Source organism: Leptodactylus fuscus, chromosome 7, assembly GCF_031893055.1.
Source record: "Leptodactylus fuscus isolate aLepFus1 chromosome 7, aLepFus1.hap2, whole genome shotgun sequence".
In the NCBI taxonomy this organism is placed as follows: domain Eukaryota; kingdom Metazoa; phylum Chordata; class Amphibia; order Anura; family Leptodactylidae; genus Leptodactylus; species Leptodactylus fuscus.
The window spans coordinates 42720033-42864211 of NC_134271.1; the positions used below are offsets into that span (position 1 = coordinate 42720033).

General features: G+C 39.6%; 1 protein-coding gene across 2 annotated transcripts; it reads left to right on the plus strand.

Moving 5' to 3' along the window:
• The first annotated feature begins 5764 nt into the window (after positions 1 to 5764).
• On the plus strand, positions 5765 to 107414 carry TOX3 (TOX high mobility group box family member 3). Of its 2 annotated transcripts, XM_075281798.1 has the most exons (8): positions 5765 to 6467; positions 76829 to 76894; positions 78590 to 78619; positions 83417 to 83668; positions 100205 to 100474; positions 101715 to 101942; positions 103978 to 104058; positions 106350 to 107414. In XM_075281798.1, exons 1-8 carry the CDS (start codon positions 6369 to 6371, stop codon positions 107097 to 107099), a joined length of 1776 nt encoding a protein of 591 aa, XP_075137899.1. In that variant the 5' UTR covers positions 5765 to 6368; the 3' UTR covers positions 107100 to 107414. The 2 variants fall into 2 exon arrangements, with proteins under 2 accessions (XP_075137899.1, XP_075137900.1); XM_075281799.1 differs by lacking the exon at positions 78590 to 78619.
• Positions 107415 to 144179: the final 36765 nt, after the last annotated feature.

Sequence of the window (144179 nt, forward strand, 5' to 3'; positions counted from 1 at the left end):
GTCGGCACCCATAGAAATCAATGGGATCAAAGGGTCAAACTTAGCTCTACCCACTTCTAAATTGACTCCACCCATTTCTAGCCATTTCTCTTTGTGCTCCCCACACAATAACCATAATATTATATGCCTCCACATTATAATGTTCTCCTCAAATTGACCCCACAGTATTAAGTCTCTCTCCTGGTGCATCCACAATTTAATGTCACCTTCCAGCTTCCCCAGTTTAAACTGGGGGCAACTAGAGGAGGACATTAAACTGGGGCAGCTGGAGGGGAACATTAAACTAGGGCAACTGGAGGGGGACATTAAACCATGGGGTAAGCTGGAGGGGGACATTAAACTGGGGGCAACTAAAAGGGGACATTAACGTCCAACTCATCTGCCCCCACTGTTTAATACCCCCTCTATCTGTCCCCAAAATTTTAATGTTCTCCTTTATATGCCCCCAAAGTTTAATGTTCCTTTTTATATCACCCCTCATATGCCCCACCAGTTTAATGTCCCGCTTCATCTGCTAATGTTTAACATAAAAAAACACTTATACTCACCTCTCCTCGCTCCCCTGCCACTCTATCTCAGGTCTCTTGTTCTGCAGTGTTGAGGGAGCTGTAGGTACGATGTGAGTGATGTCATCACATCACGCTTACAGCTCCTGAAGTCAGAGCATGCAGGGTTGCGTCTAGAATGGGGTTGCTGCAGGCAGGTTCATGGCCTTGGTGTACTCTGTAGTTACTATAAGTAGGTCTTTCTTACAGCAACTCCATTCTAGCTGTCTCACTACTGGCTTGACTAGAATGGAGTTACTGCAGGTGGCAGTGCCCTGAGACCTCCTCCAGAACCTCAACTCACACATAAGTAATACCACAGGAACCCTACACACAAAGTCAATACCCCAGACACATGCAACAGCCCCCCAGAGACTGAACCCCACAAGACCCTGCCCCCATTAAGTCTAAGTAGACCCCTATTCCTCTATTCCTTTAGATGCTATCAGAACCATAATGGACCTCTGCATGCCCCCCTTTATATGCCAGAGGCACACCAAGGACACATGCCCCCATATTTAGATGCCAATGACACCCCAGGGACCCGTATCTCCACCCCTTTAGTTGCCAGACACACACCAGGGACCCCTGCCCCCTATCCATGCCAGCAGAATCCCCCTTAGATGCCAACAGCACCCCAAGCACTTATGTATCCCTAAATGCCAGAAGCACCCCTACCCCCCTTAGATGTCAGCAGCATGCCACTGGACCCCTCCCCCCCCCATGCCAGCAGCACCGCAAGGAGCCCTACCACCCTTTAAATGCCAGTAGCTCCCCAAAGATGCATGCCCCTATATTTAGATGTCAATGGCAGCCCTTGGCCCCTGCCCCTTAGATGCCAGCAGCATCTCAAGGACCCCTGCCCTTTTTAGATGCTAGAAGAACCCCAAGGAATCCTGCACTTCTTCAGATGCCAGCAGCACCCCGTGGACCCCCTGCCCTTCTTAGATGCCAGCAGCGTAACAAAGACCCTTGCCTTCCTTCAGATGTCAGCAGTACCCCAAAGACCCCTGTCCTCCTTCAGATGCCAACAGCACCCCACGACCCCTGCCCCCCTTAGATGCCAACAGCATAACAAAGATGCCTGCCCCCCATTAGATTCCAGAAGTACCCCAAAGACCTCTGCTCTCCTTCAGATGCCAGTAGCACCCTGTCTCCCTCGATGCCAATGGTACTCCAGGAACTCCTATATCACCTAAAACTTCAATACAATTCCCCAGACTCTCCAGGATACAATCCCATGTAAAACATCACTCTCTTTTCAGCCCTTCAACATGCAGTCCCATGCTAAACAATCCTATCTTTTCCCTTCCATCGTGCATTCCCATAAAACACCTCACTGTTTTCTGTTCTTCCTCCATAGAACGCAGTGCTTTGATGGAAAAGACCCCACCCTTCTCAGAGAGGTCTTACTCCTTCCTGTGACATCATATCTACCCGGAGCAGCTCCATTCTAGACACTACTGAGCAGGCAAGGATACAGTGGTGAAGAAGGGACTGTTTAGTCCTGCTTCACTACTGTATTCAACTCATCTGTGTCCTCTCCTGATGAAGATGAGTTGAATCCGGGCCATACCTCCCGCTGTCAGGGACTGCAGGACACGACCCTGAATCCAGGACTGTCCGACAGAATCCAGGACGGTTGGGAGGTATGCTTTACTAGTTCTGATCATGTGCTGTTCATTGTGCACATGACTTCTGGTGTTAGCCACACCTACCATAAGCGTGATGCCATCACAGATTAAAGCAGCATTTGTCTAAACTTTATTAACTGCCAGAGCAGCCAGGAAGAGGTGGGCACTTGGTTCACAGCAGGGATTAGAGGCATCAGAAGCAGCAAGGTAGACAAGCACATTTCTAATTTTTATTTATTTTTATCAATTCTAGCCTCTCCATCACAGGTATTCTTCTGTGAGTGCTCAGATGTTTTATGAACAGTGATGGGCTGGCAGCATGGTCGATGCACGAGGAGAGTGAACATGTGCAAAAGTTGTGAATGCTTTAACATTAGCATTATGCAAGGCAAACTGCATGCTTTAAAAAGTATATGTAGGTTTCAAAAACCAAAGGACACATGGAACAAACCAATTCAGTTCAGTTAAGACAAGGTCATTGTAGTACAGGAAGGAAACTAGCAAACTACAACCTTGGCTCATGCACCAGTTTGTGGGCTGAGTATACTTCTATAGAGAAGGATCAGCAGGGATTGGCTGGGGACACTATTACTAGTACACCTGCTGAACTTTAAAGGGGCTCTATAATAACTAATCACATACTGGCATAGCCTCTAGAAAGGCTATTTCACACATACCTTTTATATGTAAATTGCCTCAGTAGATTTTGTATAAGTCCGTTTTTTATTCATATGCTAATTAGCTTCTCTGTGCACCCCGGAAGTCTCTTCGTCCACTGTCTTCTGCATATACAGCACAGGCTGCTGCTGACTCCTCCTCCCTGCTCTCATACACAACAGACAGCAAGGAGAGGATTGCTGGCTGACAACTTCCTGTGCACGGAGGAGGCTAATTAGCATATAAATAAAAATTAACTTATTCAAACACTACTCAGGCAAGTTAAATACAAAAGGTGCATGTAAAATAGCCTTTCTAAAGGCTATACAAGGATGCGATTAGTTAAAAATGACTTTTGCCAATGATATAGCCCCTTTACGAAATTGCACTTGTCAAGACATGCAGCTTATAGGCGCCACAGGAGAAGGAAGTAAAGTAGGAAGGATTTGCTACATGGTGGGGCGGGATACTGGCAGTAGTGAACTACAAGTGTTACAAGATATCAACAGGTATCAGAAAACAGACCCTGTTGTGGGACTCACCATAATAATAACAGGAGAGACACTGGATCAGTGCAATGAGCATGACTACATTAGGAAGAACTAGAAAGCTGAGACCAATGGGAATCCCGGGAAGTGTTGAATCAAGAGAGGCAGGAGATTAGTCAGGTGGTATGATGTTTTTACATGAAAGTATTTTCTGGTCTGCAACTGATGTAAAAAACGATGGGAAACATTAACTGTAGCAAGTATTGGTCATTACATTGTTCCAATAAACCAGAGTCATCTGAACACACCAAACAGTGGTGTAAATACCAGAGAAGCAGCTGTAGTGGCTTCCACAAGGCACGGGATATTAGGGGACCCGGCGGGCCCCTGATACTTTTTCTTTTTAATAGGTCATAACCTGCTGGAGTAACCCCAGCAGCTAATGGGCCCTAGTTAGTTACCAACCCTCGCTCCTGCTCATGGCCGCCTTGGAAGCGGAGGCGGCTGTAAGCAGGAGCTGGAATTGGTAAGTGAGGTCGCGGGCCTCAAACACTGTCATTTCAAATGCTGGAGTATAATGATCAGAGGGTCAGGGGAGGTGAGGGAACACTAAAAAATACTGTTACTCATCTCTCCTGCGCTCCGGCAGTCTCCAGTCTTTGATGACGTCTCAAAGGTGACATGGGACAGGCCAGTTTCATTATAATTTTCGGCGCCAGCCTGGCTCATGTGACATCTGTACCAACATTGAAGAGGGCCAAAAGTATCAGGGAGTGAGCCTGAGCCCAGGAGAGGTAAATAACACTGTGTTTTGTGTTTGTATACTCCCCTGAGTTTCCAATCATGGGGCATAATACTGTATACAGGGGCCACTATGGAGCATAATACTGTGTGTGCAGAGGCCACTATGGAGCATAATACTTTGTGAGCAGGGACCATTATGTGGTATAATAGTGTGTGCAGGGGCCGCTATGGGACATTATACTGTCTGGAGGCCACTTTTGGGACATTATAGTGTGTATAAATGGGGGGTTATACAGTGGCGGGCTCCAAGTGAAAAGTTTGCTGGGGAGCAAAGTCTTTGCTAGTTACACCACTGACACCAAACCTGTATGCACAGTGCCTGTATAAACTGCAGAAAATCGATTTGCAGCTGAAAACACTCTATGTATATACTATCCTCAAATGTCACAATATTAGCAGTGTCATCTTGTACTAGCAGTGGCATAACTTGAATATAATTCATATATCCCTACTGGTTCCCCAAAAGGAGCGCATCTTTTCTGCTTTTTATTTCTTCCATATTGACACTGAATTATTAAGACGCTGGAGTCCGTGTGTTTTCTGCTCGGTTTCTGCACGAAAAAAGCTGAGAGAAAAGTACTGTTTGTAGCGCCTTTCTCTCCCCATTTTTCATGCGGAGAGGGGAATGGAGCGATCCAAACGTAGATGTGAACCAGGCCTTAATAAATCTCTCTCATTTTATTATTAAAATATTTGCAACAACAGAAAAAAATTATATATATATATATATATATATATATATATATATATATATATATATATTAATATAATAATGTGCATAAAAGAAAATGCTGTAAATTGTGAAAAATTGTAATCTTGTTCTAGCGCATGCATGATAGATTAGAAAAATGAAAAAATAAGCCTAAACAAAATACAATGGTTACAGAAAATTATTAAATTATGGAAAATAGTAACCCTATTTGGGGATGATATTGGTGCACTGAACACTTACAGTTCTACCACCATATGTATCTATTACTGTATATTGCAGAAAGTGTGTTGTGCATTCTCCCTTTAATTACCTGAACTCCCTTGTGTTCAGTATGTGGCAATACTGTATATTCCTGTAAATGCTTCATATTGTAGATTATACTACATATATACTGTATTTCTGGTGACACATCCACTGTAACAAACACTCCACTATAAAATAAGTCACAATGTGAAGGCTTATTGCAGCCTAAAGCATCATTGTCTGTTCACCCTGTGAACTGTATTAGAAACCACATACAGAATCCACTGTAGTGAATATAGACGATGCATTCCAGGGACTATATAGCAGTGCACTATAGTTGAATATAGACAAGATGCATTCCAGGGACTATATAGCAATGCACTATAGTTGAATATACAGTAGATAAGATGCATTCCAGGGACTATATAGCAATGCAAGGATCCTGACAAGCAGCACATAGCAGCACAGTGTAGAGGTGCAGTCCCAGCATTACACCTATGGCAGCCTGCTGTATCCCAGCATCCCTGATACAACAGTAGGTGCCTCCTTGCATCAGTATGTCCACACTATGTACACAGTAGCAGCTGCACTCAGTGGGAGTGGTGGAGGGAGGAGGGAGCCAGCTCCTGCTTGTCATTGCCTATTACTATTCATTTCTCCCAGGGAGCCCTGCCAGCAGCAGCTCCTGTCTCTCCACCACTTCTAACTCCACTCTGCAACCGTTGGCTGCAAAGACTTTTTGTTTTGTTCTTCAATAACCCCCCACTCCACCCCCTCCCTTTCTTTTAAGCAGGCAGAGAGGTCATTTCATAGAAACTCATGTCCCCATCATTGCACAAACCCTTATTTCTGGAATAAAGTCCTCTGGATCTGTTTGGAGTTTACTTTGTTCTCTATTATTATTATGGTCTGACAGTGATCTCTGCTTTGGGCGGTGCTTTATTTTTTTTGCATTGTTTTGGGTGCTTGTCCTGCTTATGATCAGCTTGTGCTGTGGGATCTTGTGATCCCAATAACCCAACGCGTGGCTCCTTTGTGTATAGCAGCTGCTGTGCATCAATGCATAGGCAAGTCCTATGGTGTGGCTAACAGCCCCGAACCTCTCTACTACAAGAAGACCCTCCAGAACTCCTATCTTCTGCTCCTCTTCCCGAGACCTTAACCCTCTTCTCTGCAACTTGTATTTTCCCTGCACCTGAGGACTCCCAGAAGCTTGTGAATGCAGCTGAGACATTACTACTACTCTGACTAGGACTGTCTAAAACTGCAACTTGACTACTTAAACATGGATGTAAGGTTTTACCCTGCAGCTGCTGGCAATGCCCTGACTGGAGAGTCATCCAATCTGGACTTTTCTCAGTGTTTAGACTACTACAGTTACAAGGTGACTATTCTTTATTATTTAATATCATCCATATGTTTGTAAATAGTTACTATGTATCCCTTCCATCTTTGATTGTAAGCTCTTGTGTCTCATGTTCTCGATCCTGCAGAGAAATGTCAGGTTAGAGAAGCTTTGTAGGATGATGTGTCTTAAATCCCTCCTGGTATCAGTGATGTGTCATTAATGAGAGCTTCCTATAGTCACATTAGACATCTAATTACTAAATGATGGGACTAGATTGAGCTGCCCATGTGCTAATTATGTGCAAGGCGTTCAGTCTTTGTACTGGGAACTTTCTTCTCTTTTTTCCCCCCTTTTACCATCCACCCATGGTGTCTACATGAGATGTATCCTAGCTCAATCCTTTGTCATAATGTTGCAGTGTTTTGACAACAGTATATTTGATGTGAATGGATAGACACAGTGAGGAATGTGTGACTTGTACTGTGTGCATATCCTGCCTCTTGTGCTATTGTTAGGGGAATAAATTACTGGTTCATGTTATATCAGGATTATAATCTGCTCCTTTGCTTTAATCACTTTTCATAACAAATGACAGCTGGCAGGGACTGGAGAGAATTAGAACTACATTATCTTATTATTCAAGTCTAATGGATTTTTCTAGGGGGTGTAAGTTGCGATTGTGTTGCTGTACTGTTGTAAACGTGTATGTGGATTTGGCTACTAGGGCCACTTAATGATTTTCTATATACTGTCATGTGTCGGTATATATGCCCTAGTATTCTGATGCAGAAGTTGACCTGCTCAAAAAGTTTAGCTATTAACTGTGACAGGGTACGCACCAGAATAGGGAACCAATGCTACTATGGGCATCAGCGTTATGGCATACAGGGTATATTACATAGAGTAGTGATGACCTAAAGCACTATCCATGTGACTGACTTCCTACTTACAAGTAAAAGTTTTTGTATCTTGCACAAACTCATCCCCTGTGGATTATATAAGTGAAATATGACCCTTCCGGGGCAGGTATATTCATTTTAATGGTGTCAACATTGAAAAGGAAAACTCATGCTCAGGTTATTTTGTTCTTTTTTTCACCGAAGTGCCATAAAGAGGGACAGAGTAGAAATGTCTGAATTACCTGTCAGACCTAGAGAATAATCAATTGTGGATTTTTGTAAAATTCTTTTTGGACTAAAAAGTTACCATAGTCTTAAATCACTTACGACATTACAGTACATAGAGTGGCGCTATTCTAAACTTCCGTAGAGTTTCATCTATACTAATATCATCTTTATTTAGTTCAAAGTATTAGTTTTGGGCAAAAGATAGAAAACCTGAAGTTAAGGATATTAACACTGGTGTCTACAGTACTAAGGTCAAAGGGGCAACTTCTACCTAGGGTATGCTATCCTTGTTCTTACTGAGGGGTCATTTGCCTTAATAGGAAACGGAACCTTCTGCCAAATATATGGGTTTTCAGGAAATTGTAAATGTAAGCAGCACTGGTTATAATGGACTGATGGTAATATTATGTTATTGCTACAATATATATATATATATATATATATATATATATATATATATATATATATTCCACAAATACACCCTATATAACAAAAACAGGATCTAATAGCTGAAAAAGTGTAACATAGTAATTACATACATATATATATTTTTTTTATAAGACCCCTGAAATGACAGTCTGAAGTGCCTTTTAGATTCAATTGTGTCTTATCCAGTTAATGTCATGCTAGATAATGCTTTTCCCATTTTACCAGAACGCACGCCCCCATTTTATACCATGTCCAATGAAATTGAAATTTTCTCCACTCTCTGCCTAATAGGAATGGCCCCCTACTGAGGGGCATTATTTTAAGATAATTCTTTGAAAATTCAATGAGCACATTTGTCTTTGGGGATGCGGGCTGTGTATCAAACACAACTGAGTGATAGGGATTGATGTCATTTCACATAGAATAGGAATCCTTCAATAAGCTAATTCTTGAAGCGGGTATGCATTAAGCAGACATACAGTGATGTACAAGCGAAATTTCAGAAATGTGCATGTGTGATGTCTTATTTGTTCTATTTTTACTTGGAAAGTAACATGACAATGAACAGTGAAGTAGGAAGTTACACCTGTTGTGTCTGTGCATTATATTTGTTGTTTTTATTACTATTATGGTGTATGCTACTGATGTCTTTTACAACACCTTCTAGTATGCCTTAGAAACAAATGACGTAGAGTTAAAAGCTGAGTTAGGCCCTGTGCACACAACATTATTTTTCATCCTTTCTTTTTAGGATAGCACACTGACCACTTAAATTTTTTGCCCCCATAGACATGACAATATTTCTGTCCGTTTTGCAGTCTGGCCTTATTTATTCAAGTGTGTGATTCCGTGGAACACACAAATGGTACATAGATGGCATCCATATGACGTCCAAAAACTACCTGAAATAGTGTGGTTTTTGCAGTGGAATTCAGAGGGTAACCACAGTGAGTTGGCTGTAACTTTCATCTTTTGCATTGCGAAGGATTGAAGCCACAGTGGAAACCTACCACATAAACTGACATCCTGAAGCTTAAATCTCACCACAGGTCAGTTTGTGCTGCAGGTTTTTTTTTGTGCATAGCATGGATGAGAGTTGTTCAAATTGTATCCACTTTGCTGCTACTGTATATTGCAGTGGATTAGTCACCAATAAGTCTCCGGCAGCTAATCTCCTTTGAGTATGTCCCATGTGGAACCAGCCATAATGTTGTTGGATATAAAGACTCCTGAATACTTTCACATTATGGATACACGTTGTAGGCCTCAAGCCTGCAATAGTCCGATGGACTATGCATTCTACCATAGGACATTTTTTTAAAGATTGACTATTCTTACACCAGTCTTAGTTCATTCCCCAACAGGTTCCAGATGCGTCAGAACTACTAAGAGATGTGCCTGATCACACACCTACTCCATTAAGATACTGACACAGCCTCCATTTATCAGCCTCCATTTATCTGCCATTTATGTGCCTTAGTGGACCAAAAATGTGGCACGTTGAAGCACATATTTGGCCACTTTCTAGGTCTAGAAGTCATAGTAAATTTGGGCCAGTCTATTGAAATGCATGTAGTACCTACAGGTCTGTAATACAGAGCCATACACCCATTTTCATGCAGTTATCAGAAACAAATTTTGACCCAATAATAACATAATCATAAAATCTTTATTATAAGAGGTTAGCTTGGGGCTATATTACCCAATATTTTTTAGGAGGCATTTTTATCTTATCTTTCAGATACAGTGCCACATATATGTACAGGTTGTGTCTGATATTACAAGCTCAGATCTGTTGAAGTGAACACAGCTAAACTGTTAACTACATTAAAGGGATTTTCTCAGCCAATAATATTGATTGGTGTGAACTCTTCACTGGTTACCAAGCACACTTTGTACATTGTATAGTGGCTGTGCTTGGTATTGCAGCTAAACCCCATTAATTAGAATGGGATTGACCTAAAGGACAGCCATGTGAACAATGAACATGATGGCACTGGCCTAAGAGAAAGTGAAGCCCACCAAATTGTCCATTCCCACACAGTTTGTATTTGAAGGTCTGTCCAGGGTTAGGGTCTGTTAGGAATGCTAGTGACCAATAATTTGCCTAAATCTTTGTGCCTTGTATTGTCACCCCATACAAACAGTACAACAGTATGGAGACAGCCAATTATATGTAGATAATAATACTCATATCTCTTTCAAATAACGTGTCCTACTTAAAGTGGAATGGGAATGTGTAAAATCTTATTTCCTCTGGAGATCTTATGTGCCAAACCTTGGGTTACTTGTCTGGTTATGACTCTGGATCACATGATCAAAAAACCAGCACTTGTGACCCCTAGTCAATTTCAGCCCTCTCACATGTTCACTGGTAGTTATAGGGGATGCCTTTACAGTTATAATTAAGTTATGCATATTACTAACTTTGAACATGGGAGAGAAGTCATATCCACTTGGGGTTTGTTGCTTGTACTGATCGTGTGACCCTATGTTGTAACCAGCACGTAAACATGAAGTCAAGCACATAAAGAACCTTGGAAAAGCAAGGTTTTTACACATTCTCTGGACAATCCCTTAAATGTCAGTCTGAAAATAGGGTAGCCATTATTACTGCAATTTTGCTTTTTCCAAACTGTGGTAAAGTAAATCATGTGATCATGCTCGACTTCCTCGGGAAATTGAAACCAATCAATGATAAAATTGAGAAAAAACACATTTTGTACATTTATTGCAAATTTGAGGTACATGAGAATAAAAAGTCCAAAGACAGTGTTATGTATACACCTGAGAAAGAGGTAGACTGGCTGTCCCGTTACCTTGACGGGGTCTCTTATCTTTAGGTAGGTTTGTTGTCCCATTACCTTGACCAAGTTTCCTATTGCTAGGCATGTTGGCTGTCCTATTACCTTGACTGACTTCCCTATCTTTAGGTTGGTTTGCTGTCCCATTATATTGACCAAGTCTCCTATCTTTAGATTCCCAGTGCATTGCTGATGTGTACAGTGATTGTGTTGCTAATTGCTGCAGTGATCAAAGCTAAAGGTCTTTTGTCAGGACTGCAGCCAGCAAGGCATGGCAGGGCTACAGGTTGATCAGAAATCCTATAGTGAATGAGATTAAGGCCGACTTCTGTCATCGCACCCCATAGGCATCCTGTAGACAAGAGCCAGAATTTAATTGTATAAAGGCGAGATAGATATCTAAATCTGACATGTGTCAAGTGTTAGCTGGTATTTATGCATGTATACAGATGGGTTTCATATGAACTCATATGTTGGGTGAATTAAAGGATTAGGATCAAAATTTTTCTTTCTAAATTAAAGTGACCAATAATAGTGTCAAACAATAAGAGGCCTGCATGTTACCAAGAAAGTTTGGTTTATCTTTGTGGATCCTATTCTAGTATATTGCGGAATGATAAATATTAGCAATATTTTAATACATACTTATTATTGGCTTCACATCAGCTGAAGCCTGAGTTCTTCTCAATGACAAGGTTTGTATTCCCTTCTGCCTTCCATGCTTATTAATGGAGTTGCAAAACTGCAACTCCCAGCATGCCAGGAGTTGGAGTTATGACGAAACCAGAGTATTGCACTTTGTAGATCACTTCAATAAAGTGGAGATCAGATAAGTTTACTATTTCTTTGTCTACTGGTTGTTCTGTGCCCGTTCTGTCCAATGTCTTTTTAGACCAGTTCAATATTTGGTTGTATCCAAGTGTAAATTCAACATAATTCACTTGAAGTAATAATTGTTATGCTAACCATGAACAGTAGGACATTTTAACAAAAATTCACACTGTAATATAAGAAAAAAGTATATTATAACACTAAATACATTTGACCATGCTACAGATTTGGTGCTGCATCACTGATGTAGTAAAATGGGTCATCGTCATCTTCATCATCATTTCCTTTGCAAAAGATAAATTAGATCCTCCGTGGAGGGAAAAGGTGAAATGTCAGTGTATTACGTGATATGATATATGCCCCGTGAAATCGTCTGATAGTACTCTCTCACATTAAGACCAAATGTGTGTATTTTTTTTCTACTGACTAGTAAGGAATCTAATGAAAGCGCCTTCCTTAGGCGACTCCCTGAAATGCTGACCATAGCACTTGTGGTAATTATTGGCCTGCAGAGCTGACTCATCACTTTGCTGATGTTGGCAAAGTTGTGACTTTGTATCAAATCGACTTTTATAAAGACTTCATCTTATAACCTGTTTCTATAGCACTGAAAATATTTTAAAAGGAACCATCCTTGGGCAGATCTATAGGTGACCTGGTAATGCTAAATCATACTTGCATTTACACCCAGGATCCCCGTGAAGCCTCTTACATCTATTACAATATATATATATATATATATATATATATATATATATATATTCATTCATTCAGCATATGTCTATATGTAATTATAACCCACCATCTATGGGCACTTTCAGAAGCCATATAGTGGTCGTGTCTGTTCAGAGTTTACTGTTCTAATGCTCATTACAAATAATTTATTGAGTTTTATATGTGTTTCCCTGTTTTCTTTTTTTGTGACGCCTCTTGTGTGAGGGAACGTGCGTGTAGGTGGGCATTGGTGAAGGGTACAGGCTAACAGTATGAACAGTATACAATTTTAATTTGTTCATGTTACTTAGATATAGTGCTGCCGAAATGAGGGCAGGACAAGGCTCAAGGGGTCACTAAATGCAAAAGAAAATAATCAAACTTTGTAAAGTCATACATCACTTTAAAGGGCAATGACCCGTCCTTAGGATAGGTCAGCAATACCCGATGAGTGAGGATCTGACACCCGGATTGATTCATTTGGAGAAGCATGGTAGCTGAAACTATACAGTGGACTTGGCCAGAAGAGAGTGGCTTCATCCTGAGTGCTGCACCATGATGGGAGCTAGTATACAGTGGACAGAGCTAACCTGCTTTAACCTAGCTCTGCCATGGTATTGTAAAGTTCCGGAGCCGGATTCCATCCCCCTACCAATCTGATATTAATCCTATATCCTAAGGACAGGTCATTAATATGAGAATCCAATGGTCCGTAAACATAAAGTTAGGTAGAATTAATGTATCATGAATACAAGAACTTCAGATTTAAGGAAAAGTTCTCTATACTGGAAAGACATTGAATGGATGACTATGGCAGCTCAGCCATAAAATACTTGTGGTTAAAAACCACAATATAGTTACAAGTAATAATTTGACTATTAAAATTATTTGTGGCCATGTGCTTTGGTGTTGCATTGAACACCTTGACGTTTATTTAAGTTGGATCTAAATGTTGTTGGCGCAGATGTGTAAAGTGCAGTGAACGTTCACTTTAATTCTAACAGCTAGAACAAATACTGAGCCATGTCTGCAGGATCGACTTGCTTTATGCTACTGAATAAATGATTTCACAAGTTACAAAACTCTTTTATTGCCTTTGGTTTAAATGAACGCGCTGCCATTATTTCTGGGAAAATCAAGTGATCACAAAGTCTGTAATACACCGGGTAGAAATAAATTAAAGTCTAAAGTAGATTTTGCCTAAGATAGACAGACCTACTAGGCCTAATGCACAAAGATTAGTACATGGAGGTGTTGACCATCATAACCAATAAGATTCCCAGTTTCTCCATAAAAGGAAGGATCTGATTGGTTGCCAAGGTCAACAATTTTTGGCTAAATATTTAGTCTGCACTGGTTGTCATAGACCAGACATTATGTGTATAGCTTGTCAGTATGGAAAATAAATGTTTAGCGAATCACCTCCAGGCCTTGGACAATTCACAATAATTGATGTATTTAAGTGATAATTAAAGTGTATGAATAATGAATATGTCAAGACTAGCCAGGAGCCATCCCTAGTCCCTAGTAGTACTGTGCTTTGTCATCAAAGGTCAAATAAAACCTTGTGTACACAATGCGCCATAACACGTGTAAAATCTTGTAGACTATAGAAATATTATTTTTGTCCTCGACAAAAAATGTATAGCAATATACTGTACCTTTTCTTTGATTTGTAGAAAAGCATCAGGCAGACATGAAGGCCGTTTTCTTGTAGCTTAGTGGCTTAATCCTAGAGCACAGTGCGAGGATCCATCAATCGAACAATTTGCAGTAGATAAAACTGAGTTAATTATAGACAAGGCAGAAAAGGGAGCTGCCGCCGAGGATGAAAACATTGAAATAGCTTTAGTCATGTTTTACTTAAATTGAAGGGGATCATGAAGGCAGTGTTAAAAATTATATTAAGTAATTGCATGAATAACAACTCCCCAATGCAGTGTATTATCCGAATTGTGGTGGGAACCCATCGTAACCTGCTGAGTTGTGAGGGATGTAAAACCTGTGGATACCTTAGATGTGGGGGAAAAAAATGTTTTGCATGTGTCAGTGGATCCTAAAAAAAAAAGTTTTGTCTAAATTTGAGGATGCAATCTTCATTTCTACATTCATGTTAAAACTCCTTAAAGGGATTCTATTATTAGAATCCCATATTTCACAAATACCACGTTGGAATAGCATTTAGAAAAGCTATTCTCCTACCTTTAGAATCCTTCTCCGCGCCGCTATTAGGTAGATAGTCCCCGTTTTCTTCATTATGCTAATGAGTTTTATCGCAGCACTAGGGGCATGCCCTGTGCTGCTTGAAAACTCTCCAGCGTGGCCTCCATCTTCTACTAGCATGCCTCTCCGCTGTGTTCTCTGCAATGTCTTGTTCCGGTTCTGGTGTCTTCGGGATCTAAATCCCAGACATGCGCAGTTTGCTCTGCCATCGGGTTTCAGGCAGAGCCAACTGCGCATGTCTGTGCGGCCATGTTCTTGTGGCCGCTTACACAAGTGTACTGTGCATGATTGGTGTGTTATGGTGGGACAACTTTTTAAACACAACACCATGCTTCACTCTCTGCTATATTGTCCCTTGTATATTTGTATTTGCTTACAAAAGTAGTTACTGCTCTCAGGTATCGATCAATTGCCTATCTGCCACTGTTCTTTGGTACGCACCCAAGCACACAAATAATGCATGCTCTGATGTACATGCAATTCTTCTATTTTTTGCAGTCAATGGTATTTTTACAGTACCCTGATAAGTATAGTTACATTAAACACATCTATAAATCAATCAAAACATGATAAAAGTTATATTTTGTAAGAAGTAAACACAATGAAAGGTACACACAGTACATGACATAGTAATAGGTAATGTACGTAAATGTACTGTACAGTGCAAGCAAAGCAGCCTGTAAGCCTAGAGCACTTATAGCATGTGCAGTAAAATAAATGCCGCCACCGCTCTGAGGTCCCACACTTGTAAATCCATTAGTGTTCTATGCCACAAATATCAGCTCTGTGTTCAGATATTCACTTGCAGGAGACTTAACTGAGTGCATCAATCTTTTCTGTTCAGAAATAAACTCGATTCCTGTCCCCTTAATAGAGCATTTCATTTAGATGAAGCCAATTCAAAGTATTACTTATGATCCATTTAGTTGACCTTGAGTGCACTGAAATAAGTCTGTGTTCCTTTGTTAAGAAACATGTTGGCTTGCTTCAGTACAAAACTGCTAATCCAAAATGACATTTCTATAAATCCCAAAGTATCCTTACTGGTAAAAGAGAAGATTGGATGTTCTTTTTACTTTGTTCTAAACCTATGGAGCTACTTGTATTTGAATTGGTGAAACTGTTTAAATAGCAATAAGAGTTAACTGAAACTACTGTCCTGGCTGCAGGGAAATTAAAATCCTTTGTGGTTACCCCACACATCCACGATATAGTCCTAGAAGTAATCTAATCTACAGCTCATGAAGATTATGGCATAAGAAGGTAGGGTGCTCTTAAATTCTGGGAGAAGCAGCATCACTTGAATGTGGCTGTACTTGGCTACTGGCACTCCCACTAAAAATAGTGGGAGTACTCGGCCTGTTGCTCCATCAGGACAAGGAAACCAGACCCCATTCTCAGGACTAGTGTGAGACTGAGCAGATAAACTCCCCTTATCACAAAAGTTCTTCCCTATCCTATCAATAGGGAATAATTTTGAAAGTTGGTACAACCCCTTCAAGCCACATTTAACTTGTGATACACATATCTAGAAATGTCTAGCCCGGAGAACAGGTAAGGGCGTGATTATATATTAGGGAACAAGTGAACAGTCAATTTTTAAGGTTATTTGTTGGACAGAAGCACAATAAATACCAACCAGATTGTAGGTTTGGTATGACCGCCAACTTTATATTGATGCCCCTAGGGAACAAAGACTAGCCACAAAATTACAACACAGTTCGCTGAAAAATTTTAAGAGCTATCTCAGATAGAAAGGTGTTATGACACACAGTGCATCCCAGCTTGTCGTATGTAGGGCTGTATAGCCAGGTACTAGCCAGTGTACCCATGTTGATCTCTTATCACCAGTCAAAACATGTATATCGCACATGTGAGCATCAATATTGGACCATGAAGCAGTAGAAGAAAGTGTATATCCAGGTACATGTGCGTTACTTGCCTTTGGAAGATATGGCACCACAATACACAAAGAGAGGAAAGTCTTCCTATAAAGGCAATCTCCTGCTAAGAACTCTTGGGTCCTGGTTATTATGTGGGTGCTTCTTATGTAACATACCACCCACCATACCAAAACATTTTTTGCAGATCAGCCACACATGCCAAAAATTAATTGAGAACAGTTTAAGGAAAATAACAAATTGTTCAATATGTGATCAATAAACGAAGAAATTCCATAGATTACAAGCTCAACCCATATAGACATCACCATATAGAGAACCTAAAACATTTTCTTCTAATGTCTTGGTTTCATGTACCTAATGACACCTTCAAGCATATTGGGGAGTCCATGCCTCTAGTGGGCAATATTTTGGCAATATTAGGGGTGTATACAATCTCAGACAGATGGGCTTCCCCATAATGACTTGCAAACAGCCCTCAAGACAGAGGATAGCCAATCATGATAGACTATGAGAAATGATCCTTTAGAGTGGGGAGAATCTTAGTAGATCATTTTGATGTTTGTTACCACCAAGTACTATCTGTTTAATCATAGCCATGTTTCTGCGACTTTGACATTACTAAGGCTGTGTTTGCTTTGGAGCGTTAGAAGGGGTTAGGTAGAGTGCTTTGAGATCTTGGAGTCTCATACACAACCTTTTTAATTCCACTTCAGTTTTGAACCCAAAAGGAGCCTCCATAGCACAGTACATGTGATTTGTGACTTATTGTGCATGTTCTGTCTAGTAATGGTCATATTTCATAATGAAGAATAGGATTTAATGCGCTTTCCCTGTCTAGATATGTTACATGTTTTGGGGCAGAGGAAGGATTCCCAGTATTTTGCCGCCTGCCAATAAGGAGTAGCACAGTACCTGCCGATAAGAATCCTCACAGTACAATTAGCTTTGTTCTTACTGTACACATTAGATGTATACTCTGAGAGGGAATCAAAGGAACAACAAGAGGCATCATAAGAAGTATTGTATGTGACCTTGAAAGGACACAGAAATACTTTTAGGCTTCATGCATATGACCTTGTACTTTGTCAATGTGTTAGCCATGTTTTTCAATGGCTAGCACACTGACCCATTATTTTCTATGGCTTCATACATGTGCTTGTGTATTATCATGGGGCTGTGAGCTCAGGGCAAAATGTAGGATAGATCCTATACCTGTTTAGTTTTGGGAATCGGGCTCACTAAAGGTAAAGAACGGGTCTGAGGAGGCACAGTTGGCGTACAAGTATCTTCCATGTACCATTTTAACCAAGGACCTGGCCCATGCGCACATTTATTTGCTTAGTTATACATTGGCAATTAGTTATACATTGGCAAAGTCATGCCTTTAAATGATATGGTTAGTTTCAAAAGTGATGCCTTAATATTAAACTAAAATGATAAGGACATTATTTAATCCTACTTCTCAAAAACGGAAAGAGATTGTCCCTTATCATTAATAGTTTTCTGTATGTAGACCATCTGTATTTACTATAGGGAGACTTTTCCATTTATTTATTGAGCTATAGAAGGTTACAGATGGAAAATCTATTACCAGATGCAATTTTATAACTTTATCTTTTCATTAGGAAGTTGTAAATTGTGATTGCACTTAATGGACCAACTAGAGATTACTGCATTGATATTGTAATGTGCATAACGCTTATATTGTGTCACTGGTGTACTTACACTAGCATCTCTTTCAACATTTGCTATTAGATATGCATTCATCTATAGACTCTGTAAAGTGCAATTCATCTGATGAGTCTTAAGGGCTTGTTCACATGGGGGCCGGTGGGCGGATTTTGGCACCGGACAGGCAGTTGAAAAAAAGTTCTGCTCACAAGACTGCTACCTGTCCTCAATTATCTCTAGTTCAAAGAGCGTACCATTTGCAGATATATTGTTATATAGCTAATTGTAGTAGCCAAATGTTACCTTCTAAAGGCACGTCAGCTAAATTTTTTTCTTCCATTTGAAAATGGGCCTGCCTGTAGTGTGAAGTTATGGAATAACATACTGACAGCTTTATTGTAAAGTTATATGCTTCCTTCTGAAGCACTGACCTTCTCTGTGTACCTCTGATGCACACAGTGTTGTTTATAGGAACAAAGGCCAAACTATCAATGCATGACTCCAATAGACCTACATTGAGAGAGCTGTCAGTAGGTTATTTAATAGCATTACATTACTAATAGGCTCTTTTTCAAAAGAGTATAAACAAAATGTTAACTAGAGTGATTCTTATAGGGTTGACCGGGACGTTTGAGCTCCACTTCCTCTTCTCAGGCCAGTGGCATCAAGTCCATTGGTCACACGACCATGCTGCAGTACTAAGCACAACTACTATACGTGGTACAGCTCTATGATTGCTAAGTAGTGTAGAGGTCACAGCAATTCGTATTATAGTCCCAGGAAACTCCTTTAACCCTTAAGTACTATCATGGTGTCTATCATACACCACTACTAGAGATGAACGAATATGCTCAATTGAATACCTGTGCAGCATGGCTCCCGACGCAGGGAAGGTGGGAGGGGCAGTAAAATTGTGTTCACCTGGAAGTTTTTATACACCGGGAGCTATGCGGAGCAGGTATTTGATTGAGCATATTCGCTCATCTCTGACCACTACCATAGACATATCATTATGATAGAAATCAAGTGAGTGGCATTGTTACTGAAATAACAAAAAACCCTCTTATTTTATTTAACTATATATATATATATATATATATATATATATATATATATTTATATATATAACCCCCCCCCCACCAGTTTTAAGAGTAAGTGGTACTGCTCCCTGCCCTGTCATTTTCTGACTTTATATACCTGACCTACAGTGTGTGTGTGTATATATATATATATATATATATATATATATATATATTTATTTTTTGTGAGTTTGAGTTTCATCCACATTTCCCTACTGCTAGTAATACAGAAATCTATATCCGTATAAAAGTATCAACACTCTTCGGCCTGCTCAGTAACAATGTAATCTTTTCTTTTCATTCACATAAACTAATTAAAAGCAATTAATCTTTGTGTGCACATAACACATCAGCCATTCACATCTGACAGATGATGGAGTATGAGATTTACTTGCAAAGCTTTAGATAAATATGGAATAAGAAAAAAAGACTCCTCCTTTTCGGAAGAAATTCTCATCAAAGAAATGTTTTCTGAAAGTGAAGTAGACAACTCACAAGCCCTGCAGGATTTGGCAACTTATTATATTTCACATCATATGCGCCTGATTCTTTCTGATGCCTCGACTACAAATAATTTATTTTTAATATAACATGCAAAGTTCTATGTGCCTATAATAAAAAGTGACATCTTAATATCCTATGAAATGTGTCTACCAATCATAGAGACAAGTAAACTAGAGCGACCAGGATATATGTATTCATATTCTCTTATTACTGGCATAGACAAAGACAAAGCAACTCCGGTACAAAATGCAAAGTTTACAATTTAATTTTTTTTTTCCTTCGGGAAGAAAAAAATAAAAAGGGGAAAAAAAAAGAACACTCGGCTTTAGATGGATTTAATGAACTGCAAAATACTGACATTTTCCCTATAAAAGTCACACTCTATTTAATTAGGTAGTTAAATACATGGAGCTATATTGAAACAAGCTTGGTAAAATGTCATAGCAGCGTGAAACAAAACAATCTCTGTTTTACAGTATACCTGCTTATTTACATTGCAGGACTGGCTTGTGCGTCTAGAATTATTGTATATTTAAGGTCGGGAAAGGGATATTTTGATTGTGTCAAAGTAGGGCCCATTTTATTTTACTTACTGTTCTGTTCAGTTTCCTTCATCAGTTCTGACTACAGATGGAGCAGACTTTATTCCTTAAGGAATTTTGGGCTAATTACAACCTTGAGTGAAGTTTAGCAAATGTCTCTTTAGAATAACTGAATGATCCTGATATTTGCAGATTACTTTAGAGATAAGTGGATACATTCACCAAGTGCGTAATTTATGATATGTGACCTTGGTGAGTATTACAGAGAGGAACATACATTTACTTTGCTTGCTTCATATACTTAAAGCTTACGATATTCTACCAGTTGGCAAGTATATATGGGGTTCAGAGATTGCACCCTGGCTCTAGAGCCCTGACACATATACATTTGCCTTATTATAGGCCAGTACTATATATGACTATGAAGATGTGATTACAATTTTTTTTATTATTTTTTTATTGGATTTCCAGGAACTTTAGGCTAAGGCCCCACCTTGCAGAAACACAGCTTTTTTAAGTTGCAGATTTTGTTGTGGTTTTTTTGAGCTAGGAGTGGATGGTCAGAAGGTAGAAGTATAAGAACTTCTTATATACTATCCTTTCCTTTAGTAGCCATTTCTGTCTTTGGCTCCAAAAACTGCAACAAAAAAGCTCCATTTCCGCAATGTGGGGCCTCACCCTTAGGGTGCATTCACACAGAGTAAAATGGAGTGTAATTTGGAGCGTTTACGGAGCGTTTACGGAGCGTATACGGAGCGTTTACGGAGCGTTTACGTAAACGCTCCGTATACGCTCCGTATACGCTCCGTAAACGCTCCGTAAACGCTCCAAATTACACTCCATTTTACTCCGTGTGAATGCACCCTTAAGGAGCCTTCACATGGAGTATAACGCTCCGCTCATTCTGAAGGTAAAACTCGTTCAGAATGAGCGTGTAAAACCCAGATCCCATTGCTTTCTATGGGTGCCGGCATACGTGCAAATCAATGTATCACATTGAAAGCAATAGGGGAAAAAAAGCCCATTGAAGCTCCCTTAAAGTTTTTGTTCAGGTTTTTTAATCCACTGATCTCCTTTATAGCTTTGTTTTATAATTCATATTTTCTATATGGGTCTGAATAAATGTTAAGCCAATTCTCAAATTAAACAATCAGTTTCTGGCTATAGTTTTGTAGCACAGGTTACAAGAAGGAAATGTAAATCTCATCGGTGTCTGTGGACCACCTATCTATCTTTACTCTCCATATGTCAGATGTTGACAGGTAAAGGGAAAGCCAAGTAAGAACATCTTTAGACTTCATAATGAATGTTATATGCCAAGGCAAAGCTGATTTAATAGTGCTAGTAGGAGATTGGAAAGGCAAATAACAGGTTATATTACTAGAGAATGTTTCCCCTATCAGTATGTCTTTGGAGTGTGGGAGGAAACCCATACAAACACGGGGAGAATATACACACTCCTTGCAGATGTTGCCCTTGGCAGGATTTGAAATTACTGTACTAGAGAAACTTGATCAAACTGAGCACCCATGCTTTTCTGTAGACCAGTGTGGTTACATTTTATACTATAGAAATGTTGATGGTGGATATTACTTAGATGGTCCAACACTTCTGCTTGCTGTATTTTGCAGATTAGTCAAGTGGCAAGCATGGGAGAAAGCAGATTGGGATATAAGCAGGAATGAAATTGCCACCCTCCTGGTTATATTTTCTAAATACAATACTATTACTTTTACCATAGAGTATAATTTCCTTCACATTGACCTACATACACCACTGGACTTCAGTTTTCAATATAGTCCAACTGTGCTAAACAAGTGAGTCTCTTGAATCATGGGTGGATTTGGAATGAGGTATTCCTGGATTCAGATTCAGGGGTTGGAAAATGACTTGCTTCACTCTGAAAGGTGAATCCAGTGAGATTTATGTTGTCTTTGAAATGTTCTGACACATCAACATATTTTTTTTTTTCCTACATCTGTAACATTACTGTGTATCAAGTGACAAGTATGGAGTTGGGGTACAAGCAGATGGAGGTACCACCCTGTTGTTGGTGTTTCTCACTGTAACACTCTTACCCTACTACAGGATAGTATAATATGTTTCAAATTTTTTTTTTATAACTTCTTTTTTGATATTTGTGCAATTTTCCATTGAAGACTAAGCAAATGGAAAACAAAATCTACCATAATGGAGTATGATCTTTGTCCATAATGGGGTCTGAGAGGTGTCTGGTTTTTTTTTTATCTGAAATTGCCAGATAAAACGGTTGGACTTACAGGACTTTTGTAGATGGACAATGACACTTACATGGGAATCTAGCCTTATTGTCAGTGTCTTATAAGCTTCCATAGTATTCAGATAATAGCAAATACTATGGGTGGAATTTATTAAGACTGGTGTTCTGTATGCCAATCTGTTTGCTATTCCTCCACTAATGCTAACGTCTCCTAAATTATTAAGAGTCTCTGGCCTCTTCACAATGCGGACACATTTCTGTGATCCAGAATTGAAGTCTGCCCCAGTCAGGAACTGATGTAGATCTCAAGCACTTCTCATTCATTCCCTTTCTGATGTGAGTTCTGGCATATCCTTCAGGCTGAGATGTCTCCAGGCTGCCTTGGTCTCTACCTTACTCCATTCACTTTCACAAAAAGGGGTGCAGAAAAGAACAATCTGGCACATCTTTGGCACAAGTAGGGGTATACGTCATGTGTATGTCACATTTGCACCCATCATTGCCAAAAACGCTGGAGTAAATAGATCAGTAAACTCCCTCCGGTATCTCTAAGTGATTGATGTGTTACGCACCTCCTTCCATGTTATACTCTACAGTTCATCCTTGTATTCTACGTGTTGTTTCCACATTTCAGTAGGATTATGTAAACTGAATATTAAGTGCAACCGCTTGAGATATAAATGTGGAATTCCACTGTTATATTTAGACCTAAACAATCTTGCCTACAATGTCAGGATTTAAATTTATCTACACCATATGTTACATATTGTTCCTCTGACTTGTGTGAGCAATATCTAAAATAGAGCAAGAGAGAGCAATTAGTTTTCATTTATAATGAAGCACAATTATTCTAGTATAAAAATATAAGTACAATGTACTTTCTACTCTTCTAGAAACTCCTAACAGGAATGTAGAACAAAATCTTTTCTAAATCGCCCACGCATTAACCCCTTCTCAACATATGCCATACATGTATGGCAGGATTTGGCTATTTAAATATGGTGCTGGCCCATGACCTGAGTCGGTGGTATAGCCAGCACATGCCTAGCTTGTAGAACAGCAGACATCTGCCGACATTGTCCGTGATCGGAGATAACTCCTGTCATGGACATTTATTCTGTCAGATTCTGGAATTCCGTGATTTAATTACATCATGGAAGAAGATTTGCATATTCTTCCCATGGTCCCTTGCAAAGTGGAGTGCTAAAGGCTTAATAAGTCTCCACACACCAATATGGTGGTCTCTCCCCAAGGAGTGACGATATCCCCCTAACCCTGTCTAAGCCTCTCACATCTACCAGGTTAGTCTTCTCTACATCGGGCTGACGAGATGCAATAACATCGAAACGGCCGTCCTCAGTTGAGAGACTATACCTGGTAATAATCCCAGCATCACTGCAAAACAAAGGCCTCTTGGAAGTTCGAGCATGATGTTAAAGGGAGCAGCCTTTATTGGGCTATATCACTGAGATTCTGTCTTCCTAATTACATCAGGGAAGACAGGCTTGCACATTCCAGTGAGCGCTCTCTATTGGTTTGCAACACTGAGGCACCTGACTTCCTAATTACATCATGGAAGACAGATTTGAATGATCTTTTAGTCATAGACCCATGATAATGACATGGGGAGTTGTGGGACCAACCTCTATGCCTAGCAGACAGAATATATGGGGATTCTTTCTTTAAGAGCAGTGAGACATAGGATTTTTTGATCCGGAATTCACTGTACAAGTTCAAGAGGGGCCTGGACACCTTTAGGTTGGATTTGATGAACTTATGTCTTCTTCCAGCCACATCTACGATGTTACTATGTTTCCCACAGACATTATAGAGATCTAAGTTTGTATCAATTCACAATGTTCTATCCAGATCAACAGTATACATTCAATTGCTCAATAGAGCACACAACAGCTAAAGAAAGGTTTCTCAGTTTCTTAAGATATGGTTATTTCTACTATCTGGATCTTAATTAAAGATGAAATGACTACAATGTAAAGGATGGGTTGATTTTTTTTTTTCCACCCCATATTGTTTCTGTGAGTCAGATATTTTGTAACTATGTAAAATCTCTCTTCCCTCAGGACACTTCTCTTTGATATGTTCTAATCCTTATTAAATTTAAACAGGATCAAATTTATAGAACTGTGGCAGAAACTGATTAAAATGCTGTGAAGTGAATGGGCAGCCGCTGTAATGTAATGCGTCTCACTGTCCTGCCTATAAATGAAAGAGATTCTGGAGATCTGCTCTTAATATTGGCGAAGGAAATTTGTCAACAGTAAAAAAAAACAAAAAAACTATTGTGTACTATGACACAATGTATATATGTACTCGATCTATGTTAAAGGGTGTCTGTCAGCAGGGAAATTGGTATCAAACAGTATCTTGTAGGGCTGATCGTACACTTTCCAAAGATGCATTTCTTATTCTTCACTGCAGATCTCATGAAAACCAGCATTTTAATCTCATGTGGATTAGCTGACCAGTGCTTTAGGGGTGTTTCTTCTCCTACGGGGGTTAGTTTTCTCCCCACTAGATAACCGCATCTGACTGCTGCCCACCTCTATGCCTCCATTGTTTGAGTGACATCTCCCACTTTTTTTTTTTTTTAGCTGCCTCCATCTGACTCCAGCTTACTGTTCTTAGGGCAACCTCACATCATCAGGCATGCACAGTACAGTTATTACAGACAATGAGGATATAGGGGAGATGTCAATCAAAACACAATCTTGCACATAATCTCTTAAACAGACACATTATTTATGATATTTAAGTAGGGTGTCATAACAGAAAATGTTCAACCAAAAAGAAAAAAAGGGAAAAATATTATACGTTTTATATTCTCCATGGTCAGGGGCACTTATTTCTGTTCCTCGCAGTTAACAAATCAGTGTGTTATTTATGTTGAAGAGGACCTTTCATGTCCTCCTGCACATGTGGTTTTATATATCACTAGAAAGCCGCAGCACTGCCGGCTTTCCATTTTGTGCCCTGGGCTGGAGATATGGGTGCCGTTAGTTTCAGCATCAATCCCTGCCCACTGTCAAAAAGCCATTCCTGACCGTCTAGCTGGGTTGTGAGTAACACCCCTTCCCTTCCCCCCTCCCCCTGACAGTACTGGTCCATAAACTGGATGGTAAGAAACACCCCCTCTGACAGTACAAGGCTATGGACAAATACTGTCAGGGAGGGGCGTTTCTCTCAGCCCAGGTAGACTGTCAGGAATACCTTTCTGACAGTGGGCAGAGATCGGTGCTGATATCCCCAGCTCTGGGAACACACAATGGGAAAGCTGACAGTGCGCTGAATTCAGTGTCTGCTTTCTAACAGTATATAAAACCGTATGTACAGGAGGACATTAAAGGTCCTCTTTGAAGGAGTGACTGAAAAAAACAACTTATCTTGCAAAAATTAACACTTTAATCAGCTATATCGTCAGAAATATTTTAAAAAAAGTATGGCTCAAGGAAGGCAACAATTAAAAAACAACTGAAAAAGTTTCTTGGTCATTAAAACCCAAACAGACACAGTCCTTAAGGGCTTAATGTTAATGGCATGCTTCAATACATTTTATTTTATCATGGATGCCACAAATCGAAGACTCTGTTTTTTTTTTTTTTCTTTTTTTTAGTTTTTTTTATATATGTAGTATCTTGCATACTTTGCGACATGTCCCTGCTTTGTCGCCAGTATCATTTCAACAAGTTCACTAAATGCATGCCGTACACTACAAAATGATTTGTTGCTCTTTTAGTTTTTTTTTTTTTTTTTTTTTTTCCTAATCCACATTAGATGCCTTATATGTGTTGATATTTTGTTAACAAAGAATAGAATATATACCATGAGCACCATGGATTCCATCAATCTGTGTATAGAATGTACTATATATCCCTGCTGGGATAATAGCAACTATAAGTCGCATGCTTAGTCCCAGGCTGTATGACAGTAACTGTGGTGCTCAGGGGAGCCATCATCCAATGGGGTTTCTATCCATGTACTTTAAAAGGGTTGCACAGGATTAGAATAATATTAGTGCAGCAGTTCATAGATGTGTCTGGTACTGCTATTTAGCTCTATTTTAGGGGAATGGGCTTTGCAGAAAACAGTAATAGTTTTAACCTTGTATGGTCTCTTAAATATTGTGGGGGATATGGCTGCAATGCAGCTGGAAATGGTTACCCACTTTATCTTTGGCAGTGGGGTTTCCTAATATTAGACGGCCTCACCTAATAACATAATGTGATAGTACAAGCAACTTCTATCTGTTTTTAGCTAACAATGACTTTACATTGAACAGCTATACAAGTACCAGATGTATTTTTGTATTTAGTATATACTGGATTAAACCACTTTATTAAATGATCACTTGCAAGCTGTGCTTCACATTGTCTAGGTTTACAGTTGTGGAACATGCTTGACCATATTTCATATATTTTATAGAGGTCATTAACCATTACACAAAGTATAATCAGATATTTAATGCTCATATTGATTTGACTATAGCAGTAAGTTCATTTACCGGCAAGCTGGATGAAGGATATACAATGTAGTCAAAAGTATTGGGAGACCCTCGTCATAAAAGCCCCTGCAGGTGGAAGGCATCAGATTATAACCAGTAATATTGAGTTGTTACCACATTCAGATGAAATAATCTCCATTCTTCTGGGAAGGCTTTCTTTGATATTTTGGAGTATGTTTGTAGGCATTTTTGAGTTTGGACACTGATGTTAAACTACAAGACTTGGCTCGCAATCTCTATTTTAGGAAATATGCAAATCTGTTTCCCGGATGTAATTAGGAAATCTCTATTTTAGTTCATTCCAAATTTTCATCAAGGATTTCTTTATGGACTTCGTGTTATTCATATTGGATATTGGAACAGAAAAGGGTCTCAAGTTGATGGTACAAAGTTGGAAGCATACAATTGTCCACAATGTCTTGGTATGTGGGAGTATTAAGATTTCCCTTTACTGGATAGACCATAAACAAACCCTTGAGATACAACCTAATATCATTATTCCTCCTCCAAAAAACATTACAGTTGGTCCAATGGAGTCTGCATGTAACGTTCTACTGTCATTTGCCAAACCCAAACTAATCTATTAAACTGGTCGATAGTTTCCCATCACTTCCAAATCCAGTGGCTTTATGCTTTACACCACTTCATCTGATGCTTGGCATTGTCCTTGGTCATGTAAGGTTTACATGCAGCTGCTCCACTATGGAAACCCATGCCATGAAAATCTCTTTGCACAGTTTTGGTGCTGATGTTAATGTCAGAGGAGGTTTTGAACTCTACAGTTATCAAGTTAGTAGAGATCTGTCTAATTCTATACACTATACGTCTCAATAGTATGGAGCCCCACTCTATAAGTTTCCATGGTCCACCATATTGTGTGTGTATTGTTGTAGTTCCACTTTTCAATACTGCCACTCACATCTAATAATGGAATATCTAGAAGGGAACAGATTTCACAACCTCTCTTGTTCACATAGTGGCATCTTAATATAGCACCACGCTGGAATTCGGTGAGCTCTTTAGACCGATCCCCCGATCCATTCTGTCTCAAATATTTGGCAGACTGTATGGTTAGCTACTGGATTTTATACCTGTTGGAATGGGAATGAATCAAAAAACCTGAGCTCAATGATTAAGATGTATATTTGTGTTTTTGTTCATATTAGCAAATCTATAATGTTATCATTTAAAGAGTCACGTTACCTTAAAATCATCTTTCCAAGTAGAGTATGACATGTTATATTGATAGTCCTACTTCTATAACAGGATTAATAAATTCAGTTTAGCTAGTGTATGGTCTTATAATAGCTATTTTAGCTGTACTGAAGCCATACCATAAATCTGTATATATATAAATAACAGTTTTTGTACCCTACTGAGCATAACGTATTGTAACCATATCCTTGTGTCTTAAATTTCTCCCATCTGCTTAACCTGGTCATTATTCGGTTGCCCTTTACACAACACTTAATGAATATCACTATTCTTAATGCTTGAAGCTAATTTCGGTGCTCTCTATGGCTAATGAGATTAAATTATGGATACCATTTGAAGAGATTTATTTTCTATCTAATCAGGAACTTTTATCAACTTGAAAATCCTTCTCCGGCAATACGACCAAATGAATTTAGTCATGTCAAAGCATTTGAACCTTTCTAATAATTGTAAAATAGAAAATGACCATCTTGATAAATCAAAGTCATAATCGCATATTAAATTCTGAGAACACAGGATTCTTTCATTTTTGTTTCTTTTCACGTCCATTTAAAATGTTTTTATACAATCTGTACATGGGAAAAAAATAATGAAACACTTTACAAAATTATAGGGTATTGTATGAAAATCATTGAACCTCAGTAGGGCGTACAAATTGTATTTTTTAGCTCGGGTCTGCAAGGTATTTTGATGTGATTAGTACATGATGTATGATTCTGGATTGAGGTGAAGGGGCAGGTTTCTTGTTCTGCCTGTTACATGGTAACTAAACATTTGCGTAATTCATGGGGGGTCATCAGTTCTGTATCAGTGGGGTTCATGAGACCATCGCCATGGAGTATGCTGGGAAGGATGAAATAAGCTGACTCAACCTATTGTATGTAATTGTATACTATTAAATAAACATATTTAGTCAACCTTGGTTTATAGGTAAATTGGACTGTCAATTGAGTGGTTAATGGGGTTGTGGCACTTTATACACTTATCCCCACACAGGATAGACGATAAGCGTTAAATCACTGGTGGTCCAACCATTGGACCCCCCGTAATCTGGAGAATGGGGACCAGAAGGTCATCTGAATAAAGCACCTGTACGCTTGCACAATCGACACTCTATTCACTTCTATGTGAGATTGCAGTCCCAGCAAACCTATAGAAGTGAATGGAGACCCCAACAACAAGGAAGCGAGGGAAGCCTACAACAATCTATGCAAGCAATACAAAGGCATCCTCAGAGAGAAGAAACAGAGGTACCTCTCCCACAAAATGGAGCAACTCGAGGACTCCCTCCAGGACAGCTCATTCTGGGAGACCTGGCACCACATGGGCACAAAGCCCAAGAAAAACTCCCTCCACATCCAAAATGGCACTTTGTTCCTGTTCTCTTGATTAATAGGGTACCCAGTGGTACTTCCAGGAAACTAATACTTATTCCTAATTTTGTGGATAGAGAATAAATCTCTGATGCAAACCCCTTTACATTCAAACCTATGACTAACTTTAAGGTGATCATAGACAGTCAGGAATTGCCAATGAAATATTTGTCTTTCCATGATACAGCAGTGGATTTTCATGATCTCATGGATAATAAACACTGTCATTACCATACCTTCCATAACGTGATTCTAAAATGAATATCAAATCATATAGCCAATTCCTTTACTATTCAGTGATCAGCAAATCACTGGAGGTCTCCTTACTGTTTGCCTTACAAATGGTCATGATATGACTTGACAGGGAAGGTCAGTGGTTATTTTCCATGATATTTCCTACTGTTCAGGCTATAATAATAGCTATATATACCAGGTTAGCAGGATCTGCAGCTGCTATAGGGTGCACCAACCAAGGAGACCTTTTTTTTTTTTTTTTTTTTTTTTTTTCAGATATATTGTGTGGTTAGTGGTAACTATGAAAGGGGACATTCCTTGTAGCCTCATTTTTTACTTTCCATTATATATTATGTATTATGCCTGCCCTCTGACATCATATATACATTATAAGTGCGTGACCTTGTTATACTTTTTTCCTATGTTGTGAGGCTAAAGGTACAAAGTGACCTTTTTTCCTTACTATGAAATCTTGGTGTCTGTTATCCCTGTATGGTGCTATCAATGAGCACTTTATCCCAGCACTGTGACATTACTGAGTACATTGGGGCAGATTTATTAAGAATGGCATATTGTATGGTATGGATATATAAAGAGATTCTGGCCTCTTCATAAATCACCTCCCAGCATTAGGAACTGAGTTAGCTTTCCATTATAACTCACACTAGAAAACCAGTGTGAGTTATAATGAATGTATCGGCCCATATTAGTATTGAGTGAGGTCTGGAACAGCTGTTATGGCACAAGTTTTGTGCAAGAAATATATACTACAATATCTTCCCTCTATACCAGTTGTATACACTGTACACTATCCTTGTGCTGTAGCATCACTTAGCATTAGCATTTTATCCCTGTACTTTGATATCATCCTGTAAATAGACCAAAATGATAATTGGCTTTCCATTCCTGAACTTTACCATATAGGTGGTCATGGTGGAGTGGGATCCATGTTTGGATATAGTATTTCATAAATATATATGCATTCATATATTTTCATGTATGGCCTTATTAACTTGAAATTACCTGTACTAAAACCTTAATATGCTGCCCTTGTATGTACTTTCAGCTCAGGCTTTATTCACATCTGTGTTGGAGTCTCCATTCAAAGACTCTGTCACAGTGTGGATTAAAAATCTTTGGCCGAAAGTGTGCTGCAAATCTGACTTTTTTTTTATTTTTTATCCTGATTCCAGTTTAGAACAACAAGCACCCAACAGGTCTCATTATAGTCAAAGTTGTCCATTGGGCACCGCTATACATGTCCATTGTTCTGGTCTTCGGACCAGAACGGACACAGCAGCGCAGGTGTGAAGACACCGTTATCTCACCTTATGTGACACATTGCGAAAAAATAGTTGGGTTAAAAGCAATGCTTTAAAATGTTAATATTTTCACTGCACGTACAGTATAAATATATTCATCTGTTTATGTTTTGCTGAAGTTCAAAACATAGATTTTATTTAGCAAGTTTATGCCCAAAATGCCACCTGTTAAGATAAGTAAAATGCCAAAGAGTTTATGGAATTTTAAAAATGCAAAATGAAATCCATGAGAAAATAGATTGTTGTTGCTGATGGAATAATATTTAAAAGCATCTTCATGTGGGAATATTCGCCCTTCAACAGTAATCCGGGAGTGAGACGTGGCAGTAAAACACTGGATTCGTATAGAAGCGGCATTGTGTTTTCTGAAAACAAATATTGTTTACTGCTTGTAACTAACCATGAAAAATGAAGTAGTTGAGTTGTGTTTAGAAATGTGCACAACAAAAACATAGAAAATGTACTAGAAGTATTTGGTTCAGGTTTGCTTTGTGTTCTCTGTCATTCCAACAATAAAATGACTGAAGCTTTGGGAACAGTCGCACTCCATAGGTGTGGTGTAAGCTTACATCTTGTGAATAGAGATGAGCGAACACTAAAATGTTCGAGGTTCGAAATTCGATTCGAACAGCCGCTCACTGTTCGAGTGTTCGAATGGGTTTCGAACCCCATTATAGTCTATGGGGAACATAAACTCGTTAAGGGGGAAACCCAAATTCGTGTCTGGAGGGTCACCAAGTCCACTATGACACCCCAGGAAATGATACCAACACCCTGGAATGACACTGGGACAGCAGGGGAAGCATGTCTGGGGGCATAAAAGTCACTTTATTTCATGGAAATCCCTGTCAGTTTGCGATTTTCGCAAGCTAACTTTTCCCCATAGAAATGCATTGGCCAGTGCTGATTGGCCAGAGTACGGAACTCGACCAATCAGCGCTGGCTCTGCTGGAGGAGGCGGAGTCTAAGATAGCTCCACACCAGTCTCCATTCAGGTCCGACCTTAGACTCCGCCTCCTCCGGCAGAGCCAGCGCTGATTGGCCGAAGGCTGGCCAATGCATTCCTATGCGAATGCAGACTTAGCAGTGCTGAGTCAGTTTTGCTCAACTACACATCTGATGCACACTCGGCACTGCTACATCAGATGTAGCAATCTGATGTAGCAGAGCCGAGGGTGCACTAGAACCCCTGTGCAAACTCAGTTCACGCTAATAGAATGCATTGGCCAGCGCTGATTGGCCAATGCATTCTATTAGCCCGATGAAGTAGAGCTGAATGTGTGTGCTAAGCACACACATTCAGCACTGCTTCATCAAGCCAATACAATGCATTAGCCAGTGCTGATTGGCCAGAGTACGGAATTCGGCCAATCAGCGCTGGCCAATGCATTCTATTAGCCCGATGAAGTAGAGCTGAATGTGTGTGCTAAGCACACACATTCAGCACTGCTTCATCAAGCCAATACAATGCATTAGCCAGTGCTGATTGGCCAGAGTACGGAATTCGGCCAATCAGCGCTGGCTCTGCTGGAGGAGGCGGAGTCTAAGGTCGCTCCACACCAGTCTCCATTCAGGTCCGACCTTAGACTCCGCCTCCTCCGGCAGAGCCAGCGCTGATTGGCCGAAGGCTGGCCAATGCATTCCTATGCGAATGCAGACTTAGCAGTGCTGAGTCAGTTTTGCTCAACTACACATCTGATGCACACTCGGCACTGCTACATCAGATGTAGCAATCTGATGTAGCAGAGCCGAGGGTGCACTAGAACCCCTGTGCAAACTCAGTTCACGCTAATAGAATGCATTGGCCAGCGCTGATTGGCCAATGCATTCTATTAGCCCGATGAAGTAGAGCTGAATGTGTGTGCTAAGCACACACATTCAGCACTGCTTCATCAAGCCAATACAATGCATTAGCCAGTGCTGATTGGCCAGAGTACGGAATTCGGCCAATCAGCGCTGGCCAATGCATTCTATTAGCCCGATGAAGTAGAGCTGAATGTGTGTGCTAAGCACACACATTCAGCTCTACTTCATCGGGCTAATAGAATGCATTGGCCAGCGCTGATTGGCCGAATTCCGTACTCTGGCCAATCAGTGCTGGCCAATGCATTCTATTAGCCCGATGAAGCAGAGTGTGCACAAGGGTTCAAGCGCACCCTCGGCTCTGATGTAGGAGAGCCGAGGGTGCACTTGAACCCTTGTGCACCCTCAGCTCTGCTACATCAGAGCCGAGGGTGCGCTTGAACCCTTGTGCACACTCTGCTTCATCAAGCTAATAGAATGCATTGGCCAGCGCTGATTGGCCAATGTATTCTATTAGCCTGATGAAGTAGAGCTGAATGTGTGTGCTAAGCACACACATTCAGCTCTACTTCATCGGGCTAATAGAATGCATTGGCCAGCGCTGATTGGCCAGAGTACGGAACTCGACCAATCAGCGCTGGCTCTGCTGGAGGAGGCGGAGTCTAAGATCGCTCCACACCAGTCTCCATTCAGGTCCGACCTTAGACTCCGCCTCCTCCAGCAGAGCCAGCGCTGATTGGCCGAATTCCGTACTCTGGCCAATCAGCACTGGCTAATGCATTGTATTGGCTTGATGAAGCAGTGCTGAATGTGTGTGCTTAGCACACACATTCAGCTCTACTTCATCGGGCTAATAGAATGCATTGGCCAATCAGCGCTGGCCAATGCATTCTATTAGCGTGAACTGAGTTTGCACAGGGGTTCTAGTGCACCCTCGGCTCTGCTACATCAGATTGCTACATCTGATGTAGCAGTGCCGAGTGTGCATCAGATGTGTAGTTGAGCAAAACTGACTCAGCACTGCTAAGTATGCATTCGCATAGGAATGCATTGGCCAGCCTTCGGCCAATCAGCGCTGGCTCTGCCGGAGGAGGCGGAGTCTAAGGTCGGACCTGAATGGAGACTGGTGTGGAGCGACCTTAGACTCCGCCTCCTCCAGCAGAGCCAGCGCTGATTGGCCGAATTCCGTACTCTGGCCAATCAGCACTGGCTAATGCATTGTATTGGCTTGATGAAGCAGTGCTGAATGTGTGTGCTTAGCACACACATTCAGCTCTACTTCATCGGGCTAATAGAATGCATTGGCCAATCAGCGCTGGCCAATGCATTCTATTAGCGTGAACTGAGTTTGCACAGGGGTTCTAGTGCACCCTCGGCTCTGCTACATCAGATTGCTACATCTGATGTAGCAGTGCCGAGTGTGCATCAGATGTGTAGTTGAGCAAAACTGACTCAGCACTGCTAAGTCTCTGCATTCGCATAGGAATGCATTGGCCAGCCTTCGGCCAATCAGCGCTGGCTCTGCCGGAGGAGGCGGAGTCTAAGGTCGGACCTGAATGGAGACTGGTGTGGAGCGATCTTAGACTCCGCCTCCTCCAGCAGAGCCAGCGCTGATTGGTCGAGTTCCGTACTCTGGCCAATCAGCGCTGGCCAATGCATTCTATTAGCCCGATGAAGTAGAGCTGAATGTGTGTGCTTAGCACACACATTCAGCTCTACTTCATCAGGCTAATAGAATACATTGGCCAATCAGCGCTGGCCAATGCATTCTATTAGCTTGATGAAGCAGAGTGTGCACAAGGGTTCAAGCGCACCCTCGGCTCTGATGTAGCAGAGCTGAGGGTGCACAAGGGTTCAAGTGCACCCTCGGCTCTCCTACATCAGAGCCGAGGGTGCGCTTGAACCCTTGTGCAGCCTCGGCTCTGCTACATCAGAGCCGAGGGTGCGCTTGAACCCTTGTGCACACTCTGCTTCATCAAGCTAATAGAATGCATTGGCCAGCACTGATTGGCCAGAGTACGGAATTCGGCCAATCAGCGCTGGCCAATGCATCCCTATGGGAAAAAGTTTATCTCACAAAAATCACAATTACACACCCGATAGAGCCCCAAAAAGTTATTTTTAATAACATTCCCCCCTAAATAAAGGTTATCCCTAGCTATCCCTGCCTGTACAGCTATCCCTGTCTCATAGTCACAAAGTTCACATTCTCATATGACCCGGATTTGAAATCCACTATTCGTCTAAAATGGAGGTCACCTGATTTCGGCAGCCAATGACTTTTTCCAATTTTTTTCAATGCCCCCAGTGTCGTAGTTCCTGTCCCACCTCCCCTGCGCTGTTATTGGTGCAAAAAAGGCGCCAGGGAAGGTGGGAGGGGAATCGAATTTTGGCGCACTTTACCACGTGGTGTTCGATTCGATTCGAACATGGCGAACACCCTGATATCCGATCGAACATGTGTTCGATAGAACACTGTTCGCTCATCTCTACTTGTGAACAAACATATATGTTAGGATACATGAAGAACAAATTGGAGCATATAGCACCTACACCCAGGGATGATGTGTTCCTCTTTAAGAACACGATATGCAACGCCTTGGAGTTTGGTAAACCAGGCTTTATTGATATACAGAACGCATTTTGGGGTATGATTGCGTACAAACAAAACACACCCCTTCATCAGATCTATGTAAAAAACAAAAAGAAAAAAAAATACAATCATATTCTACATCATGGAGATCAATATCGCAAGTGAAGGGCAACAGCAAGTAGTTAAAGGGGTTAGGCCAAGATTTAGAATGATCACCTATCCACACATGTTCAAGGAATTGGTCTGACACCAATCATGAGAAGGGCAGGCCTGTGTTTTCCCTGTATTGAAAAATTAGCAGTCAAGCACAGGGGTGTAACTTGAGTGGGTGCAGTCGCATCGGGGGCCAGGAGCCATATGGGCCCTATAAGCCCTGGCATCAGTATTGAGGTTGCAGCTTCCATGTAGCCCATAAGCTAAGGAGACCCACAGATTACCCTAACCACACTAAGGTTGATTAAACTCCTTAGCTCCTGTAACCATCACCATCAAGAATTCGCCGTAGTGATGAGGTAGGGGGCTCCGGACAAAAGATTGCATCAGGGCCCACAAGACTTTATTACACCACTGGCAAGCATGCACAATGACTCTCTATTCAACTCAGTGGCACCAATATAGCTCTGTACTCCCCTTCAGTTTGGCACTCCTATATCGATATATGTAAATAGGTGATCTTGGACAACTCCTGTAAAGATTTCTGATGAAGTTTATTGATGGGTATCTTATGATGTGGAAGCTGGGGGGGGGGGATGCAGATTGATTTCAGCTGCTCTTCTCTATTGCTGGAATACTAGTAAACCTCTTATGAAGTCTGTGACATATTTGGCAATTCTGAAATATGTTGTCATACTGATAACATAATTTTTTTTTTTATTCCAATACTTGCAGGAACGTATAGGGGTACAGTGTTAGCATTGTAACTGTGTTCTAGTCCCTTAGGAAACCCCTCTACCACATCATAAGATACTATAACTAGAAATGGATAATGGTGGTAGTAGTGGACACTCCAGTATTTTGTATCCCTAGAAGCTTCAAGTTTCTTCTCTAGAAGTGTCACCTATGCAAACGGCCTACTAGCTGCTCCGGGGTTTGTTGCTCAGGTTAGTTCTTAGCACAACATTTGCTTAGTTCACTGTGTACAAAACCCACTGAGTTTGGTGTAGGTGCTACAACCAGATCATTTTACTTTCAGAGGATTTCATGGGAAACCTAAAAAATTGTAATAAGAATACAGAGCAAGATAATCTGGTCTGTACAGATTGCACTTACAATTAAGGTTCTCTAAACAGTTGCAAAACCCCGCTGTCTTGTTGAATAAGCCCTTGTATTAATTTGCTAGGCTAACTCTGGTTCTGTGTGTTAATTTGCAACGCAGCGGGGATGGATTGATGAAATTCAACAATGCAGCTTTTGTGTCATGTACGATATTCCAAGTCATTTTTGCTTTATTTATATAGTAAATCATCTTTTTCTTTCCTGACCCGGGTGCTCGGCAAAGACTCTCCTTTCTAATGATGAATGTGTTTTTATGATACGGAGTTGATTAACTGCGAACAATGGGTCATATTATTTACTTTGGTTGGAGAAAAGAGTAATTAGAATGACCTGTGTGAACAGACTGCTATCAGCTTTTGTTCAGGTTTAACCATATGCTTTGTGTTTACCTGCCATATCATATTTCATAAAAGAAACAGTATTGTGCCACTTCCTGGGTTGTATTAAGCTTTCTGCCTCTGTATCTCTCTGATCTATCTTCGGGAGCACAAGCATCTTTTTACAAATCGTTTTTCTCTTTTATCTTCTCAAATTACCTTTGTCTGAAAAACTTTGCTTACAAGCTGTCTGCCTTTGCATTCACTCATTCATCATTGTAAAACGTGCTGGCATTGCAGTCTACTGTTGATGTGTTGGTCTTGAAAACCTGAGGGTCAGTTTGATGAAATCCTAGCGCCGTGTGGTGTCTTTTGCAAAGCAGCCTCTTGTAAACAGTTTGTCAGAGTTGCTGGCTCATGAATAGGAAACAGAATTTACATAGCGCCCAAGGAGAAGGACATGTACAACGGTTGTACTCTACTATATTAATTGCCTATGTCAGCTCATCTGTCAGCAAGGCTGTGCAGGCTCAAAGTGAAGCTTTGGTGAAGAGATTCCAATAAATGTAATTACCAACTAAAATTCTGTGAATGTTTCTTGGATTTCACCATTATAGATGAATGAATGGTTTTACTAGGTCATTTACCTGGAAACAGTCTATTAGCCACAGGCTATGTTTTTCCTAGAAATTGGAAAGAGAAAACCAACTCATTGGAAGGACATTGAACCACAACTTGTGTTGACACAGTAACCCATAAAAATGGAAATGTGGGGAAAAATAGATCTATATCTCTTCAATGACACATTCTGTATTTTTACGAAGAACAAGTCTAGAATAGTAAATATTGTATATGGATATATTTGTGGAGTAAGATAAGATAATCCTTTAATAGTCCCACCATGGGGAAGTTCAATGTGTTACAGCGGCATGATAATACAGTGATATAGAAGGAAGTGGCAGCCATATTCTCATCTTGTATTTGGCAATCTGATTCTCTTGTTTTAGGGTTGGGATAAATTGTTAAACCCCTGGAGAGGTACAACTCTGAGGTGTTATTACCAATTACAAATTTCTTTGTTCTATGTTAGAATTACTTTTTGCCTATGGTGGATTAGAGTCTGTTCACATGGTAGTAATAGAAAAGGAATTTAGGCAGACTTCTGCGTTTTCTTCTTCTTTACTTTCCCCCCCTCCCCCGATTACATCAATGGAGCAGCGCATTGTTCAGGATCAGCATTATTGAGCAGGGCACTTATTTTTTCTTCATCCTGCTACAACCATTGAAAACAATGGGAGGCAGATTTAGACTAAGGCCCGACATAGCAAAACACAGCAAAAAAAAAATGCTGCTGAAAAAAAAACGTAGCATAATCGCATTGTGGTATTTCCCAGCATTTTTCTTTGCAGACATTCTGCCCTTATTATACTTCTAGGGAAAACTCAGTTTCCCACAAGTATAATGGACATGCGGTGATTTTCAAAAATGTAGGCTTTTTTTTAAAACAAATTTTTTTCTACAATGTGTGGATGGGATTAGCCAGAATCTCATTCACTTTGCAGGTACTATAAACATATTTTTTTGCCACATCGTTTCTACAACGTGGGACTTCAGCTTTAGAGTGGCTTTTGATGCTGATTTTTGAAGCAGAATTTCCCTCAAAATAAGTGCCAAATTCTGCCTTGTGGATATAACTTTAGAGTAATATTCTAAGCAGTGGTGTAACTAGGAATGACGGGGCCCTGTGGTAAACTTTTGATATGGGGGTCCTCCCCCGACGGATGCCAAAGACCTCAACTGACATCCCCCCCTGTACTATTATGCCCCATAATGGCCCCTGTACACACAGTATGATGCCCCATAGTGGTCTCTGCACACACTTTTATGTCCCATTGTGGACACCCATGAACAATTATTATACTCTGGGGTCTTTTCACACCCCAGAGTATACAATCAGAAACCCAAAAGGGGATACAAACATAAAAAACACTGTCACTTCCCTATTCCCGACTCCACTGCACTCCCCACTGATGTCAGTCATCCTCAATGACATACAGGATGTCACATGACCTGGGCCTGCGTCACAACGCATATGGTCATGTGATGTCAGGGACATCATACAAGTAGGCCTGAAGCCTGCCCGAAGAGCTAAGTAAATGGGGCCCATTACCAGCTGGAGTTACTCCAGTCGGTAACGACGTATTAAAAAAAAACAACTCAGCGGTAGCAGCTATCGCCGGGTCCCTTAATGTCCCAGGCCCTGTGGCAGCCTCTACCGCTGCTACCCCTATAGTTTCACCACTGATTCTAGGCAATACATTTTTCCCTGGTTTAGGGAACTCTATGCTCCTGAAAATAAACCCCTTAGCTTTTGACTTGACTTTTTTTTGAAATGCCCATTTAGGTCAGGGCTCCACGCTGTGTAAAATGCAGTGTTTATTGCCACAACGTTTCCAACAGCCGTAAAAAACAGCACATTTTATAGTAGATGCAAAGTGTATGGGATTCTGGCCTATCCATCCACACATTGCAGAAAAATGTCTGCAGAGGAAATGCTGCAATTTAAAAAACAGTTGTGTTTTATGCAAATCATAGAATGTCAGTTCTACCTACAGAAACGCTGTGAAAAGCGTTAGGGTGCATTCACACTACGGAACACCAGCGTGTATCACAGCCGTACACGCCGGCGTTACAGCGGGGCTGCCGGACACTTCCCATTCATTTCTATGGGAGCCGGCATGCGAGCTCTCCCCATAGAAATGAATGGAAAAAAGCAGTCCATTCATTTCTATGGGGAGCGCTCGCATGTCGGCTCCCATAGAAATGAATGGGAAGTGTCCGGCAGCCCTGCTGTAACGCCGGCGTGTACGGCTGTGATACACGCTGGCGTTCCGTAGTGTGAATGCACCCTTAGGGGAAAAAAAAAGTGATGCGTTTCTGCCACAGTTTTTTCTACAGCGCTTTTCAGCTGTGGCTCTCTATGTGGGACCTAAGCCTTAAACGTGGAAATCTGTTGTTTTTGAAGATCAGTGGCAATAGTGGTATGTCCATGTAACCTGTAGTAGAATAATAACTAAAGTAGTTCCATAGTATGAAGGTGCTGCCAAAGAATACTCAATGTCTTGACTTACTGGAGCCTTTTCAGTGGAGTATGATGATGGGATACAAGGGTTATATATGGTCACAGCAGGTTTTGTTTGGAGCCAAGCTTTTGGTTGTATTATATACACTGGGTGTTACAAAATCTTAAAGATTGATAGCTTGTAATATGGATTATTGCAACAAAGAGAATAAAAAAATTTTTTTAAATAAAATACTGTCATTGATATTGCTTTTGGAGGGACATCCTCTAAGTCAAATACTCTTTGTTTTTGTATAAGGCCATGTGCAAACTATGAATTGTTGTAGAAGGGATTATTGTTTATGTACACAATGCACTGTGCCAGCCTGAGCCACGTGCTGCTGGATTCACATGAGTGAAAGCACCTGCTGTCTGGACATAGGCACGCATTAAATAGGGTTTCCATATACAGAACTTAACTATCCAGCTGATAGGTAGAGGCTGATCTGTGGGATTCTGACCTATGGGACCCTCATCGATTGGGGGCTGTAGCTCCAATCAATTGTGGCTACTTGAGACAGCCAAATTTTGTACGCCTCCTGTCTCGGTAGAATTATTTGGTCCCAGTAGTTGGGTCTCTGTCAGTTAGACACTTATTACCTATTTTGTGGTTCAGTGACAAATTTTATTGTGGAAAGGGTCAGTGCACACAGAGGTTTTTGATGCTGAAACCTCCTCAAAATCAGCTTCCAAAAAAAACCTCCCTATAGAACTCTATTGGGAGACTTTATTTGGAGGCGGATTCAGCGTCAAAATCAGTGCCAAAAAAGTCTCTGTGTACTGACCTTAAGGCTAAGGCCTCACTTTGTGAGCCACAGACAAAAAGTGTTTTGTTTTCTACGGTGATTTTTCACAGAAAGTCAGCAGAGTCTTCCTCTGTGGACTTTGTCTCTATTATACCTATATGGAAAATACCAGTTTTTAAAATCACGGCATTTCCACTGCAGATATTTTGTTGCAATGTGTGGATGGGATTAGCCATAATCCCATCCACTTTGCAGGTAAATTGTGGCATATATGCTACAAGGGGCACAGGCTTTAAGGTTGAGAATACTTTTTTGAGCCAAAGTCGGGAGTGGAGTACTTTTACTAAAAATGTTGAATTTTAGAACCTCTGGTTTCCATGTCTATATTTTTGACATATAGACTGTCGAGGTGGCTGCTGTTTAGTACTAACCTAGTACTGTGTTTGTGCCAAAAAACTGGTTTTGCAATAAAGATAGACTTTTTTTATTTTATTTTTTTTTTGCATTGCTGGCATATTGGAGAACATCTTGAAAAAGTGTTGCATATTCCTCCATCACACTGGCACTTTTTCTTTGATATTTTTATTAAGTTGTCAAATTGGCATTAAAGGAAACATTTTTTAATTGTTAAAAATTTTTAGCGCATAATTTTTGGCACCTTTCCTGGCATAGCATCGCCTATATACCACATTACAAAATTACTTATAAGTACTACTACAATTCACAAATAAGTATTTTTCGATAACATTAATCTGTATACATAAGAAAAAGTGTTCAGCAATTTGCACCATTGACCTATTTTGAGAACATCTCGTTAAATTTGGTGCATTTTATGACTCGAAAGTGTAATACTATAAATGTGCCCCAATAAGATTCTCCACTTCTATCTATTCAGCACAATGCCAATCTAGCCTGGGCTACTTGCAACAGACTAGTCACTAGGGAAACGTGTCCGATATTTGTGTGAGTTCTTTAGTTTGGGTCACAAGTAAAGGGATTCTCCAGAATTTTGACAGTAAGGACCTATGTCTAGTTTCTAGAGATGAGCGAACACTGTTCGGATCAGCCGTTCCGAACAGCACGCTCCCATAGAAATGAATGGAAGCAGCTGGCACATACACTTTGCCGGCGGCCGGTCGCTTAACCCCCCGCGTGCCGGCTACGCATTTCTATGGGAGCGTGCTGTTCGGAACGGCTGTTCCGAACAGTGTTCGCTCATCTCTACTAGTTTCCTACATTTTTTTATTTTTTAAAGCAAAGAGGTCACCTGGTGGATTGTGGTAAAAAGCACAAACTGGAAATATGGAAAACTCACTTCGCCTGTGGAAACAATAAGAATGTGGCATCTGTCCCGCAACACCTTCATTGTGCTGATTGTTGGGCGTCCTAGAGTACCACCAATAAGGTTTGGTATACTTTTTTATTGCCATACTGATCACAGTAGCCAAGACAAGAAGTGCTGAGATACAGAAGCCATCATGGCTTCTAGGCTTAAACCTTGCCCCTTGGGTGAGAATTTTTTCATAAAAGTACTTCTTTAATCCAGTAATATTTTAAGGATTTTGCAGCACTCATTTGTAGGTCTTGTGGATATTTGTACTAGATAATCCAACATGTAGGTTAATTAATATTTTCAAGTACATGTGATTAGAGGCTACGTGACTACTGGAGATGGTTTCTATGGTTGCATTAACTTAGGTGAAATAACTGGAACAGCTGTCACTGCAAGTAACTATACAGAGCGGTTTTATTGCTCTTTATTCTTAAATAACATATGACTCATCGTATCCTCTGCCATATATTCACCACTTAGATATCCTCTTGTACATTTAAAAAAAAAAAATGTTGCCTCTGTTTGTGCATGACAATAGAGACATGTTACTACATGGAAGAAACATTTCTGAAAGAAAATCTTGGCTACACCTATGTTTTTGACTGAGCTTAAGAGAGCTGCAAACATTACAGCTATACATTGTACAGGGAACTAGCCGTCCATCAATCATACGCATTACTGTCAGGATCAGATTTGTATGTTTTTTTTTTTTTTCTATTAACTAGTCCTTTTTTCTTACTCTCCTACCAGAATATTTATCCACTGTGTTGTATCCAAACCTCACCGCTCATTTCTTAAATTGTAGGTGTCCTATAAGGTAGGCCTGTAATATCAGGTGAGTATGTGAAACTTCTGGCACCTCCACTGATCTGCTGAATGAAGGAATTATAGAACACCAGTGGGCTCCACATTCTATTCTTTGCTAACCAGATAATGGTGCCTGATATTGGAGCTCAGCCACGTTCACTGGAACAGGTTCCTTGAGCTGCTATACTAGGCACAGCCAGTACTAAAAATACAAAGGTGTGCTTGGTAAGCAATAAAGGGAATGTGACGCCCTTCTATCCTCCACAGATCTGAAACTGATGACCAATGCTATGCCATCAATTTTATATTCCTGGAAAAGTCCTTTAAAGGGACTTGTTTCAGAAGCTTTGCCTACTGTCTCTCTTTACACTTCCTGTACCCCCCCCCCCCCCTTTCCCGACTTGCTGAATTCGGACACTATGAACTATCACAATACTTATGTTTACTAGAAAACAGACTCAGGGTTGTCTGTGTATTTCCATAGAGAGACAACAGCAAACTGCAATTAGCTGAACTGATTGTCCTGAGCTGTAGATAACCGTGAGAGCAGTGAGTAACATCACTTGTCCTATCACATTGGTCCGACTCTATGGAAACGCTGTGTAAACAATGGGAGGAATAATTTCACATAGTAGGAAAACAAAGCAGCATTGTTATACCAATATATTTAGTAAAAGTCTTCAATTTACTTAGGCTTTCAGTATAGATAGGATCCTTGAGATGGGACGACCCCTTCAAAAGCCATAAATAATTTGGTGAAGTGAACAAATAGCCCTGAAAATTCACAATCCCAAACAAAGACGACGAGACAGACAGAGACGGTTTGGTAGTTCACTTGATAAAATACAAATTATTATTATTATTTATTATTATTATTATTATTAATAAACTAAAGCATAAATTAATAGAATGAGAAGACAAAAGGGTTCAAAAAGTCCAAAATTCCAGAGCGCAGAACATTTTTGACAAAATGAATAATCTCAGTGTACCCAATGACTCCAAAAAGATTTGGCAAAGGCAAATAACCATGTGCATACAGAAAATAATGAGTAAGTCCATGTTCTTAGTCAACAATTATACCCCAAACCACCCACCCCACCCCCCATACCCACCACTCACCCACCCGAATCCAACTCCACCCCCACACACACTTTACTAGCTTTGGCAATGCCAAATATCTATTCGGACGTGCCAATAAAGCTTGTTTTATTTTATTGATATTGCAGTAGTCAAAAAGTGGCCAAAAAATAAATCCAAAGTGACTGGTTTTGAACTTTCCAATGTCCATATTTTAGGTTTTTTTTTTTTTTTTTGTTTGTTTGTTTGTTTTTTTTACAATATTTTTGAACAGAGCTTCTCAATCTTACAATAGTGTGGAGAAAAGATGGAGAAGGATTTCTTCATCATGGTCTGATAGCTTCCAGGTTTACTAAGCTATACAAATAGTGATGATAACATTACAAGTATTCATTATAGCGACTTATATGACATTATGTAGTTTATGACCAGGGTATACTATATATATATATATATATATATATATATATATATATATATATATATATAATATTTTCACTTTAGAGTCTGTAGAATGATATATTTAATTTTTTTTGTAAAATAAAATCCAGTGTCACCTCCTACATGTGAAGAATGAGGATCCCTGGTTCCTGTGGTTAGAGCCGGCAACATTCTAGCTCCTATTTCTTCTTTGTCAAAAGACTTTTGTGTCTTTATGATCCACAAGTTTTCTAAGACATACTTTATACAGTATGCAGCATACACCACACCTCAGGTCTACATTTCCCTGAAGGGATTCTTGCCAAACATATGGGGAATAGCACAAGCTTTCATTTTAGCCTGTGTTTGTTTACACAGTCATTTAATGATCATGTTACACAGTGGTTAATTGAAATGGAGCCTTTATTGGTTAAGTACATGGTGGAATGCATGCTTCTCCAGGCTGAATAACAAATTGTAATTGAAAGCTTTTTGGAGCCAAGAGATGTTTATATGAAAAGGAAAAGGGATTAAGAATAAAATCTACCCCATAAATCATGTATTAAAAAGATGTACATTCATAATATTCAACTATGGGCTGTGTGAAAACCTCAATAGCAGAAACACAGACGTTACATCCTAGTGTAAGTCATCACATAGTGTTCATTATAATCCATCAGAGAAAATAAGCATCCACTAATGTATATGAGAAAAGATGGTTTATGTTCTGTAGAATGACTCAATGTGACAAAACATTAGCATTTTTAAGATATTATTTTTAAAGAAGTTTCATCACAATCCTTGTTAAAGGGGTTGTCACACCCGTATTTTATTAAAGGGTCATAATTGCTTTAAAAAAAGTGTAAGGAAAAATATATCTTTGTACAGTGTTAGCCAGTGGATATGAAATATAAAAATTGAGAGTCTTCAGTAGTTGATACCTTTTTTTAATGGCTAACCAAAATGATGACAGATTACAAGCTTTCGTGGCTGCTTAGGCCCCCATGCCTGACGAAGGGGCCTAAGCAGCCTCGAGAGATTGCAATCTACCATTAAAAAAGGTGTAATACTGTGCCAAAAAAGCAGACTGCCACAACAAATTATACATAAAATATTTTAACTTTATTTAAATAGATGTTAAAAAATATATAAAGAAAGAAAGAAATAATGGGGTGGTACAACCATACAAATACATGGAGGCCCGGTAAGGTGATGTCATGTGATAATGAGTAGATGTCACTCCTATTGTATACATATAACGGCATAACAATACCCATAAATTTTGGAGTGCATATACAAAACAAGTTAACACAATGTAGCGCGTTATATTGTGATACTACTTGTCCATCCTGGACAGTACCCTTTCATCGGATGTGTGGTGATATTACATCACATATAAGTTCCAGTTGACATCTGACAACTCTATACATTTCTGTGAGCACAAGTATAGGGGAACCTCAAATGTCACATGCCTTCATTGTTCCATGGTAAATATGCTGTTGTCCATCCCTTTGGAGAGTTAAATGGATTTGCAGGATTTAAAAATAAATAAATAAATTACGCAACCTGTGCCATATCCGACTACTGGTTGTGTCAGGTACCCTGTTTCCCTGAAAATAAGTCATCCCCCGAAAGTAAGACATAGCAGAGGTTTTGTTGAATTGCCTAATTTAAGGCACCCCCCCCCCGAAAGTAAGACATCCCCCAATAATAATAATCTTTCTGCGCAAAGATTGCATGAAGAAAAACATTGCTTCCGGCTGAACACTGTGTGATGTTCCGTGTGTACAGGTATTCTGACTGCTGACGCTGCTGCTATACGTTGTATCCACTGTTCCTGCTGCTGTAGGATGAGCTGGGAGATGCCTACTAGAGATGAGCGAACAGTGTTCTATCGAACACATGTTCGATCGGATATCAGGGTGTTCGCCATGTTCGAATCGAATCGAACACCGCGTGGTAAAGTGTGCCAAAATTCGATTCCCCTCCCACCTTCCCTGGCGCCTTTTTTGCACCAATAACAGCGCAGGGGAGGTGGGACAGGAACTACGACACCGGGGGCATTGAAAAAAATTGGAAAAAGTCATTGGCTGCCGAAATCAGGTGACCTCCATTTTAGACGAATAGTGGATTTCAAATCCGGGTCATATGAGAATGTGAACTTTGTGACTATGAGACAGGGATAGCTGTACAGGCAGGGATAGCTAGGGATAACCTTTATTTAGGGGGGAATGTTATTAAAAATAACTTTTTGGGGCTCTATCGGGTGTGTAATTGTGATTTTTGTGAGATAAACTTTTTCCCATAGGGATGCATTGGCCAGCGCTGATTGGCCGAATTCCGTACTCTGGCCAATCAGTGCTGGCCAATGCATTCTATTAGCTTGATGAAGCAGAGTGTGCACAAGGGTTCAAGCGCACCCTCGGCTCTGATGTAGTAGAGCCGAGGCTGCACAAGGGTTCAAGCGCACCCTCGGCTCTGATGTAGGAGAGCCGAGGGTGCGCTTGAACCCTTGTGCACACTCTGCTTCATCAAGCTAATAGAATGCATTGGCCAGCGCTGATTGGCCAATGCATTCTATTAGCCCGATGAAGTAGAGCTGAATGTGTGTGCTAAGCACACACATTCAGCTCTACTTCATCGGGCTAATAGAATGCATTGGCCAGAGTACGGAATTCGGCCAATCAGCGCTGGCTCTGCTGGAGGAGGCGGAGTCTAAGATCGCTCCACACCAGTCTCCATTCAGGTCCGACCTTAGACTCCGCCTCCTCCAGCAGAGCCAGCGCTGATTGGCCGAATTCCGTACTCTGGCCAATCAGCACTGGCTAATGCATTGTATTGGCGTGATGAAGCAGTGCTGAATGTGTGTGCTTAGCACACACATTCAGCTCTACTTCATCGGGCTAATAGAATGCATTGGCCAATCAGCGCTGGCCAATGCATTCTATTAGCGTGAACTGAGTTTGCACAGGGGTTCTAGTGCACCCTCGGCTCTGCTACATCAGATTGCTACATCTGATGTAGCAGTGCCGAGTGTGCATCAGATGTGTAGTTGAGCAAAACTGACTCAGCACTGCTAAGTCTCTGCATTCGCATAGGAATGCATTGGCCAGCCTTCGGCCAATCAGCGCTGGCTCTGCCGGAGGAGGCGGAGTCTAAGGTCGGACCTGAATGGAGACTGGTGTGGAGCGATCTTAGACTCCGCCTCCTCCAGCAGAGCCAGCGCTGATTGGTCGAGTTCCGTACTCTGGCCAATCAGCACTGGCCAATGCATTTCTATGGGGAAAAGTTAGCTTGCGAAAATCGCAAACTGACAGGGATTTCCATGAAATAAAGTGACTTTTATGCCCCCAGACATGCTTCCCCTGCTGTCCCAGTGTCATTCCAGGGTGTTGGTATCATTTCCTGGGGTGTCATAGTGGACTTGGTGACCCTCCAGACACGAATTTGGGTTTCCCCCTTAACGAGTTTATGTTCCCCATAGACTATAATGGGGTTCGAAACCCATTCGAACACTCGAACAGTGAGCGGCTGTTCGAATCGAATTTCGAACCTCGAACATTTTAGTGTTCGCTCATCTCTAATGCCTACTGTGCATACACTAAGCATTGTATGCGCCGGGGGTCCACTCTCCCAGCTCATCCAACAGAAGCAGGAACAATGCATACAAGATACAGCAGCGGCAGCAGCCGACTTTCCTGTGCACACAGAAAATCGCGCACAGTGTTCAGCCGGCTGCAATGTTTTTCTTCATACAGTCTTTGTGCAGCAAGCACATCTCAGCGTAGTGCAGTGATGGCAGCAGCACACAAAAATAAAATAAGACATCTCCTGAAAATAAGACAAAGCATATCTTTAGAACCAAAATTTAATATAAGATACTGTCTTATTTTCGGGGAAACGCGGTATTGACGCTCACTCCCATTTACTACAATGGAGCTCAGCTTCATTTCAAGATATAACCTGTGGACAGGAGAGGGACAGTTTTTGTTTAAAAATAACCATGTTGTGTATGTATTTATTTATTTAAATCCTGGACATCCCTTTTAAATACAAGTATGAATTCAGGTTGGGGCTAGATCACACTTTTTTTTTTTTAATATATTGATTTAATATTTTGAGAAACCTTGAGAATTGAATTGTAAGGCAAAGCCAAAGAAGCATTCAGACCAAATAATTGGTCAAGTGATCCTTAAGATATAAAAATATACAAGAATTGCCAAGGGTTCAACAGGAGTCTTTTAAAAGTTGTTAGTGTATTTTTAATTGTTTTAAGGAATATTTTTAGAGAATAAATTCCATCTTTTGCTTGATAAATGTATATACATTTAGTACATAGGCATGTGAAATGTATATTTGGCTTCAAATTAATTTGTAGATACATTTTCTTCATATAATTGCTCATTAAAATGTCAGTTACACAGCGTGTCATGTTAAATTTATCATGCACAGAGGAAAACTGAATCACATTATTTAAAAATGTTCTTTAAGTAAAAAAAATCTGGAAAGAATAATTACAGAAGCAGTGGAAAGAAACTAATAAGACTTCATTAATTCTAAGACTCTAAAACTGAGGGAATTATTCTGGGTTGTATAATACATTATTAAAATTCACTGTGCAATATTGCATTATTGAATTGTTAGTTCTACATAAAAGCGGCTGAATAGAAAATGTTGGTAAGATGGTAAATTTGCAAACTACAATGTAGGACTGTGACCTTGAATGCTTGAAATTGACATTGGCGTGTGTTTGTGATTTAAAGGAAGGCTAATAACATGGATGCTTGATGTACAAGAGAAATGTATTTTAGATGAGCACTTCGATCGTAATGGGAAATGTTTGATTTTGAAATTCTAGCACGTAAATCATAGCCGGTTTTTCTCCATTATGATTACAAATAAATTTGAAACTTCAAAAAATGGAAATTAACATCGGACAACATTGAAAAATCCTTGTGGTAATGTTACATTAATGTCCTTATAGTGTATAGATTTCTCACTTTGTACCCATTGTAAAAAAATCTATCTATATTACAAATTACTTGGTGCTATCTAGGGTATACCATTAAAATACATATAGGCTGAGGCCCCACATTGCGGGAAAGCAGCTTTTTTTGTTGTAGATTTTGGTACGTTTTTCGAGCCAAACCTAGGAGTGGATTGGACAGAAGGAGTAAGTTTAAGAACTTTCTATATATTTAACCTTTTGTAGCCACTCTTAAGGTTTGGTTAAAAAAACACAGCAAAATCTGCAACAAAAAAAGCTCCTTTTATGCAAAATGGGGCCTTATCCATAGGCAAAATGCAGCACTATACAGTACCTGAAAAGCGAATAGGATTCTGGCTAACCCCATCCATACATTGTAGAAAAAAAGCTGCGTGTAAATTATACCTGATATTTTCCATATAGATATAATAAAGGCAGAAAGTCTGCAGAGGAAAACTGTGAAACACAATGGAAAACGCTGTGGAGAAAAAGTGATGCATTTTCGCCATGTTTTTCTCTGCAACATTTTTGGCTGCTTTTTCGCTACATGGGGCCTTAAAGTGTTACAGAGGATTGGCCGGGAAAAAAAGAAGTATTTTAGACACCCCCCCTTAAAAAAAAAAACAATGTGACAGTAAAGTGTACAGTCACCCAATTAAAAGTCAGGGAACAGTACCAACTTAATTGCAATATAAGGATCAATCCAGCTCAGACCCCTAATTCACATTTCACCACTTTTTTAAGCAGTACTATGTTGTTAGAGACAATGGGATATTATAATGTAATATTCAGTTAACTTGAACTTCTGCAATTGGTTGAACTTCTGCTGCATGATATCTTATCACAGAAGACGGCTAAACCATCACAGTCACTGAAACATCTTTTTCCAATGACTTTTCATTGTTATTTGTTGTCTTCTGTGATAAGATATTATGCAGCAGAAGTTTAACCATCTTCAGGAGTTCAAGTTAACTTTGCTATATCTGTATAAGGTTGTCTCTACAGTAATCGGTCCATAATTCCGATCAGTCCAATGAGTATATATCTATCCTATATGTGTCGCATGTAAAGTTGTCCACGTGCCCAATGCCCTCAGCCAAATGCATGGCCTGAAGGGGTAAAGTGTACAAGTCAATTGCACATGGATCATACTACAAAGATAATATATTGATGTTATTCATAGTCTTAGGATAGACTTAGGACTTAGGATCCTTTGCATAGGATCCTTACCAACATATGCTATTTATAATATTGGTTTCTTCTTCTGTGGTAGAAGTACTTTGGGATCCTTTAGACACCACTGCACATTAAACTATGTAAAGTTTTGTTTCTGCTGCGGAGGAGCTACGTTGCATCGTCTGGACTTCCTATGATACACTTGTAGTAGGAGAACCCTTTTAAGGCGGAGGCCCCACATTCTAGAAACGCAACTTTTTTTGTTGCAGATTTTGCTGCGGTTTTTAGAGCCAAAGCCAGCAGTGTATTTCCCATTCTTTTTGTAGACTTTCTTAGCTTTGGCTCAAAAAAAAAAAAATGCAGCAAAATCTGCAACAAAAAATCTGCATTTCCGCAATGTGGGGCCTTAGCCATAAGTAAAGAGATTCTCAAGAATAGAAAACACACTCGGTGAATTTTGTGATTTCGCAAAAAGACTCCTTACAGCTAAATTTAGCAGGATGACAAACACTGTGCAGTGACTGAAAATGTGGAAGTATAAAAAAGTAATACTGCTATATGGATTGCAATCTTCATATGCTTAGAAATGCAGTGGAATGTTACACGTCTTATAAGGAAGACAACCTACAGCAATAAATTGAGTGTATGATAGACCGTGGCTTCGTGGGATTTGCATTATGTTTCATTGTAAGAACACTGGATCTTCTGCCAAATCCATGCTAGTAATTGGTGCACATGAGTTCAGTACATAGCCTTTCACTGCTGTACACTGGAGACTCTCATCTAGATAGTAGGAAGGAAACCTAGAAAATAAGAACAGGTTGTTTAATGCTTCAGTAGCTTCTCCTCACAATAGGAGGTCATAGGAAAGCTTTGTATGACTCTTTCCATCTGTTACCATTGCCTCACAGCTGGGAGATAGTAAACAAGGAGAGATCTCCAATGATGATCTGGTAGATAGAGCGCTCTTGTAAGCCAGGCACGACTTGTACTGTTTCTATAACCGTAGAGAAATATTATCAGAACTATTGAAAAGGGTCACGGAAAATGATTGTGTTTTTTATTGCCATTCATAAAAGAAAAACTTGTAATTGAATAATGTAATAAGAACTGATTAAGTAAAATGTTGAACTAATAAGTGGGACCTAAAGCAGCTTCTATACTTTATATAGCTTACAGCTATTTCGTCCTACATTCCACACACATACATGCTTGGCTTGGCCAAGTGCCTATAGGCGCTGAACAGGGAAATTGGTGGTTTGGTTGGTACACATCAAAAGGATATGGGCAGCGTGACACATTCTACATGTACTGTGGGTATCCTTATTATGTAAAACAGAGGACTAGTAACATTTAAAGGTACATTCTTGTAGGATAGTACTTGCCCCCTATAAAAACACTAGGCGGCCCATAGACAATGCCCCCAAGCTTCTAATTCCAGACCTGCCCCTGTAGCTGCTATTCACAACATTACGACCCATCATATAGCAGCATTCAAGATATTATTACCATGGCTCACCTTAAGATTTTATTCACACGTTAGTATTTTGCATTATTGATTGTATTGCAAAACCAGGAGTGGATAAAAACACTGAACGTTTGCAAATCTTTACATTATATTTGGTGTAATCTCCACACCTGTATTTGACACGATTCCTGCACCAGTCAGCTATACAGGACCAAATTTGGCACTTGTAATATAAACAAACACAGCAGTTGACCCAGTATAGTAGCCATAGCACCCATACTGCATCTTGGCTCACCTTGACTTCAATGAGTGTTTAGCAGTACTGGTGCCAGTCCACTGTACAGCGACTGGAGGCCTTCCTATTGAAAAAGTTGTCTTCTGTCTTCTAATAAATGTTACACATTTAGGATAATTACAATTAAGATACTATATATTATATTATATATGTTGTTCATGATTCTACTTATATGAGTCATCTTTTATTTCGGAATTAAAGTGTGAAAGTCCAGGTAAGCTGTTGTGTATCCTATGAGTGTGTTACAGTTTGCATGAGTGGGGGTAATTTTTCTTTTATATATATATTGTTGGGAAGGTACCTCAGTAGCATCAGTGGTGCGGACCCAACCAGTCAAAGACAGGGAGATAAAATATGCAAGAAACAGGTTTATTTAGAAAATAATCCGAGGAAAATAAATAAACCTTGACTTCAGGCACAAAACAAGCAAAATAAAATACAGTCTTAACTTCAGGCAAAACAATAAGATACAAAATCCTGCTCGTCTGAGCAAATAACTAAACAGTAATAATAAACTCACTATACGTCTGGCTTACTAACAGCCACACAAACAAATGAATAAGCAAGATAGTCTCACTGACTCAGAGTAACAGGAAAGACCGAAGCGCCTCTTCTCACTCCCAGGATCTGCCCTGAAGTGCAGGCTCTTTTATGAGCCAATAATGAGCCTATGACACACTCCTGGGCTGAAGCCTACTCCATATCTTCCCTGGACCACACATATGTCAGAAACCTGGAGCTGGTATAGCGGGACTCCAGGACTCTGCCTGTCACCTTCTCACAATGTATGTAAACTATGCAATTCTTTACATAGTTCCAGTATTGGAAACATGTTTGACAATTGAACTTGCACTACTAAAATTATGACACGTACATATTTTCTCTTAGTTCTGGCGTGGAACCGCTCTCATATTTCTTAGGTTTTAGGCCTCGCAATATATGAAATGCTAAGTGTTTAGGCTGTACATTTTGTGAGAAACTACTGAGAAAAGGGTCAAGAGCTTCTTAATGAAGATGAATGAATAAAAATTGTCCGTGCTGGAGTCACATATACCAGGAATTGCCCAGGTTGTTTGAAGGTGTGATAGAAATCCACAGCTTCATTTATCAGTGTCATATTTGGACCTAAAGTAAGCTGATATTGTTCTCATTCCTCTCAGATGTATAGGTCAACCTTAATATTTATTTCAGTGGTAGAACATTTGTTTGATGGGTTTCTGTTAGGCAAGCAATAATAGGAAACCACTCAAGAGAAACTGTAAGGAAAGTCCAATCTATTAATTCTCTTCTCAATACTAAACTACTATAGAAGAAGCTAGAGGTTGGCTGAAAGTGACGGAATCTACAGTATGTATGTTATTTGGGATTTGAAGCAACTCGTATCTACTTGCTGCAGCTCGAATCTGCAATGCAAAGTGACTAGGTGTTTTTTGGGGGCAATTTCTGCTGCAGTAACATGCAGGAGATCATGCGTGTTCCCAGTATGTGGCCAGAAGCATAAAAGTAATGTCAAAATGTTTCTACAAGACCAACTAAGGCTCAGGCCCCACATAGCAAACCATAGCCAAAAAGTGCATTTAGGAAAAACCGTGGTGGAAACACAGAGGTGGAATTTGGAGTATTAACATGCTCTAGATTATCTTTTAGATTGCAGTAAATTAAGAATAGTTTAAAGGGGTTGTCTGGACAATTAGATTTGCGTTGCTGTATCTGTTAGATTCTTCATCATGGACCTGGGGGTTTCAGCATGGTTCCTAAAATCACATGGTTGGAATCCTCTGACCCCTGGGTCGCTCTGCACTCTCCCTCCTTTTCTGATCTCATAGCTAATATCCATGCTATGTAGGCTGGCTTTACTATAGTCAAAGATAATGTACTTGTGAGATCAGGAGAGGAAGGAGTGACATGAGTGTCAGAGGCAGTTTTTTTTTTTTTTTTCTTTTTTTTTATAATGTAGATTTTGAGCCCCACATAGAGCTCACAATGTACATTTTTCCCTATCAGTATGTTTTTTGGAATATGGGATGGAAATCCATGCAAACACAGGGAGAACATACAAACTCCTTGCAGATGGTTTTTTGCCCTTGGCGGGATTTGAACACCAGGACTCCAGCGCTGCAAGGCTGCAGTGCTATCCACTAAGCCACCGTGTGGCCCCTTCAAAGGCAGGTTTTGATCACATGATGCAGAGGTTGGAACCAGGTCGGAACCCCTTTTGTTTTGTTTTGCAAAAAATGATGCCACTCTTTTCTGTAGGCTGTGCTTGGTATTGCAGCTTCACCCTATTTACTTATGGAGTCACTTCTAGTCTTAGGTTACCTGTGTTAGCAAATAATACCTTTCTTGGTTTATGTAGCCTTATTGAAGGCTATTGTAAGTATAACATGCCATACATTAATTCCAGCTATGCAATTTGTCCTAAGAACCGCAGTTCATCTTCAAACATTCCCAAGGGATTTTTTTGTATGTCTTTTCTGAAGAGCTGAGATAATATCTTGGTTTAATAACTTTCTTAAACATGCCTGCTGTAATTGTAACCTAAAATCCAATGTATTTAACAGCTATTCTTTTTGATCTCCATACACCATCCATCGCTATTTTGCGAAAAGCAGGTGTTGCGATAAGTGCAAAGCAAACAACTCTGCCATATGTTTCTATAATTTAAATTAATTTGGTACAGTCATACTGTTAATCTTCAGTGACTTGTTGATTGGCACTTTGCAGACATATTTCTGGATGGCACCCAATACCATTTTCTGCAGTTTTTCTGGCAGTAGCAAAGAGCAACATTTTCACAAATTGGAATCTTGCACAGCTCTGGGAACGGAGCCAAGATTTAAATTGGACAATAACCTCTGCTCTGTATATAGCTTCTATTCTTCAGCTGTGGGTAGAGCGATTTGTTTAATGCAGTTAGCCTAGTAGCATATAATAGACTGATATATGAGTCACTCCCTGGCAACGTGTGTTTCTTAAATTTATATACATTGAACAACTGGTTTGCACTGTACCTGGTGACTGTTGTACAAACAATAACAATTAACTGTTCTAGAAGCTGAACCGGGCTCCGGTGATTCAGGAGATTTTCAGTACACGCTTTTGGAGATGCGTTGTCTTTTATGACTTTTCTTTTTTATATTGTGACTGTAAAAATTTTATCACCTGCTCTTTCATGTTCCTCATGCTCTGTGTTTACCAAAAAATAAACTGTGAAATAAACGGATCCACTAAAATAGAAATGGAAACAGATTAAGGTTCAGTCATTTACAACAGAGATTTTAAGAAAGACATAATCATAAAAAAAATCTGTTTCACATCTGTTTGTTTGTCTCTGTTGGTTTGGATAATTCTTTCAATAGGTTGAATTAAAAGAGAAAAGAACTTGGATTTCTTTTAACCTGTTTTTTTTTTTTTTTTTTTTTTTTTTTTTTTTTAAGCTTATATGTATCCTGTGTTAAGACTTGCTACATAAAGCAATATACCTACGGGTAAATCCTGTATATCCTAAATTAGAAGCCATTCAATGCAAGCCCTCACATTGGAAATCTGTAATGTTCTTGAGTCAAAGACTCCACCAATGAGATCATTAGATTTGTATCTATTAGATATCACAGTATCATTTTAACTGGAAATGCCCCATTAAGGCATGGTTTCACCCTTAAATGTATAGCTTACTCACAGGATAAGGTGTATATGTCATACATGTTGTTCTCACTTCTGGGATTTGCATCTTAAAAGAAGAACAAACTCCCATCACAGGCCACTGCATACATATAGGTAATTTCTAAAGAGTTTTTTTTTATGTAGATTGTGAGCCCCATATAGGGCTCACGATCTACATTTTTCTCTATCAGTATGTTTTTGGAGTATAGGAGGAAATCTACCCAAACACGGGGAGAACATACAAACTCCTTGCAGATGTTGTCCTTAGCAGGATTCGAACATAGGACTCAAGTGCAGCAAGGCTCCAGTGCTAACTACTGAGCCACCATATTGCCCCTTTGAAGTGTTGTCCATACAAGTCTATGGCTCCATTCACCTGTACAGGTGGTAGTGATGCAAGTACATAGCTGTTTTCATTTCTATTGGAACCATGGAATGAGTAAGGTCTACTCGTGTGGCTACCTCTACATATATTCTCCATCCAGATGCAGGTGAGGTAGGGTTTTGGGGACCCTAATACTCCAGGTGGATACATATCTCAGAGTTAGACATTTCAAGTGTTGAATTCTATAATGTACAGGATATTATCCACTAGATAGATAGGAGAGTCACTTCTGAGAACATCTCTTAGCCTGGAGGAGCCAACCAATGGATTTCAATGGTCTCTGTGTAACGGCTTTCACCTCTCAAAGTGTTGTAGGGGAATCCCTGTCAGCGTGTTCGCATATAAGGATAAGCCATAACTACTTGGTAATGGTATAACTCAATCGGAGATGTGGGAAGAGCCAAGCAAGAAGAAGTAGAAAAGTTTTTAGAAAAATAGCAGCTGAAAAGAATGGATCATATTATTGGACTGGACTCATCTAAAATGGAAAATAATAGAAAATAAGTATTAAATATTACTATGGTGCAGTGTCATTATTTGGTGTTTTACATTATGTAACATCAGGAGTTAGCTTTTTTTTATGTTCCCAAGTCACATATAGAAAAATGAGTTCTCTGTTTTTATTGTCTGCACTTCACAGGATTATCAGTTTTGATATTTTGTATGCTACTTTATATTAAAGCCGTCCAGATTCAAGTAGAAATATGATTTTTTGTTATGTTTGCAAAGGCAAATGAAAGCTTTGAGATTCTCCATCTGGTAAAGGTGTCTCTCGGTGGAATTTAAGCAATCGTGAAACTAGTAGGAAAAAAGAAAACACGTATGTAATCACAATTTTCTATTCTGCATAGTTGGCAAAACCTTTTTCTTTTCTGTTACGAAATGCAAAGCCTTCCATGACATATCATTATAAATTTATACTGCAAGATTGATTCATACAGATATCTGGATTTGATTCAAAAGCTATTAAAGGCTTGTCATCTAAAATGTATAAGCTGTTATAATTTCTAACTCTGGGTGCGAAAATATAAGAAAATAGGCTTTTAACTCCCAGTAATGATGTGTTGGCTAATGTACATTTCTGTAACACCATCTTCCTCTTATTAGATTGAAACCACTTGAATTATACTGTATGCTATGTCTATAGATCCTAATTCATGTGTGCTAGATTCATTACACAGTAGAAAATGACTGATGTAGCAGAAGTGAGTTTGTCATTCAATGCAGCTCTTCATAATGTCACACCGGGGGTCACGTATCAATACTGGGATTTATACTTAGTCAAATATTTGAGGCAAAAGACAGAGAAGAATATTAAAAGGGATTCCCAGTCATGGAAAACTAGAGTGTAATAGTCTTTAATAGGGCACATACTTTTACGAACCACTACTGCTATGGTACACCGGCTGGCTGGATCCCCACTTACCTCCATAATCTAGACAGGAGAGAAAGTGAGATGCCAAACCCCCTTTAATATATATTACTATATGGAAATTGCAATAGTGTGTTTCCATGAGATTCCCTAAATAAAGGTGGCCACTGCGTACATACACTATGTAAAACTAGTCCTAAGTAGAAATTGGCAAACCAGTTTGGAATAAATAAAAAAAACTTGTGCGCTTCAGTACACACAAACCAGCTAAAATATGGAATGCATGGAGAAAGCAGAGAAGGTCACATGACCTCAAGGATCGGGTGGGCTCCCCTATAATACCTTGGAAACTGACTCATAGAAAGGATATAAAACCCAAATATAAAGAGAAGGTATCCATCTTGTAGGGAGAAATCTGAGAGGGGATTTCTCAACAGTCTCAACACGCCGTGGTTTTTGCTGCAAAGAAGGCATGAGATTCGCAAGAATCTCATCCACTTTGCAGTAAATGTAAAATGCCATGATTTTTCCTGCGCCGTTTCCGCTGCTGGTAAATTGTGATGTTTCCGACTTGTGGGGCTTCGGCCTTAAAATGCCTCCAAAGTTCAAATATGACCTTATAGGGGCAGAGCACAATGTAAACAAGGAAACATGCGAAAAACATATTTGTTTATATTTTCCCAGATATATATAAAAACGAAGCCCAATGTGTTACTATTTAAATATTATTTCTCGCCATATAAAACCGCATATACAAAAAAACCAAAAATGTGTCCTGAACTAGGGAAATTGATCCACCGCTGAAGTGGCAAATTAAGGGAAATAAAACTGATAATAAAGTTTGGGGGCTCTGGCAATTCGTTTATTTAGGACTAGATAAGAAAACAAATTTAGTTAATGAATAGACAGAGTGAGAGAGATAGGATAGAAGACAGTCTACGAGGTGTCTGTCACAGACTCGCACTGTATAGTCTGTTGTGAGAAGCCACATTGCAAATGTTTGTTATTATAGAGTAGACAAGCCAGCGCTGCAGCACCATAGGCTGTTTGTGTGTTACCGATTCTGCAGCAGTTTCATCAATCCTTCAATCACAAATTCACATTTCTCAGAGTCGATCTGTGTGCTGTGTACTGTGCGCATCCAAGACCAAGATTCAGTCACAACAAAACCCAATAAGGCCAGCGCCTATGTAGTGTAAATGCCGCAATTTGGCCATACAGTTACCTGCAAAGTGGATGGGATTCTGGCTGACAGCCATGCTGCTGTTACCATCCCGTTTTTGTAAATCGCAGCATGTCAATTATACTGATACAGAAACGCTGGCATTTTCCATATAGGTATCATTGAAGCAGAAAGTCTGTGAAGAGCGCTGTGGCTTGCTATGTGGGGTCTTAGCCTAAAGTACTTATATACGCTGTTACTTGTTTTTAATAATTTTTTTTCCCCCCTAAAAGTTATTTTGTGTATGCTTTAAAGAAGGCTGTCAAACACTGCTGCCTTATGTTTACCCACAGCTATTTCTGTTGCTGTCACTTTCACTGCATTTAGGATTGAGAGAAGGGATAGACTGAGTCCTCGGAGCCTTAAGAGTGTCAGATGTAACTTTTAAAGGCAATTTTTTCTTCCAGTTCAGACCAAACGTTTGATTCAAACTAGAATCCAAATCTTATAAATGCTCATTTGCTTCTAGATATAATAAATCACTTTAATTAATTTATTAACATCGTCACCTTTAAAAAAAAAATAGCAACATTTGGACAGCTTGCAGTATTTGTGTTGGTAATAAATTATGCAATATACTTTAGTAACACATTATGTATTCTATCAGTGCATATCTTTATTCTTCCCTTGCTTCTGTATTGAGAGAGGTTCCTACCTGTGTAGCTCCTTGCACTTGACCATATGAATGGTCAGTGTGCATCCAGGTTTTTCCCAAATAGCAGTCTGACCATCTGACTATTCATTTCTATGGGCCGTACACATGACCGTGATTTACACGGGCCTCAAAATAATGAACACACCCTATTCCTGTCTGATTTTGTGGCTCTGCTTCTGTGGCTCCTATGAATGAAAAGAGCTATGGAAGCATGGTCGGTGCACAGGTGGCACGCTCTACCCATGTCAATCATTCACAACAGCCGGGTGACATATATTCAATGCAACTATGTACAGGGCTGTGTAATATGTAGAGAAAATGAGGGGAGGGGAGGGTCACTTCAAACAGTTATATCTTTGGCAGTATAAAGCATGGAAACTTGATGTCTATATTATTTCCAGAAACATCATTCGTTGAAAACTCATTCGGGATTGTGAGATTTCTATCCTATATATTAGGCATCACTTAGAAATACCCTAATCCTGACTCCTGACTGTGTTTCAACCAGTCATATCTCTAAAAAATAATATAGACATCATTATAGCCTTAGTGTCATATGAAAGTAAAGAATATCTTCCTATGACATTGAAAACAAGTTTCTAATTTTTAGATCGTCCAAAATAAAATGATCTGTAGTGACCCTCCTGTCCCTCATTTCCTCTACACTTTACACAGCCAGTACTCCATACACACTTGGTGAAGGGCAGGAACAGATCTCAATACAGAAGCAAGGGGAAGAATAAAGAGATGCCGGATTGCCTTCACACTACAGATACGGTGACTGATTCTGAACGTTAAAACACGTTCAGAATCAGCGCGTATAAAGCACATCCCATTCATTTCAATGGGAGCCGGCATACGAGCGCTCCCTATTGAAATGAATGGGAAGCGCTCGCGTGTACGGCTCAGACTGAGCCGAGTGCCGGGCCCCTTCACACGGCGAGCCGTACACGCGAGCGCTTCCCATTCACTTCAATGGGAGCGCTCGTAGAGCAAAAAGCAGCCCATTCATTTCAATGGGGAGCGCTCGTATGCCGACTCCCATTGAAATGAATGGGATCTGCTTTATACGCGCTGATTCTGTGTGTTCACGTTCAGAATCAGTCACCGTATCCGTAGTGTGAATGGAGTCAAAATGTGTTAATAAAGTATATTGCAAAAATTATTAATGACGCAAATGGTGTAGAAAATCAAAAGTTGTCCTAAAGTTTAGTTAAGCTTTACTTGTAGGGTTTTATAGAGACTTTTGTTAACAGAAAGTAGAGGTTAAGCACTCCCAATACTCATGGATTAATGCTGTCGTTTATGTTACCAAAATTTGGAACTGTACCCTACTCTCTCTAAAAAGAGGGCCCCATTCCAATATGGGCTGTGTCTGCTTTTGTTGTTTAGTACCATTCACTTGAATGATGGTGAGACAAAGTACCAGATAAAAGAGTGGTGATATTTTTTTGGAAATTAAATAAATCCTCTTAATAATACACAACCCTATTAAGCAATGCATGTCCTTGATACAAAGATCAGTAGCCCCAAATTATTAAATGTTAAATCCTGCATCTACTAAGTTGGTATTTATGTGCTGCAGTCCGCCCATCCTTAAATACACACCTCCCCTTTAATTTCCCCAGCCAGACCGCTACATGTGACCCTGGGCCACATTGTAGGTTTTAAGCACGCAATAGCAGCACAAGTTCAGATTTCCATCTTTTAATTAGAAGGTGTATTGTTTGTATCGTCCTCCATCCACATGGATTCCCATCAAACCAGCTAAACCCGGCATTCATCATTAATTGAATTTGTCATTTCATTCAATCAGCCATTCTGTTCGGCAGCGATTAGACAGTGACATGGCTTGTTTTTCCATCAATGACCTTTTCTAAAGTGCATTGGAAATGACATCTTATAGGGAGTTCTGTGTATTTAGAACACATTATAAAATATGTACTGTACAATTTCATGTGCAATTATGTTTAATGCGTCTTGTAATCATAGGCGTAGCTCACAATCCATTAGATATGTATGGAAAACACATTCACTACAGAATTTTAAAAAAGTAGGATTATGTACAAAGCCATTTAGTTACCTTACAAATATGTTATCCAAATACATGGATTGTATATAGTAGTACAGCAGCGCTGAATTTGATACAACTCGTAGTCTTATTGCATTGGGTTTAATGTACAAATCAATGTACAAACTTTACAATCTAGAGTTAAATTACAAAGACAGCTGTGCTATATTAATATCTAAAGCGACCAATCATATGTTGTAAAATTCTGAAAAGAGACTCCTGCTGCTGCGCTGACCCTCCCTCTTTCTGTACGCCGCTGCGCCACTGCTTTAGATCGACTGCTGTGTATAGGCACACATTCATCTGTGTGGCAGAATATCCAGAGCTGATCTTTATTGCATCAAATATAACATGTACAGATAAGTGAATCTTTAAAAGTTTGCTTTTTCACTGACCTCCCAAAACAAGAATAAGTTTTCACACTGTTTGTATTACGGCTAATATGGAACTAGTTAAAATCAAAGTGCCCATTCTCTCACTCTGTATGCTTCCAATATCACATCTATTTTCACACAGATTCATGTCAAAATGGTAAGAAAAAAATGTTCTACCGCACCCTGTGCTACTAAGGTACTCTCCAGTAGAAGTCTCTTAAAACTATGGCACCATATGGAGACTTCATACTAATATATAGTAAGGACCAGTAAGGATTCCATGGACCACTGGCGTTATACATTATTATTCCTGAGCATATTCCTACAAAAACAGTTATATGTATAACATGGTAAGTGGGCGTTCACATTACCGTTGGTGTCCACTCAACAGTGTCCACGGCTATTGTCCATTCAAGATTTTAGCAATGGACACTAGCTGCTCTGTTTGCAATTTCCATTCATTTTACTGGGATTTTATCTTGTGTCCTTTAGTGTCCATTTGTGTCCTTTTAGTGCCCGTTTACAACCATGTCCGTTTCTTCAAGCAGACAAAAAATCCTACGCGCAGGACTTTTCTGTCCGTTTGAAAAAACAGACAGTAAGTGTCCGTTATTTTTTAACATTGAGGTCTATGGGCAACGGACTTATAACGGACAGTAACTGATAGCCATTAGAGATGAGCGAACAGTGTTCTATCGAACACATGTTCGATCGGATATCAGGGTGTTCGCCATGTTCGAATCGAATCGAACACCACGTGGTAAAGTGCGCCAAAATTCGATTCCACTCCCACCTTCCCTGGCGCCTTTTTTGCACCAATAACAGCGCAGGGGAGGTGGGACAGGAACTACGACACTGGGGGCATTGAAAAAAATTGGAAAAAGTCATTGGCTGCCGAAATCAGGTGACCTCCATTTTAGACGAATAGTGGATTTCAAATCCGGGTCATATGAGAATGTGAACTTTGTGACTATGAGACAGGGATAGCTGTACAGGCAGGGATAGCTAGGGATAACCTTTATTTAGGGGGGAATGTTATTAAAAATAACTTTTTGGGGCTCTATCGGGTGTGTAATTGTGATTTTTGTGAGATAAACTTTTTCCCATAGGGATGCATTGGCCAGCGCTGATTGGCCGAATTCCGTACTCTGGCCAATCAGTGCTGGCCAATGCATTCTATTAGCTTGATGAAGCAGAGTGTGCACAAGGGTTCAAGCGCACCCTCGGCTCTGATGTAGCAGAGCCGAGGCTGCACAAGGGTTCAAGCGCACCCTCGGCTCTGATGTAGGAGAGCCGAGGGTGCACTTGAACCCTTGTGCACCCTCAGCTCTGCTACATCAGAGCCGAGGGTGCGCTTGAACCCTTGTGCACACTCTGCTTCATCAAGCTAATAGAATGCATTGGCCAGCGCTGATTGGCCAATGTATTCTATTAGCCTGATGAAGTAGAGCTGAATGTGTGTGCTAAGCACACACATTCAGCTCTACTTCATCGGGCTAATAGAATGCATTGGCCAGCACTGATTGGCCAGAGTACGGAACTCGACCAATCAGCGCTGGCTCTGCTGGAGGAGGCGGAGTCTAAGATCGCTCCACACCAGTCTCCATTCAGGTCCGACCTTAGACTCCGCCTCCTCCGGCAGAGCCAGCGCTGATTGGCCGAAGGCTGGCCAATGCATTCCTATGCGAATGCAGAGACTTAGCAGTGCTGAGTCAATTTTGCTCAACTACACATCTGATGCACACTCGGCACTGCTACATCAGATGTAGCAATCTGATGTAGCAGAGCCGAGGGTGCACTAGAACCCCTGTGCAAACTCAGTTCACGCTAATAGAATGCATTGGCCAGCGCTGATTGGCCAATGCATTCTATTAGCCCGATGAAGTAGAGCTGAATGTGTGTGCTTAGCACACACATTCAGCTCTACTTCATCAGGCTAATAGAATACATTGGCCAATCAGCGCTGGCCAATGCATTCTATTAGCTTGATGAAGCAGAGTGTGCACAAGGGTTCAAGCGCACCCTCGGCTCTGATGTAGCAGAGCTGAGGGTGCACAAGGGTTCAAGTGCACCCTCGGCTCTCCTACATCAGAGCCGAGGGTGCGCTTGAACCCTTGTGCAGCCTCGGCTCTGCTACATCAGAGCCGAGGGTGCGCTTGAACCCTTGTGCACACTCTGCTTCATCAAGCTAATAGAATGCATTGGCCAGCACTGATTGGCCAGAGTACGGAATTCGGCCAATCAGCGCTGGCCAATGCATTCTATTAGCCCGATGAAGTAGAGCTGAATGTGTGTGCTAAGCACACACATTCAGCACTGCTTCATCACGCCAATACAATGCATTAGCCAGTGCTGATTGGCCAGAGTACGGAATTCGGCCAATCAGCGCTGGCTCTGCTGGAGGAGGCGGAGTCTAAGATCGCTCCACACCAGTCTCCATTCAGGTCCGACCTTAGACTCCGCCTCCTCCAGCAGAGCCAGCGCTGATTGGCCGAATTCCGTACTCTGGCCAATCAGCACTGGCTAATGCATTGTATTGGCGTGATGAAGCAGTGCTGAATGTGTGTGCTTAGCACACACATTCAGCTCTACTTCATCGGGCTAATAGAATGCATTGGCCAGCGCTGATTGGCCGAATTCCGTACTCTGGCCAATCAGCACTGGCTAATGCATTGTATTGGCGTGATGAAGCAGTGCTGAATGAGTGTGCTTAGCACACACATTCAGCTCTACTTCATCGGGCTAATAGAATGCATTGGCCAATCAGCGCTGGCCAATGCATTCTATTAGCGTGAACTGAGTTTGCACAGGGGTTCTAGTGCACCCTCGGCTCTGCTACATCAGATTGCTACATCTGATGTAGCAGTGCCGAGTGTGCATCAGATGTGTAGTTGAGCAAAACTGACTCAGCACTGCTAAGTCTGCATTCGCATAGGAATGCATTGGCCAGCCTTCGGCCAATCAGCGCTGGCTCTGCCGGAGGAGGCGGAGTCTAAGGTCGGACCTGAATGGAGACTGGTGTGGAGCGATCTTAGACTCCGCCTCCTCCAGCAGAGCCAGCGCTGATTGGCCGAATTCTGTACTCTGGCCAATCAGCACTGGCTAATGCATTGTATTGGCGTGATGAAGCAGTGCTGAATGTGTGTGCTTAGCACACACATTCAGCTCTACTTCATCGGGCTAATAGAATGCATTGGCCAATCAGCGCTGGCCAATGCATTCTATTAGCGTGAACTGAGTTTGCACAGGGGTTCTAGTGCATCCTCGGCTCTGCTACATCAGATTGCTACATCTGATGTAGCAGTGCCGAGTGTGCATCAGATGTGTAGTTGAGCAAAACTGACTCAGCACTGCTAAGTCTGCATTCGCATAGGAATGCATTGGCCAGCCTTCGGCCAATCAGCGCTGGCTCTGCCGGAGGAGGCGGAGTCTAAGGTCGGACCTGAATGGAGACTGGTGTGTAGCGATCTTAGACTCCGCCTCCTCCAGCAGAGCCAGCGCTGATTGGTCGAGTTCCGTACTCTGGCCAATCAGCACTGGCCAATGCATTTCTATGGGGAAAAGTTAGCTTGCGAAAATCGCAAACTGACAGGGATTTCCATGAAATAAAGTGACTTTTATGCCCCCAGACATGCTTCCCCTGCTGTCCCAGTGTCATTCCAGGGTGTTGGTATCATTTCCTGGGGTGTCATAGTGGACTTGGTGACCCTCCAGACACGAATTTGGGTTTCCCCCTTAACGAGTTTATGTTCCCCATAGACTATAATGGGGTTCGAAACCCATTCGAACACTCGAACAGTGAGCGGCTGTTCGAATCGAATTTCGAACCTCGAACATTTTAGTGTTCGCTCATCTCTAATAGCCATCAGTTACTGTCCATTATGATAGGTGTCTGTTTTTTGTTTTTTAAATGGACACTTTCTGTGCGATCACCAATAGTAGTTTGAACCCCACCTGAATGTTGTGGGTTTGTTTTGTTTTTTTTACTGTATATGTTTGTATAAGTGCATGACATTGTTTGTTTTTTGTTTTTTTTGTTTTTTTTATGAACAGACTTTTGGCATACACTAAGCACATTGGACCATATCAATATGTTTGCTGAACTGTTCCACCAAATAAAGTGTATACATATCCTTTCTTGTGTGCATGACAACTAACTTATTTACACGACCCACTAGATCAATCCCACCATCCCATCTGAAACATGTAGTCTAAGGAATCAGATCATGTAGAATTCATGTATTAGTCATGAAACCATCTAAAAGAAAATTCTTTAATGTTTATTAAAAGGCTTTTTATTTTTCAATATATTCCAACTAACTATCTCAATTATATGGAAGATTTTCCTCAGAAAGCAATTTTGAGGCGGGAATAAAGTGCCTTGTTTGTTGTTTCAATCTGGAAAAAATGAAAACTAGAACTAATTGAGAAAGAAAATCCTCTTGATATTCTTAGACCTAACTCATTGTGCTATAGTGGGTATACATCTGTATCCTATATGTTGTGTTTACTGCGTTCAGGCCTTCTAGATCTTCTCCATTCCCAAGTTCTTGAGCGAGCATTGACTTCTATCTATACTTTGGGCTCTATAGTTGGGTTTTACGAAGAGTCTGTTGAATGTTTACACGCCTACGTAGAATATTTATATAGATCTAAAGCTCGGTGATTTTACAGAAATCTTGCAGTCAGTGCCTTTGCATGTGATTTCCACAGTCTCTGCTACATAAACAATATTTGCTGTAATGGAGAAGTTGCTTTATTTAGAGTAATTACATTTCTAAAGAGCTATCGTGTTACTGTTATCTCTGTTATAAACATGCAAGATATGTATACTCTCCATTCACATCGATGCTGCTCAACAGACCTCTGTTACTAGACACCCAGTTTAAATTATTTAATTTTAGGCCGGGGCCCCACATGGCATACATACCGTGGAAAAAATTTTACATTTTATAGACCCTGCAAAGTGTATGGGATTCGAACAAATCTCATCCACACATTATGGAAAAATATGCACAGTGCAGCATGTCAATTATACCAACGGAACGCTGGCAGTATCCCAATAGGTATAATTGAACCAGAAAGTCTGCAGAGAAAATCTCAGCAACTTTTTGAGAAAAGCGCTGCGGGAAAAAAAAAGTTGCCGCCGCAGTTTTTTCTGCAGTACTTTTTTGCTGCGGCCCGCTACATTGAACCTTGAGGTTTTTTGTTTTTTTTTTCAAATGAGTCTAATTCACGTGAATGGGGCATTACAACAATACCAGACACAGACCATGGCCAAGAGTAGCTGTTTTTTTGTTTCTTTTTTTGTCATGAGGTGTAAGGGGAGAAGAAAGCCCATAGGGGGCAACACGGTGGCTCAGTGGTTAGCACTGTAGCCTTGCAGCGCAGGAGTCTTGGGTTCGAATCCTGCCAGGAACAACATCTGCAAGGAGTTTATATGTTCTCTGTGTGTTTGCTTGGATTTCCTTCCATTCTACAAAGACATACTGATGGGAAAAAAATGTATGTTGTGATCCCTATATGGGGCTCACAATCTACATAAAAAAAAAGAAATAGTATCCTAAAAAAAAGAAAACCCATAAAACCAATTGTTTCAAATGCTATAGACAGTGTGGTTTTATCCATGTGGCTACATCAAGTCTCTTGTGACTTTTTTTATTTATTTTCTTTTATGTTTTTTTATTTTATTGCTCCATTGTGTTATACTTGCACCATGACTGATAGATACTGTATTTTTTAGGTCAGAATGCCAGTAGCATATTGCTGTGAGAGACAATGGTCTTCGTTTCTTCAGTCTAAGCTGTGATGTATGTATAACTAGAGAGCGGACTATTTGTTGCTGTTTTTGTTATAATCCAGCTCAGATGACACAATACAGAACAAGTGGAATTTTGCTGTATTTGTATTAAGTGGATTGTGCTGCTAATAAGTACGTGTCACTATTACATACTAGTGCTAGACCTTATGCACGCATCGTGAATCATAGATGTGTGCTTTCGTCATATTTGTGTATGGCACATGGTCCTATTGATTTTTTGGACAAGTTTACGTTTGATCTCATGTCCATTAAAAATGGATCACCCGTGTGTGTGTGTGTTTTGTTTAAATTGCTATACTTTGCAGTGCCTTGGATTCATGAAAAACATACGGCACACAAGTGATTTTCATGAACCCATAGACTAAAATTGGTATGATTGGTCTGCAGAATGGACCAAAAAAAGAGAGTATAGCTCTGTTTAAGTGGATGAAAGAAAAAATAGACATATGCACACACCAATCTGAAATCAATGCACCCATGTGCTGTCCATGGAGAACACGGTTAACACACGTTCACGAAAACGCCATTAATGGGTTTAGGTAACGCTTGCAGCTTACTGATCATTGTTGTGCTGCTTCTGTACTTGTAACTTCAGACCGTGGCAAGTTCAGGACAGGAACTGAAATTTGTGGTAAACTATGAATATTTTACACACAGCTTTTTGAGCTTTTTTCATTACTTATTAATTCTTGTTTGTTTTGCAGACAGATGTACTTTAAAGTCTATAGTGCTTTGTAAAATCAGCGCATGCACCACATTTATGTTTTTATGGCTTTTGTGGCAATTTTGTATTTCCAACAGGCTGATGCTTATATTTTGAAATGTGAAACAAGTCATCAAATACACTTTTGTAAAGCTAAGACCCCACGAGTTGGGCTACAGCAGAAAAGCAGCTTGGGAAAAGCCGCTGCGGCAATACTTTGGAGTCGAGAAGGAATTTTTTCCCCTGAAATGGGGCAATTGGCATAAACCTCAAGGTTTTTTAGTTTTTTTTTCCTTACTCTGGATTAACACTGTGTAGGGTCTATAATAGAGATGAGCAAACACTGTACGGATCAGCCGTTCCGAACAGCACGCTCCCATAGAATTGAATGGAAGCACCTGGTACGGTGACCGGCCGCCGGCAAAGTGTACGTGCCAGGTGCTTCCATTCATTTCTATGGGAGCGTGCTGTTCGCAACGGCTGATCCGAACAGTGTTCGCTCATCTCTAGTCTATAACCCTACAGTGTTGATCCAGAAAAGGCAAAAAAAAATGGTACGTTGGATTTGATTGATTGATGTCATCATCCAACCTCATCTACTATGTAACTATTGCAGTTTTTCCAGCACAAAGTCCGCAGAGGTTTCTTCTTCTTTCTGCTTCAATTATACCTATAGGGAAGCCATCAGTGTTTCGTTAGGTATAGTTGCGGTTTTGGAAACTGCAGCATATCAATTATACCTAACGAAACACTGATGGTTTCCCTATAGGTGTACAATTTTGGAAGTCACTGCATTTCTGTTGTGCGTATTTTTCTGCAATATGTGGATGGTATTCACTAGTATTCCATCCACTTTGTACTGACTGTAAAACACCATCTCCAAACCGCGGTGTATATGCTACTTGGGGCCCTGGCCTAAAATAGCCTTTGAAAATGCTGGGAAAAAAGTGGTGTTATGGAGGCTTGTGCATTGTTTATTCCGTATTGCAACACCCGATACAGCCCATGGACAAAAGGGGCGCTATTTCCTGGATAAAGCAACTTATCTCATACAGTACAAACTCTATAACTGAATAAGAAGGCATTCACTCTGCATTTCATTTCTTAATTATATTAGATATTTGACCAGCTATTCACTGACCTTGGCCTGACCTTTGATTTAATACATTGTGTGAGACCAAATACTTTCTTCTAAAGCAGAATTTTAAGTGTATAAAACTCTAAAGCTTTGTGTTTTTTAACAACTTGGCCTCTTGTTTTTTGTGCTTGACAGACAATTTATTGGAAACAGAGCAAGCATTGGAAATGAGAATAAATCATTGGGCACCCTAGAGCAGAGTTGGTTGTTATATACTGAAATTTGTAATGCCGACTCTCAATTATTGTCACCCAGTCACTTCACATTCACCAGTTAAACATTTGTTTTTTATCTGAAATAACACAATCAAACATATAGACCAGAGGGAGAAACATATTGTTCCATTACAGAATGGTTTTGTTTCTTGTACACATGAAAAAGGTGCTTGGCTACGTTCAGAACATTGAGCTCTAGAGATGTTTTGTTAAACAGATCAATTTTCCTGCTGCTGGGACATAATACATCAGTTTATTTATAACCTATTCCAGGAGTTGGTGGACAACACAATGTAATGTTTCTTCACTATGTGTACTAGTAAGATTTATTTAGTTAGGGAAATGATGAACCAAAAGTATGGATCATTATTTACCTGATATTTATCTGCTCAAGAGAACAATTACACAAATCTACAGGTTCCTGCCTTACAGATGGATATAGTCAAAAGACCCCTTGTGGTAAAATAAAGGAAGTTATTATTAATAATAATCATGGCAGATTTCTGCTGGCGACTCGTACACTGGTCTTAACCTAGTACTTTTATGAGGATATTTGTGGTGCCCATAGGTGTAATCTTCTGCACCTCTCAAGCATTGGGATGGCCCAGAAGCGTTGTTGTTGTTGTTGTTGTTGTTGTTGTTGTTCCAGTTGTTGTTGTTGTTGTTGTTGTTGCAGTTGTTGTTGTTCCAGTTGTTGTTGTTGTTGTTCCAGTTGTTGTTGTTGTTGTTCCAGTTGTTGTTGTTCCAGGCCATTACAATACCTGAAAGGTGCAGAAAATCACTCTAAAAATCCTTAGAAAAGTATTGGGATAAGGCCCAATGTCTGGATGCAGGCTGCCTAGAAGAAATCGGCAAAAACCTATGAATAATAGTAATGACATCACAAATGAGCGACGGTATTATCCCAATTTACAATTGGATTCATAACGCTCCTACTGTAAGGGTTGCTACAGTTGTACACAGGTATATTATAGGATCTGTAGAAATTTATGAGCTCATACAGTACCTCTACTGTATGGCTCCAGCTCCATACAGTTAGGGTAACTTCACATGGTGAATATTGTGGTGGGACCTGTGATGCAAAATCAACTGAAGAAAACTTCCTGCCCCCAAAGGTTATAGCTGTTTTAACAAGAATTGTGCTAATTTTTAAGGCCATTTCACCCCTCTGGACATTGACTGATTATGGGTGCCCATATAGTAAAGTAACTGCTGTGCAAAATTGTGGTTATGAAATGGATAGGAATGAAATTCAAAAAATTTGTCAAATATTTGTGGATTGCCATGGTTGCTTTGTTTCAGGCCAAACTAGTTCAGTCTGATCCAGAACTACAATTATTTTACTTCGGGGTCTCTTCAGCAGCCACTGGGGACCTCAGAGGCCTATGATTTATAGACTTTAGTGGTCACCATATATAATATATATCCCAATTGACAGTACTTTTCAAAATATGTAAATTGACACTAACATAGTGTGTTTAAAAGGGTTACCCATTGTTTCCATGCATGATATGTATGTGTTTACTACATACATATATAGACGCTCTGTATTGTATTGACGTGAGCTCTTTAAAATATATTATTTTATCTTTTTAATATGAATGTGTATGTATTTGTGTTACATAAAATCTCCCTCCTGATTTCATAAAAGACATCTGGGAAACACTTTTGCACCTTACAATTTTGTTTATGGCATTTTTATACTAGAACTGGGAATCCCCATTAACTGCCTCCATTAGGGAATGTCAGAGCCGATGACCCAGAAACTCTTGTACTTAGGGGAGGCCTCCAGTGATCACATGATTGCCAGATCCAATAGAGGCAGGCAAAGAAGAGGCTTTGTGTGCAAAGAAGAGGACTGAAATGGTAATAGATGACTTCTATCTCCTCCCAAGAGTCTTCAACCCAACCTACTCTTGCAAGATTGCAGGAGAGTAAGATGCATCGATGAAGAATTAGGACCTGAACTGCCCAACATCAAAAAGTAGTGGTTTAGTATGGAAACCCATGCTTTAAAATGGAAAACATTCAAATATTCAGAATTTTAATTTATGGAGTCTGCTTACTATAGAACTGCATAAATCAAGTAAATCCGATTCTGCTTAGGCAGTCTATTATCTTCCTAACCTGTTAAGATCTTTATGACTGCCAATAGGTATCTTGCCTCTGACACATGCACAGAGTAGCTGTTTTACAAAGCCGATATAATGAAGAACATGAGACAATGTATGCTTCCCGCCTAATACCATTTTAACTCATTTAGAAGTATATGAAAATACTGTTACGTGTTGTGTTGGTGGTAAATATAAATGAGCCGTCTTTTATAAAGCTACCTAGCTGGAACTGACATAATAAAGCAGCCCTGTGTACCCTGAAAGAGCTGCAAGGTAATTAAAAGAAAACCACATGCAGAAAATATGGCCATTTGCTTTTTTTTAACAGCTGAGAGCTCTTGGATCCTAAGGGGAATCTGCTTACATTCCAGCATAGCTTATGTCTTTTGTGAATCCTTTTTAATCATTCCTGAGCCAACCACAATATTATTCTTAAGTAAAAGAGAGCTCCTGCCAGGAAGCTGTAAGATATATATGTACGTCCCCAGCTGATCACTCCGCTCCTAAATTCTAAGCTATTAATTATAGACTGATAAAGATGCAGAAGATATGTCACCATACTTCAGGTGGATGCTTTTCAAATTAGACGGACCATTGAAACCACCTGCTAGTCTAAATGCTGAGGGCCTCCTATCCCTCATCAGTACATTGCAGTGTTAACATTGTTACCAATTTTCCTAATTTCTCCAGGGCAAATACTAATTAATGGATACAGTTCGCAGCTGATTAGCAGTAGTTTCTTCAGTAATTACATTCGCATGCTAACTGTTCAGAAGAGTATTCCTAACCCAGTTCTTATTTCACTGAAAGACTAATTTGTTTTCTGAATTGTTCTGGCCCTTGAGATAATGGCTCCTTTTTATTCCTCTTTTCAGCCATTGTTACTCCTTGCAGATGTTGTTAATGGAGTTTAACCTTAAAGATGTTTTTGCCTTTGCATTGATGTTTACATGTCATAGGTAAGGGACCTGCCTTTAAAAAACAGATATGAGGACTGCCATGTCATACTTAAAACTAGATTGTTAATGGTGCCATATCCCATATTTCTGATATCGAGATTCATTGACCCTCGTCTCATTGACTTGATGAATTTATGAATTTTTAAAGACAAGAAATCAAGTAGATACAGCGTAAATCCTTAACATTTATGGTGTTCACTGTTGAAATATGTAACAGGTAGCCTTTGGCCAAATGAATGTTAAAGACCTTTAGAAATATCTAAAGATGGCATTTTAGGGGCCATCAGAGACAACCATTTCAATTATTTCCAAGTCTGTGTCCTCCTTAATATGGATTAAGAAGAGCAAATTTAAATACAATACCCAATGTCAATAAGGCTTTAAAAAGAGAAGAAGGAAGGTGAACACTATTGGAAAGAAGATAGTCACCCAGCCCGCCAGTACCCTGCTCCACACTGGTGCTAGGCCATGACGTTATACAGCTGCAGATGGGTCGTAACTAGAGATGATCAAATATGCTCAATCAAATAACTCCGACCTATAGCTCCCAGCACCAGGGAGGTGGAAGGGGCAGTAAAAATTTGATGCCCTGAAAGTATTTATACACCGGGAGCTAATGTGGCGGAGGTATTCGAATCAGCATATTCGCTCATCTCTAGTTATAACATTATACAGCTATGGATGGGTCATAACATTATACAGCAGTGGATGGGTCATAACATTATACAGTTGCAGATGGGTTCCTCTTCCTCTGGCTTGGCTATCATGGCCAGATTATTCGACATCATTTTATGAAAAACCTGTATAAGGAGTTACCTGTTCTACTATATACTGGGTGCTTCAGTTTCCTCCACACTCCAAAGACCTACTGATCAGGAATGTAGATTGTGAGCCCTATATGAAACAGCGATTGACAATCTCTGTAATAAGTTGCAGAATATGATGGCGCTATATAAGTAAGAAGGACAGATGGGGGTTCTCGTACTATGAAACTGCATGGCATAGCTATATAATAAGAGGGGCCACACGGTGTCTCAGTGGTTAGCACTGCAGCCTTGCAGCGCTGGAGTCCTGGTGTTCAAATTCCACCAAGGGCAAAAAAACCATCTGCAAGGAGTTTGTATGTTCTCCCTGTGTTTACATGGATTTCCATCCCATATTCCAAAGACATACTGATAGGGAAAAAATGTACATTGTGAGCCCAATATGGGGCTTACAATCTACATTAAAAAAGAAAAAAAAGATGAGATACTTTTTGTATCCTGATGACGGTTGAACATTTTTGTTGCGCCACCACCACCTTTTCCACCTTTCCCATGACTGCCAAGAAACTACGGAAGGCTTTTCATCCCTATTAACATTGCAGTGTTGGAAAACATAAGGATGGAAGGGAGAGGGAACCTTATTTAGAAGTTTTTTCTTGGAGACCATCTCACCATTATGTATGTGATTAGCTGAAAAGGCCTTACAACATGGCGTGTTCTGTAAATCAAAGTCAACATTAAACCTAGATTTTGAGAGCCTAGTTGTCCAGAGATGATGGATTAGTGTTTTCTGTATTAAACCTGATTGCTTTTTACCTAGGTTAATAAAAAAAAATGTCAAAGTAATGTATTTTCTGCCTATATCTAAATGTATTAATGTTGGTATTTGCTTGTCCTCCATAATAGAGCTGTCTAATATTAATGGTATAATGTAAGAACATTATCTCCTGAAATCTACTTCATATTATCCTGAATGACACTGCCTAGAAATGATTCCTGCCAGATAGCAGGTGACTTACTTTTATAATATGGAGAAATGGCAAGCAACTACTTAAGACCTATCCGTTATTACAGATGTCTGTTGTCAGTCAACTAATTACCGACATCATTATTTTAATTATTGTAGCCATCAACATCATATCTAATTGCTTTGATGGCATCACTTCAGGACTTCACGTCGCAACCCAGTTGTTTCCTATTAGAGCTGTAAATCTCAATAATAAACTTTTAGTAGAAACACAATTTGACATTCATTTCTAGTAAAATCTCTGAATTGTACCGAGCTATAGGAGCCATAGAAGTTTGTGAGACCCTACTGTATCTTATATGCATCCGATTTCTTTTTATATCTTACTGTAGCTGTAGCAGAGTTACCAATGGATATCTGCATTCTGCTGCGCTTACATTTAGACAGATGGCTCTCAAGTGTAGTTGTCATTTTAGTAATTAAAAAAAAAAATTTAAATTGTGAAATGGAATTTATTGTATGTGTATATTACTGTTTGTGTGTGTATATATATATATATATATATATATATATATATATATATATGCGCTCAGAGAACTGAAACATAAAACATTTTCTATTTTATGACGCAACTTTTTTGAACTCCATTGCGTCCTAGTGAAATTTGCAATGTTTCCTATTATAAATAATGCATTATGAATTACTATCTATGTGGCTTATTTAAAATCAGGAACTTTTTTGTAGTTTTAGAACGTATTAATGGCCTATCTATACTATATTTTTTTTTTATAATGCCTATAATAATGCACAGCTTTATCCAGCTAAACAATGTTGTATTTTCCAGCTCTTGCTCTAACTTTAAGGCAGGCCTCACAGGTGAGGTATCCCCCGGTGGTTGCAGAGGAACAGATTTTCAGGCAATTTTGATATAATTGACTCCTTCTTTGCTTGTTTTAATTTTTATTGGCTCCAGGTGCCAAAGTAATTAAAAAGACTAAAACTTTGCCAAATTCCTTGTGGCAAGATTTGTTCTTCCTTAGGGTAGTTGACGTAAAGGATAAGGAAAAGTTATTTATATCCGCTTACAAATAAACTTCTCTTCACATAACAGTGGACACACTTGATCCATGAGTATAGCATTAAAACCGAATATTTCCAGATATAATTGTAAGGTCAGATACGCTATATGAGTAGAGTAAATACAAATATGAAGGCTTCCAACCCGTACAGTCTTCTTCCTACTTTATTTTGTATCTCTGGTATATTTTATGGACAATACATAAAGGGGCCATACACATGACAGATATGCTTGCAGGAACTTATGAAAATCTTATATCTAGGGGGCAGAAATTGGACAAGTTTTAATGATAAGCCTCTAATTTTTCACCTATGGAAACCAGATTTAGACTTGGCAGAGCCAGTGAATGTTGGCTGATGGCTATCCAATGTCTGTCTGTGGCCTGCCTAAGTCTGCCATAAAACAAAATTGTGTTATTTTACAATCTGTATTTTTTCCATTGTGTATGCGTGTATATACATACATATATGTGTATTTACATACATATTGTATACAATTCAGAGTGAAGATATTTTCTGCATAAAATATTACTCCATTGGAGTGGAGCATAGTAATTAAATTTCTAATGTAGAATGACTTGCTGCCTGCCTGCCTTCAGATTTGTGTTCTCTGAGAAACATCTATCTTCCAAGATATGATGGATGAATAGAAATGTTTGTTATTGCTTGTTTGGATCATTACGAGCTGAAATATATCAAACTCCAGATTTGCTAAGCAAACCAATCTTCTTTTCCTTATTCTTTTTCAGTTTGGAAATAATAACAACTACATGAATATGGCAGAAGCCAATAATGCATTTCTTGCTGCAAATGAGGTAGGTGTACTTTTATCTCTTCTCATATACATCTGTTTGCTTAGATAATTTAGCAGACAGGGGATAAATAAGATTGAAACTCTGCATCTGAATGTGTTTCATGGAGCACAAAATAAAGACTTTAATGAGAAAGAAAATAACCTGACAGTACTACATTACCACTCAATTTAGCTGGCCATAAGGCGATTACGCCTGTAGCATGCCAATGCACAAGGCTCTTGCCTAATGGGAAATCAAGCAATGTACATACAGGGGGGCTATTCTAACAATTAGAGACATATGGATTTGTAAAAAAATGGTCTCAACACTTTATATATTGCACAGAATTGTGTGTTTGTGTGTAAAGTCTATAAATATAGCAGACACAATAATGTAATCAAATTCCGAGGATACATACACGGTCAATAGGCAGACATTGCAATATAACAAATTGAATCATTTTAACTAGGAGAGATGGACCTTCTTAGAATCTACCCGGGTGGGGGTAAAAGTGCTATATTTTATAAAAACAAACAAATGAATATGATCCAATCACCAGTCAGTATCTGCGTATATAGATACACAACTCATTTCAGTGCGTGGAGTGTAGCAATAACTGTTGGATAGCGGAATCTCGTTTTGAGGAGTAGTAAATATTAACATAACTATGTGTTCAATTATATGCCAATATATGGAAGTTATACTTGTATATATTAAACTATTAGCAGTGTATGGTATTATGTTTAGAGTAAAGAAGTTGTCTAGTTGAAAGGTTTCCCAAAGATTGGACTTCTGCAGTAGATAACCATAGATGGAAGCATTTGGGTAGTCTTCATTGAGGCAATACATGGTTCTGGCTGCCAACAAGGTCACCATTAAACTGCTTTGTTGTGGCCTGGACTAATTTTTTGCCATGGGTAAAGTAAAGTCCAGCTCTAACTTTGTTAAAGCATATAGTATTTATATGGACATCTCTATAAAGAACACTTTCCTATAGCTATTGTCCCTGATATTATTTGTAACCTGGTTATCCTATATGGAAAATTTTGGTAATGTCTGTATTCAAGCAAAGTACAGTAGATGTTCTGATCAATAGGGCTGTTTCCAAATTAGCATTCCAGTCACTTGTTCCATCTTTTCTATGACCATCAAGACTTGCTTAGATAATCGAATAATGTTTGGCATGGGGCCCGGCATTTATTTGTGATAATGAACACAGAACCCCATCTGTAAGGATAACATAATGTTTCATTCTGTAGAATTTCTTCCTACATTTGAATCGAGCATTGATGAAAAGTCCGCTGCTAGCAGCTGTTAAGAGACAATTTAATTCCAGCTGTGATAATTCACCGTGGCAGACATAGGCTGTTATATGTTGATACAACAACCTCTCTACATTTGCATTTTTATCAAAAGGAACAAATGTTTTCAACATTTTCGTACAGATGGCATTCAACCATCTACACCCTGGTTAATGTATTTTTTATATAGCTTTTTTTAGTTAAAAGCATAAATATTTGAACACATCTTCTATACCCCAATCATAAGGAAATGATGTTAGATACAGCTATACCTAGAATGACTACCGTTGGAATACATAGGTTGAATTGTTCTTATTTCCCTGTCTGATTATAATCTGATTATTACAGTGTATAGTATTACAGCAGACGGAGTTGTATTGTGTTTTTAATGTTTTTTATTCTTGTCTTTGTGCAGAAGCAGCAATGGACTGATGAATGTTTTAAGGTACTCTTTGTTCTATGCCTTTTTTCTTTGTTCTATGCCTTTTTTTTCTTGTGAATGTGTTGTCCAACTTACATTTTTAGATGCAGAGTTAAAATTTAAAATTTTTACTAGCCAGTTTAAAAATATTACCCTTTCTTCAAGTGAAAATGTAATATCTTAGATATCTAACAAATTGGGTATATATTTTAGACTCACAGGTTTTTGGCCATTCTCCATTGTGTATTCATGTGGGGCATTAGATTATTATTTTTTATTTTTTTAGCTAAAAATCCTCAAAAAATAAATAAATAAATTATATATATAGTTTTCTATCAGATATATAAGCTCAGGTTAATGGATAGAGCTCATCGAGGTAAATGTATTGGCCAGTTCCAATGACAGTCGTCTAATGTTTTCCATAAAATAAGTTGCCATCAGTTCCAACACACAAGACTCTGCTCCCTTCTACATGATCATTATACGCTATGGAAACATCTTTAATGTAAAATTCTTCATTCCTAAATGTAGTTCACTAAAGGAGTAACTAAAATTTAACTTTTACTGGATCCGCTAAAACAATTATTTCAAGGATAAATTAAGTCCTAAAAACACCAATATGTGGGTGGCTGGACCTTTCAATATTGTGTGTAGTCTAAATATAAACCACTTTAAATCCTCCCACAGGTCTCTGCCCAAAGTCACATCAAATAGAAGCCTCAACACAAAATCTCCAAGGCTCCTTCAATACCAAGACATCTAGTCAGAGTCCCATAGATTAAATGAGAACCATAACTTAAAGACAAACAGGACTAGGCTCATTCATATTGTGTGTACCTAGACTCAATCTCTATTCTTAATAAAGTGGTTATAGAGAGTTTGCCCTACATCCTTTTATCCCCTCAACATGTTTCCCTAGCCCTATTATGGGCTGTTCATCAGGAGGAGATGGATTATTGTCCGCAGGATTTGCGATACCAATCGCAGTTCCCCTGCCCTAGATGGTAGGACAGGGTACTTAGATGTGATCATATATTCATTCATAAATGGTTTTGTTGACTATGAGCCGCACAAAAACTCGCACTATCTCTCAGTTGAGACCGTAGATCAGGGGTAGAGAACCTTCGGCTCTCAAGCTGCTATGAAACTACAACTCCCAACATGCTCCACTCACTTCCATGGGAGTTCCAAGATCAGCAGAACAAGTATGCATGCTGGGAGTTGTACTTTTGCAACAGCTGGAGAACCATACATTCCTTACCCCTGCCATAGATGATTATATTATGTAGCTATCCACATCCAGATGAGCACACATAACCATGTTTATCAATACTTTAACCATGTAGTAAAGTGTAATACCATCATACATTATAACAACATATCTACAGCGCTTTGGCCCCCAAGTTTGACTTTTAACTTGACATTTGCTACTTTGCATACCTTAAAACAAAAGTCTAGGTGAAACTGATGCTATATTATGCATAGTGCATGGGTCAAGAAACACCCAGGGTTTTTTTTTTCCCTTGTTTGTGTTTTTTTTATGACCTCCTTATGACAATGTGCACTTGGGACGTTCTAACAATCTAGATCATACTGGACAATATCTAGGAATTCTATCTATCTATCTATCTATCTATCTATCTATCTATCTATCTATCTATCATTCTTTATGATAGGTGCAGTTAGGGGCTATTGAGTGTGAGATCAATACATTTCCAATTTTAGGCAAAAACACAAAGTCATCTATGAAAGTTTTAATCATTTTCTTTTCATTATTCAAATATTTTTTTTTATTTTTAACACCAAAAATGTCATTCCTATTTATCACATTTCATACATCAATTTCTAGCTCCCAATTCTTTATAACACGTCTAGCTTGACTGTGAGTTTTCCCTCAATGAGACCATTTTAATACCTAACATATTCTATAGCCTTCTGTTTGGTTAGCAACAGCTGAAGGCATAGAGCGCAGTTGCGTCTCTGTATATCTTTTCAGCACTGGAAATATTTATTGAAATAATATTTCAAAGGTTTAATTACAGTGATAATGAAAACAAGTTAAAACGCCACATAACAAGAATGAGTGTTTACCCGTATTGTTAATGTGATATGTTAGATTTCATTAAGCAGTAATGGTGTAGCAAATGAGTCACAAATTACTGTTGCATCTGTTAGAAGACCACATTAGTGCCAAATAACTGCAAATGCAGCCATTGGGTTATGTTCATTAGCCAATTGCTTCTGATCATGGCCAATCTATCTACGGTGGATGAGAGAGTTGGAGTTTCTGTAGTGTGAAAAATGACACTGTTTTTGTCTAAGCAATATAGGAAAAAAATCTAAACCCCCACTGCGCTGGCTCCAGTATAAATGGTGCTTTGCATCAAAAGTGATTATTTGAGCTTCAACAGTCTATCCAAAGAGCATCTTCCTATAGAATTGCAGGGCTCATCACTCCTGACCTCTAATGACAGCTGACAGGTTGTGTATGCAAGCAAAGGCTTTTCTGCTTTTTTTCTCTGTATACCTCCTTCATACAGTATGCAGTTATTAATTTCTATCATCATTAACAGTTTGAGGGATGACAATGTTCTGCGGCTAATGAGATCGTTCCCTCGAATGCGTCTTTTTTCCCCCCCTTCTATTAACCGGCATGCAAAACTCTATCTCACATAATATAAATTGTGTTTACAGCACAATGGCAGAATAATTATGGTTTGTTATATTTAACAGACATGTAATATGGACTGTATTTATCATCTCTGCTGCCTTACATCATTAATAAGCATATAATCACCCACAGACCTTAGAAAGTATAATCATTATTATTTTATTCAGATTATATTTAGAATTATTAGACATATTTTTGCATATATATAAAAAGCGTTTTTCTCTGTTCTTTCATTAAAAAACTATCATATAGCTAAATGACTAGTATAGGAGTTCAGCCTTAGTAATGAAATGAGAAAAACCTGTTCACAAGCATGAAATGCGCCCAAAGGAAACTACATCAGACTTCATCATAACCTATCCACTGCTTAAACACTGCTGCCTATACCTAAAAGCATGGCGCTCGTATTATTATCACTGCTTGAGAACTGTTCTTGCTCTGAATCTAAAATTCCTTTTACATAGAAATTTAGACAACAATTTACAATTTCTACCTTCTCTTGCTTGCGCAAATCATAGTAAATTGCAGTGGTTGTGGATATGAAATTGCAGCGTGGAGTATGCATTTGTCTACATTTATGGTGCATGAGTATTGTACAATGTGAGCTATTTCTTACTGTCGTTAGGTATCAATAAATAGGCCATTTGATATGCACTAGACCTAATGTATCTGTTGCTGAAATCAAGACAGATGTTGCTAATTGCATAGACATTAAAACACTGTTAATACGGGTGCGCTATTATAGCGGTATGATAATTGCACCTAAATCTTTGATCAGGAAGATCAGGATTTGGCTTCGAATTAACAGCTTACCGTATATGTGAAAACACCACGTAATAGCAGTAGGTATAAAGATATGTGTATGTTTAGATGCCGGAACATGCTGGCAATGCATGATCCGTAAGGAGACATATTACCCTTTCTGATCCACATCTATGGCTAGCCAGTACCCTGCTCCACACTGATGAGTGGCAATAACCTTGCAACATGCCAATGAGTTACTCTTTCTTTTGGAGGAGATATTCTAATTTGACTTTAATCATGGGTCATGTCACTAGCCTTCTTGGAAGCCACGCACAGAACCCATCCTGACATCTTTCATTTTGTAATAATGTTCCCCATGTAGGTAGTGATATACAGTATATTACTGTATGAAGAGGAATTGGTGGATTTAGTTGAAAGGAAGTGTGCAGTATAGCTTGTTTATTTATATAGCACCATTAATTCCATGGTGCTTTACATTTGAAGGTTTACATACACTACACAAAATATATAAAACAAATATAATGACTGACTGGCACAGTGGGGTTACACATTGCTCCATTTCCATTATATTCCGCATGGCTTTCACTCTACTCGTTTTTACCTCCTTATATCCAATGTACTGATGAAGGTCCATGGAACTGAAACATTTTGGTGGATCAAATTTGGAAGTCAAATTTGGAAGTCAACCTTTGAGTGCCAGAAATTTCTTATTTTTGGCACAGTGGGATAGAGGGCCCTGCCGCAAGGGCTTACAGTTTATGAGGGGAGAGGGAGAGAGACAGAAGGTGAGGGCATAGAGCTCAGTCACATGACATACCAAGGAAAATATACAAGTTGGTTGTATGAGGCCCTCAAAGGAAACTGTCAGTTGTATTGGCCTTTGTGCCCCTCAGTAAGCTTTCGCTTATTGAAAAATCAAGGTATAACCTTTTTAAATCTTTGGCGTATGTATAACTAGTCACTGAGAGCAGCTTCACTCAGTCATGCAGTCATTGTTATGCAGCATATGAGGTTGACATCTGACAGTGAGGAATGCGTCAATCCGTCCACGTCACATGTTGCTGAACAGCTGTAATTTTTTGTTGCAGATTTTGCTATGTTTTTTTGACCCAAAGAGTGGATTTAGCAGAAAGGAGACATACTTGGTTTTATATTTCTCATTCCTTCGTAACCACTCTTGACTTTGACTTTAAGAAAAAGCTGCAAAACCTGCACCAAAAAGAGGCAGACTTTCTGCAACAGTCAGAGCAGAAAGAAGTCTGCGGTCAAAAGAATAGGAATAAGTTTTATTGACTGATTTTAATATATTTTCAGTTCTGTAATTGCCATAATAGGTCCAAAGATACCACTGACTAAATCGCACTTGAATGGTTCTTGTTTTACAGACGTTCCACACGCCAAGTCTTGGTGATGAAGAATTTGAAATTCCTCCTATCACCCCCCCTCCAGAAACTGACCCTTCCCTTGGCATGACTGATGTTCTGCTACCATTTCAAGTTATGGGTGAAGCTTTGGCTGCCCAAGGGAATGAATTTACACCTCAGTTTCCACCTCAAAGTCTGGATCTCCCTTCTATCACCATTTCTCGCAATCCAGTAGACCAGGAAGGAGTATTGCATGCTAATGCATTGACAATGGTGAGTTATATACAGTAGTCTATGAGAATAACCTATGGAATATTTCTTAGTTACCTGGTTATGGTAAGAAAAATAAGTGAAAAAATATGATACATACCAGTCTGTACCTAGTAAAATGTTATCTATTGTGAATGATAAAATATAGTTTGCACTCTTGGAATAATTCCGAATTATTCATATAGTTGAAAACTGCACCCATGACAGATAGATATAAACTATAGTAATGCATTTTGCTTTTATTAAGATATTGCCCTTTATTGGCCATAAACTCTAAAGGCATACTTTCTATGGAATAACATCAATATATAGCAGATTAGTACATTCCAGCATTAGGGCATTCTCTGCAGTAATGAAGTTTCCCTTTTCAGTTTCATAAGGAGCCTCAGGGGTCTTAATTCCTGCGGAGAGCTGAAAAATGAAATGAATAATAACTATAATCATTGCAGGAAAGCAACAGGATCTAATAATGGCTAGATGTAAAAATTCTAATTAAAAACAAGAACCACCAATCTATTTACTTACTCTTCTGCATGAAATAAAATGTTTAGAAATAGATGGATTTGTGTGACTGTGTAATACTACTACACAGATTTATTAAGAGTGCTGGGTGATGTCTCGTGGATAGTGTAAGGAGTTATTAAGATCCTTTTATATTAATTAAGATACGTCATGTTGTGCAGCCTAATATGGTCAAATATGGTTACAAATCCCAATTCCTGCACAACACAACTGCTGGGTGGTCACACATTATGACAGAGTATCATTAGATCATACTTATTTATTGACGTATGGCCATCACACATCTCAAGAGCAAATGTAAGCAAGGACAGGTCTGTACTAGAGTGGGGGAACTTGATTTTGCTAAGGTTCATGAGGTTCACCCTCAAGTTTTGTTTTTGAGCAAACTTCTTTGGGCCCAAGTGGAACTGCTATTTTCTTTCCTGGCCCCAAAGTATAATAATCATAGGTTACGGGAGAGTGCAAAAAAAACCCCTTAAAAACATTAAACTATCTAGAGTATGATAAATATGACTGCCAAGGAAATATACTGATGGGGAAATTTCTATTACATTACACCTATTTTAGTAAATTACAATGTACTATATAGCCTTGTATTGAGGTGCTTGAGTTACCTCTTAAGTCCTCCCCCGTTTGAACTCCTGTGCTGTCCTCTGGCCTCGTATGGTGCAGGAGGTGTGTCTGTTCGAGATTACCTTCTCCCAGACTTTTGCCATTGTGAGTTTTCATTGTTAGGGTTAACTTTTGTGTGCTTGTGTTTGACAGCCTATCTGCCAATCAAGCCTGGGGCGGGTTCCGGACTTCCTTTAGCTGGCCATCAGCCCAGCATGGTTATTGGCTATTGCGACTCTGTAATTGCTAAGCAGTTCTCCTTGATTTTATATGGTATTTGCTGACCTCTGCTTTTTGGCCTTTGGATTGCGATTTGGTACTGTTTTGTCTCTCTGGTTGGACCCTTGGTGGCTGACTCATTTTCAGTGTTGTGTTGTCTTGTGCTGCCCTGTGTATCACTTATCTAGAGTATTGTTTGTCATCCAGTTGTTCCTTTCATTAGGACAGTAGCGGCAAATAGATAAGGACACAAGATGGGCCTAGATTTAAGGCTCACTGTCCTTGACTTCCCTAGCAGATGTTATTACCTTCGGGCAATTCTAACACCACCCTTGCCATTGATTCTCCACTCCACTATACAAAAGTTCCATTAATTAATTGCTCTGTATAATTAAAACTTATTTATAATAAAATGAGCAAATTATATTCCCAGTTGACATATAACGGTTACCTTGTAAAATACTTTTCCTTAAATCAACAATATTAGAAAGATTTTAAGTGTTGCCATTTTCAAGTCCAATTATATTCACAGATATCACAACCATTAGACAGTTTTCACCTTCTGTAAAATTATAAACATGTTGGATTTGGTAACTTAACACGTTTCCAAAATGCCTTTTAAAAACATTGTTCTGCTCCACCTAGCAGAACCAAAGGCATCAATAGAAGCTTAGCCTTGTTATTGTATACAAACTAATGTACGTAACTAATCATTCCAGCACTTCACCTTTCTCCTGCATCTGAATGTGGAGCGTGGCAAGAACAAAAGACAGCCGTGAATTAATTTACACCTGCCTGTGTTAATTTGCCAATTTATTATCTAGATTGCTTGGCCTTTCTGTTTGTTACACAGTTCATTAAAATCTCCCAAATCAATATTTTGACAGCTCTTAATAAGATGTCTATCTGTTCTTACGAGGAAGGCAAATATTTATCAATAGGCTAGCAATGAATCATTAAATTAGTTATTGGGCAAATTATTTTACCTATAATGGGAAAAAGGCCTTCGGAAACAATATCTATTTCTATATATGTGGTAATAACTAGTGCCGTAGTGAAGCAGTCATTCTAATATGTTAAAATCTCTATAGATTAGTAGCATAGTAAGTGCTCAACTTTCAAAATACTTCTTTGCACTGTTACCCCCTATATAATAGCTAGGTTTCTATTGATATCAGTCAACAACATGCCATTGGATGGAATAGTGTAAGGAGAACAGATGATGGTTATCGGAATACAAATCTGTATAGTTGTAGAGCCAGCAAGGAATAATTCAAGAATTGACTTCAACAGTCAGTAGATGAGACTATGAGAATGTACTTTAAAGCAACACTTGAGTATTTAGTTTTTTTTGCTACATACCATAGTACATTCAAAGTATTCTTTTCCTGATGCCATCACCATGTCTAGTACCTGTACCTATGTCTTTTTCTTGCTTTTTCAAAACTAACACAACTAATAGTAAAATGGATCTTTCATTGTGAGGAGGATGCTACCAAATGCCCCGTAAGTTGCAAAACTGCTGCTAATAATACTGGAGAAAGTAATGGTGGGAAGGTTTTGTGACAATGAAAGAGGCAACAGATTATATGAGAGGCAGGTGAAGAAAGGATAGGGTAGAACAACAGAGGTAGGACAATGATGTCACCTGGTAGTTCTCAATAGAATCATCAGGCAACACAGAGAGAAACCTCCTGTTTGCACAGCAATCTATGCTAGAAAAAACGGGTCACGCTGTTATCATGTGACTTATTAAAGAAGGTGAAAGCTATAAGTTAAAACACTACAAGTAGACAACTATTACTGTTGAGAGGATGGTCATTCAGACAATATAATGAGTAAAAGAAAATCACCAGAGAGCCTCTTTAAAGGCCATATGCAAAGATACGATGCATTATTACGGCCTTGTGCATAAAGCCTAATGGTAGTATTATGTGAGTATAATGCGAACAGAATAAAATCCTGTTGGCTGAACACTTCATACTCTATATTTCTATAAAGTTTAAAATCTCTTCAAAATAATCCTCAATGCAGAATGTAGAATTCATTCATCATACCCAACTTTGCCAGATGAGACATAAAACTGATTGGTTGTATAGAAGCTTTGGAGATAAGGAAAATGCATTTTAGAGTGTAAAAATCTAAACTATGCAATATAGATTAGAATAAAACCAAGAAAAGTTTTTCCCTTCAATAGGTCTTCTCAGTGACTGCCATTTTCAGGATTAAGGACTATCTTCTATAGTAAAGTGCAATGTACCAAAGGGATATAATTATTTTAGTTTTTCTTGAAAAAATCTTGAAAGATCCTGGAGTGATAAAGTAAACAAATGCACTTGATGGGTTTCTGAGTAATATTGTACCTCTTTTGTTCTGTGGTTTACTTGACACATTCACCTATAAACTTGAATTCACAATTGCCAGAGGTACAGTTAAAAATAGGTTATGTCAAAGTTCCTCAACGCTTCCCTCAGGGTTTGTGTTGGCGAGATAAATAATAATATTTTTGCACTACCCTCATATATTTCCCAGTGGAAGACTGATAAAAATGAACGGTGACTTCTCTTATTGCTTCATAGACATCTTGAGATCCATAAAATGAAGTGAAGTTGCTTGTTATCTTAATAACTATAGGTATTGGTAAAATGATTGCATGTTACAAAAGACCTCAATTTTTTTCCCCTAGTAGTCATATGTTGAATGATACAATGCTGATATGATGTTAATGCACAGATCCAGACATGTAATAATACAGATACAATTTGTTACACTTTAATGTTTGCCCTTCTGTTTCTGTTCATGCAAAGCAATTATAAAACAATCATGTAACGTGAGATCAACAGGCTTATTAATCACAATAATAATAATTAATGCAATCTTAATTAAAATGGTTGCTTCAAAGTTCACTGTGTTAATGAATTATGTATTCGTTTCACCATCAGAAAACATAATTTTCTGGAAATGCTCTTAATTATGACTAAAACCGGCAGGTGTCACATGACCGGGGCACATTTTTGTTTACTAGAAGTAAATCATAGGTTCCTATTAAATGACTACAAGCAAAATGTAAGGAATTGAAAATATATTAGAAAATTGTGAACTTTTCATTGTATGAATAATAGCTAATATTCTGCTATGGCCCAGTTCACATCTGCGTTTGGGCCATTCCGTTTCCCTATCCGCATGAAAAAAGCGGAGAAAAAAGTCTTACAGGCAGCACTTTTCTCTACAAATTTTTCATGCGGAAACCACATGGACCCAATTATAGTCTATTGGGTCAGCGGATTTCCTCAGGTAACCACTAGAGATGAGCAAACACTGTTCGGAACAGCCGTTCCGAACAGCACGCTCCCATAGAAATGAATGGAAGCGGCCGGCACGCGGGGGGTTAAGCCGACCGCTGGCAAAGTCTGCGTGCCAGGTGCTTCCATTCATTTCTATAGGAGCGTGCTGTTCGGATCGGCTGATCCAAATAGTGTTCAATCATCTCTAGTAACCACTTTTTTTATGTGGATAGGTTTCCATTCCAGGGGTCCCCAAGTGGACTTCCTGAATAAAAACCCTAATGCAGATGTGAACCGGGCCTGAGACCATAAGGTAGCACTATATTAATTGCATAGTGCTCCAAAGCTCCTATGGTAAGTAGCATGGGCAAAGTATGTAATAATACACCATGTCACAAGTATTCAGTTTAATGAATGCTACAATTGTAGCCGGTATCGAGAATATCCTGGTGCTTATACCAGTGAAATATTCTGTATACATTGTATATAATATGTTATTGTACACACACGTACATAAAATAATACATAACAGACATTATTTTTTAAAATGCTGGGTATTGGGAGTATTATGACAATATTATTAATAATCAGTATTTTTACCATTAAATCCAAATTTTTCATTGTACCTTAATAATAAAGACGTCTTTCTATACTGAGCAGATATGAAAAATGTGCTTTTAATGAACACCACAGACTTCTACCTTTTGTCTGTCTTTCTTACGTTTCTAGATATCTAAAAGATAGCATCTGTATGTATCTGTATCTTTGCCTTTACACCAGGCCCCCCTTTTTTAACACCTCCCTATAATCTGTCCAGCTTGCTGAGCAGTATTGACATCAGTGCTACATCAATTTCAAAAAGTGGATTATTTTTACAAGACAGCTATTGTGACATATTGGGTCAGTCATAAATGAAAGATATTCATGCAAGCATGCAATACTTGTAATGAAGTCTCACTCTGACCTTCTGTATGATTGATTCGGTAATTTAGTTTTCTCAGGCAGTGCCTGAAATGAAATGAAATCATGTTGAACAAGTTTTGAATACCCACAGTGCACCAGGAGAAAGAAAAATCTGCAGCCCCAGAGGCTTGCAAGTGAACAGCTGAACGATTTATCTCTGTGCTATTATAGCCTATGCCAGAATTCAACATTTCTTTTTTTCCCTTTTTTTTTCTTATTTGGCTTAAGTACTTAATTCTGCAGGTAGCTCTAAATGGGAAAATAAAATACTGTCCAGATTTAAAATGACAGGACAGAAAGTATGTGCAGTGCACTGATAAAATATCTTGAATAGAACTGACCTTTCATGGAGCTGAAAGTTACTTGGGAATTTGTCCTTATAATTACCATATAGATTATTTTTATTTCTTTCCTGCAATGAAACACTTCTCAGAACAGCAGTGGTGATTGAATGGAAATTGAACTTGTTAACATTCTCTTCTGCTTAGTCTGTTGTATGTAAGAGAAGGTTAGCTTTGATGAATTTAGAACTTCTTTTTCCTCTCGATATACACAAAAAAGCCAGTCAAATATATTATATTGGGACCTTTTATCTTTGCCTGTGAAACGCTAAATAGGTTTTACTAAATGAGAGAAAACATTTATAACGTTACCTGTGTGCTTTACCCCGTATCAACAAGACAAATGGCTTACAATATGTCTAAGCCTGGTAAATATATTTACACTGATTACTTTTACAAGAGAAGGGAATTACACTCTGTTAGGCAAATGCTTATGATAGAGTTGTAGTTATAAAATCTACCAAAATGGAAACGGTCAAACTGTCAATGCATTTGTACCTACAGATGTGTCCACCCCTTACGTTAATTCAAAAGTTGTTAAGGTCTCCCAAGGAAACCAATTCAATTGCAAATCCTGCAATTCACCTCCCGACCACTGGGTGATAATCCACAGACACGTATAAGATAGACCTTGCAATATCATGTTTTTGGAAAAGCTTGTCATCTGATGCCACATATGGGTAGGTTTTAGCTCATTTCTGCAGGGAATTGAATAAAACTAAGTAGCTAAATATTTACAAGTCCTACAATGAGGGTAAGTAATCAAATCCTTATTATTGGATAATGGGAAAGGGCATCAATACGTCTCAACCCACTGTCTCAGAATTATAATAGATTACATTCTCCTATAGTAAAAGAATACTGGATGTTCTAGATGCCGATATTTCCTACTGCTAGTGTCCAATATATTATCAAATAAGGGGTATAAATAAAAAATAAAAAAAAAATCCAAAAAAAACAATGTGCTCTTTTCATGTAGCCACATCTATCTAGTAGTCTATAGAACTTCTTTAAGCCAATGGAGTGTGGTGAAGCTCCGTGTTCATGTATTATCTTACAAGCACAGACATAACCTAGAGCCTGGGGTACTTACATACTGGCAGGGTCTAGTTAATCATTTGCAATGATCTTCTATTTGTATAGGTGATATTATACAGTAGAAAACCATTTCTGGGAGCCATTTGATAGAATGCTACTGGCCTTATTATTAAGTTGTTATTGACTCCCAGTGACCATATGAATAATGTCCTCTATACTGTTTGGGTCTTCAGGCTTCTCAGTGGAGATTTTATAATTCTGTTCATCCATCTTCTTGTTGGTTACCGTCTTTGTCTTTTCCTTTTAACACTTCCAGACACAACTTGCTTTGCCATTGTACTAGATTTTCTTGCAACATAGCCAAAATAATACTATTTAAAATGGCTTTTTCGAGATTAGAAACCACAGTTACTAGTTGCAGAATGTTTCTGATAAAGATTTACTATTTTTCTAAGCTTAGAGAACCCTATTAAAACCAAATACTATGTGGTACATTTTTTTCCAAGCCTCATCCAAATTAATGATATGCGTTTTCCGACTAGACTTGGAAGTATCACATTCCATGGCTATCTAATAAAGAGCAGCTGCTTCCATATGCATTAACTGCATGTATATCGGTAAACAGCATGTACAAGGGTTAAAGTCCAATGTTGAGCTATTACAATTATCTATTCAGGTTGAGTAAAATGAAAGGCTGTCATTAGCACATCCTAATCATGGCTGGATTTTAATGTCTCATTAAAGTAATTAGCCCTCTGCCTGACTTTCACAGATTCTAACTCTACCAAAAGAATCTTCACACATAGAGATGAGCAAAATAATTCCATCACTTTATGAAATAAGTAATTCTGTTTGACAGATTAATATGTGATATTTTCCTTTGTAAAGTCTGACATACATGGCAGTTAATATCAATGAGCATGAACAAAGTGCAAACAGTAGTAAATAAACCTAGTAATGGCTCTGCGCAGGGAGTGACTCTCGATATGAATTCAGTTATGACCTTTTTTATCTACTGGGTTGTCTTTTTTCAGAATTTGTTAACCGATCCATGAACTTGGAGACAGAATCTATAAGGCTTAAACTAATGAACCATGAATAATCCATACGCACAGTAATCTATGAATAGATTTCCTTGGGTACAGCCCTGTATAGTGCAAAACTTTTGGAGAGCCATATCATAACACATCGCCAAATCCATCTTACACAACATATTGTAGGTCTTACTGAGTTACAAGTTCCATCATGCACACAGTTTTGGCAACACACATAGCACTGTATGCAGCACTGTTCTTTCCATCAAGCAAGATGAGATCGGTGACTGAAGGTTCTGAAGACTAATACATGGAAAGCATTTGCTTCTATTATTGTTTTCTAAGATTAAAAGACAATGTTTTTTTTTCCATACAAACGTAGGAGAGATTTTACTATTGTGGTCATGGCTATTTTTTGGTGTAAACGTGGCTCATTTTTGGCGCACCACCGTGTGCCCAAAAATGCACCTCATAAAATAAAATTGATGTATATTTTATCTGAAATATCTACTGGGTTGTACCAGAATTGATAAGATGCCAGAGCTTCTTACTAATCTTGGCACATCCACCATCACTCCTAACAATATTAAGAGTGGCATACAAATATATAATTCACCCCATTATCTCGAAGAGCTTGGGAAGTTAAAAAAAAAACCCCCACTAAAACTAGAAATAAACATATGCAGAAGATAATATTTCCCTCACTATTTATCACTCATCTTCAGGATTTTTGCATAATTCTGAAAGTCATGTAGAAATTCTACACATAATAGAGGAGATAATCTACTGATATGTTCTATTTTCTGGTAGATATTGTCGAGGGGGAGGATAACAATTTTTCTCTTCTACTGCACAGTGGGTGGAGTGTGAAGGCTCCTGCTCTTGCCAGTTATCTTACAGCCAACACAGGACAAAGAGAAAATAGAGCAGTAAAAATAAATGTTATCATTTATATAAAACAGTCTGTGTTCATGGTTGTGTGATGGACAGTCCGTGGTCTTGTTTTGGACACACAGGAGAACAGCTCATCACAGTCACAGCACAGTAATCAGACCTCTGCCTGATAACGAGCCATGCACATGTGTGTTCATCATATGACCATGGACTGTATATCACATGACTATGGACTGTACATCATATGACCATGGACTGATTTTTATCCAATGGAAGTAAACAGAATAAATGACATCAAGCAGAGATCTAAAAACCCAAAAGCAATTGATACAGAAAGTATATCACAAGATTATATAACTTTTCGAGGGCCACACGGTGGCTCAGTGGTTAGCACTGCAGCTTTGCAGCGCTGGAGTCCTGGTGTTCAAATCCCACCATGGGTAAAAAAACATCTGCAAGGAATTTATATGTTCTCCCCGTGTTTGTATGGATTTCCATCCCATATTCCAAAAAAGACATACTGATAGGGAAAAATGTACATTGTGAGCTCTATGTGAGGCTCACAATCTACATTTTAAAAAAAAATTATATAACTTTTCATACAAAGAATAACATGAATTTGTTGAAACTGGACTGCCCCTTTAATTATATCATGAGACAAACTAAAAGAGGAAATTGAAGGAAGAATTACGTTTTTTTTTTTTTTCTAGTGTTACTATGAGGTAATCCTCAACAACCCCTTTGACAACCTTGCTTTTTTATCGATATAAATTAAATTGAGATAGTCAGTTGATGTCTATGTAGGCTATGTCTGTATATATCTGCTTATTAAAAGATAACTGAAATTTTCAATTTTGACCACCTCTTTGTGATAGTATTTACAGACTATTTTAAGCATTTACTTATATTTCTGTCTGGACTCTTTATAGCCTTATATTTAGCTAACATGAGCACATTTTCAATTAATACAGTGTTGGGGCTATGTTGCCTAATGTGTTGCAGATAAAACAGTTATTTCATGGGTCATTAATGTGTTTAATGCGTGGAACATTCTATTAAAACAAGCACTTATTATTTTTATGAAGATGTTTATTACTATGGTTAACAGCCAGAGTACAACTAGATTTTTGAAGGCCATAATCATTCATCTTATGTGAGGTTGCCTCTTTTGTTTGTGGCTTTCTTTTAGCAGAAGATTTGGATTATCATCAGCGAGCAGCCAAAGGTTTTTGTTATTTCAAGCTGAGATTGATAGATGTTGTGGAAATTACATGCAATACAATTACACACCTTCAAAGATTTACAGCAGTGGTGCTAAATAGCTATGAAACCGAGTAAGAACAAAGGAGAAAAGGAAGGGAAAGTGTTTAGAATGGAATTTAAGACATAAATGATACTCTGCAGATCAACATTCACCGTTCTATTCATACCATTTCCAAATGTCTGTGTAATGCAAGTATTAGCTTTATTTTACATCAGAGAAATAACAGCAACACTTAACACATACAAGAACAAAATGACTGTACATGTGAAGACTATACTACGCTATTTCACTAGGCTTTGTTTCTTAGATGAGGCATTACATATAGTTCCTTGTCTTCACTAGAGATGAGCAAACACTGTTCGGATCAGCCGATCCGAACAGCACGCACCCATAGAAATGAATGGAAGCACCTGGCACGGCTGATCCGAACAGTGTTCGCTCATCTCTTGTCTTCACAATTTGTCACCAGTTTCCAACTATAAACCCTTCATGTTAATATATATTCACTCTGACGGCAACTTTTCAATAGCTACTATATTTGGCATGATTACTTTTAACTACCACTCCTTTGATTATGGGAATATTCCCTTTTTACCATGGTAGTCTAGTATTTAGCTCTCTAGGCCACAAACTGACCGGATCATCAATTATAACATAAATTCTCATGGGTAGATGGACTATTTTTTTTTTATACATATAAGGAACTGAATAGCATTAACAGTTCAGTAGAGAATTTGCAGTCATAACATTCGATATGTTAAAAGTAGTCTATCATCAAGATACTTACTATCCATTGTGCATAGTAAAGGACATGGAGAGCAACATGATACCTTTTACATAATCCAAGAGAGACCCCATTTCCTTGAAAAAGCTGTTTTTATAAATAAATCTCAAGCAAAATTGGGGCGTGCCAAGGCCTCAGGGTTTCAAACCTGACAACAAAGCCCTTGTTTGTCCCATTGTCCCATTGCACTTCAACCTCATTGGAATAAATAGTAAAACACTTTTTTTTTTTTTTTTCAAGAAAATGGCCCATCTGATGGATAGTGATAGTGCTCAGTAGAATATTGGCAGCAAAGCACTGTGGTTGGTGTGATATAAAATTCCTGGGTGACAGACTTCCATTATCCATCCTTATGACTAGTACCGATCTGCTGACTTATATGGTACATTACTTTGTCATGTTAGGGTGCATTCACACTGAGTAAACGCTAGCTTATTCTGAACGTAAAACACGTTCAGAATAAGCGGCGTCTAAAGCAGCTCCATTCATTTCTATGGGAGCGGGGATACGAGCGCTCCCCATAGAAATGAATGGGCTGCTTCTTTCACTCCGTGCAGTCCCATTGAAGTGAATGGGGAGTGCCGGCGTATACGGCAAGCTCTGCTCATGCCGGAGCGTACACGCCGGCACTCCCCATTCACTTCAATGGGACTGCACGGAGTGAAAGAAGCAGCCCATTCATTTCTATGGGGAGCGCTCGTATCCCCGCTCCCATAGAAATGAATGGAGCTGCTTTAGACGCCGCTTATTCTGAACGTGTTTTACGTTCAGAATAAGCTAGCGCTTACTCAGTGTGAATTCACCCTTAAAGTTCAATATTCTCATCAAATTACTATGAATTAATAATAATTAGAGATGAGCGAACAGTAAAATGTTTGAGGTTTGATATTCGTTTCAAGTAGCCCCTCAATATTTGACTACTCAAATCAAATATCGAACCCTATTATAGTCTATGGGGGGAAAATGCTCATTTCAGGGTTAGGCAACATTCGTTCAAATTACACTTACCAAGTCCACGAGTGAGGGTCGGGCTGGATCCTCTGACCAGTCTTCTCCTTGCAGCGTCCCCGCGGCATCTTCCGGCTCTGAATTCACTCTGACAGGCATTGGGCCTGGGCAGAGCCGACTGCGTATGTCTGCACTACAAGCGGGCATGCGCAGTCAGCTCTGCCCAGGCCCAATGCCTGGCAGAGTGAATTCAGAGCCGGAAGACGCCGTGGGGAAGCTGCACGGAGAAGACTTCTAAGGGTAGTAGAAGAACCAGCGTTGATTGGCTGACTGTATAGCATTCGGCCAATCAATGCTGGTTCTGCATCGAACTTTTCCATTCGAATAGCGAGTGGTACTCAATCGAGTACGAGTATTTCGAATACCGTAGTATTCGATCGAATACCTACTCAATCGAATACTACTCGCTCATCTCTAATAATGATATATACATTAATTATTGACTTATTATTGTACAGTATTTTACCCATGGTCATCATTTAGTCGTATGGACAGTACGACTTGGCCTCATGGCCACAAATACTTTATATTGTAGATTAATGAAATCAATTAGTTGTACTCTAAATTTGTTGCATTAGAATACAGCAATTTATTACACTAATGTCCATTACATATTAATGTATTACATTTAGTTAAATATGTAACTTATTGTCAAGCAATTTCATAGGTTTAATGCCATCCATATACAGTACATTGTCAGACTCTCCTCGGGAGAATGATCTAATATTTTTGTAACTAAACTATATTCTTTCTTTAAACTGTATATTAGATAAACTCCATAAAAGTCTGTACAATAGCACAGCAGATAAGGAAAGTGAAAAGCCGTTGAAGCCATTCTCTCAGCAGTCATTACAGAGCATGTTGGGAAAATGGGCATTTTATTACCGCCTGTTAAGTTCTTATACTAGTGACATTTTATTTTACATCAAGTCAATTTATGGCTTTGACTTTTAAATTTAGTTGAGCCAAGTAAATTAACACATGCCGGATCTGATTTCTCAGCTCTTGCTCTAATTCTTCTCATAGTTTAGCATGTAAATCAAAGTGTTGTGAAGAGTGTTTGTGCCTTCATTAAGAACAAGACATTTTCCAAGAAAACATACATTGTGTTCCAGAAATGTAAGACATCATATAAGTAATGAAAAAATCCCAGACTCTCTGCAGCTCTTAACAACTTGAAGGACAGTAACAATTAGAAATATACCATCTTCTATAGGTTGTATAGTTTTAGAAGCTTGAAGGATAATATTTATTAACAATCATTTATTTTTTTTACAACCTTTAATATTACAATCTCCATCATATCCTGTAATTTGAATGCAATGCATAGGTGAAAGAGAGTTTATGTTCCTTTTGAGTGTTTTATTATGAGAATTAGAATGCTTTTTAGTGCAGTTGCACATAATGGTAAAATATTTTATTGACATTATTTCAGAAATTAGCTGCCTATTGTAGACGCTGTCACTGACTATAATATTATTAGAAAACCTAAGGAACCTCAACTATTAATGAGAGTGGAAAAAAGTAACAACAAAACACAAATAGGTTATACCGTATATGAAAAACATCTATCTTGGGCAACATGGTGGCTCAGTGTTTAGCACTGCAGCCTTGCAGCACTGGAGTCCTGGGTTTGAATCCCGCTAGAAACAATATCTGCAAGGAGTTTGTATGTTCTCCCTATGTTTGCGTGGATTTCCTCCCATTCTATAAAGATATACTATATAATGAAAAAAAAAAAATGTACATTGTGATCACTATATGGGGACCACAATCTATATTGAAAGAAAAATATCTATCTATCTATCCTGTCTACCAATAAGTATTTGGACACCCATGCAAATGAAGATATCTGCGGTCGTGATGTAAGTCACCTTCCACTGTTGGCATTAGTGCATTGACATTGTCTGGTTTCGAGAAAGGGGTAATTGTGGGGTGCCACAGATATTGTCCACCCTTAAGGGACACAGCAAGTGAACTGAATTACCCAAAATCAACAGTGGTCTATGTGATTACAAAGTGGAAGATGAACGGTGATTGCCAGAATGTGCCCCAAGTCGGCAGATGCCCGAAACTGGGAGATAGAGACCGACAAGTGCTGGCCAGAGAAACTGCACCCAACCGATGGCTCACATACACCAAGAGTTTCAAAGGCATCCTGGAGTATTGTGTCGCTCAATACCATCCGTAAGGAAGCATCTGCTGGGTTCTACCAACATATGAAGAAATGTTGTGTTTCTAATCTACTACAGGTGTCCAAATACTTATTGGTAGGCAGTGTGTGGGTGTGTGTATATATATAATTTTAGTTTTTTTTTTAATAAAACTTCAAAACTTAGAAATCCATTTAGCTAGTTAGGTCAATGACTGAAAACACAATTATCTTTTTTGTGAGTTTATATAAAATTTGCTTTTCCAGCTGCAGGAAAGATAACACCTACTGTTTTACCTCTTTAGTGCTCTGTCATATAGAATCAGCTTGTAGTACATAGTTATCTGTAGTTACTCTTTAACTACCGTAATTTGTAAGAACAAATATACTGATTAAATAAATTTAGCTTTTCCAACATATTTTTTTTATAGTTCTTTCTTTGGCATTGTAGAAACAACTTCTGCAAATAAAGACTTCCCTGTGATAAGACTATTATTTATAATATTTGCTACAATTAGCTATAATACACAAAGTGTTGAAGCTGTGAAATTTGACAAGCCTTACGTGATTTCTTATGTTTTTTCATACAACTGTCTTTTATAAAGTATTATAAGCAAGATCTTAAAAAAGCCTTCTGAGATGGTGGAAAAATGGGCAATGGTGGGCAGGTATGCCATAAATAATATAGGTAAAAAAATTTGCAAATCTATTCTCCAGGATGTAATTAGAAGAACAGTGCCTCTGTATGCTGCCCTCTAGGGGCAGCCCCCTTAACATCATGCATGACTCAGTTAATAAGCCTACTGACATGATGCGGGGTTTATTGCCAAATTAGTATTTCTATTCCAAAAGGAACAGATTCCCAGCTATGGACAGTGCTGTTTTGGTCTTTTGGACCTCCTCAGCATAGCGCAGGGATACTGATTTGGCAGAGTGATAGACTATAGACCAGGGTCAGGGGATAAGCATACACATTAGGGAGAGTGTGTGCCTACATAGGCATACGGAGACTTACAAGTCATTCCTGCTCCGCTAGGGATTCTGGGTAAAAAATATGTAAATCTATTCTCCAGGAGGTAATTAGGAGAACAGTGCCTCTGTATGCTGCCCCCTAGAGGCAGCCCCCTTAACATCATGCATGACTGTTAATAAGCCTACTGACATGATGCTGGGTTTATTGCCAAATTAGTATTTCTATTCCAAAAGGAACAGATTCCCAGCTATGGACAATATATAAATAATATAAAAAGTCACTACTTATCTGAAACACCTCATTGTTCCAGTGCCACTGCTTTTCTTTACTGCTACACTGATGTTTCCTACTAACCACGTGACTACTGCAGTCACTAGCCATTGAAGCCAAGGAATGACTGCAGCAATTGTCACTAGTTGGGCTTGTCATGTCTGCAGTAAAGTCCGGTGGAGAGTTCTTAAGTATTGACATTGGAATAGCAAGGGATTCATCTGCTGAGTAATGGCTCTTTTATTGATTTGTGGCATTATTCCTCCCTTGCCTCCCTGTCTAATTTTTGATGAACACTTTTATCTACTTAGGAATTGTGAAATGTATTTTTAGATAAAAGTGATGAATAATTTGAATGAAAGTGATAAAAGAATGTTCTGGGGCTTATGTGATTAAAGGATGATTTTGGGCTCTGATAGACCTCTTAATGTGTAACAGAAGACTCCTATATGGACCCATCATTTGTCACTCTGTTCTTAAGGGTTGACAAATAACCTAGAGGACTATATTGATGACATGCCTTGCCGGTGCAATGATAATGTGCAAATGTCAGCCCCATTGTGTGAATTGACTATTTCTTTGTAATATATCTTTTTGTCTGTACTTGAACTCTATTTATAGTACAGTGCTGAGGAATATATTGGCGCTATATAAATAAAATACTAATTATTATTATTTTTTATTATTATTATTATTATTATTATTATTATTATTATTTAGATGGATTGTGGGTGCTCAATATTATTTTGTGTGAGTTCAAGGAAACCACTCATCTAATACTGATGCCGAAGTTTTCCCCATCATTCATAGTAGACATTTTGAATCATTTCCAGCAGATGCAGTATAACCTAAGTCCTCATAAAACATGGCACTACATTGTATTGTGAGTAAGCTGTAACTTAGAGTGACAAAATATGCTTGAATATACACAATGTCCTATTCCAACAGCTTACATGTACTGTTTATTGTACATTACTTTCCGATTGCATTATAGGCTTCAACACTTTAGCCATTTTTTGATTAAACTATTTCATTTTCAATGTTACCGTATGTAATATTTTTCTATATAATGGGAAATAATGTAATAATAGAATTAAGAAGCCACAGGCTACTTACACGGATCTATAACCAGCTTTTTAAAAAGGTACACATCTCAGTTAATTCTTTTTCTTTCCCTCCAGGATCAAAGACAAACTCAGATGTCCCAATATCGTCAGGATCCGTCATTAATTATGAGGTCGCTGGTGCACATGTCAGATGTGGCTCGGGCAGGAATAATGTCTCAAAGTCAACTTACCACCATAAACCAGTCTCAATTAAGTGCTCAGTTGGGACTCAATATTGGAACAACTTCTATCCCCCATACGTCTCCTTCACCTCCAGCAAGCAAATCAGCTACTCCATCTCCTTCCAGTTCAGTCAATGAAGAAGATGCGGATGAAACAAACAGGGTACATATCTTTGTATGTGTGGAAGAATAACTAAAGGAGTGAGAACCATTGGCTGTGTGTGGCATTGCAATAGGACTAAACTGTAATAGCAGATGGCACCCATGCGTAAGAGAAGGCTATTTTTTAATTGATATTCCCATTTTAAAGAAAAGTAATGAAACATTTTTCCTATAGTTCTTTTCTAACTGATTTACTTGCGAGCTATACCTCTTAGGAAGGGTTCACACTACCGATGGATTGCGTTATGAAGGTGTCTGTTTAAAAAAAAAAACAAAAAAAAAGAACCGGACACCTACCATAACAGACACATGGACATGGATATCAGTTACTGTCCATTATAAGTCCGTTGCCCATGCACTTGCCATCCGTTTTTTGCTAACTGACAGAAAAGCAAAGCATGCAGGTTTTTTTTGTCCCCTGGAAAAATACGGTCTTGGGCACAAATGGACACAAGATAAAATCCTATTGAAATAAATGGAAATTTTAACAGACTAATGACGGTTCAGCTAGTGTCCATTGCTAAAATCTAGTAACGGACAATAGCTACAGACACTGCTGATGGTCACCAATGGTAGTGTGAACACCCCCTTACTCTGGTTAACCTTCTCCAACTTGAACAAGGTGCAAACTTTTTTGTGTAAAATTTTCCCTGAGGAACTTAGCAAATTTTTACTGTTGTTTACGTTGTAATAAAGCAATTATCCATGTTATCTTAAGAAATGTGCTTTCGCTTGTCGAATTTTCTGTTACCAATTATATGCAGATCTTACTCTAAATATCATCAATACAGTAACCGTACTTTATTTAATTCTATGAGAAAACATTGAGAAACACTTGTGTTGCATCTCTGAATACTTATTCTTCTTGGTAATAGCAGATTTATAAATAATTTAAATTTCAGCAGAATGTGTAGTTATTTTCAATTCACCTTCAAGAACAAAATTCACAAGAGATTTCAGCCTGCCAAAACAGGAGCGGAGAGTATTTTATTATTCAGAAATATGAATTAAAAGACAACAGAGAAAAGACAAAATACTGAAACAATTCCATTCTAATCCCTGTTGCTTTATTGTAATATAATTGTTGATAATCTGGCCTAGACTGATAACCGTTTCATATTTTATAAAATCTTATTTTATCAAGAAGAACCTATTGCTTAATGATTTCATTTCAACAGAAAATAATAAATTAATAAAGCATAAAATATTTCTTTAAAATACGCATTGTGTTAACTTTTCAGACAATTGGAGAAAAAAGAGCTGCCCCAGACTCTGGGAAGAAACCCAAGACTCCAAAGAAGAAGAAAAAGAAAGATCCAAATGAACCACAGAAACCCGTATCGGCATATGCTCTTTTTTTCAGAGATACACAAGCTGCAATTAAAGGTCAGAACCCCAATGCAACATTTGGTGAAGTATCAAAAATTGTGGCCTCAATGTGGGATGGTCTTGGAGAAGAACAAAAACAGGTAATTGACTGTTATTAAAATTGTTTCTCAGTTTGTAGCAGCTATAACAATTCAGCAAACTCGAGAATATTAAGCCACTGAGAGTAGAACATAGAAATGGACACTGTCAGGAGCAACATGGTGGCTCAGTGGTTAGCACTGCACCCTTGCAGCGCTGGAGTCCTGGGTTTGGATCCTGCCAAGGACAACATCTGCAAGGAGTTTGTATGTGTGGATTTCCTCCCATACTACAAAGACATACTGATAGGAAAAAAAGTATATTGTGATCCCTATATAGGGCTCACAATCTAAATACCAAATAAAAGAAATGGACACTACATCTTCATACCACTGTGTGGACAGAGGTTTTACAGTTTACTGACTCTATTGTACCATAAACCTTTAGATTATGAGTGGTTATTGTAAACTCAACTTTAGATCTACTAGAACAACAGCATAACAGGTGGTTAAACTGGCATTAACTGTTATTTAATGGGGAATTGTCATCACAGATGTATATATTCTGTGGACACGTCATAAATATCATATGTACAATATACTGAAGATAGAAGCAGACACCAGAGTTAAAAACTACAACTATTAGACATTTGTGGCATAGCTGTTGGAAATGCCAAAAAGTTAAAGGGGTTTAATGAGCAGAACCATATTTAATATTGTAGACAAAAATTAAGCATTTTTGAAAATTTAAGTCATTAAAATTTTGTAAAGTTTTAAAGATTTTCTCAAACCATCTTAGTGGTGATAATCTGTTGCCAATGGATATGACTGTACATGCCGGAACTTCTATAGTCTTGTGAGAAATCAACTCATGATTTTCTTATTGTGGTCAGGTTATCTTCTCAGTCATGTGGTATTGCTGTCTCATAGGTCGGCCACGGTAAGAAATAATGGTTGGGTTTCTGACAAGTTTCAAACCATAGAAAGTTCTGGCATTCGTGGCCATCGTAATCAATAGTCAATGGATAACTAAAATGGTTAGAGAAAATTTTTAAAAAGCTGCAATTTTTCAATTATTTACATTGGCAAAAAATATTTAACTCTTAATTGTCTACAAATTTACCTATGGTTTTGTTCCTGGGATAAACTCTTTGACACAGAGTTTAGAATCTGAATCACAGGTTTCGGAGGGCCAGAGGCAAGAGTAGCTATCTGGTTACTTGTAAGGGTTAATTGTCTTTCTTCCAAGAACTTTAGGAAGGTCTACAGAATATGTTGGTGCTACAGTTTAGAATTATTGTACATCTAATGATAAATAAATTCTTATTCATAGTAATCATTGTCATAGCCAGAAGTTTGGACTGAAAGTGCCTTGTGGTGAAAATGTCTGATGTTTTTTTAATTATTATTTGGAGTCTGTTAATGTAACATGAAGGCATTGTGTACTAGTTTCTAAGACATCTGCTCTCTCGCAGACTTCCCCTGTTATGATTTAATGATGGTGATTAATCAAGCCTATTTGTACTTGTGTGCAACAACTGGGCCTTTGTTGAGTGGCACAAAAAATATTCAGCAAAGGCCAGACTTCTGCAGGCAGGAAGTCATGAAAAGCATAATCACAGCCATTCAGAGAACTGGGTGAATTATCAAAGGGTTGCTCTAGTTTTCTACTGGACTGGCTGATTTCTAATGAGCAATTCCATAATTGTATAAATGAGAAATAATGCAGAAGAGCAACTTAAATTAATAATGCGAAATACTGTAACAAACAATGTTTCTGATTCAATTCTGTTACAGCGATAAAGTTTTAGTATTTTGATATTTTTGCATAACTTTTGAATATTTTTTGTAATGCATGCCATTTCTTTACCAGCATGCATATTCATCTAAGCCATATGCTGCTCTGTATATTAATCTCTACTGAAGCAGGATGGGTCACCAGGCACGAAAACTCAACCTGTTATCCACTGAATGTTGCGACCTTTAGGTGTCTATCATCCACACAACCTATTGAGCAGCATAGGCAGCTAATTTATTTTGGTTGGGACATTATTACAACATTGATTTGATCTTAACATTTTTGTTTGTGTCCTCATAGGTGTATAAGAGGAAAACCGAAGCGGCCAAAAAGGAATACTTAAAAGCTCTTGCGGCCTACAGAGCAAGTCTTGTGTCTAAGGTGAGTTTGGCAGATTTTAATCTCAATCTTAATCGCAATGGTGGATTTATATATCAAGTCATTTTACACCACAAACAAATCCACAACAACATATTCCTGTCTTTCATATCTTTCTATGGTTTTCCCGCTTTGCAATAAGCTGGAAATCATAGCAATGTTTCTGTAAGTCCACTTCCAAATATACTTGTCAAACACTGTATGACATCCAGATTTTGTTAGGGGATATCGTCACTCCTTGGGGAGAGACCACCATATAGGTGTGTGGAGACTTATTAAGCCTTTAGCACTCCACTTTGCAAGGGACCATGGGAAGAATATGCAAATCTGTCTTCCATGATTTAATTAGGAAGTCAGGTGCCTCAATGTTGCAAACCAATAGAGGGGGCTCACTGGAATGTGAGCGCCCTGACTTCCTAATTACATCATGGAAGACAGATTTGCATATTCTTCCCATGATCCAGATTTTGTGGCAGATTTGTTTGTGTAGTAAAATGATGCCACTTGTGAATCCACCATAGTTGTGCAGCCCCTGTGGACAACGATCAAGTGCAACGTGTATTTTATATATACATATACCGAGATGAAATTTCCAAGTTTTTATGCTGTGATTCCATTTACTGAGATTGTATAGCTGACCATCTAAGTGATGGTAAGATGAAGATAAAATGGTTTCTTGCATTGTAATGCAACTTGAACCACTTTGAGCTGCGTTAGCCTTGCTGTCAGGCCAATACGGCTGACCAATTCTGAGGCATTATTTATGCTGCAGAATAAGTAGTTATTTTATTACTGAACAGTCTTGTTTATATCTCCTCTGAAACATTGAAATACCTATTGAGATATTGAAATTCACCTTTGTACCGCCAGTGTATAAGCAAGCCTAGCATCTATTAACAGTACTGAGAATATTGTGAGCTTCAAAATTCACTAGCTTGTCCTACAGATAGGTAAATGTAAGCACTGCAGTGAATTTTGCATTTATTAAGTGGGTGCTTATTAGTATATGGGAGGACGTTTGCCAAGTGCAAGTGAGTGTGTTTGTGTATTCAAGCAAAATCTCTTGTACTTCTAGGAGTCAGAAAGCCACCTGCTGTTTGCATCAAGCTTTTATGCTAAACATAATTTACAGTTTGGTGTTTTATTTTTTATTCCTGTGTCATTATCTATATGACAATTAGAAATCTATATTAGAAAATCCTGAAATGGGGCAGTTTTCACTCTGGCCTCTGATATGAACATTTCATAATAGGCTAGGACTTCCTTTTCTGTAGAGATCACTGTTTTTATAAAAAAAATTTATTTGGGTGATACATTCCCTTTAAACACCATATTAACTCCAGGTTTAGCGGTTTCATGTACATTTTATATGGTTAACAGATAATTTCTCAAACATTCAATTACGTATGAGGGACATTGACTGGATAGATTTGCTATTCTTACTAGAGATGAGCAACAGTAAAAAGTTCGATATTCGATATTCGTTTCGAGTAACCGCTCAATATTTGACTACTCGAATCGAATATCGAATCCTATTATAGTCTATGGGAGGAAAATGCTCGTTTCAGAGGTAGGCAATGTTCGATCAAATTACACTTACCAAGTCCACGAGTGAGGGTCGGGCTGGATCCTCCGAGAAGTCTTATGCGTGCAGCGTCCCCACGACATCTTCTGGCTCTGAATTCACTCTGCCATGCATCGCACTACAAGAAAATGGCCGCTTACAGTCAAAGCGGCCATTTTCTCATAACGCGAGCATGCGCAGTCGGCTCTGCCCAGGCCCGATGCCTGGCAGAGTGAATTCAGAGCCGGAAGACGCCACGGGGAAGCTGCACAGAGAAGACTTCTAAAAGTAGAAGAACAACCAGCGTTGATTGGCCGACTGTATAGCATTCGGCCAATCAATGCTGGTTCTGCATCGAACTTTTCCATTCGAATAGCGAGTGGTACTCGATCGAGTACGAGTATTTCGAATACCGTAGTATTCGATCGAATACCTACTAGATCGAATACTACTCGCTCATCTCTAATTCTTACACCTTTACTAAGCTGATAGAAAATGCAGGTATGACTGACCTCACCACAAACTCTAGTAGGGACAGGTTTATACCAGACAATTCCATCAAACTTTTTACAGTAGACATCTTTTGAAAAATCTACCATATTTCATTATACATTCATTCATTCATACATTAGTAATATGTTCCTATAAGCATCTTATGGCGATGTTCTGTCTCATCCGTCTGTGTGTATATTATTCATGCAGTAATGCCATGTTGTGTTTTTCATAACAGGCTGCAGCAGAATCTGCAGAGGCCCAGACAATACGCTCTGTCCAGCAAACACTGGCATCAACAAACCTCTCGTCTACGCTTCTGCTTAACTCCTCACTGTCTCAGCATGCCTCACTCTCTGTGGCAGCACAGAATCTCCAGCAGTCAGTTCCTAGGGCCATTGCACCCAAACCTTTGTCCATGAGACTACCATCTAGCCAGATTGTGACCTCGGTAACCATTGCACCAAATATGCCATCCAGTATGGGTACTCCATTAATGAGCAGCATGGGTGCACCAATGGTGGCCACTCCTCCCTCTTCTCAAGTGAGTCCGTCCCTGCAGAGTCAGCAGCATCACATTCAACAATTGCAGCAGCAGCAACTGCAACAAATGCAACAGCAGCAGCTTCATCAGCACCAAATGCACCAACAGATCCAGCAGCAAATGCAGCAGCAACATTTCCAACACCATATGCAGCAGCAACTCCAACAACAGCAACAACAACAGCTTCAGCAACAAATGCAGCAACAACTGCAACACATACATCTACAGCAGATGCAGCAACAGCAGCAGATGCAACACATTCAGCATCAGTCCCAAATGTCTCCTCAGCAGCCTTCTCCCGCCCCTTCCCAAACCGGTGTACCTTCACAAATAGCCTCCCCAATCCCTCATATCAGTAGTCCTTCCCCAGCATCTCAGCATCATCAGCCATTGATACAGTCCCAGGCACAGACTCAAGTGCTGTCTCAAGTCAGTATTTTCTAATCCTCTTCGGGTTTCATTTCAGGATATTTTCATTTCTTTAAGGGAAGGTGCATATTCTGTATATTGTCCAAACATGTTATGCATGAAAGCATAACGGACCAAGTGAGACTATTATGTGTCTATTAGATAGGCAATAAAGGACAGCGTAACTTGTATCATATTTTAGCACCCTCAAAATCTCTTCTCTGGAAACTAAAGAATGATGACTTTTTTTGTTTTTTATGTGATGCTTTTTTTAATTTATTGATTTAATTTCCTAAAATATGTGAATTGTGTGATCCTAAAACACACTGGGAAATCACTAGAAAAAACAAACAAACAAAAAACAAAACAAAACTGTGGACACTTAGAGTGAACTTGAACATGCGACAAAGCATTTAAAGACGACCTCAATGCGTTGCCGGCATTGGAAGCTCACAGAGACAAAATGTATGCTACCTGTAAAGTGATAATGTCACGACCATGCAAGTGCATTTGTATGACATATACGTAGTTAATGGCATTTTTGTCATATAATATGATGTAAATCACAGATGTTTGCCAAAGTTCTTATTTTTTCAGGTTTTGTCTATATCAAAATTGATAAAAAGAAACAAAAAAAAAATCTCATCAGCAACCAAAATTTAAGTTTGGAATACACTGTAACGGTACGTTGAATGCTTCTGTGTCCCACCATCCGCATTAAGACAGAAATGTGAATATAGTGTGCTGAAGTGACACATTTCTTATGAAAACAATGTATTTTTAAAAGGGAAATGCACTTAAATACTGTAAATGATTATTCTAAGAGCTAAAGTTAACTAATGCTACGAGTACTGTATGAACAGTAGAATATTTAAAAAGGGTACCCTAATAAGGTGTATATATTTTCTTTCCGAGTTGTATGGGTTAAAATAATTTCTTGTAAAATGTTTTCATAAACAAGGCTTTAATGTAACACTGGTTACACAAACATGAATTGCTACATCGCTTACTGTGTTTTTATGCTGTTTTATACTTTTTTATGAGTTCTGATAGCGCCAGTTAAGTTGTTTGTATTTTTGCTTAACTGAAAAAATGCTTTTATCTTGCGATAGAATAAACACATTTCTGTAATAGGTTGCATGATGTTTATTTATTTTTCAGATTGCTTGTAGTTTTTTTTAAGTATTTCTTCAGATGTATTTATTTTAGACTCCATAAAACAAAGATGTGGCCAAATAAAAGAAGTAATTTTAAGCAAAATGACTTTGTCAAGGATAGCTACAAGTGTATGGGATCTATTGGGTGGCAAAGACTCAGTGGACCTTTTGTCAATCCCATCCTTAATGTTGAAACTGTATTCTGTTATACCATGAACAACCTTAAAATCAGTGGGCCCCTGTATCTGACCAATTTTGCCTGGTGCTTACTCTAACATTGATCTTAAAGAGGACCTTTCATGTCCTCGGGTACATGCAGCTTTATATACTGCTAGAAAGCTGACTGAATTCAGCACACTGTCGGTTTTCCTGTTATGTGCCTCAGGAGAAGAGCTATCAGTGCTATTACCAATAGTTCTTTACTCTCAGAAGGGCGTTCCTGACAGTCTAGCTGGGAATGTCCCTCCTGACAGTACTGTATGTAGCACTATATTGTGAGGAGGCATTCCTTATTGTCCAACCATGATGCTCCGCGTCATCACTGGGCATTAAGGAACTCCCACTCACAATATACTACTACACACAGTACTTTCAGGAGGGATGTTTCCAACTAGACTGTCAGGAACACCCTTCTGATAGTGAAGAGCTATCGGTAACGACACTGATATCTCTTCTTCTGGGGCACATAACAGGAAAGCTAGCAAGGTGCTGAATTCAGCACGCTGTTGGCCTTCTGGCAGTATATATAACTCCATGTGCCTGAGGACATGAAAGGTCCTCTTTAAGATAACATACCCTAGTCTAAAACCAAGATTCATAAAATTATCAAAATAGTCTGACACTCTTAGTTCCCCCTTTAAATTCGTCTTTCATGTCTGGTATTCAGGGGTAGCAATATAATAACCCTTCACTTAATGGGGGTTTCTGGGATAATTGTAAAAACGGGGACTATGTAGAGTTTTGGTCCTAGATTCTACAATGATGAAATAAATTACTGAGATGACGAAGCCGTTCACCGTCTCAGCGGACACTTTACGGTCATCAAAGGTTCAATCCCAAGACCAGTGATTGACTACAGTGGTCACATGATTGATTGATTGTATGTATCATCATCGCTGCAAGACTGATGGGGATCACCAGTGGGCAGGACATTTAACGGTTGAGTAATGCATATTTATTATTTTAGAGCAGTTCCTATTGCATAGCCCATTCTTTTTAGAAAATTCCTGCAATCTCATTGTTAGGAGTTTATCAAAACCTAAATCCTCAGATGATAATTTGTATCATTAAATATTTCCCTGCAGGAATCCGGTAATATCTATCAAATACAGAATTTCGTTATACAGAGTTTGAGATAGATAATGGAACTACTTTGTGCACACCCTGAAGGTGAATGTAGGAAGAAACAGAAAACCTGTGGGGTGGAATCTTCACCCCTAAAGGGATTCTACCACTAAAACACTTTTTTTTCTAGTTACCACGTTGGAATAGCCTTTAAAAAGGCTATTCGTCTCTTACCTGTGGAAGTGCTCTCCGCCGCGCCGTTCGTTCAAAATACCGGTTTGTACCGGTATGCTAATTAGTTCTCTTGCAGCGATGGGGGCGTCCCCATCGCAGGAGCAGCGATGGGGGCGTCCCCATTGCAGCTCGAAAACCGACCGCAGTGCCGCCTCTCTGGTCTTCTGTATCCTCCCCTTGCCTCTTCATCGTCTGTCGGACGCCTGCGCAGTATGCTCTCTGTTCGGCGAAGATTGCCGAACGTACTGCGCATGTGCGAAAGTGCGGTGCCCGCACTATGGCTGGGACCACAATTTCGCGCATGCGCAGTACGTTCGGCAATCTTCACCGAACAGAGCGTACTGCGCAGGCGTCCGACAGTACGCTGAAGAAGCAAGGGGAGGACACCGAAGACCAGAGAGGCGGCGCTGCGGTCGGTTTTCGAGCTGCAATGGGGACGCCCCCATCGCTGCTCCTGCGATGGGGACGCCCCCATCGCTGCAAGAGAACTAATTAGCATACCGGTACAAACCGGTATTTTGAACGAACGGCGCGGCGGAGAGCACTTCCACAGGTAAGAGACGAATAGCCTTTTTAAAGGCTATTCCGACGTGGTAACTAGAAAAAAAAGTGTTTTAGTGGTAGAATCCCTTTAACTGGACCCAAAATGTGTAGCAGCAAGTAATGACTTTTCCTATGATGCCCCACACTAACCTTTTGTTACTAAATAGTCCAGATAGATGACTAGATGCTCTTTGACCCCATGACTTGTTTAGGAAAAATTTCATATCCCAATCTAAGCTTTTAAAAACGTATAACTTGGTGTTTTAGCAACAGAAATCTTGGTGAAGGACATGATAGGAGAGGTTGTTACTAGAGATGAGCGAACACTGTTCGGATCAGCCGTTCCAAACAGCACGCTCCCATAGAAATGAATGGAAGCACCTGGCACGTACACTTTGCTGGTGGCCGGTCGCCGTGCCAGGTGCTTCCATTCATTTCTATGGGAGCGCGCTGTTCGGAACGGCTGATCCGAACAGTGTTCGCTCATCTCTAGTTGTTACTAGATGCTACACACGCTGGAGCCAGTTTAGGATGGAAAAGCCACCTTACAGGTTCGTTTTAAGTATTTCAGAGTTTGGGGATGAAAGATACAAGTGAACTGGACAAATGAATGCTTGCTTATTCACACATTTGTTTTCCAGGCCATGTACTGTCTATGTCTCCATGGACAACACACAGTCCTGTTGATGTTAAACAGGTGTTTACAGACAGGGTCATTTCGGTCCATTTTGGAGAGCAAATCTGCTTATTAACATATTGGTTATTGACAATCCTAGACCGCACACAGATGCCATTCATATGCTGTCCATTTTTCATGGATCCAAAACATTGCAAAGCATGACAATTTGTTTTTTAGAAAAGGTTAATCTGTTTTTCATTGGAAAGAAAAACAGATCAACCATAAAAAAACACATACAAGAAATCAGACACTGTGTTACACATGGAGAACATGAGCAGCACTAAGTCCATGAATCACAGAAATGTGAATAAGGTCTACAGGAGTGTAGCTGTGTATTTTTCTTAAAGAAACACTCCAGTAAAAAAATTTTCTTGCCCCCTCCATTTGAAAATAAGCCTCGGACCACACAGTGTTTCCTATATGAACAGAAGGCCAAACTTACAATGTAAGTCTATTCAAGCCTTGATCTGACTCGCATAGAACTGCACTGATAGTTTCGCCTTTTGTCACCTTGTGTGCATTTGAGGGGCAATGTGAAGGTCAGTATTATGGAGGTGAACACACAATGTCACATTGAAACAGTAACTTATTCAATAACATTACACTATATGTGGCTCATTTTCTAACAGAGGGGGTGTTTTTATACAGGAGTTTTTCTGAAAGTTATCTGACCTCTGGAAATTCCCTGTGTCCATAGATTTTTTCCATTGTATAAGGGTTGATAAAAATTGGTTGCACATGTTTTGTTCTCTACCCAATGTGTTTGTGGCCACAAGATCACATTGAATATAGTAAATGATAATATTAAGTAAAAAACTTACAAAGGAACGCTAATATACCTCAAAGGGTTTACCATTACAATATCGTAAACCATTGACGCTCTTTGTGATATAATTTACCTTGACCAAAAAAGTAATTCCATTCAACTCTATCTACTTCTATTGACCCTTGTCACTGTGTATTCCTTGAAATCATACGTTTGGCACATTGTGGATGTGGAAAGTTCAGAGTGCTAGTAGATATTTTTTCCTACAAAAATGAACATATTGACTAATAAAACAGTAAATATCCATAATTTTTGTTGTTTATTTTCTTTTACCTTCTCATCATACGACTAAAACTGGGGGAATAAATTAAAAATAATCCAAAATTGTATAATCTAATATTTGCTTGAGTAAAATTTAACTGCGCTATTATCCGACATTAGACAATGGGGGAAATTTATCAAGCTCTGCACTCCAGAATTCTGGCACAAAAAAATAGAAAAGTAGTACAACATCCAGACCCCACACAGATCAGCTGTTCCCAAAACCTGCCGGCACTGGATGTTACAGTAGTGGATGGGGATTGTGTGTTACTCCTCTTATTCCAATAACCTTTATCCAGTGGCTGGGACTTCACTCTTTTATGAAGAGAGAAGCTGCAAGCACTGCTCTGTCTACATACTGGAACAGGCGATCATTGCAGGGTCTGGGTATCAAACTCAATAGACCCCCATACTAATGCCATACCCTATGGGTAGGTCCTTTGTATGAAAAATCCTTTTGCAACTAGAAAACCACGTAGCGTCAGAAAAAAAGCTATGCGGAAAAACCCTGTGGCAACGCATCGCATGGTTTTTCTCACAGTGCTTTTCATAGAGTGTTCACGGAGGTTTTTGTATGTGCTTATTTTCCTGCAATGTGTGAATGAGATTTGCTGGTATCCCGCCACTTTGCAGGGACTGAAAAACAAACATTTTTTTTTCCCGAAGTGTTTCTGCCATGTGGACCTTGTCCTTAAGAGTCTGTTCACACAGAGTTTTTTGTAGGCGGATTTTGGCGCCTCAAAATCCACCTGCAAAAATGACTGCCGTTCATTTCAGTTGGAGTCCCTTACTTTTTTTCCTGTTCATGATTTTTTTTTCAGCTAACGGGAAAAAGAAGAGACATGCCCTATCTTCCCGCGGATTCCGTGACTAAGTAGGTCCATTTGTTCAGGCCTAATCAGGAGCGCGATGCCACAACGGGATGCCGCTGCAGTTGTGGCTCGTCGTGCGGAAATCTCATACAGTGGAATAGTTTTCCATCATGTGAACAGGCCCTAAGACTAGAGATTGTTGCAAAATATTTTTTAAAAAATATTTTACATTTTTATATCTCTTTTCAAATGTGGTTGGAAAAGAAGGTGTGGCTGGTCGGTCTAGATTTATCGAAGGCAGCTTATTATAAAGCCTCAAATATTTGCCTCAGTATGGGGGTAGTGTAAAACAACATACAGCAAGTAACATTTGATACATTTAGTGCAAATTACAAAAACACAAACTCCAGCAACACTGACTTTAACAAGTCCCCTTTTGATAAATGCACATCTTACAGAACATGTTCTTATACAACATATTACCATGGACAGTTTCCCTTCCATCATATTTTATTAGAGCTACACCAGACAACATACAATTTTTTTTTATACCTTGGTTATACATGTAATATTTCCTACTTTATTATAACTTTTTTTTTTTTTTTGCAAATTATCATTTTGTGTTTTTCTTTTTCATCTGTTGAGAAAGGTCAAAGTAGTTTTCTCATAAAAACACTAATATACTGTGCTATTAATGTCTAGTTCATAGTGTTTAACTGCTGGGGCACAAGCCAGTGTTTGGCAAGAACAGGCCATGTGCTACCCCTGACCTATTATTGTGTTATAGTCATGACAAAGGTCAATTGATTCGAAATCCACCACTCCTTCATTTGGGAATTAGTTAGTGTCCCAACACACCGCTACTATCTAGTGGATACATCACTGATGTATATTGTGGACGAATCCCACTGAAGAAAGTCCATAAGAAATGCAACAAGATATTAACTGTTAGTGATGACATTTTGTATACTTCAAGTGGAACACAATCTATACCTTTCCTACCAGCAAACCACTGGAAATTTGGTACGTAAAGGCATTGTGTGGGGCATAAGCCACATAAAAAAAACAAAAAAAAACTTATATGTGAACCCAATGTTAAAGTATGTAATGATTACATTGAAATGCCTGCAATATTCTTCAGCTTCTATTATATCAGTTTTCTGTTACTTTTTTTTTTTTTTTGCTGGGTAGAATAGAATACTAACTAGTAAGAAAAAAAAAAACATATACTGTATATACTCAAGTATAAACCGACCCGAATATAAGCCGAGGCCCCTAATTTTACCACAAAAAACTGGGAAAACTTATTGAGTATAGGCTGAGGGGGGGGAAATGCATCAGTTACTGGAAAATTTCAAAAATTAAAATGGCTGGAGCTTTTGGGTGCTGGGAAAGGGGAGGGGGTGTTTTGGTTGTCTGTCTGCCCCTTCCCTGAGCTTGAGGACTGTTTTTTTTTCTCCCACTTGGAATTCAGCCAGGGTATCTGCAGTGCTCCTATTAACCCCTTCCCGACGGAACAGGAGCACTGCAGATACCCTATATTCAGTAGACCGGGCACTGTCAGACACAGGGATACCTAATGTGTATGTGTTTTTTCACTTTTATATGTATTCTAGCGATTCTATTTTATGGGAGATTCTATACATTACTACTGCGACTGGTCATAGACCCCCCCCCCCCAAAAAAAAATAAAATAAAATAAAAAATAAATATATATATATATATATATATATATATATATATATATATATATTTTTTTTTTTTTTTTTTTTGCTTGACTCGAGTATAAGTCGAGGGGGGCTTTTTCAGCACAAAAACTGTGCTGAAAAACTCAGCTTATACTCAAGTATATATGGTACAATTAAAGCTATTGCCTTGACTTCTGTGTAAGCAAACTTTTATGAAATAACTGGGTTCTTTGCAGCATTTCTGCATATATTTTCCATATTCACACAACAGTATTTTCATTTGGATCTTGGCACATACTCCTCATGTAAACCTACATCATATCTGCTTTCCATTGATTTAAATGAGAGCATTGTTCAAACAGTGAAGAATTTCTCTATGTAGATGTGAAATCCCATCCCAATCCCTATAAGTATCAAGTTGTTTAGTGAAGTGGATTCCTTGCAGAAACCATTATGCCTTACCACACAAGGATCTATAGTAAGCCGATCTGCAAGTCTATTGTACTGCAGAAACCTTCATCTCAACTGTGTATAGTGTCTGCTGAACGATATAGGAGATTGATGACCAAGGGGAACAATTCTCTTGTATGATTTTCCCCAAAAAATTAGAAAAAGAAATAGAAGAATCTCCTCTAAGGGCACATGCTCATTGCAGTTTTTGAAGCCATTAGTGGATATCTCGCCTTTATTCCATATAACCTAACATTCTGTATCATTCTTTGTTCTTGTGAATTATTTCCTATTGTAAATAGCTTAAATGACCATCCCGTCAGATACATTGTACAGCCCGACTTCTCTTTGATTAAATATTAAACAAGAGGACAGATGTTTTTTGTTTCTTTGTTTAAAGCACTAGAAAGAAGAAAGCTTCACCAGAGCTGAGACATTGAAGGTGCTGTACAAATGATCTTTTATATGACATGACAGATACCTGGTTTCTTAGGAATACAGCGGAGGGATAATGTCAGATCTGTTTTTTCTTGTTTACATTTCAGAACAAAACAGGTTCATTTACTGCCCTCTCCATTTCTCTCTTCCCTCTTCCCGCCGTACAGCGTGTGTTACGGACACAATTCCCCAGTTGTCTTGCAAGATTAATTACAGCATCTGTCCTGTCACAAGCTATAATGAAGAGGTCTTGATAAAAATTGCAAATTACCGCTGGCAACAATCTTAAACTGCTTATGATAAAATGAAAATTAAAAACAGCAAACTAACAGACCTGATCGGAATCCTAATTTCCAAACAATGATATTGTTGGCGATTTTCTCTGGAAACCAATGCTGTCAGAGATACAATCTGAATGTGGAATGGGCTCAGGACAGTCGTTGTCCAGAATGTATGTAATACAGTAGATTATTAATAATGAATTGGACACTTAATATTTCATGAACCTAGTCTTGTTATTGTCTATGGGTATTGAGTGGTTTGGAACAGAAATTCCTAAGATATAGCTCAAGAAATAGTATTTTTCTTTCTCATGAGTTCTTAGCTATTCTTCCCCTCACTGCTTATACATTAAACATTTATGATACATGCAATGATTTAATTAGGAACAAAGAGAATACGGCTTAACTATATATACTATGTAAAGCAGAAACTTAACAAGCCATTACATCTAGCTATTGTATGTATGCGCCATTTTTGTTGGAGTAATGAGGGCTTACATGTCAACGTAAATACAGCCTAGTCTTCCCCCTTTATTAAAAAGAGTTATTAATGCTTTTGTTATTAGTTTCACTAAATCCATTAAGTCCCATTAATATAAAATATGGCGACCGGGGATCTATAATGTTCTTCAACAGTTAGAAGAAGACTACTAATGGGGTTGGCTGCAGTGCCCATTGTAAGACCTCTCTTCTTCCTAATGCAATGTATTCAGACCTATCCAATTGATATACAGATGACAATTATTTGTCCTGAACATTCTGAATGTGTATATTATTGCAGTAAAGTAAGAGGTTTAGCTACCAAACACCACTAAATTCCATCCCATCAGATTCATAATTGCTCTGAAAGTCCTGCTTACCACACCCATATAGAATGATTGACAGCCTTCATGGTAAAAACAGTCATGCAGGGGAGCTGTCTATTGGTGTATAGGGGGAACAAGTGGCTCTTTTGCCATAATTGCTCTGAAATCAGATCTTAGGATGTCTAAAGCTGGGTTCACACTGGTTTTTTTGGGCTAGATTTTGACGCGGAATCCGCATCAGAATCCGGCTCAAGAAACCACCTCCCATTAATATTAATGGGAGCCAGTCATTTCCTTTTCCCGCAAGCAGTTTGTTCCTGCTCGCGAAAAAAGAATTGACATACCCTTTCTTCATGGGGATTTCGTGGCTGATTCAGCCGTGGACATCTGCCTTGCGACACTCCCTCCCAACTAGGCCTTCATTTGGGCCTAATCCAGATCGGAATGCCGCAACTAGATGCCCGGGCACTGTATTCACTGTACCGGCATCCAGTCACGACTAGCCGTTTTTTAGACCAGATTCTGAGGGGGCCACCGTGTCAAAATCCGGTCCAAAAAACTCCCGTGTGAACCCGTCCTAAGAAAGATAGTGAAAGTCCTGCTTACCACACCCATATAGAATGATTGACAGCCTTCATGGTAAAAACAGTCATGCAGGGGAGCTGTCTATTGGTGTATAGTGGGAACAAGTGGCTCTTTTGGTCTCTCCTACTCACAAATCCTGCATCAAATTGCATATACCTATATACCACAGTGCTCAGCTTCTCGCCATCTGCATATAGCATCTGATATTAAGGGTTCTGTACATTGAGCTACCACAACTCCATATATCTTGTATTTTTATAAGGCTCTACTGTACTGCTGTGTTAGTAACTTCATACAGATACATAATACTTACCTTACAACACTTCTTCTATGGTTGAATAGTTCTATACTACTGTGCCATATGGAAACACCATTCACACAAGACATGAAGCTCCTATGGCTCTATAGTATACATTGGTATTCCATTTGCATGACTACATAGACTTAGTGTTAGCAACTTGGGATAGACTTTAGCCTTAAATTAAGTACACCTGTTAAAATAAGTGGTGTAAGCAGATGGCAGTTTGGCAGGTGTATAATCTAGTGATGTATTACAGCTTTCTAATCATTTGTTTAGTAAATTGCATTGTAAATATTTGTTTAAAATCACAAAGGCTTTTTTCTTTAAAATGTTCCAGTTTATTAAAATGGGTTTAGCCACCTTAAGATGACTGCTGAGGATTACCATCCCTATTTACATGATTTGGCTGGTTTGCTAAAGTGCACAGATTTGTTGTATTTTCCTTACATGTTGTTTGGTTAGGACAACAAAACACAGTTACCTATATTTTTTAATCAATGGTCACCCTAACATTAAAATTATAGAGGCGTTTTCCTTAGTGACTCTAAGGCCCATTCAGATGACCATATTTTATAGTCCATGTGATGTCTGCTTTTCTCTGACTGATTTCAATTAATCCGTACTAAACTCACAGCACTTTAGTAAGTTATGGTGCTGTCAGTATCGCAACTACAGAAGGTCTACTGGGTTGTACTCATATACTTTGACCAGTGGCGTAACTAGGAATGGCGGGGCCCCGTGGTGAACTTTTGACATGGCCCCCCCCCCAACCGACACCGACGTCGAAGACCTCGACTGGCCCCCTCCTCCACACTCTATTATGTCCCTTAGTGGCCCCTGCACATAGTATTATGCCCCATAGTGGCCCCTGCACACAGTATTATCCCCCATAGTGGCCCCTGCACACAGTATTATCCCCCATAGTGGCCCCTGCACACAGTATTATACCCCATAGTGGTCCCTGCACACAGTATCATCCTCCATAGTGGCCCCTGCACACAGTATCATCCCCCATAGTGTCCCCTGCACACAGTATTATACCCCATAGTGGACACCCATAAACAATTATTATACTCTGGGGTCTTTTCAGCCCCCAGAGTATAATAATCGGAGACCCGGGGGAATAAAAACATAAAAAATTACTGTTACTTACCTGTCCCCGACTCCTACGATGTCTTCTCCGCTGCCATCCTTCTGAAATGATGTCAGACGTCACATGACCCGGGACGCAGGCTGGGTTCATGTGACTTCAGAGACGTCAGAAAGGACGTCAGGGAGGAGGCCTGGCAGGATCGTGGAGAGGTAAGTAACAGTGTTTGTTACTTTTCCTTACCTCTCCCGGGCCTCCGATCATTATACATTATATTTGTGGGGCCTGCGGTGTCACTTACCGATCCCGGCCCAGCCAGGATCGGCAAGTGAATAGGACCCGTAACGGCCTATTAAAAAAACCAAAAAACACAGCGGCTGTCACCGGGCCCCCTAATGGCCCGGGCCCTGTGGCAGCCGCCTCCACTGCCTCTATGGTAGTTACGCCCCTGACTTTGACTATGGGACAGTAAACCTGCGATAGTTCAGGAAAATGGACACTAAAATGAAGCAAGAAACACAATGGGGACGCTGCCTTTTATCAAATGAGATAAGCATTGCCAATTCAATGTATATAAAATGTTAGGCTCCACATTACGGAAACAGAAAAAAGCTGCATTATACAGTAGCATTGTAGAAAAAAATGCTGTGGAAAAACTGAGTTTTTAAAAATGCAACATGTCAATTTTACCTCCGAAATGCTCATGTTTTCCCTATAGAATTAATAAAGGAAAAAATGCCAAAGAAATAAACACAGCAAAAAATGCTATGAAAAACACTGCAGATAAAAAACATGATGCGTATCAGCTGAGTTCAACAATGTGGGGCCTTACCTTAATGCTGGGGCCCCACGGGACGGAAACGCCGTGATTTGCGGGACGCGGGAAAAAATTGCTGCGTTTTACAGTATCTGCAAAATGGATGGGATTCATGCGAATCCCATACCCACTTTCCATTTCAAACCACAGCGCGAATATGCTGTGATTTCCAAAACTGGCACGGTTTTGGAAATCGCAGCATGTCAATTATATCTACGGAAATGCCAGTGGCTTTCCCGTAGATATAATTGTAACAGAAAGTCTGCGGAGGAAAACTCAGTGAACTTTCTGTTCAAAGCACTGCTGATAGAACTGCAATGCGTTCCCGCTGCAGTTTTTTCCACAGCGCTTTAGCGCTGCATATCGTCCCGTGGGGCCTTACTCTTAATGTTTATTTCCACTACTACAGCATTTCGTTAGAAGTCACAGTTATATGAAGGCTACATAAGTGTCCTACATCAGGACTTTATTATATAGAAGAACTTAGTTGTATAACTAGAGTCCCTTTAGTTGAATAATGTATTAGAGTCTGTTCACATGTAGCAGATGTTTTGCACATTTTACATAGTGAAACTAAAAATACACAACTTATTACAGTTTCAGCAAAAAGTTTGTAATTCTAGAGAATTTTAGCCAAACACTGTGTAAAACATCTACAATGGTATCCAAACATAAATCTGTGGTGAAATTTCAGGCAAACATGTAGCAGTTACAATATGAATTCTGCTACAGGCTTTTTTTATCCTGGGACTCCCTGTGTGGCCCCTTAGGGTAAATTCAGACACAACACACTTTTCCCTAAAATTTCTTTGACTGTCCCATTCATCTGAATGAAGCTTGGAAAAACGTATGTACTTGCTGCTGAAGCAGCCCCATTCCAAGGATTTCAACTGATTTGCATCATAGAAGTCTCAGCAACAAATTTACTATGGGGGATATGACTGTAGTTAATTCAGAAAAGGTTATCAGAACCAGTAAACTACTTTAACTTGTAATATTTCCTAAACAACTGGTAACTGGTTTATAATATTATATATGATTTATTACATATTGTTTCTATAATTATTAGAGATGAGTGAGTAGTACTCGATCGAGTAGGTATTCGATCGAATACTACGGTATTCGAAATACTCGTACTCGATCGAGTACCACTCGCTATTTGAATGGAAAAGTTCAATGCAGAACCAGCATTGATTGGCCGAATGCTATACAGTTGGCCAATCAACGCTGGTTCTTCTCCTACCTTTAGAAGTCTTCTCCGTGCAGCTTCCCCGCGGCGTCTTCCCGCTCTGAATTCACTCTGCCAGGCATCGGGCCTGGGCAGAGCCGACTGCGCATGTCCGCTTGTAGTGCGAGCATGCGCAGTCGGCTCTGCCCAGGCCCGATGCCTGGCAGAGTGAATTCAGAGCCGGAGAAGACTTCTTGGAGGATCCAGCCCGACCCTCACTCGTGGACTTGGTAAGTATAATTTGATCAAACGTTGGCTACCCCTGAAACCAGCATTCCCCCCCCCCATAGAATATAATAGGGTTCGATATTCGATTCGAGTAGTCAAATATTGAGGGGCTACTCGAAACGAATATCGAACCTCGAACATTTTACTGTTCACTCATCTCTAATAATTATTCTTATGTTCTCTGAAGAAATAAAATATCATGTAACAAGTTTGCTATGATGTTAATGCTATGGCTGCTACTACTATAAATTATTATTATTATTATTATTCAACAATAATTGATATAATAATGATAATAATGAGCATACTAATAACAATAAGAATAATAATTAATAATACATGTCTTGCCTAAAAACTAACAAGAAAGAATGAAAAACACCAAATAAAGGGTCCATTCAGGGGCAATACGGTGGCTCAGTGGTTAGCACTGCAGCCTTGCAGCGCTGGAGTCCTGGTTTTGAATCCCGCCGGGAACAACATCTGCAAGGAGATTTATGTTCTCCCCGTGTTTGCATGGATTTCCTCCCATTCTACAAAGACATACTGATAGGAAAAAAAAATGTACATTGTAATCCCTAAATGGGGCTCACAATCTAAAAAAAAAAATAAAGGGTCCATTTACACGGAGGAATTTGGTGTGGAATTTCAGCGCTGAAAAAAAAGCTTCCCATTGACTTCAATGGGTTCATTTTTTCTGCTAGAGAAAAAGAAACCCATTGTAGTCAATGAGAGGCTTATTTTTCAGCGCTGAAATTCCACACCAGATTCCTCACCATTTTCCTCAATGTGAATGGAACCAAAGGGAGGCTAAAACCTTGTGACCCAACATTGTAGAGAAACAAGAAAGAAAAAAAGTCCTCTACCAGCTTCTTCAAATAATGGAGCAGTTAATTGGATCTCAGATTATACACCATGTATTGGTCTATGCATATACCTTTTTATATGCCAATAGGAACTTACACTCATCTAATATTAAAAACCTAATGGCCATTGAGATGTAACATTACAACGACCAATTAAAGAGTACAATCAATATATATCATACACTATATATATATATATATATATATATATATATATATATATATATATATATCTCATAGAACCTCACATTACAATGCAGTACGTTACATAAAATACAATACAGTATTTAACTAACCTAAATATCACCTTAAGGATTCATCCTGGCATGATGGTTATCTCAGTCTACATCTCTGGAATGTAACTGTATTCTCACGGAGGAGAGAAACATCCCTTCACTATCATTGCAAACTTTTATGCAAACTTCACTAGCATACAAACTATATAGAACAGCTGATTTATCATAGGGAGCGGAGATTTTATCTACAGTTTACATCCTATAAATATGTAACACACTTTATCCATGTATCTGTAAAGAATATATATATATATATATATATATATATATATATATATATATATATATGCACACTTTGTGTAGAGTGCCGCAACGTAGTAACAGGTGTTTAATGACCCCGACCAAACCTTTCGTTTCTTGCTAACCTGTACTAGATTGCAAAGACTGAACTGGAGAATAGAGGTCATTGCTGTTTATCTTAAGCACCTAATAAGTAAACTGCAGCCCCCTCTTTCTGTGCAAATAGCCCACCAACCCTTTCCATCAATACATGGCCCTCTTAGTCTCTCATCTCTGCAATGGTTTTAATAACCCCACTGTTCAGACAACATAAGGTGATGCACTTGATATATTTTTACACTACGGCAGAGATTACATTTCCCAGGTTTACGCAGAGTCTTTACCGGTTTAATTAAAAGATTTTTTTTTTCCTCTGCTTGAATTAGTGCGTCTCCCATCCCTTCTTCACTATCTCAGCATCAGAAATGGTTCTAACCTTTCCCTCCCCTCCTTTGTTTGGCTTTTGTGTTGTAACAGCTGTTGTTATCATTTTTTGGTCAGCTGTGGTTGCTGGAGGCATAACAGGACCAGATGGTGTTTTGCTATGCATGAATGGAGAGTTAGGAGACTTTGGATTGAATAGGCTGAGTCTGAATAGTGTCTATACACCACCTGCCCCTTTACCAGCAGTATTAAACTTCGTTGTAGTGCGATCTGCCCAAGACTTACTAGAATGGGATGGGAAAGGAAGAGACCCTCTGGATTCTGTACATATTTATTGATCCTCTCTGCATTTACAGCATAATGCAGTACACAGTCAATTGGAGCTAATTGGAAATGACACAGCATGTATATGTAATCTATCACGCCAGTCTCCTGGTACAGTTTATAGGCCTCGCTGCCATAGAAACACACAATCAGTAATGGCATACATTAAGAGGGCTAAGTAGGAAGGAGTGAAATCGGATCGTTTTATTGTCATGTTTTTACAAACTATGCATGTGGGATGGGTCATTGAAACCTGAATAAAGGATGATCTTTGTTTTATATATTTTTAGGAGATTTTACTCCTCCACATCATTTATTCTGAAACCATTAACTATCTTAAAAACTAATTTTGCCCAAAGGATACATTAACGCTTGTATAACAAGGCGGCTTCATTGTTAAATGTTTGTTTTTTTCGCATTATAATAATGACACATTCACAAAGATGGACATTAAACCTGCCACACCGGGACCATAATGGAGAATTTCTCCCATCTATAATTAGGGCCTTCAGCCATATTATATACATTTCATACCTATGCTACTTTTATGGGAGCCTATACACACTTTGCCAATCACCTCATCAGGTCTTTTTATACTTTCCCATGAGTTTTGAGAAGCTTTAGGCCAGCTTTGTACAATATTGTCATGGTAAGTTTTTTTTGTTTCCTTAAAAATGGCTGTATTGTTTTTTCCTTTGGCACCTTTTCATGTTTTTTGAAAATTCTGGGTGGGGGATTCTTCTAAAAGAAAAAGAAACACCATACCTAGAGCATGCGGTGTTTAAGGCTAAGACCCCACGGGACGTTTCGCAGCTCTAAAGCACTGTGGGAAAAACCGCAGCAGGAACGCATCGCGGTTCTTCCCGCAGTGCTTTGAACAAAAAGTTCACTGAGTTTTCCTCCGTGGCCTTCCTCTTACAATTATATCTATGGGAAAGCCACTGTTTCCGTAGATATAATTGACATGCTGCAATTTCCAAAACCGTACCGCAAAGTGGGCATGGGATTCGCATGAATGCCATCCACTTTTCAAGTACTGTAAAACACCACAGAAAATGTGTGGCGTTTCCAGCCCATGGTGCTCCGGCCTCAAGAAAAAAAAAAAAAACTAAATAGGCAAAATGGTTTTACATAATTTTTCACTGATTACTTCAAAATTAAGTCAGGGTAACAGCTAAGAGTGTTAGCCTTAGGCTGAGTTCACACAGGGTATTTTGGTCAGAATTTGAGGCCATAGTCGCCTAAAAATCTTGACCAAAACGACGGCTCCCATTGAAATCAATGGGATCCGGTCAGGACATGCTCATTCCTCAGGCCGATTCTCCTCGTGAATCGGCCAGAAGATATTCCCTCCTCCTGATTAAGCCCATTCATTGGACCTAATCCGGAGTGGAGTGCATGACTGGATGCCAGGGCACCATCATCCAGTCGCGGCTACCTGTTTTTTGGTCCGGAACCTGAAATACACAAAGTGATGAAATATACATGTATTATACTGTGTCATGAGTTATGTATCTATTTATGAATTTTTTTACAGTTATGTTTTTTATTCATGGGTGTAGTTAGGAGATCGGCGCGAAAATTGTCTGTGCTAGGCCTCAGTGTTGCAAAGCTCAGGCTACAATGGGAGAACAAAGTCCCAGGTGCTTATTCAATTGTGGTCCATGTATTTAGTAAGTGAGGTGTGCTGATTGTAGCAGACATTGTAACTGCAGATTCCTCTATATATCTATATCCTCTATTCATCCCTTGGTGGAAAGCCAAAGCAGAGCTTCTTTCACTCGCTCGAATTCGCACTAAGATTAACCCTTAAGTACTATCATGTTGTCTATCGTACACCACTATCATACACATATTATTATGATAGACACTATGATAGTACTTAAGGGTTAAAGTGGTTGTCCAGGATAACTGGAATCCCTACACTAATCTAATCACTCTACCCCCTCCTACTTTCTAAATAACATAATTAATCAAAAATGTATATTTACCTACATGACTGCCCCAGGGACATTTTCTGATAATCCGGTGACGATCCATTTCTCTATTTCTGGAAACGGAACTGACTGCTACTCCCCCCCATCCACCCTATTATACTTACCCTCCACGATTCTTCCTGTGAGATGGCTCCTAGTTCTTTACTGATTCTGTCTGTGTACAATCTTCTCCAAGCGCTGTGCGCACTGCTGCTAATAATCCACCTCTACTGCACATCCGCGCATGTGTAGTTAGAGGCAGATCATCGCTGCAGAGAACAGAGCCATCTCACAGGAAGAAGCATGGAGGGTAAGTATATAATATGGGTTTGGGGTTGGACTGAGCACGTAGGAATGGGATAGCTAGAGAGACAAAGAGGGGGTGTATGGGAGGGAGAGAGATAGGAAGGAGAGGGAGTAAGGTTTGAGGGGTTAGTAACAAATGCAGTAGATACCAGGGGCTCCCAGAGACACCCAGAAATCACTCAAAAACATAGCTAAAGCTATGTTTTTTTTATTAAAAAAAATGTCTGTTAGTGTTATTAATGGGTTAATGCATGCACCCATGCATGTGCATGCATTAACCCATTAATAGCACTAATAGACTTTTTAATAAAAAAAAAAAAAACATTTTTAAACCCCTTTAAGTAGGATGCTTAGTTTTTTTTTCAATGTCTTGCTTTGATCTTTGCCTCCCACTAAAAACAATGGTAAGCAAATACAGCATGGCCGCCTCAAAATCAGCTCCCAATTCCTATGTGTGAACATACCCTTAGGAGTGAAGTACTTGTGGTGCTGTATACATATTTTGTAATATAATCTATAGTTGAAGGCTACCCAGGGAATAGTGTTCATTTACTTCTGTATATGGATGTGCAAAACTGTAATAAGAAATGTAATCTATAGTATGGTGTATCTTGTTCATATTGATGTCAACTATATAAACATATAATTATCTCTCTTTTCAATTATTATTCCTCTTTCATGACAACCTTGTATTCACTGTGTTCTTCACAGACTGACACTTCACTACTATTTAGAAGATCAACATTCTTTTCCCTTGAAATGCCTCCTCCTGTTACTATTAACATGGCAGAGATCTAACAGACTGGGAAGGATGGGGACATCTTGAATTTACTGCATAGGATTGGGAGTGTCGGAGTTGTAAGATTCTCTGACCCTAGTCTGTTCGCTGTGGTCTTTTTTATGATTGTTTTGTGTACTAGCTTCACAAAGAATGTGAAAAAAAAAAGAAAAACAAATCGCCCTCCCCCCATGAAAGGGTGGAACAAAAAGCAGGATGGATCAAATGTAGCTGAGTCTAGTGCCTTCTTCTGGCATTCAATGAAGCATAGGCATTGTAAGGTTTTGCATAGCAATGAATTGCCTATTGTATACATATATAGAGGCTGCAAATTTTTCTTTGCTATATTTGCCCTACCTAGCACAGTGTACACATATATATATTTACTTTTTTTTAATTTTTTGGAGAAGGTGACAGGCAGAGTACTGGAATCACGTTATATCTCTACCAGATTCCTGACCTATGTGTGGTCCATTGTGGGTCTTGAGTAGGCCTCAGCCCCACGGCCAAAAAAAAAGGCTGCAGATCCTGTACTTCAGGGAAGATCCAGGGGGTTCTGTTAAGCTGAGTCCTTTGAGACAATATCGTACCTGTTAGTTTATTTGTGTGGTTGGTAGTAAGCCACATGTATAGTTAAGTTACCATTACTGTTTAGTTATTTGCTCAGATGAGCAGGGTTTTGTTTTTGCCTGAAGTTAAGGCTATATTTTATTTTGCTCATTTTTTGTGCCTGAAGTCAAGGTTTATTTATTTTCCTTTTTTTTTTTTTTTTCTAAATAAACCTGTTTCCTGCTTATTTCATTTCTTACTGTGACAGGACCAGGGGCAAATTGGTAAAAAGAGTGTAAATGTTTCCAGGTTCCTATCATATACATTCAAAAAGCAATTGGGAAAGCTTGTGGTAACTGTTTCTCCTGCTTGAGAGTTTAACAAAACCCTGGTAAAAGGTCTGGCTGCTGGAGTAGGTAGAATTGGGTATATCTCTACTCCATTCAGCCACTCCAGGTTTTGGGGTGAATGAGGTTTATTCCCTGTTTCTTGAACTGTGTGTGTATTAAGACCAGGCAGCACTCAAGTATATGTCTCTCTCTGATCCTGGGAATACCAAGTGTATGTAACTTTGCTGTGTATTGTGTTTAGGGAGTTGTGCGGTAAGCCCCGCTCTCAGTAGTTAGGTACCTGTGTTGTAGGTAGCAGCCGGATGGCTAAGATTTTATTTTGTATTGTATGCGTTTTGACTTTTTTTTAAAAAAAGCATTAATAAAACTGGTTGCGGCCAGTTGCACCACACTTGGCTGGACTGGACTTTCATTACTGCGACAAGAGTTCTGGACTATAGAGGAGATGACGATCCCTGAGCTAATCCCATTACAAAATATATAAACTCACACTTATATAGTAAATTAAATTGCTTTATGTTTAATGGCTTTGGGGAAAAAAAAACAATAAACAAAAAACAATAAATCCTATATATTGAATAAAATAAATATTACATTTAAAGGGAGTCTTGTCATCAGACCGCAGCACATCAACCCAGTGCCTCCTGAATCAGACAGTTTTTTCCCTTTATGAATTGCTAAGAGGCTGGGGTTGGTTAATATACAGACTCCTATTAATCTATTATAGCTGTGGGTTGGTAGTAGAGACGGACAAACCTCTCAAGATTCCTTTCAGTTTTGGATGGTTTGGGTTCCAGATTCGCTTCAGGTCGAATAAGTTCTACTGCCTCTCTTTTTTACTCTAAAGCACTCCAAAAATTGCCCTTTTGGGGGGAAGGGGGGGGAGCTGTTTGCTTTGTTTTTTTTAGACATCCATGGTGGTTATATTGCAAAAAGCAATGGTTTTGTAAACAAATCAGCCTATTTTGATGACTTGTAAGTGCTACAGATTTCTTGTTTGGGGGGCAAATCTGTGGCTGTAAGTATAGTTGAAAAATGAAGAGTTGTCCTTTTAAAAAAAAAAAAGTAATGAAAACTTTATGTGAAACCTTTATGTGAGCAAATGTGAAATCAAAATGTCTTTTTTTTCCCTTTTTTATGCCAATACTGTGGCAGCAATAGTGTACTATAGTGGAATGTGGCTGTGCGACATGGAATGATATGATAGTAGCTGTTTAGGAGTCATGTGATGTACGGTCCATGGTCATGTGATGAGTACACAGCTGCTGCTCGTTATGGTCACTGCACAGTAATCAGATCTGCCTGGTAACGAGCCGTGCACCTGTGTGCTCATCACATGACCATGGACCATACATCACATGACCATGGACTGTAAATCACATGACCATGGACAGTACATCATATGACCATGGACAGTACATCACATGACCATGGTCAGACTTTTATCCACTAGAAGTAACAGAAGGAATGACAGTAAGCAGAGATCTAGAAAACTGCGAGGAATAGATACAGAAAGTATATTGGAAAATTGTACAACTTTTTATTATACAAACCATAACATTTATCTCTCAATATTGGCCTGAAAGTGGCCGACCCCTTTAACCTATTCTGCATGGAATAATTGCTCACTACCTTCTGTTGTGGGAAGAATATGCAAATCTGTCTCCCAAGATGTAAACAGGGAGACAGTGCCTCTGTTATGCTGCCCTCTATAGCAAGCAACCCTGAACAACATGCCCGACTTCCCAGAAGCCTTTGCTGCATGATGCGAGGTTACAACCAAATCAGTTTCTCAGCTACGGACGGCACAGTTTCTGTCTCTTTGGACGTCATCAGCGCAGCACAGAGAGAACTGATTTGGTTTAAGTGAGAGGCTGTGAGACCAGATTGTGGGGATAACGTCTATCCTTAGGGAGAGACCACCTTCTCAGGTGTGTGGAGACTTATATCCATAGTTGCTCCACTGCAAAGGAACATGGGAAGAATATGCAAATCTGACTCCCAAGATGTTGTTCAGGGTTGCTTGCCATAGAGGGCAGCAAACAGAGGCACTGTCTCCCTGTTTACATCTTGGGAGACAGATTTGCATATTCTTCCCATGTTCCTTTGCAGTGGAGCAACTATGGCTATAAGTCTCCACACACCTGAGAAGGTGGTCTCTCCCTAAGGAGTGACGTTATCCCCACAATCTACCTTCTGTTGCTCACAGAAATGCTCCAACATTAGAGATGAGCGAACACTAAAATGTTCGAGGTTCGAAATTCGATTCGAACAGCCGCTCACTGTTCGAGTGTTCGAATGGGTTTCGAACCCCATTATAGTCTATGGGGAACATAAACTCGTTAAGGGGGAAACCCAAATTCGTGTCTGGAGGGTCACCAAGTCCACTATGACACCCCAGGAAATGATACCAACACCCTGGAATGACACTGGGACAGCAGCGGAAGCATGTCTGGGGGCATAAAAGTCACTTTATTTCATGGAAATCCCTGTCAGTTTGCGATTTTCGCAAGCTAACTTTTCCCCATAGAAATGCATTGGCCAGTGCTGATTGGCCAGAGTACGGAACTCGACCAATCAGCGCTGGCTCTGCTGGAGGAGGCGGAGTCTAAGATAGCTCCACACCAGTCTCCATTCAGGTCCGACCTTAGACTCCGCCTCCTCCGGCAGAGCCAGCGCTGATTGGCCGAAGGCTGGCCAATGCATTCCTATGCGAATGCAGACTTAGCAGTGCTGAGTCAGTTTTGCTCAACTACACATCTGATGCACACTCGGCACTGCTACATCAGATGTAGCAATCTGATGTAGCAGAGCCGAGGGTGCACTAGAACCCCTGTGCAAACTCAGTTCACGCTAATAGAATGCATTGGCCAGCGCTGATTGGCCAATGCATTCTATTAGCCCGATGAAGTAGAGCTGAATGTGTGTGCTAAGCACACACATTCAGCACTGCTTCATCAAGCCAATACAATGCATTAGCCAGTGCTGATTGGCCAGAGTACGGAATTCGGCCAATCAGCGCTGGCCAATGCATTCTATTAGCCCGATGAAGTAGAGCTGAATGTGTGTGCTAAGCACACACATTCAGCACTGCTTCATCAAGCCAATACAATGCATTAGCCAGTGCTGATTGGCCAGAGTACGGAATTCGGCCAATCAGCGCTGGCCAATGCATTCTATTAGCCCGATGAAGTAGAGCTGAATGTGTGTGCTAAGCACACACATTCAGCACTGCTTCATCAAGCCAATACAATGCATTAGCCAGTGCTGATTGGCCAGAGTACGGAATTCGGCCAATCAGCGCTGGCCAATGCATTCTATTAGCCCGATGAAGTAGAGCTGAATGTGTGTGCTAAGCACACACATTCAGCACTGCTTCATCAAGCCAATACAATGCATTAGCCAGTGCTGATTGGCCAGAGTACGGAATTCGGCCAATCAGCGCTGGCTCTGCCGGAGGAGGCGGAGTCTAAGGTCGGACCTGAATGGAGACTGGTGTGGAGCGATCTTAGACTCCGCCTCCTCCAGCAGAGCCAGCGCTGATTGGTCGAGTTCCGTACTCTGGCCAATCAGCGCTGGCCAATGCATTCTATTAGCCCGATGAAGTAGAGCTGAATGTGTGTGCTTAGCACACACATTCAGCTCTACTTCATCAGGCTAATAGAATACATTGGCCAATCAGCGCTGGCCAATGCATTCTATTAGCTTGATGAAGCAGAGTGTGCACAAGGGTTCAAGCGCACCCTCGGCTCTGATGTAGCAGAGCTGAGGGTGCACAAGGGTTCAAGTGCACCCTCGGCTCTCCTACATCAGAGCCGAGGGTGCGCTTGAACCCTTGTGCAGCCTCGGCTCTGCTACATCAGAGCCGAGGGTGCGCTTGAACCCTTGTGCACACTCTGCTTCATCAAGCTAATAGAATGCATTGGCCAGCACTGATTGGCCAGAGTACGGAATTCGGCCAATCAGCGCTGGCCAATGCATCCCTATGGGAAAAAGTTTATCTCACAAAAATCACAATTACACACCCGATAGAGCCCCAAAAAGTTATTTTTAATAACATTCCCCCCTAAATAAAGGTTATCCCTAGCTATCCCTGCCTGTACAGCTATCCCTGTCTCATAGTCACAAAGTTCACATTCTCATATGACCCGGATTTGAAATCCACTATTCGTCTAAAATGGAGGTCACCTGATTTCGGCAGCCAATGACTTTTTCCAATTTTTTTCAATGCCCCCAGTGTCGTAGTTCCTGTCCCACCTCCCCTGCGCTGTTATTGGTGCAAAAAAGGCGCCAGGGAAGGTGGGAGGGGAATCGAATTTTGGCGCACTTTACCACGTGGTGTTCGATTCGATTCGAACATGGCGAACACCCTGATATCCGATCGAACATGTGTTCGATAGAACACTGTTCGCTCATCTCTATCCAACATGTTTAAAGGGGGAGTTCTACCGAGTTGGAATGTTGCAGATAACGTGGTGCGAAAGCAGATTGTTTTGTCATTGCAAAGCGAGCAGCATGAGACTTTTCTCACCATTAGAAACACCTCTTTTAAACTACTACACAGGTTAATAAAATAGTGAACCACCAGAGTAAGGACATGTGCCATAGAGGGACAATGTGTTATTTGTTCTAATTGTAGCATCAATAATGGTGCTGTTGTCACTGGCAAAGCTGCCCAGTTGAAGTTAGCTAGGAGCAGGCCAACAGGATACTTGCTGCATGATACATTGAAACAGCTCCTCTGCTTTGTAAAGCCTTTGATCCAGGCTCATTCATTGTAAAACCACATGCAGTACTTCACCTTACATCCATGAAATGAGGGGGGAGGAGTAGTGGAAGCAAAGTCTTTCCCTGATGCTGGCTTGAAATTATTCAGAGAGGAGGATCCAGATGAGGTGGATGGGCTTTGCATAGTATAGGAACAAGGCCAGCACAAACTAGGGGAAAACTAGCACCTAGCCTTGTTGCATTTAAGGACTGTGACTGCTGTAAAAAATTAAGACCAAGTGGCCTGTAAAAGCCAATATATTGTCCTGACCCATAATTTCTCCTCCACTTGTAGATGGTGGTATGCACTTTTTCTCAGATTGAGGAAAGGTTCACATTTTCCAACACATGACGATATAAAGCAGAGACAGCTTTCCTAGAGAAATAATGGTGGCTAGGTGTCCTCCATTTCCTTATCGATGACTGACATTGGTGTGGAAGGAGAGGAGTAGGAGAAACAATTGGCAATCATGATGATAATGACAACCACATATTAGGTCTAGATGTAGCCTTCCTATAAAGAAAATCATGGGAAGGAGTAGAATGGCCCTGCTCACCTCCCCTGCCAGTGTCACTACCAAGACTATTTTACAAACTAAGAGTGCATTCACACTACGTTTCCTGAAGCTTATTCTGAACGTAAAACACGTTCAGAATAAGCAGCGTATAAAGCAGCTCCATTCATTTCTATGGGAGCCGGCATACGAGCGCTCCCCATAGAAATGAATGGGCTGCTTCTTTCACTGCGAGCAGTCCCATTGAAGTGAATGGGAAGTGCCGGCGTGTACGGCTCAGCATGAGCAGAGCTTGCCGTATACGCCGGCACTTCCCATTCACTTCAATGGGACTGCTCGCAGTGAAAGAAGCAGCCCATTTATTTCTATGGGGAGCGCTCGTATCCCCGCTCCCATAGAAATGAATGGAGCTGCTTTGTACGCCGCTTATTCTGAACGTGTTTTACGTTCAGAATAAGCTGCCGTAAATGTAGTGTGAATGCACCCTAAGATGGCAATGCCTTTTCATGCGAGTATATAGAGATGTCATACTTTCAATTTATTCCTGCATGGCCAGAGTTTCTCACTGTTTGCAGATCTTGCATATTGCCATGGATTTATACTTTTTCAATGTAGAAAAATAACCACACAAGAGGTGACTGTGTGTAGTTGCTGCCGCCAACACAAGCAGCGGTAGAAATGTGTCTGCTACTATAGCAGAAAGAGTCTATACGTTCATCATGGTCATGTGCTCACTTTGTGTTTCTCTGCTTTTTTAAAATTCACATTTACTTTAAGCGTTGGGAATGATAACTAGCATACATAATGTGTACCTCAATAGAACACAGACTATGAAGCCGCACGCTATAAAGAATAATATACATCATGCATAGCATGTACATACAACATACACATGGGTTACTTTACACTATACATAATAATAGCACATGCTACACTAACGCTATTGCATTCTGGCAAGTCGTATGCAGACATGTCCTTAATATACATTTGATAAGGTGCCAAGGATCCTGAAATAGATCCATTAAAATGGTTGGTCTGGAGATCTTGTCAGGTATATATATGGGAAATACACAGTCCAGTCATATTAATGTGACCACCGCCTACTTTTGACGTCAACGTTAAATAACCAATTGCAGAAGGCACGTGTCATCAGCCATCTGGGTGCACTCATCATTGTGGAAGGCACGATGGATCAACACAAGTATGCATCTATTCTTGTGGACAATGTTCACCCCTTACATGCGAAATGTTTTTCCTCAGGATGATGGCATCTACCAGTAGGACAATGTGATGTGTCATAAAGCTCGCAGAGCACGTGTGTGGTTCGAGGAGCACCAGGATGAGTTTACCGTACTCACTTGGCCAGCACTTTCCCCGGACTTGAACCCAATCGAGAATCTGTGGGACCACCTCGATCGGTTATTCGTGCCATGGATTCTCAATCGCGTAACCTAGCGTAGCTGGCCACGGCACTGGAGTCGGCATGGCTCAACATCCCAGTGAACATCATCACAACATCCCCTCTCTTACTGCACGTCTTGCAGCGGTCCGCTCTGGGAAAGGTGGTTATTCTGGTTTTTGACAGGTGGTGGCATCAATGTAACTGGGCTGTGTATGTGTAGTAGGTAAGTGCTACCTGGGAATAAACATGCAAAACAACTCCAGAAACAATAACATTGTCTCTCTAGTGCCACCTATAGGTGGCTACTCTGAAAGCAGATGTCTAACTCTTAAAGAGGACCTTTCATCAGATCGGGCCCATGCAGTTTTATATACTGCTGGAAAGCTGACAGTGCGCTGAATTCAGCGCACTGTCGGCTTTCCCGATCCGTGCCCGGTGTAAAGCGCTATCGGTCCCGGTACCGTAGCGCTTTAGTGTCAGAAGGGCGTTTCTGACTGTTAGCCAGGAACGTCCTTCTGCCTCGCGGCGCCTATCGCGCTGTGCTGTGGAGCGGGGAGGAACTCCCCCCTCCCGCTCCTGATAATGCTCGTCTATGGACGAACTGTGTGAGCAGAGGGAGGGGGCGTTCCTCCCCGCTCCACAGTACAGCGCGATAGGCGCCACGAGGCAGAAGGACGTTCCTGAATTCAGCGCACTGTCAGCTTTCCAGCAGTATATAAAACTGCATGTGCCCGATCTGATGAAAGGTCCTCTTTAAATGGGCCTTGAACATGACTCAAGCTTTGACGAGAAGCGTACATCTTCATCTAGCTGTTTCATACTAAATGCTGTGTTATAGTACAGAGTAGGGTCTGGTTGTCATAGTTAGCTCTCATGTGGATTTGTGGCGCATATTTTAGCTTTATCGGTTGTATATTTTGAAAGATTTGTTTTGTTATATTTGTGTCATGCATCAGACCTACATTCTTTGTGTTATAGACACACATTGACAGATGTCAATTCTGTACTAGAGAACTATAAGGAACAAGCATTTAGAGGCTTTGACTTTGCTACTGTACAGCAAATAAGTTTGTCAACGACCTATCTCAATGAGGGAGTCACAATGCAATTTATTAACTCACTTTCAAAACCTTTTCAGATAAATGATTTATTCTCTAAATAGTTCACACAGCTCCGCATCAGAAATTGAAAATGGCCACAGTTTTTCAGCAAGACGTCTAAAACCTATATTTTATTTTGAGCTGTCATGGCATTTGATGGAAAGCAGAGAGTTTACCCATTACGGACTTAATCTGTCACCCTGGACCTTTTTTGGGGTGATATACTACAAAACCTGGCTCAGCCAACAGTCAATAAAATCCTTGCCTTGGATTGAGATTGCTAAAAGAAATATGTTCTTTTGACATTTTAAAGTACATTCTACCTTGATTGAATCTATTTTAATGTCATGTGTGGACATTGAAGAGTGGATAAGAGCCCGGGCTTTCTGAATGTTGCTGCGTTCCTGGTACTGTTAAAATTCTAAATTTATGGATCAACCACTAACTTTTTATGGTCCTAATTAGATACAAAATGTTCCCGGAAATTATTACAGAAATAACCGCTTTAGAAAGGCATTACAAATGTTATACTATCTTAATGTTTTATTAATCTGGATTGTATCCAAAAGCAACAGAATCTTCTTTGGTAGTGGGGACAAGTAAATACTGTAGAGGTGACATCTCCCTGTCAGCAAACATGGAAGCTGTGCCATCATGTAGAAACTAAAAAACACCAGCGATACAAATACTTATAGGTGGCATAGGCACATTCTATAAAGTCTCTATTAATAGCAGATGTGGATATAGCATTCCTTATTGATTGATATGTATCTCATACCTTCTTCAAATGTATTATATTGTGTACATGTATCTGCCTTCTACAGTACAAATCTACAATGTGTGTGAAAGCTATCCATCCTGATCTTCAAGGTTTCAGAGTAGAATGCCAGAACAACAGTGATGACTGGCACAAATGTCTAACAGAGAGGGTAAATAGGTTACTTTGTAGAGAATCGTAAAATGATTTTCCATTCAGATTCTGTTAGACTTGTTTACGACAAATCCTGTGCACACAGTATTGGTGGCAAATAATGTCTATTACCTATATGCTTATAGTACAGGCTTTCTTTTAAACATTCATATTTTAAAAGCTATGTATCTGGTGACTTTTATATTCCTGGAATATGTGGGCACTACATAATAAAAAAAAATGTACTATGTATAGGGTTGAGCGATCGTGTTCGGAAAAGATCGGATTCCGATCGGCGATTGAGAAAATTTCACGATCGCGATCGGAATTCCGAACACGATCTTTTTAGTTGGGATTGAGATTGGTACTATTTCCTACAATGCTTTGCTTAGCCTTCACACTGAGTATACACTTCGCTCATTCTGAGTGGAGTGTATACTCAGTGTGAAGGCTCTGCTGCGGTTCCATAGGAATGAATGGAAGCAGCCGGCACACAGCCTTAACCACCTGCGCGCCGGCTGCCTCCATTCATTCTAATGGGAGACTAGCTATCACCTCTAGTAACTACTTACCTCCAGAGATGGCTGCTCCGGTGCCCAGTGTTCTTCTTCTTCTTCGCCTCGCTGCCGCTCCATGCTGCTCTTCTCGCCTCACTGCCGCCGCCTCCCAGGTTAGTGTTTAAAGAGCTAGGAAGGCGAGGCTTGTGGCCTAGGACACTCACTGGATCAGCCATCTCTACAGGTAAGTGGACACCAAGGGGGACTAAGTAGCCAGAGGATTAAAAAAAAAATCCTCTGGCTACTTAGTGATTCATTACACAGCGTGGATTCTAACAATTAAAGCGTTCAAGTGTTAGATTCCATGCTGTATAGTGAATAGGATTGCTTTTAAAATCCGATCTCCGATCAATAAAAAATCCCATTGACTTGCATTGGGATCGAGATTGGGTTCGAATGAATCGGAAATCAGATTTTAAAATTGTTCCTGAACAGTCAAGATCGGCTCAACCCTAATTATGTATGAAAAATTTATTGAATGTATTAATTTACCAAACTAGTATATTGTCTATTTTTCTTTTTTTTTTTTTTTTTAAAGGGAGTCTGTCACCAGCCCTGCAGATAGGTTAGGGTTAAAGGGATTCAATTATTAAAATGCTATTTTTTGTCCGTAACACGTAGGGATAACCTTAAGAAAGGCTATTCTTCTCCTACCTTTAGATGTCTTCTCTGCGCCGCTGTTTGGTAGAAATCCCGGTTTTCTTCTATATGCATATGAGTTCTCTCACAGCATTGGGGGCAGTCCCAAGCGCTCAAACAGCACTGCGGGCATCCCCAATGCTGCGAGAGAACTTCCAGCACCACCTCCATCTTCACCTGGAATGGGCTCTCCTTGCATCTTCTTCCAGCACTGGTTTCAAACTACTAGGCAGGCACAGTCGGCTCTGCCGTCAGGCCTCCAGCAGAAACAACTGTGCATACCTATGGCAATTTTCCTGTGGTCGCTTACTCCAGTTTACTATGTAAGCAGCCACAAGAAAATGGCCACTTACACCAGTTTACTGTGTAAGTGGCCACATGAAAATTGCCAGGGGCATGCGCAGTCGGCTCTGCCCGAGGCCTAACGGCAAAGCCAACTATGCATGCCTAGAAGTTTGAAGCCAGTGCCGGAAGAAGATGCTGGGAGAGGCCGTTCCAGGTGAAGACAGAGGCAGCGCTGGAGATTTCTCCTGCAGGATTGGGGCCTGCCTCCAGTGCTGTTAGAGAACTCATTTGCATACAAATGAAAACCAAGATTTCTACTGAACGGCGGTGCGGAAAAGATATCTAAAGTTAGGAAAAGAATAGCCTTTCTTAAGGCTATTCCTACATGTTAAGGAGAAAAAATGTCATTTTAATGATTGAATCCCTTTAAGACTAGGTTAGGGTTACCTGAACCAAGCAGTGTTTTCCATTTGTGAATTGGTGCTTCACTTGCCTTTATTGTCACTGTGCAAATGAGATCTTTGGGGCAATGGCAAAACTCTTGATGCTCCAAAGAGTTTGTCTACACATTGACTTAGGCCTGGTTTACATCTGCGTTCGGGTCATCCATTCCCCTCTCTGCATTTTTCGTGTAGAAACCACACAGACCCCATTATAGTCTATGGAGCCTGCAGTTTTCCTAAGGTAACCCCTTTTTTACGTAGATTATTTTTCCATTCAGAGAGTCCCCAAGTGAACTCCCTGAAGGGAAATCCATGCACAGATGTGACAAAGGCCTAAATCTCACTAATATAGGCATTGATTCACAACAGGAAAACACCGTTAAATTCAGGTGACCCTAACCTATCTATCTGCAGGACTGGGTTGATATGCTGAGTTTTAGTAACAGGCTCATTTTTAGGTATTCGTTCGAATACTACGGTATTCAAAATATTCGTACTTGATCGAATATCACGCGGTAAATGCAGTAAAAATTTGACTCCCCTCCCACCTTCCCTGGCACTTATTATACATGAATAACTATGCAGGGGAGGTGGGACAGGACAACGTAGGCATCGGAAAAAAAAGGAAAAAGTCATTGGCTGGCTAAATCAGGTGACCTCCACTCTAGAATAGTGGGTGTCAATTTCGGTTCAGATGCGGCTGTGAAATAGAGAAGGATAGACGTTCTGCCAGGATTAGCTAGCGATTAGAATTATTTAGGCAGGAATCTTACACCAACAGCTCTTATAAGAGCTAAACTTAGATCTACCACTGCTGAAGATTGTATATACACCATCTGTATATATACACCATCTGTATATATACACCATCTGTATATACAATCTTTTTGCAAATAATTTTCCCAAAAACCCTTGTTAGGGCTCTAATTATGTACCACCTTTTCCCCCAATATACCTTTTACATCTCCAGTTCTTGTTTTAAGCTCAGTATATACTTGCAACATACAGAGGTATACAGAGGTACACACACATACACACACACACACACATACACAATGACAGTTAAGGGTGGGGGCTGTTGGATTTCCCATTGCCTATGCTATCTGCGGTTGTCATGGGCAATGTGATTTAAAGGGGTACATGCTAATGTTTCTTTAACTTAAAATTTGTCTTTCTGTCCATACTAATGTAGAGGAAAGAAGATTTCCAAGTATTTTTCCACTTTCCATAGAGGTTCTATTGAGTTTGGAGTGTCTAGTTGATAGGCTGTGATAATAATACTGGTACTTGGGCCTGTTAGATGCCGCCAGGCATGCTTCCCCTGCTGTCCCAGTTGCATTCCAGAGGAGTTGGCATCATTTCCTGGGGTGTTATTGTGGACTTGGTGACTCCAATTGGTCGAATTTTGGTTTCCCTGAAATAAGCATTTTTTTTTTCATATAGACTATAATGGGATTCGATATTCGGTCGAATAGTCAAATATTGAGGGTCTACTCAAATTGAATATTGAATATTTCACTACTGGCTCATCTCTACTTATACGCATTTGCTTAACACAGTATCTGTAATTGTATCTGACTGTATCCTACATTACGTTATAAAGCACCTTAGGAAATGTGGATTCTTTAGGTATAAAATTGTTAGCACAGATGTTTTCTAACACATTGAAAAAATTGAAAAATGGAGAACAATTTTTTAATGAGCACAGAGAAAGCTGATATTTCACTAAAAGAGCACAGGTAGAATATTTATTATTGTCTGCTAAGGAGCAACTGACAAATGATTGTAATATCATTGGGGTTATTTCAGTAAATCTATTGTTCTCCTGTAATCCTTAAAGTGTTTTCAGATTTCCATGACTAGTTTTCAGTTTACAATACTCCCCACTGTTACTTGCGCTGAGTATATTACTGTTTATTTAAGCAGTCTATGTCTGTTTTTTCCATGATATTTCTATATTATTTCGCAGAGTTATTTGCTTTCGTCTCCCTGGGATACGCGCAAATCTGCTCTATGGATACAATTGCTACAAAGTTCTGGTATGTTACAAGGCAAATAAAAGAAATAACTTTGAGGATAGTAATGTATGGCTAAAAGCCATGAGAAAAAGCCGAATGCAATTTATTCAGTCATTGTTACATTAGTGTATAGTCAGGTCATTAAATAATACATGGAAAATACATTTACCAATGGAAGATTATGTATTAGGCAACGTTCATAGGCAGAAAAGATTTATACAGATGTCTTATTTATAATTTTTGGTGTGAGTTTAGATTACAGGTGTATAACAGTGTAATATTGGTCTAATAGTACAACATTGGTCCGTGTTTAACCATCCATATTCTTGAGCCCACGAGGTTCTACCAAACTGACAGATCCATCATCCTAATGTCAATTAGGTAATGTAAAGACATATGTAACATACCCAATATGCCAATGGCTGCTTTAGTGCTTACAGAACATTGAGCTCTCATCACAAACGCTATTAATTTACCAAACAAGTGTGGGGGAGGGGAGAGTCTTTGATTTTCGTTTTGTTTTTTTTATTTGGTTGCTTGTAGTTGTAAGCGTAAGAGTAGAAGGGGTAAAGGAGGCTATTTATACAAGAGCGTACAAGGAAACCCACATATACACAATGACAGTGTTTATATACTGAGAAAGACAATGAATGACATGATAAAATATTTTATTTGAAATGAATTACAGATGCAACTTTTAAACTACTTTCAAAAGACCTTTTCATCAGAAAGTGTTTTTTTTTTTAAATTTAGTATTCATGGAAAACATTTTTCTAATATTTAATTGTTTTCCCTTTCACCAGCACCCTGCAATTAAAAATGAAATGCAAAATCTTATAATTAGAGATGAGCGAACACTAAAATGTCCGAGGTTCAAAATCCGATTCGAACAGCCGCACACTGTTCGACTGTTCGAACGGATTTCGAACCCCATTATAGTCTAAGGGGGGAAATGCTCGTTTCAGGGGTACGCAACATTCAATAAAATCATACTTACCAAGTCCACGAGTGATGGTCAGGCTGGATTCTGCTTGAAGTCTTCTCCCGGCGCAGGACCAGGCCCGATGCCTGAGCAGAGCCAACTGCGCATGCGCGTGTATGCGCGTGCATGCCCGCGCATGCGCAGTCGGCTGTGCCTAGGCCGGATGCCTAGGCAGAGTGAATTCCACCCGGAAGAAGACGCGTGGACGCAGCGCGAAGAAGACTTCGGAAAGGTAAGAGAAGAACCAGCGTTGATTGGCAATGTATAGCATTCTGCCAATCAACGCTGGTTCTGCATCGAACATTAAATTTCGAACAGCTAGTAGTGTTCAATCGAGTACGAGTATTTCGAATACCGTAGTATTCGATCGAACACCTACTCAATCGAACACTACTCGCTCATCTCTACTTATAATACTATAAGTAGTTAGCACCAGCTGAATGGCAGGGCCAACAATTGTCCATTTACTGCTGCTATAAGGGGAAGAGGTTATCTGTACAGTAAACTCATTATAATAGTAGATGGAGTATCGGACTGATAGGACTATATCCTTGACAGAAAGGGGCAATAACAAGTAAAAAAAAAAAAACTAAATAAAATAAAGGATAAATAGTATAACATGCACCACAGAGTATATGGCACAAAAATAGTATTTAAATCACTGCGTAGCATGACAAAGAAATGATAACTCATATTCCAGAATAAGGTGTAATGTGAGTATTAGGAGGCACACTCAAGATCCATCTACAAAAGGGTACACATTCCTATAGGGACTAGCCACAAGGGTGGAATAGCACTCTGAACTGAGACAAAAAATTGTGATGTATTTATTTCAATAGACACGTCCAATTAATGACAAAAGTTTACATACATGACAGTACTGTTCAAAAAAAAGATATTCCATGCAACATTTTGGGTGTACTAGTGTATTGGTGCAAAACGACAATAATTGGGACAACGTAATCATAATGATAGTTTACAGGGGGATATATATAATATATAAATATAGTACATATAATAAATAAAGCCTATATAAGGCAACCATAAATAATAACTACAACTGAATAACGGAAGATACTAAGGCCTCGTTCACATCTGCGTCGGTAATCCGTTTGGGGGAGTCCGCATGGGAACCCTCCTGAACTGACTACCGAATGCATTGGCAAGCAGTGTGCAGTGAAAGCACATGCACCCCATAGACCATAATGGGGTCTGTGTGCTTTCCGAACGGTCTCTGCACAAGTCATGCGGACTGGAAAGTAGATCGTGAACTACTTTTCTGTCCGCATGTTCCGTGCGGAGACTGTGCAAAAAGCACACGGACCTCATTATAGTCTATGGGTTGCATGTACTTTCACAGCACACTGCTTGCCAATGCGTTCGGTGGTCCATTCGGGGGCGAGTCCCCATGCGGACTCCCCCAAATGGATTACCGGCGCAGATGTGAATGAGGCCTATGAGGGAAATTTGACATACAACATAATATACAGTATTACACAATATACATAGGGAAAATATATCATATCAGCACAAGAGGGGGCCAAGGACAGGAGTGTCAGAAACGGTCAACCAAAAACAGAGACCTAGAGGAAGGGAATGGAAATTTAAATAAACTATAACATTCATTAAAGGTAAGGGTAAATATACCTGAAGACTGGGTGCATAGGGTAAAGGCAAGCAGAAAGCAGCATAATGAGAAATAAAGAAGAAAAAGAACTGAGGGCTTCGGGAGAGAGAACTTACTAATATGTGGTTGGCAAAGGTATAGAGTGGTGTGTGGTTGAGGACGATCCAATATAATTACCGGACCTCAAATTCCAATTTGTAATGTCAATATATAACACATACACAGAAGGTCCCAGACGTGAGAGCATGAAACATAAACTACACCAGTTAAAGTTTAACGTCAATGATTGCCGGTGAGGAGATGGCATTAAAATGCTTAAAAACAAGGATATATTGTATACAGGTATGTATTACACTATGTTGTATATCAAATTTCCCTTTTAATATCTTCTGTTACTCAATTTTAGTTATTATTTACGTTCCTTGGTGGCGTTCATCCCCGGAGAAACGGCATGTCCTGCATGTCTGACTTTGTGTTCATGCAAAAATACTGCTTTTCCTGTGAAGAGACTGCATACAGACACCGGCGGTTTGCTTTAAAAAAAAACATTTTTAAATAGGCCGTCACCTATTCAGTTTCCTTGGGGAATAGGATGGAGACTCGGCAGGTGGACAGAGGCACAAGTGTAAACACCCCCTCATATATCTTTCATGTTTTAACTTATGTTTTGGTGTTTGTTTTTTTGGTACATACCTGCACTTGTACACTGTTAGGGGGAGTTCACACGGAGTTACGTGCCGCGAGAATTGGCACGTAGACGCCGCGTGACCCTTTGCGTGCCGTACACGCTCCCATTCATTTCAATGGGAGCGGGGATCGTATGCGCCGCGCTAGTTTGCGGCCGTGAATAAATGCATGGCCGCAAACTAGCGCGGCGCATATGATCCCCGCTCCCATTGAAATGAATGGGAGCGTGTACGGCACGCAAAGGGTCACGCGGCGTCTACGTGCCAAATCTCGCGGCACGTAACTCCGTGTGAACTCCCCCTTACGTTGTCCCTTTTATTTCATATTGTTGTTTTGCACTATTACACCAGTTTATAGTATTTTTTTCCCTGTTTTCTTTTTAACCTGATGAAGGAATAACAACCAAAACGTCTTGAATACCTTGATATAAGATACATTTTTTGATTGGTGATGTCATGTACACTTTTGTCATTAATGGAATACACGTATTAGAATTTTTTGGATGAAGTTCTGAATGCTGTTCCATTCTTCTGTTTCTGATATTTAAGACTTACGGAATAACATCCATCCCATGCATGTCTTGGTGGATGGATAGCCTTCATATCCATAAATACATTTTTTATACATTTGTCATATATTATGTTTCATTTCACTGCTGTAGGTGCGCAACTATACTAGGACCAATTATTACTAGCTAAATCTTGCACTTATACAGAGAGACCCTGAGCCTGCACAGACTGAGCACCCACCGAATATGTAGATGTACAGCAGACATACAAGCCAGAGGAGAGCAGACTGTGCTAACACTATGACCAGGGGGCTCCAGAAGAAAAGGCCCACTTCCTGTTACACTGCACCAAATACTTAGTTGTGAGGGCCGTCTACTTCCAAGGACTCACTGCTTACATCCCAGACTTCATATCTGAAGATGAGAAGAGGAAACTCTACATCCTACTGGGAGAAGAGGAGTCGACTGTGGAGATCGCTTTCCAATATGTGTCCAGCTGTCACCAAATAAGGGGAAGATGAAACCCCATGGACTGTTACCACCCCCTCCAATCACCCATCCACCCCTGGACGTCCCATTACTGCCCGCTCTAATCACCCATCCACCCCATATGTCCCAAGCCAACCCCCCCTTCCATACCAACCACTCTCTTTGGTTCCAATAAAGCTCTTCTGATTCGGTTTGATGAGAAGAAGAAACACCTACATCCTACTGGGAGAAGAGGAGTGAACTATGGCGATTGCTGGCCAAAATGTGTCCACCTGCCACCAAATGAGGGGAAGATGAGACCCCAAGGTCTGAGGAGGCTATACAGCCCTCATTGAGCACCTGTATGGATGCCCTATACAGTGAAGGCAATAATT

Excerpts from the sequence above, each read along its gene's own strand:
- TOX3 (XM_075281798.1), top strand. The coding sequence starts at position 6,369 with ATGGATGTAAGGTTTTACCCTGCAGCTGCTGGCAATGCCCTGACTGGA. Across the intron at positions 78,620-83,416 it reads GGACTGATGAATGTTTTAAG|ACGTTCCACACGCCAAGTCT; the intron begins GTACTCTTTGTT and ends CTTGTTTTACAG. Across the intron at positions 101,943-103,977 it reads TTGGAGAAGAACAAAAACAG|GTGTATAAGAGGAAAACCGA; the intron begins GTAATTGACTGT and ends GTGTCCTCATAG.